At 38.6% G+C, this 144179-nt stretch overlaps 10 protein-coding genes across 20 annotated transcripts; 6 read left to right on the plus strand and 4 right to left on the minus strand.

The window, feature by feature from the left end:
* Positions 1–29096: 29096 nt before the first annotated feature.
* On the plus strand, positions 29097–30969 carry LOC144712251 (sphinganine C4-monooxygenase 2-like). Its single transcript, XM_078586475.1, has 2 exons — positions 29097–29371; positions 30289–30969. Exons 1-2 carry the CDS (start codon positions 29150–29152, stop codon positions 30838–30840), a joined length of 774 nt encoding a protein of 257 aa, XP_078442601.1. The 5' UTR covers positions 29097–29149; the 3' UTR covers positions 30841–30969.
* Positions 30970–34963: 3994 nt separating this feature from the next.
* On the minus strand, positions 34964–41852 carry LOC144712051 (uncharacterized). Of its 7 annotated transcripts, none has more exons than XM_078586228.1 (6): positions 38382–38662; positions 36876–37064; positions 36626–36673; positions 36283–36334; positions 35951–36173; positions 34964–35223 (listed from the first exon to the last, which is right to left on the minus strand). In XM_078586228.1, the coding sequence occupies exons 1-5, from the start codon at positions 38403–38405 to the stop codon at positions 35959–35961; spliced, it is 528 nt and encodes a 175-aa protein (XP_078442354.1). In that variant the 5' UTR covers positions 38406–38662; the 3' UTR covers positions 34964–35223; positions 35951–35958. The 7 variants fall into 7 exon arrangements, 6 of the variants coding, with proteins under 6 accessions (XP_078442354.1, XP_078442355.1, XP_078442353.1 ...); XM_078586229.1 differs by lacking the exons at positions 34964–35223; positions 38382–38662 and adding exons at positions 41428–41637; positions 41806–41852 and having other exon boundaries at positions 35872–36173; XM_078586227.1 differs by lacking the exon at positions 34964–35223 and having other exon boundaries at positions 35872–36173.
* Positions 41853–50751: 8899 nt separating this feature from the next.
* On the minus strand, positions 50752–54980 carry LOC144712331 (uncharacterized). Of its 2 annotated transcripts, XM_078586577.1 has the most exons (8): positions 54879–54980; positions 54209–54333; positions 53542–53618; positions 53093–53260; positions 52571–52681; positions 52436–52502; positions 52058–52341; positions 50752–50915 (listed from the first exon to the last, which is right to left on the minus strand). In XM_078586577.1, the coding sequence occupies exons 2-7, from the start codon at positions 54321–54323 to the stop codon at positions 52073–52075; spliced, it is 807 nt and encodes a 268-aa protein (XP_078442703.1). In that variant the 5' UTR covers positions 54324–54333; positions 54879–54980; the 3' UTR covers positions 50752–50915; positions 52058–52072. The 2 variants fall into 2 exon arrangements, with proteins under 2 accessions (XP_078442703.1, XP_078442702.1); XM_078586576.1 differs by lacking the exon at positions 50752–50915 and having other exon boundaries at positions 51847–52341.
* Positions 54981–79525: 24545 nt separating this feature from the next.
* On the plus strand, positions 79526–81107 carry LOC144712393 (spindle pole body-associated protein). Its single transcript, XM_078586650.1, has 3 exons — positions 79526–79859; positions 79993–80134; positions 80968–81107. Exons 1-3 carry the CDS (start codon positions 79573–79575, stop codon positions 81049–81051), a joined length of 513 nt encoding a protein of 170 aa, XP_078442776.1. The 5' UTR covers positions 79526–79572; the 3' UTR covers positions 81052–81107.
* A 1593-nt stretch (positions 81108–82700) lies between these two features.
* LOC144711866 (suppressor of disruption of TFIIS-like) lies at positions 82701–85872 on the minus strand. Of its 2 annotated transcripts, none has more exons than XM_078585976.1 (8): positions 85759–85871; positions 85612–85677; positions 85437–85534; positions 85310–85347; positions 85134–85221; positions 84417–84608; positions 84208–84273; positions 82701–83010 (listed from the first exon to the last, which is right to left on the minus strand). In XM_078585976.1, the coding sequence occupies exons 1-8, from the start codon at positions 85784–85786 to the stop codon at positions 82837–82839; spliced, it is 750 nt and encodes a 249-aa protein (XP_078442102.1). In that variant the 5' UTR covers positions 85787–85871; the 3' UTR covers positions 82701–82836. The 2 variants fall into 2 exon arrangements, with proteins under 2 accessions (XP_078442102.1, XP_078442103.1); XM_078585977.1 differs by lacking the exon at positions 82701–83010 and adding an exon at positions 83093–83536 and having other exon boundaries at positions 85759–85872.
* Positions 85873–102510: 16638 nt separating this feature from the next.
* On the plus strand, positions 102511–105113 carry LOC144711834 (splicing factor Prp18 family protein). The gene is made up of 2 exons (XM_078585924.1): positions 102511–103419; positions 104358–105113. The coding sequence occupies exons 1-2, from the start codon at positions 102544–102546 to the stop codon at positions 104769–104771; spliced, it is 1290 nt and encodes a 429-aa protein (XP_078442050.1). The 5' UTR covers positions 102511–102543; the 3' UTR covers positions 104772–105113.
* A 3118-nt stretch (positions 105114–108231) lies between these two features.
* LOC144711680 (tubulin alpha-6 chain) lies at positions 108232–114742 on the plus strand. Its single transcript, XM_078585679.1, has 5 exons — positions 108232–108450; positions 110271–110485; positions 111111–111310; positions 112216–112724; positions 114287–114742. The coding sequence occupies exons 1-5, from the start codon at positions 108338–108340 to the stop codon at positions 114600–114602; spliced, it is 1353 nt and encodes a 450-aa protein (XP_078441805.1). The 5' UTR covers positions 108232–108337; the 3' UTR covers positions 114603–114742.
* Positions 114743–123405: 8663 nt separating this feature from the next.
* SUB1 (calcium ion binding protein) lies at positions 123406–125849 on the minus strand. 3 transcript variants are annotated; one of them, XM_078585723.1, is made up of 4 exons: positions 125731–125822; positions 125603–125653; positions 125475–125537; positions 123406–125371 (listed from the first exon to the last, which is right to left on the minus strand). In XM_078585723.1, the coding sequence occupies exon 4, from the start codon at positions 125105–125107 to the stop codon at positions 123539–123541; it is 1569 nt and encodes a 522-aa protein (XP_078441849.1). In that variant the 5' UTR covers positions 125108–125371; positions 125475–125537; positions 125603–125653; positions 125731–125822; the 3' UTR covers positions 123406–123538. The 3 variants fall into 3 exon arrangements, with proteins under 3 accessions (XP_078441849.1, XP_078441848.1, XP_078441850.1); XM_078585722.1 differs by having other exon boundaries at positions 123406–125112; positions 125217–125653; positions 125731–125849; XM_078585724.1 differs by lacking the exon at positions 125603–125653 and having other exon boundaries at positions 125731–125794.
* A 1220-nt stretch (positions 125850–127069) lies between these two features.
* Positions 127070–129983, plus strand: LOC144711884 (large ribosomal subunit protein uL1). The gene is made up of 6 exons (XM_078586012.1): positions 127070–127180; positions 127331–127378; positions 127791–128010; positions 128127–128292; positions 128462–128667; positions 129775–129983. Exons 2-6 carry the CDS (start codon positions 127374–127376, stop codon positions 129826–129828), a joined length of 651 nt encoding a protein of 216 aa, XP_078442138.1. The 5' UTR covers positions 127070–127180; positions 127331–127373; the 3' UTR covers positions 129829–129983.
* A 3319-nt stretch (positions 129984–133302) lies between these two features.
* LOC144712157 (glucan endo-1,3-beta-glucosidase 4-like) lies at positions 133303–136203 on the plus strand. Its single transcript, XM_078586350.1, has 5 exons — positions 133303–133441; positions 133839–133956; positions 134317–135564; positions 135776–135803; positions 135909–136203. Exons 2-5 carry the CDS (start codon positions 133887–133889, stop codon positions 136084–136086), a joined length of 1524 nt encoding a protein of 507 aa, XP_078442476.1. The 5' UTR covers positions 133303–133441; positions 133839–133886; the 3' UTR covers positions 136087–136203.
* The last annotated feature ends 7976 nt before the right edge of the window (positions 136204–144179 follow it).

Below are 144179 nucleotides of genomic sequence, written 5' to 3' on the forward strand. Positions count from 1 at the left end.
CATGGATTCGAGATTCAATCGAAACTAGATTTGTTGATGGGTCAAAGAGCACTACTGCTGCTGCAACTTCAAAGTGACATATGATTGCCATGTACATGTAAACCTTATGCTTCATGCACTCACACACATCCTGAATGGATTTCCTCTATAAGGTTGGCAACATCTCCATCACGGCTTTGATCCAGTTTTAGTTTGTAAGAAACTTATGGAGAATCAAGAATACGTAGGGGAAGAGGATGTACAAGAAAGATACGAGATAGACCAAGATTTTGTTCCTCCTATGAGGCAGATAAGGCCCCAAGACTCCAAAAAACCTCAAGGTGTGATTAATATTTGACTTATTACAGGCGGTTAGTATTGAGGTCAAAAACTATCATTTGGAAGAAATGATTTCCCATCCAAATGTTTAATGGTCAAAAACTAACATTTGGGTCTTCTGTGATAAGTACTAAGAATGACCCAATCACAAGCCTTCCCCAACCTCAAAGGACAGCATTTTGTGTTCAATATGGTCACAACAATATGGTTTATCTTGAGTCAACTATTTGATTTAGATTGAGTCAGGATGACAAAGGAAAGAGCCCATGGTTGGGATGAATCACCTTAGTTTTGATTCACCAGCTTTTTCCTTAAACAAATACACACTTAAGAGAATTATATCAAATCTCAACACTGTCATCTCCTCCGGGAGCTCAATGGCGACAGTGTCATCTCCATCATCATTATTTTCCCATTGGGTAAGGATATAACAATGTGAGAAGAATTAGAAGAAAGAGATGGTAAGACCAGCAATGGGCATATAAGGAGCAAGGAGATGACGGGACCAACAATGGGAAGATAAGGGGATAATGTATGTGAGAAGAGTTAGAAGAAAGAGATGGTGCGACCATCAAATGCAGCCTGGTTAAAGAACTAAATTTCAAGAAATATTTCAAGAAGGGATTATTACCTCGTTGGGGTGGCAGTAGGTAGTGGGCAGCGCGGGTCAAAGAGGGTGGCAGATGGCAGGTGGCAGTAGATGTTTCAATATGGCATCTACTATGGGATGTGATATTTGATCTTGTACGTAGAAATTTGGATATCAAATTCGGTATACAAATAACAGACTAAGTTTTTTCTCGTATTGATAAGTATATATATATTGTGGTCTATCCTTAGGATTGAGTTTTGATTTAACTCTTCTTGTGCTGCCCATAGCTCACCATCTCATCCACCCACCATCCACCACCTGCCTCTTGTTGCTCATCAACACACTTAAACTGTAATAAATTGTTAATACTAACTTTAAAATGACTCATTTTAAAAACTTCTAAGATAGTTAACCCAATTAGGTTGTTTAATATAATATTAATCATAAAACCCCTGATTAAATATTGTTTTATAGTTAGAACTCAATTTTTATTTATTTTACTATTTGAAAATATCCCAGTTATTTATTATGTGGAAATCTATTTTTAATATATTGAAAATATTAAGTCAGATATCCATAATGCAAAAATTGATATTGGCATTGATAGCCCTTGAGACAGGCGAATGCCAATATTGGGATGAGTATCAAGATTGAACAGTTGTAGAGTAGCAACCAATATCCAAATATTCAGAAATCCAAATATTAGATCCCCCCCTTTCATTATTTAAGTCCACATCAGTACTATATAAGCATGTGGATGGGTGAATCTTCTCGCTCTCCCCTCTCACAACTTTTCTCATTACTGATCTCACCTCTCTTTCTTATTCATCCCAAACCCTCATTTTTTCTCATTTATGCCCTTTGAAGATTTATAGTAGTCTCAACAAGTAATTTGTTTATTTCAATGAGCCATAAGTAGTACTTTGCCATTAGTCTCATGGATGTATAATAGTATGCCATCCATTATGTCCTTGGACCATTATGTCTTATTTAGCGATATGGATGGTAGACATTTTAAAATAAAAGGAGCATGTGAACTCTTATGTAGCCTTTATAGTCATTGGTTAACATGTATATAATCATTCATCTCCACAATACTCTCCATCCATGTGTAAGCCATGTCATGGCGTCCATTACCAGCGGGCCCACTTTACCCCTTGGCCATAAGAAATTGCAACATATGGAACATTTATACTAGAATAACCCCAACCCCTTTCTTCATTTGCATGGTGGTACACTCTACTCCATGCCCACTGCTAAAAGGAATACTACGCCAGTATGTGTTTTGTATTAATTGGAAATAGAAATATGATTCTTTCTTCAAAACATAGTTGCACAAGAATTGATGCTCTGAGGTAGAAAATTGAGCTTTCATCAAGGGATTTCACGTGGAAAGCAGTAGGTAGAACTTCAAATTCAGCATTTATCTATCATTTTTAACTATCATCCAGATTATGTACTGACCAGTTCAGATCATAATTTGAATGTGAAAAGATTAGATTAGTTAATTAATCCCCTAAAAATATGCATCCATGGCATTCTGACTAAAATGACTTCTAGTAATTAAAAGACCTTTAATAGACCAATTTAATATTTTTTCGATCATTTATCCTTTATTTAACCTTTTAATAATACATGAAAAAACAATTATTCAGTTCATAAAAACAATTTTTCCCCTTTGATATTTTTCACATTGGATGACATGGCCTAGCCAAGTTGGAAGTTTTATGACTTTTGTAAAGTAATGTCATGTTTATAAGTTTCAGGTATTATTCAATCTAATATAAATAACATGAAATTAGCATCACTTGGATGATCTCTTTGAGTCTCTCTCAGATTAGACAACAAACTCTTCCCATTTTCTGACCAACCTTGGTGTATTGACTTTAATCTTTCTCTCCCTTGAATTATTTATTCTTCCTCTTCAGCTCCTGAAAATTATCATATGTACCAGGCCAGGGGTAGTTATAATTTCCAGACCATCTTGGCCACTTTATTATGAAATCAGTGGTGACAAAAAATTAGCACATATATTATTTCACCCAGAGTTCAGGGAATATTTTTCTCTCTATAGATATTTATAAAGTATTTATTAGCTAATTAGATGTAGCCCTTTGGAAACCTTGAGGGAGAGGTACATAATATACAGCCCAAGGATATGCATCCAAAGAGTTTCCAGGAAAAAATTGCAGGGTACAAAGATCAATTTATGGATTAAAGTAAGCATCAATTAGATAGAAAAGTTTTCATGAGGCTATCAGTATTATGATTTCTTTAAGAATGAAGATGAACCGTGTGTGTACCATACGACCAGGGGGAGTGTAATGTTTTTTTAATTTCATATATGCATGACATTCTACTCATTGATAGTGATGTACGAAGGTTTTCATTCATCAAGGTATGGTTGTCTAAGAACTTCTCCATGAAGGATTCGGGAGAACCAACCTATGTATTGAGAATACATATATAGAGAGATATATATGGTGGAGGTTCTTAGGAGTATCCCAATATATGTGCATTGATAGAATTGTCGAACAGTCTGGCATGGAGAACTCCTCGAGAAGTCTCATACCAATGAGACATGGGGTTGAAGTATCTAAAGAGCATTCACCCATGACTTTTAAAGATAGAGTGATGATGGAGAAATTCACATATATATTGGCAATCAGATCCATCATGTCACAATGCTATGTGCTTGATGTATCATTTTTCTAAGTGTTACCATTATATTCTATGCACACCTAGTAGATGTATTAGATCATACTTACATACTTAAGGACTAATTATTTATTTCCTATTTATGGAGGAGAGGAGCTAAAGCTTTAGTGTTACACTGGTTCAAGTTTCTAGTCAAACCCAGATAATAGTAAATTAATATCTGAATTCATGTTCACATTAAATATATGAACAATGCATTTGTAGAGTTACAAGTAGTGCACTACTAGTACTCGATGATGGAACCACATAAATTAAAATATTAGATGCCACTAGGGAAGTAGAATGGTTTAAAAAATTCAACATTAACTTGGATTTGTATCCTCCATCTTGGAATATTTTGTTCTTTTGTGTGACAAAATGGTGCAATGGCACAAGCAAAAGAGTCACGATCTATCTTTATAGTCAAAACACAATCTACAGTGCTTCCATCTGAATAGGGATATTGTTGCTCGATGAAGTATTGTGATGGAATTGTGAGGTACTTTGATGAGGTATTCCGAGTCGCTAAATGTTTATTTAAATAAGCTTAAACATGATATGGAATTGTGATTGTTTTTAAAAAATAATATTTATTATTCTCTAACACATAATTTTTTTAGCATCTCTAAATAATAGTGGGATTGTTGAATAAGGGTGATAAGCTTTACTCTTACTATGATATTTATAGATATTATGTTATCATCAAGTCAATTATTCTTCTATGTAATGTTTAAGTTCACTGAAGTAAAAGTTTAGTCATTATTATTCTATTGTGATGTTTAAAATGAATAATAAATATCTTTTGTTTGGTTCTAGGGACTAGATTTCAATGAAACTAAATCAATTTATGCAACAAAAGACAAGTAATAAAATCATATTGACACTTACAAAATGATGATCAAATGATTTGTCCATATACTGAATCCATGATTTCTTGATTCCTCAACTGAGACAGGAGAAGTTTGTCATTTGTCCAGCCTCTAAATGTGTCCACAATATACATGACACATCAAAAATCCTTTATCTTGACAAGCCATTTTATCACTCCACCATCACCATACATTGTCTCAGTCCCTTCAGGAATGAAGGGGAGCAAAGGGGGGAGGGAGATGGAGGGTAGATCCAAGAACCATTCTGGCTTAGGTGAACTTCATTCATGGCCTTCCCTATTTATACTATAAGAATATTTCATAAAACCCCTTAAACGTTAAGTATGTCTTCTAACGTCTAAAATACAGTTTATGTGTGACCCTATAGGCACATATATCAGTCTAGTTAACAACTCTTATAAATGATAATATTTAGTAGCCACCAAAATTAAATAAATATATTGTCATTTATCAATTCAACCAATTGATAAATTTCCAGCATGTGGGAGCCAAGCTATACCTCGTGCTCTAAATGATACAAATGAGTGTATTGACTAACTCATGGAACCTTGTTGTCATTGGTTAACGTGTATTTATACTTCATCATCCGCTTGATGCTCCTAGGAGAACTTAGGGTATGGTCAAATTACCCAACTCTAATCGGTCATCCAATTTAGTGCTAATATGTTCCAAATCATTAGATAACTTTTCTCTATTATTTCACTACCTTGGCCAAGTGCTTCTTCACATCATATTCCTTGGAACGGTTTATTCTTATACCGAGGTTGGAGATATCCCATATGGACCACTCAATCATCATCCTGAACCTCTTACTGCACTTGAGATAAGAGAGTTTGGAATCCATGAAAAGGAACTCATAGGTCATTGTCAAAGAGTAAATATTTGTCCACAATATGTCTTTGTTGTCTTAGGCCGAAGCACCACTTGCACAACATGTCGTGAATTGACCTAATTGATAGTTTGTGTATAATACCATCTAGGTATATGTACATATCAAATTCAGTGAACACTATCTTCTAAAAAGCACCTGCTATCTATCCTTGACGACCACACTAAATTATCCCTAATACTAATCATATGAGTAGGGCTAGGTATTTTTATCCCCAATTATCCTTCAAATAACAATATTTATAGCACATGACTAAGGACTAGTGATCTCCATTGAATGATCTCATCATAACTCCCAAAGTTGGATCATGTATTCATGGGCTTCATTATAAGCATCATACATTCAATATAATGTACACATTGCATTAATGATCATAAAATGAGATGTGGAATGTGTGATTGAATTTATAGCCACATAAATTTTCATCGATATTTAATAATGTGTTTTAAACATTCCATTCAAACTCTACTCAATATGAACACGGAAATATCCAGAAAGAATATCCATATCTAATTATAAATATATGATAAGTGTGGGTGATCATGTGGCCATTAGTGTAGCGACATTAAGGACCGCTAGTGGGTGGTCTTTAATGAAAGATTTCACTAACTGATATGTTTGAATTCCAGAATGGTATTATACCTAATTATCTATCAGGTTCAGTTATGTCTTGATTATGTAAGTAGTCCTAAGACCTGACATGCAAACGACATTGTGGATAGTTAGCAATGTTTCAAAATAGTTTGTATGAATCCCTGATCGTCAAATTCAAATTAGTATTCACTTAAGTATAGAAATAACTCTAAGAAAGTGATTGGATGTTCAAGATCATCCACATATGGTATGTAAGGAGATTGACTGAAGGTAGAATATGGAAAAAAATACTGTCACCAGGGTGATGGAGATAATAGATAAGAGGTTCTCCAAATGATTCGCATTAGGCATCAATACTAGTTGGAATGATGGATAAAGGTTTAATGAATAACCACATCCTAATTCATGGGGGAGTTCACATGAAGGATTATATGTACCTCCTACCAATGATGCTAAAGATTCTAGGATATAGTTGATATACTCTTTTCAATCTTCTACAGTACGAGGAATAGCTTTGCATCTCAATGGGTAAGCACTTAACCAATTGATTGGGCCAAATTAATCCTTAATTAATTAATCTATAAGTGGAAATAGTTAATGGACCATCAAATTTATAAGTTTGGTTAATAAATATTATTGAGCCATTAAATTTATTAACTCGGCTGATTACATGGATCTGAAGGGTCACATACAAAAAATATTTATAAATAAGGATTATAAGGATTTTTATAAAAATATTCCAAAAAGGTATAAATAAGTGAGCCACCTATTTCAGGTGCTCAGCAAGATAGGCTTGGGCACCCCCCCATCTTTCCCTTAATTTTTTATCTTCTTGTCTGAAATTCATACTGTTATGGTGTGACTGGACGGTGAGAATATTAACTAGATCAAAGAGATTAAGAGATTGAATAGAAGATACATCATTCAAGTGGTTACATGGATAAACTTAGACGTTCAACATGTGAACAGCTTATAGGTACTCTTCTAAGGAACCAAGTGAGAGTGGAATCGCTTGCATAAAATATTCTTTAAGATAGTCAACCAAGACAAAGAACCCAACATGCTGGAGCCACTAAGACAGAATATAGACTTTATTGGTCTCTTATGGACAAAGAAACATTATTGACCTTGTATGAAGCTTTAATGTGTCATTTGTATTACTCTATACTCAAGGAATTCCTAGATTCTACTTAAATATCTTTCACTTAGATGTGGAACCTATTCCAGAAAGACCTTTTTGAGATTTGTGAAATATAAATATATCTGACTAGCCCCATTCCATTGCACTAATTTAAAAATTATGTCCCTTTTCTCATCTTCGTCATCGTTGTAATGTACAATACTTGAATTTATCTATTAAAATGCATCATCCGTGTCTTTATTTTAATTATGGTTCCTTTGATTTGGAGCTTTATATGAGGGGAAAGCTCTGGTAATCTTAATCAATTTTTTTTCCAAATCCCCTCTGTATTATTCATTTCCTTATTTTGTGAGTCCTTTATAGACAATATTATTCATTTTTTATATAAATTAAATGTGGAAACTGATAAACAACTTTTATTTTCATAGACAAAATAAGATACATTCAATGAAAAAAGTCCAACGTTCCCAATTTGAAATATCTTGTCCCTTTAAATTCTCAAGAAAATTTTAAGGTTTTTCTTTCGGTGACAGTAAGAATAGTTCAAATAGAGAGATAGAGAGGGAAAATTTACACTCATAAAAACAGTTCATAGTGCCAAAAGCTTCTAAAGTTCATGATTACTAGCCATGCTACCAAAATTTTGATCATCTAATTTTTTATACATTTTTGCCTAATGTCATCTATATTTTTAATTCATCGTAATTAACATTTATGTTTCTTTAATTATGCACTTTTAATTACATACAATATGTTTCTTTATTGATGCACACCTTTTTTACTGATTCATAAGATTATATGTCAGAAAATATCAAATACCCAAATATAATTAAATATTATTAAATGAAATCCCCCTTCATTTATTGTGTAACTCATTTGTAAATTTTCACATTCGAGCCGTTGTACATTCATTAACTTCATAACATGAAGATTCATTGATTTTATTACATGAAGATGACTTTCTTTCTCCTAAGAGTCATTGAACCTTCACTATCTGTTGCCTAATATTGATTTATTAGCATCACCTTCTCTCTGTTGCTTCTGTTCCACTCCCACGTATAAACTCGTGCCTTATCTTGATCTTTATACATAAATATTAATTTTTAATTTTTCAATAATAAAAATAAATCGCATTTTTATTCCTACATTTTTATTTCTACATCAATAATTTAAACCCTTATTTACATCTCAAAAAACTATTCACTTGATACATGTATATGATCCCTCAACATGTCATTTTACTAGTCAAAAAAAATATGATTCATCTAGGCTAATAACAAATTCAACACATTATTTAAAATATCAGAAGATCTCAGGTTTTAACTTATGGCATTATGTTATATAATCATTTTATTATGTGTAAGTAAGTAACGCATAAATCTTTTCTACTCATTCCCATGAGTCATGGAATGTCCGTCTGATATCTGTCTGATATCCGGTATCAGACATCTGACATCCGATATCCGTAAAAAAATGGAACGATGTCTGATATCAGATATCGGACGATATCCGTCCTTTAGGAGTAGATGGATATCAAAGATGGATATTGGAAGGGTGAGGACAAGACGGATATCAGATACCGGATATCTTTTTTCAATTGGATATCGGAACCGGTATCTTGATATCGATATTCGGTATCCACAGAAAAATTTTATATCGTTCATGCTATATGATTTATGTTTACGTGACATGTATTTGACATATATATTCTAACTCGTTTATTATGTACCTTTTAAACTTTTTGTTTTCTTCCATATGGGATAACAGGATTTGGAGTTTAACATTCAACTCCGAATCAAATTGTCCCATATGGAAAAAAACAGAAATTTTGAGCTGTATATATAGAACGCTGTACGATATAGATTAAATAATTTAATAATATTTCAGTAAATCATTACTGTATTATTACCTCATTTAAGACGTAATAAATATATATATTTAATGTATTACTATATCCTTCAACAAATACAGCTCAAAATTTCTGTTTTCTTCCATATGGGACAATAGGATTCGGAGTTTAATGTTAAACTCCCAATCATGTTATCCCATATGGAAGAAAACAAATATTTTACAAGATATATATTAAACGAGCTAGTTTGTAAGTTAGAAAGCCCACTGCTAAACTGCTGGCCCACGTATATCCTCTCCAAACTATCATTATGATGATTAAATATATTTTTACACAACCTTTCTAAGTTGGAGTTTGAAATCTGATATCCAAGTCCGATATTCGATATTGTCATCCTCCCCGAGAGACGGAGGCAGATGACGACATCGAGACGGATATCGATATCCAATATCAGTAGTGTAACAACCAATATCCGATATCGATATTTGACATCTGGATATCAAAAAATGGATACCAAAAATTTGATTTTTGGTGTCCAGTACAGCATCCGCCCCAATACCGTAATCCGATACTGGTATAGGGACGGGAAATCCTTACCCATGGCTGACTATGAGTTTGCCATAATTCATTAAAAAGGCCTATTCTGTTCATAGCATAATGAAATTTATATATTATCTAAAATATTCATCAAAAAACTGATGTAGAAATTCTCATTTTATGTTTTCCGTTGCATATTCATACTTTTTTCACACAAAAAAACAATTCATGAGGGATTATCCCAAACATATCGTATAAATGGAGTATCAAAAATCATAAAGTTCAGTATTATTCCATGTTTCACTCATTGCATAAATACATACAAAATGCAATTAAACATTTAGTAAACATTTGGTGATAAAAAGCTAAAGTATTTGAGTCGTCATCACAAAATACCATATGACTCATGAGTATTCAATTAAAATCATTTCAAATTATTAAAATAATCTGTTATCAAAATTATTTTGGAACTTAATATTTTTTTATGAATCAAATTTAATATTTAACATCGTCAAATATTAAAGGCGAGAAAATTTTTGTTGGCTCAAATAATTTCACTATTTAAAAAATATTTTATTAAGAAATATCTTTTTTATCTATTGTTTGCAAAGTTCATTCCTGATCTCAACAATTAATAACACTTATAGAGAACACATCTTAATATGTTTATTTTTTGGATATATCTTAGAACACACTTGGAATTTCCATAAAATGTTCGTCCAAATCAAAAGTATTATTTTAAACTTAAATAAATTAAGTGTTTTAATTTTAAAATTTATATTACCAATTTGATAATATTAGGTAACTAGAAAATATTTGGAAATTTTAAAAAAGTCATTTATGGATCAACAATTTATGAGAAAACTGAATTATCAATACTCATGAGTAATAACAATTTATGTGTAATAAAATCGTAGACTATCTTTATGATCCAAAAAATATATAAGTAATAAACTTTTATGACAATTTCAAATTTATTTAGAGCTTTAATAGATATTCTAGACTATATTCAGGATACAAATAATACATAAGTAATAGAATTTTTTTATATTAGTTGTGAATTAAATGATCATTTTTTATTTATTTGGGGATTCAATGAGATTTGCCATACCTCAAGTCTTGAGCGGACTTTCCTGCACGAGAAAGAAATTTCATGATGATTTCCCCTTATTTGTAAAAAGGAAACTGAGCTTGAGTGCTTATAAATTTATGATCATTATTGTGAAGAGAATATTTTTTAATTCTGTCAGTAAATATTGAGTGGTTTGTATGTCTAGGTGTCTTAGACCATTGGAAACTGTAATTAATAAGACTTTACAGAAAAAGGGTATAACCCCAATACGCCTGATTTGAATGCATACCATGGCTAAATAAAATTAAATTGTATGAAGTTATGTATCATTATCTGAATCTTGTTAGATTTTTTCAACTAAGTCTAATGTATTTGATATATCATCTTTCAGGGAATCATAATCAGATTCATATTTATTATTATTTTTTACCAGTCATTATCTCATTATGACATAATCTAGGCTTTACAAGTATATCTTCTCATTAATAAATCTAATTTATTTATTACATCGTGTCTCCTATAATAATTTATTAGATATAAATTATGTGTTTGTAGTAATTGTGACACAAATAAAACCACAGTTAACCTTCAATGGGACACAAATATCAGTATGACCTACAATCTTTCTCCAAGAAAATGCATCAACAAAGGACAGTAATCAATTCCTATATCAGTAATATTACATAACTATTATCAGGAAGGGATATTCAAGGGATCAGAGAGAGAGAGAGAAAGCAAAAGAAACCTTTTTAAGAAACAAATATCACAAAGTAGATATAAAATTTGGGGATGTGCCAAAAGAGAGTAGTAAAATTAAGCTACCAATACAGAACCCAAGAGGAGAATAAAAATATAATGAAAGAGAATATCTATAGATAATGACTGGTATAAAATGGGACAAAAACAGTAAAAGCCAAATTTGAGAGAAAGAGAGAGAGAAATAGAAATTGAGATGAGAAACTGAGAACACATAAATTATTACTTTAACACCATTAAATTTACATATTTTTTCATTCACATGACTATATATCTTTGTTATCAAGCCAAAAATTACTAAAGATATTTTAAAAGGGATATTATATTTTTATGATTAATTTTATTTACCTGTATTTATTTTTCTAAATCAGAATATATTTTTATTAATCTTTCAACATTATATTGACCAAGATATTATTTCCTAAGTCAAAATATATATTTTACATATATTCGAATTATATTTATTTAAATGGAATTTTTTGACTCTTTCCAAGCCTAATTCTAGTTGTGCCACATGTTATCATTGGGACAGAATGGAAACAATCATATTTTTACCAATGATTAGCACAGCTAATCACTGAAAAAATGTACCATAACAGCCAATGATTAACTGAAGCCTTTAGATTATTTTATCAAGGGTGACATAGTCCAATGGGGAAAGGACATGGTTAAAATCAAAATAAATATGCGGGAGAAGACCAAGAAAATAATTATTATTCACGTGCATTGTTCAAGATTGAAAAATTAAAAAGGTGGTACAATAGGTGAAGAAAGAAAAATGTAGCTTGATGTGGCACTGCAATCTGTGTCACCACGTCACTACAATGATAGACACAGATTTTTCCATCTCTTTAATGACACACATTATTGTTTCATTTATAGAGAAATAAATTGTGTGTACATATCACACAACAACGCTTTGCCACATCACATATAAAAAAATATATTTATTCATTTAATTTTCCATCGTTTAGTGCAAAACGTGTCACTCTCAGAATCGTCAATTAAGGATGATGAGGCAAATGTGCCAATCATTAGAAAAAGGGGATATGGCAGTATTTGAAAACCGTTAACAGGAATAATGAATCGACAATGACACTAATTAGGAAACAGAATATTTAATCAAATGGATCGGTAGGATCTGTCCAACTTTTGAGGACAGCTTTGCCTTGATGAATATTATGCATGTGAAGGCAAACAAAACACACTTCCGTGTCACATTCTTAAGTTCATTGAATACAATGTGTGATGTTTATAATTAATTACATAAATTTATACAATGACCCAATGAATTATGATCTGATCAATGGTCTTTAAATACTTAATAATACTTGACAACGATATCAAAATATTATGGAAATAATAACACTATATTAAATTACTTATGTGATAAGTAAAGCAGATATGATTTCCATTAATGTGGACACACTAAGAATAAATTATGAATTACCTTAAGGGAAAGAGTTCAATAATTTAATATGTATTAATCCACGAATGTTATTGTTTCAATAGGTCAATTAGGTTGATTCATGTCATGGTCATATAAGGGGTCGATAGACCGGAGACAAAAAAGACATCTAGTCAAAAATGTTGAATTTCAAGTTTTCTCAATTAAATCTTGTCCAAAAGTTTTGAAATGGAAGACCTTGATTTCCACTTTCTTAGCTTTACATGTTTTCGTATGAACCTTCTTCTTGGTCATTTTTTGTCTGGAATTCACCGGGGACGTATTTTTAGTAAAATTGCAAGTTTTTGAGATGTTTATGCTATGACTAAGTCGCACGACTCTCTGATCGCATGATTCAAATACGTCTTGGATCAGATATAGCAAGAATTAGAATAAGGTGATTGAGTGGTCAAGACAATATTATTCATCCTCAGTATAGGAGGAGACTGACTCAAGGAAGTATATGCATTAAACCCATGGCCAGGTTAAGTGCAGAATTCGAGAAGAGATTTTGAAGGATCCATTCTCACATCACTACTATCTGACTAATGGATTAAGTTTTGATGATGATTAATTTGTAGTTTCCAATATAAAATTATATTAAAACTCCCCCAAAAAATCTAATTTGTTAATAAATTATATTAATCAATAAAATCATTTTTGACTTATTTTGACCTAATTTTCAATATTTAAACTTTCATTTAATTATTTTTAAAATTTATAGAATCCTAAATATACATATTAAAGTAAAATTCATGTATTCAACAATTCCTCCTGATGGATATTATGCACCCATCAAGCCAATCTCTCTACCATGTTTTGTTTAAGTTCATCGGAAAAATATTTATTCATTATTATTCTCGTGTGATGTTTACAATGAATTCCATGAATACATGCAATGGCATAGTGAATTATGGTGGACATCAATGGCATAATATCTAAATATGTATTCTAAATATTCATATTCAATTCATAGTTGAGATGGACACAATCTTTTCCTACATCTACAATAAGTATGGTTGATCCTATGGCCATTAGTGTGGAGAATATAATGACACTTAAGAGAAAGAGTTCATTGCATTGATACATATAAATCCTTTAATGGTATTATACATACACACCAATTAGATTGATTCATGCAATGGTTGTAGAAGTGATCTGATAACTTGAGATCTCGTGGATAGATGACTACATTTTGAATGGCTTAAGAGTCTCTATCCATTGGATTCAAATAAGTTTTTGCTCAAATATAGTAACAAGTACATCAAGTACATAGAGGTGACTGAATGGTCAACATGGGATTGTATTTCTTCAACATAGAAGGAGATTGACTCAAGGAAAGTGATGTAGTTAAATCCCTGGCCAGGGTATTAGGGATATTGGAGAAGGTGTTCTCTAATGATCATTTTGACCCATTAGTAAGGATTAAAGTTTAATGTGGATGAAGGATTACACAAATACAGTAACCGATGGTACTAAAGGTTTTATGAGAGAGTTATAGCACTACTATGTCTTGTAGACCTTGAAGTGTGGCTTGGCACTACTATTTACCTAACCTCTATTCAATCGGTGAAATTAATCTTTATTTAATTGATCCATATGTTGATATAATTAATTTAATATTGTCAAATATTTTTTCTTCGGGACATTAAATTTATCAACTATAATGATAGATGGGCCTAGAGGATCACATGCATAAGATTATGGGGCCATTGATGGATATACTTTACGCAGGGGATTCTTATGAAAAAATTTAATTAAAGTATAAATAGGGGAGAGCTACCCAAGCCAACCTAAGCTGGGTGACCCCCTTTCTTACTTCTCATTTCACTCTTCAAACAAGATTAATGCAGAAGATCCACAAGAACTTCGAAACAAGTTGGATAAAATGTGGAAATCCAAGAGCACCTTGATCGTATTGATCCTTCAAGAGGTTGGACGAGTGAAAGTCTTCAAAACACTCTCTAAGGAAGCAAGTCAAGAATGGAACAAGTTCCCCACAAGTTATGTAAACTTTGATTTGTTTTAGAGATCAATTTGGAATTACTCACAGCTTTTGTTGCTAGAAAATTGTTTTCAAGCCTTCAATGAAGCCCCCATAACCCATCAGCTCCCTCTAGATTTCACATATACTCATATGTGATTTCAAGGAAAATTATAAGCCTTAAACAACGTAATATTTTCTATAAATTAGAAACCCTAAACAATGTAAATTGACCCTAATTTTGGATTTATCACTGCACTAACTTAAAATAAGATCCCATATGTTGTTCCAAATCAAACTAAACTGAAAGGGCCTAAGTTTTGGAGCTCTAAGGATGCCTCTTAAGGGAAATCCAGGGATAGTCTGGCCAAAGTGTTAACCTTATTGAAGAGAATGATTAGTTCCACTTCCCTTTCCTTCTTTGGTGAGTATACCACGCCACAAACGATATCTATCTCAGGTGCCTTTACACCCCTTTAATGGTTGCTTGACACTAAGGCAAGGGTTCCTATGATAACCTACAATCACCAGTTCATCACTTAATATGAAGGTGAATGTAACTGAAAAGTTATAAGATGAGGGAAATACTACATGTGGCACTATTAAAGATGTATTTCATGTGCCAGGACTTAAAACCCACATAATTTAACTCAAAAACAATTATAATACTGATAAAATCTTATTTTGAGTCGTGATGGATGTTTTATCAATCAAGAGGTGCAGAAAAAGAAGACTATGCATATAAAATACCATAGGTGTTGTTATTCCTGCCATATGTGAGATTACCTAGGCATGTGAAACATAGGTGGGAAGCCAACTGTGGAGTAATAAAGTCTGAGGTTTTAAAAGGGACTGCTTCATCATAGTGATAATCACTGATAACATGCCAGCCAATTTAAAGGTAAAGTCACGTATTTTATGTGTTTATTCTCATTGAAATGATCATAAAACCATGTTATCAAGGCTTAAAATGATTTATTAAATTTTTAGAATGAGGTTCATGTTTTTCTCTATTTTAATTTTTAGAACGATGATAAACCATGTTTCTTTCTCTATTTTAGACTTTAAGTGTTTTTATAATAATAATTTGTCATCATATTTTTAAAATTTTTAATGGGATTCATTAAATAGAGAAAAACATGATACTTAAAATTTTGTGCCACTCTGGCAATCCATGATACAAATAGGAATGACGAGAAAGTCAGATGGCTCAGATTGCTCCAACTTTAAACGATAACATCTAAGGATCTATTTAACGTTTTAGGCTGAATTTTAAGGTTAGTTTTTATTTTTCTCTTTTATGCATCTATTTTCTCAGATCTATAAATAAATCCTCACATCGTTCTAAAACATTTGCTGATGGATTTTATTCCTAATTATGATGAGCAGAGTGATTTACTCATTCAAAATCTCATTGTGATCGGTCCTTGCATTCGAAGAGTGAAAGATTAGAGGAGTGACCTTTATATCAGGACTTATGGATAAATAGCACCGCTCTAACCCATGGGCAAGTGATGACGAGGTTAGTGTGATGACAAGGTTTTTGGATAAAAGTCATCATCCTTTTTCCTTGGTTGCCACCACCGAAAGCCCAGATTTTCCCTATCATGTGCATTCCCACCCGAACTCCACCGCATGACAATATGTATCCACCTCATCTCCATTGCCATCAGTGATAGTGAGTATACATCACTTGCCCAAATTCTAGAGCTCATTGGTGTGTATTTTCCACCATATCTATTATTCACTTCCAACAGCAGTAATTTAATCATTACTTCCTTCCACTTATGCCACAACATCAACATTCACCCTATACCACCAAAGCACCAGCTAAGGTAATTAATTAGACTTAATTAATACTTCCAATAATAAATTTCCATAAAATTCTCAAATTTATTTTATAAATTTTAAGTACATTAGGATAAGAAAGATTAATATTTTATGACCTTCCTAGGAGTATAAAGAATTAATTTTCACTACTTTTTTTTCATTAAATTATATTTTTTTTCCTAGAATAAATATAAAAACTTTAAAATTTTAAATCAAAACTATTTACTTGCTCCATGGGGCTTCGACCCTAGCTTGCTATGTGCATATAGGGAAAATTATCAATATTCTAGTGTAGACCAGAAGCCCTATAAACCATTTTTAACCCTTATTTGTTGGTCATCACATGGCCACATTGGGCATTGATAAAGGGATTTTCAGTACTAAAAATATGCACATTTTAGAGATATTATATGCATCATCCTATTAATTTTACCTATTATTTTAGTATAATTTGCCCTCTATGCACTAATTCTTAAAAATCTTCGTTATAACCATTTATCCTTATTAAATTCCATCTTATGTTTAAAGGCAAATTTCTTCACTCCACTTTGGAAATATTTTTTAAAACTAATGTGGCGATATAAAAAAAAGGTTGTGTAAGTGGGCAACTCAAGATCAGCTGGCATTACTCAAACCAGCCACAGCCAGCGAGCTCACAATAGTTGAGCACGCCAGCAGCCGGCGAGCACCGTCCCACAACAGCCTACCCGTTAGCACACTTACTCCATAAAGAGGCCCTAATGTAACAGGACGTGTCGAGATCAAGCGGCTTATGTCACACCACAGGGGAACAACGTGCATGCGTGATGTGAAAGAGGATGGATGACACACAGTGCAGATCCAACGAGGAGTACAAAGAAAGACTGGTTGACACAAGACAATAAGACAGATAGTCAACACGAAGGGTCACATCACAGACGGGCTCCCAATGACCTGCATGATCAGTATGAAGGACAATGGAGAGGGGAACGTTCACCGTCCGTGAGCATCCACGTCTGTCACCATGAACACAGCTAATCCAACACTGATGAAGAATGAGTCCTAACACAAAAATGGTGGCTAAACCAAAAGCACATGGAGGTGGTCTCTCAGGGCAGCGAAGGAGTCTAAAGCCAATACTGAAAGATGTAATGATATTGTTAAGAGGAGAGAGAGTGGACATGACCTATGGACTCGGACCCTAATGCTCGTGGCAGTTGATGACCGCCTGAGAGAGACTAGAGATCTCGGGGCGAGAGGAAGTCTCTAGATGAAGAAGGCATAAAGAGTATCACATGTGGACTGATGGAGGTTGTCGAAGGCACGCGGAGGAACAATGCGTATGTCGGTGTAGACTGAGGCGGTACAACCAGGTAGCAGATAAGGAGATGGAGACAGGCATGGCAGTGCAATGTTCGGCGATGATGTAGTAGAGCGCGCCGATATTGCTTGCGGAAGGAGGCCAGAGAATGCAGAAGGGATGTGTGACCAGAGCTCGTGAGCGGCAATGATGGTCGACTTGGCGAACATCGCAGAAGAATCCCAAGAAGTAGGGAAAAACAAGGTTACCTTGCATGGAGGGTGGGGCTGACCTAGGGATAGTACGAGGAGTCAACAAACGATTCCCATGGAAGTACCGCGACCTGCACAATAGTGGACGAGCGGGGTAGTGCATGCACAGGAGAGAGATCAGCCTGTTCGGTGCAATTATGGGAGGGAGGGCATGGTAGAAACCCCAAAAGTAGTGACGGGGCGCCGATCCTCAGGCGTCCGCAACAGGAGGCGCATCCGGCATAGACAACGTGGATTGCGCTTCTCAAACTGATCCGAGCAGCACCTACTGGCAGCACGGTTCAGTGGTGTTGCGGCAATTGGTAAGTCCTCGAGGTCACCCGGCTGGCAGTGTGATGTCGGGGGAAGGTAGAAGCTGATGCAACGGTGCATTTGATTGAGGGGTCCAAACAACACGTCGACCCTGGTCAGTAGACTCCCGATGATCGCCGCCAGCCAAGTGGTCTGGTCAATGGCAGTAATGATCCCTGAGGATGGGAGGTGATCAGGGCTTCCTCCACCAAAAGCCTAAACCACAGAAAAGGGAGAAGAAACCCTAGGGAATAGGAGAGGATGGGTGGTCAACGAAAATTACTAAACATCGCATTCTTTCTTTTCTCAACATAGGTCTCTTTCAAAACAAGTTCTCTACTTTTGTGAATCTCCCCTTCCCCCTTTATAGTAAAAAGAGAAGGGGGCCTTATAGGTGCCCTAGTGGGCTCCTTTAAGCGGGAGAAACTTAGTGGGCTTCTCCCCCAAAAGGGTGTAAACAAAAATACCTAAAGATACCAAAGCAAACATGGGGGAGGCCCGTACACACGCAGGAGGGGGCCTCCTTACAGTCAATGGAGATGACGAGAAAAAAAACAAAATGACGCAAAGAGGAGGACCATACATGGAAAGGACCTCCGTAATACCATAAGACAATCCGAACACGAAATAAATGACGCGAATGCAATTTCTCAAACCTGGTAGCGAAACTCGGGTTCTTCATGTCAGCTCAGGCTCTGCAATGTGGCTGATGACGAGTTTGGGCATGCTCGATGAGATGGTCCTCCATCAGGCCCCCAAGAGGCCCAACAGCAGGCCCACGGGAGCCCGAGGGAGTTCACTCACATAGAGGGAAGTAATTTATTTTCATTCTATACTTCTATGTGAAATTTTTATAGAAAAATATTTTCTTGAATTTTCCAATGTGCGATCTATATCCCATACTTTATTTTAGCTCTGCATTCGGCTGGGCCAATGAGCAACAATGTGATTGCAGCTCAACAGGCTGCGATCTCATGAAATTTAAAAAGAAATTATGACCAGGCTTCAAGCTGACCGGGCCCAAAGCCCATATCATTTCTGGATGTTTCTAAGTAAACAGACATGATCTCAGTCGTCCAATCTTCTTAAAGAAGATCAAATGATGAGATTGGCCTCATTTTATCTAATGTTTTTTCTATTCTTTTTCAGAGATTTGATTGGCTCTGGCGGCTAACGAGGACAAAAGGGCACACCAAAATTACAAATCAGAGCACGTGTAGCTGTTAGGGCATGTTGACATGGCCTAAAAGGGGTATACCAATTAGAAGGGGTCCACGACTGTAATTTAATTGCAGTCATTGACCCATATCAAGGGAGGATCAGACAACTAGGGCGAATCCCATCCTTCTTCACCCCCGGTCGTCATCCTCGTCAGCTGGCAGGTGGAAGCCATCGACGAGGGGACCAATGGCCGATACAATGGGCCTCTAGGAGCCGTTGGATCAAGACTTGCCCCTTAAAGGACAATTGAAGCTACATTTCCTCTCATCTCTCGTCCCATGAAGAAACAAGGTCGGCGGAGATCCCTTTTGAGGTTGGAAGCAAGTAGTGACGGTGTGACAGTTCTGACGACTGCAGACAGCTCAGGGAGGACTCAGGGAAGTTTGAGAAGCCAGAACTATACATCAGAAAGGGAGAGAGGATTGGGAGATCTGTGGCTAGGCGGCGGTGATCCGCGCCGCCACCCCGGTTCCTCGATTTACGGTGGATCAAGCAAGCTTCCAGTTCAATTCTTGTCTCGATTGAGTAAAATAACATCATTGATTTGATTCCAGTGATTTCTATCATTCCTTACTGTGGTTTTTAGCAAAATCCAATACCGTAATCTCTCTTAAGCTTTCGTCGAGCGCCTTGCGAGCATCTGAGGTTTCTTATCGATTGATATAATTTATTTCAATTTTTCCTTAAAAAAGCTATATATATATATATATATATACATATCAAATTTATTATGCCCTTGCAGGTATGTAGAGGCATTCTATCAAACTCCTCAAAGCAGTTTGACAGAACTACCCCTTAAATTTGACTTTCTGCTACATAAAACATATTAAAAATATATAAATACATCTATACATTTGATTCTGATCGCTATTGGGCATTTTGAAGAACACCTATCAGGTTTCGATTGAAGGACCATTAATCCTCTTGATTTTTTACTATAAAAAAATATATTAATACATTCATATAACCATATAGTGACTACCAAACATACATAAGTAGTATCCTACCAGTAAAATCATATTATTAATCACAAATAATCATTCTTATCACTCTTCTTAGTCTTGTTATTTGATCTTAATTTCTCTCTCTCCCTATCCACCAACATAGTTATACTACAAATTTGACAATTCCTTCTTCTCTCCCTTTCTTTCTTAAACTTAATTCTAAATTATTAGAATGTATAAACATCTCTTTAGTTCTCTTATCTACACCTAATTAAATATTATCTCCCTATCTATCCAAAATCTCACTTCAACTCTTCTTTCTTCGTTTTACGTCTTATTAAAATAACTATTCATAAAATAAATATTAATCAACCAAAGTTATTTGCTATTCTTTAAATAAATATCTAATAGATCTATGACCATATTATTGTGTTGTAATCAACGTTTCTTTTATTCATGCTTTGTTTCGTAACTGATTAGCATCATTCAGAACATTGGTTCTGAAATAAAACCTTAAGTTCCGAAGGCGCTTGTGGTGAACAGTCCCCCTTGCAGCTATGATAGAGAGCCTTCTTTATCCGCTCCCGCTCGTAAACGCTCCGTCACGCCTTTGGAACTGTTCATGCGATTAGCGTCATGATTAGTTTTCTATTAACACATAAAAAAAACCTTTAATTGATTACTTACATCTTATTACTATAAACTCTTATTTCCCATCTCACTCAAATATTAATACCATTAACCTTCTCATATTCTCATATAGCTTACTAATAATTAAGTAACCCATAACCTTTATTCAAAGAACTTTACTATTTCTCTGCTCATAACTCTTACTCTATCTCTCATTTCTTTATCTATAAAAATTTATAATTAATATCTAATATTCTCCCACTTACTAGTTACTTATCCTCTACTACATTCACTATCTTCTTTAGTATTTTTACTATTATTACCCCTTAACTACTCAAACATTAAATACATCTCTAAAGTCCAGTCCCTGTGGAGACGAACTCGCTCCCATTATACGTCTAAGTGAGTTTAATTTTTTATCAAGTTTATTTTATTTTAGGCAAATCTAAATTGCAACAACATTCAAAAATGAACACGCAATTTGCCTTCATTAGGCATCCTTGTTTATAAATTTATTTCCATCATTATTGATTAGTGATGTTTTAGAATATTTTATGTGTGAGCATGTCAATTGGCCAAACATAGAAAGTCTACCTCCAATAATTTAAGTGAACATAGTGACCCACTTTTTATTACTTTACTTGTTGAAGTCGAAGTGGGAAGTTGAAATGGCATTTGAACTATTATATGATATGATACATAATCAATTTCCAACATTTTTGAAGAAAATTTTGTGTCACAGTTTCAAAGAATATTTTATTTCTGAAGTATCAAGCTACTTTGAACACATAGGAATCATGTATGAATCATCATTTATGAGCCTACTATAGCAGAATGGGGGCACAGAATGAAGAATTGAGTATGTTATGGTGATGACTAAAATCCTAATCTTAAACCTACATGTTCCTAATCCTAAGTCTTATTGGGGAGAAATTTTCTTACCAGCACTCATCTTGTGAATCAGATACCTTCCAGGTATTTGGGGTATAAATGTTCTCTGAATAAACTTTCTGAATATTTTCCTCTGGTTAATTTGAGGATTGATATCTTCTAGAATATTTGAGGATTGGTGTGTTCATGACACATCAATCTATGTGGGAAAGCTTGATTCCAGGTCAACAAAATGCATTTTTTTGGGCTACTTATCCACTCAAAAGGGTGACATGTGTTACCATCCTTAGTTCTGACATTCTACATTTGTAAGCATCGCATTTGATGAAGCAGAAGCATTATGGAGGTGAAATTACCTTATACCAGATGACTCACAGGATATTTCGAATAAATCATGTGATAAATATATGGTCCAACAGTATTCTTTCAATGAATAGTAAAAAAGGGACAAATGCATCCCAGTACTGGACTCTCCTCGCTCAAACTAAATGAAGATCTGAAGGCCCTTGAGGATAACATAACGTGGGAGCAAGTAACACTTCCTATGAGTAAAACGATGGTCAGGTGTAAATGGCTATACACTCCTAGGTACTGAGCTGATTGTAGTTTGTAATGGCCGAATGATAGGTTGGCAGCCAACAGTCTCGTCTAGTATAATGGCAGACTACTTTTGGACACCTTAACTATTCTCCAACTTGGATATTATTCGTATACTGATCGCTCTTGCCAGACACTGGAATTGGGATGTCAAACAAATATGAATTTTAATATACTTTTTCCACAGACAACTTATTGAGGAGTTATATGGGTTACTAACTCCTAAATGAAAACATACCAGCAACAACAGTGGTGTCCAGAGAGAAAAAATCACTCTACGATCTAAAGTGGTCTCCTCTGATGTGGTTTGGAAATGAAGCAACTGGGATAAAAACAAAGTAACGTGGATCACGCCCTCTTCATCAATCACCAAAACTTCAAACGGACTATCCTTATTAATTATGTTGACGATATAGCTATCTAAATAGATGATGACAAGGAAGAAATTCCATGCCAATGAATTTGATATTAAATATCTTGGAAGGCTACACTACTTTCTATTAATCAAAGTGGACCATTCTAGATAAAGGGTATTTATATCTCAACACAGGTATACACTTGACTTAGTTCAAGAGGTCAGTACTCGGGCTTATAAACCTACAAGCACTACGATGACCCTAATGAGAAATTAGTCTCGAGATAAAACCTTCTCATCGTAAATCCAGAACTCTGCTAGAGATTTGTTGGCACGGTGATTTACCGGCTATCCTACTTGCATTAAATGTGTCTAGCTAACATATATATGATCTCTAAGAGATCAATCTCACCACCGCCCCCTAAGTTTTTAAACATCTATATTGAACCCCATGACAGGGTCGCAGATGAAATGAAAATTATTTTGTTAATATCATGAAAGTTACATGTTGTATCCATTAAACTAATTATATCTGTTTTATTAAGCCTAAACTGATTATGCCTATTTTTTAATGATATTCTGATGTTGAGGATTTATTGGTATTTTTTTAAGAATCTTGAACACCATATTTTTAAAGGAACTTTTATTTTGTCAGAATAGAACTATTATTAATTTTTTACATTGTATTAAAAGAGATGTTATTTTTCTAATTTAGAATATTTTTAATAATTATATGGAAAATATTTTATTTTATGAAAATTATTTATAGTTTTTTGGTATTATTTCCTGACCTGCCACATATCACCATTTGATCTGATTAAATGGTGATGAATCATCGTTATCCACAATGAATTAGCACAGCCAATCATTGCAGCAGGATGTCATTATTGCATTGCTAATCACAATGTCATAACAATTAATGAGTAGCTGACATATTTACATTTATTTAAATCAGAAGGGTGATGTGGACTAATAGAAAAAAGACTAGAATAAATTGGAATAATTGTGATCTCACAGAGCAATGAAGAAGAACATAATTTTTCTGTACAAAAATCATCAATTTTATTTACATTGAATGTGTTAAAAGTCAACAAAGTGGTGCACCAACATATCAGTATCCAGTGGCCGAAAAGGGGGATCATGTGATGAGGTGAGAGCAAACAATGTCGCCAATTAATCCATGTCATTCCTTAACCGTAGAATTGAAATCTGTTACAACAAATGTATCATGTGGTTGTGTCATCGGATTAAATCAAAAGATATAAGACATGGTGTCCCAAGATGTGACACCACATCACAGATCAAATGATTGCTTTACTTGTTCCTTGTTCCTCTTACTTCACATATTACATGTGTCATTCTAAGATTCATCAAGCATGGATGACATGGAGAATGAAAGTGAATGAAGGCAAGAATTTAAAGGTAAAAAACAACCAATCAATAAATTGGATGTGACAATGGCATCAGTGAGGAGAGAGGGAGAAATAAATTTAAGAGAATCAACTGCTAGAATTCCTCCAGAGTCAAAGCTTGATATCAGAAGTTCCAAAAGGCTGATCTAGCCAAAATTTTGAGGGCAGCTTTTTTTTCTCTTATTTCCATCCATCCTGATCTGATGAAAAATCATCCTTAAAATTTCTTCCTAAAATTGTGGGAAATTTGGTAAAGAATGAGTTTTTGATATCCATCAAGCATTATTGTATCAACATTATTAATTTATAATTGTATCAACATCACATTTCATTTTTTTATCGTGTTTTAACCCCTTGTCATCACTTGGATTTTTCATTTCTCATTATCAAATCTTGATTGAAGTGCCACAAACATTCGCATCCCTTCATACATTTATAATTAACTGAATATCTCTATCTCCCTTCTCATCATGTCACTTCCTCATCCATATCTCTTTCCATTTCCTCTATCAAATCACTATCTACTGTTTTCTATCAATCATACTAATAAATAGTATCCATTATACTTGTATCTCTCTATTTCAGTCATTTCACTAACTCATATTCTAAAAGTATCCCGTCTCATCTTTTTAGTTACCACGTAAAGAGTTTTTAATTCCTAATAATTATTACCAATGGCGATGATCCTTACTCATGACTTTCTAGATCTATTTCAGTTAGTAAAAGTATTCATAAATATTATTCATTAAACTCAAAAATCAACAATGATACAGCAAAAACCCGACTTTGAGTGTATCAGATATACTCTGAGGAACTCAGATAGATGTTTTCAAGTCTTCAATCATGCCAAGTATTCAGTCAGTAGCGGATAAAATATTTACACAGGTTCTTTTAGTCTTTTCAACTGGAGGAGCAAGAAACATTAAGTAGTCTCCATTTCAAGTATTGAAGCTGAGTTAAGAGGGTTGGCAGAAGGCATTTATCAAGGCATATAGATCAAAGGTATTCATTAAGAACTGAAGCTCTAGTTTGATGATCCAATCCAATCATGTTGTCACAATAAATCAGGAATTGAGATTATGCAGAACCCAACGCAGCATCACCAAACTAAACATGTGGAGATTGATACCCACTTCATCAAGGAAAAGGTGAAAGTGTCCTTGTCTATCTTATCTTTTTTGAACCAGCTGTCCACTTGGCAGATACCTTCCACAAGTAATCAACCATCTCGGCATGGACAACATTCATATCCAGCTTGAGAGGGAGAGTTGAATGCATGCATCACTTTCCTTCTAAATGGTATTGGGCCTTAAGTGACTAGGCCCACATTGGATAAACTTAATTGATGTTGTATTTTTTGTACTCGGCCAAATAGTCACTTAATCCTAATTAGACATGGTCGTTCTGTTCTGTGTGTTTGAAACGAACAGAAAATTCGCACAAAAGAACTGCACAGGGCCTTGTTCTTTGTTCTGTTCTTTTTCTTTTTCAAAAACGAACAAAATTCGCACATTCACACAAATTCGCACATTCGCACAAAATTAGACTAAAATTTGCACAAAGTGAACAAAAGAACCGCACACGGGTCTGTGCGATGTTCTGTTAGAATTTTTTTTTGTTCTGTTCGGACAACCGAACAGAACGAACAATTTGCACAAATTCGCATCAAAAGAACAGAAAAACCATGTCTAATCCTAATGGACCCTTCACATGTAACTGGTATTTAAGCCAGAGTAATTTAGTCATAAAACTGAGGTTCTTATTTCCAGGAATTACCCTCCCATTTTTATATCATGAATATCACTGCTCCTGAAATGTTTCACAGGAATGGATTAACATGTTTTTTATTATCTCAGTGCATGGGTCCGGGGTTGTATATTTAGGTGTCTAAGGTCATTGTAGGGCTATTATGATATGTCATAGAATAAGGACATAATTTTTAAAATAATATGACTCACCTCCTCTGGTACAGATAAATTATACCTGGGACAGATAAAATTAAACAAAGGGAAATTATGAACCATGATTTGAATCTTGTTGAAGATTTGGCTAAGTCTAACGTGTTAGATATGTCATCTATTAAGTAATCACAATGAGATGAATATTTAATCATATGTATCATTAATTTGATAAATAATATAAATTCCAGTTTAAAGTAATAAGGGAAAACATTACATACGCCTTAAAAGTATAATTTGTTTCATAATTAAATGTATTATCCTGAATGAATCGTTTCATGTACAGTAAGTTATTAGGTATAACAAATGTGGTCACAATAACTGAGACACAAATAAAACTAGTCTTAACGTTCAAATTTGATCACCAAAAGGAATGTGTTAAATGCTCAATGTAAGTTGCATTATTTCACCAAGAAAATCCAACGACAAAGAAGAGCAATGCAGTACTATATTCATAATCTTATGATTTTGACATCTTACGCGACTAACTGCAGGAAGGGATAGCCCAGGGATCATTGGGAGAGAAAAAAGGGAGGAATAGATTCAGAGACAAAAATCACTAAGTAGAGAGAGGGATAGAATAAGGGAGACGGCAAAAGAACGTAGAGAAATTCAACTGCAAATAGAGAATAGGAGAGAGAAATCACAAGATAGCGAAAGATAATAGATAAATAGACAGATATACTTCCAGAGGGAATAATAAAGGCAGTAAAAACATGTAGATAATGAAAGAGAGATGGCAAAAATGAGAGAACAATGAGAAAAAGGACAGACTGAGAGAAAGAGAGAGATTTATATACGTAGGGACACAGACCCAGAGAGAGAAAGAGAGGAGGATGCGAGACAATCTACAAAGATGATGATCAAAATACAAGGAAAGAAGGAAGATATACTGACAGAGAGGCGACAGATAGAGGTTTTGAGGACGCTAGAGCCAGAAAGAGGGACAATAATTGACAGAGAACTTGAAACCCACTTGAATCCTGAAAATAATAACTCGAAGAGACGAAGAGGAAATAATAACTCGAATCCTGAAACCCACTTGGCCATTGCTGATGTCAAACGCAGCATGAATGTCATCGCTGATCCTCGTCTGCCGACACTCAGCCTCATGTCGGTATTTTCCTTTGTTTTTTTATTACCCGTCATGACGTCGAGCTATACTTCGTTATAACTTTCGCTCCTGAAATAGTCTTTCCATCGTTCTCATCAAACAGACTATTCAAGAAAAAAAAACTATGTAGCGTGGTCAATACCATAGATACGTCCCTTTTAGAGATTGGTACTGTCTAGCGGCCGCCACCCCTAAACATCTTTATTGGCTAAGAGAAAGAGGCCATCACCAGAAAGTTAAAAGTCAACGACGAAGGGCATCAGCTTAAATAACAGTCGCTGTTGAAAATGAAGATGGAACTCAGGAAATTTCAGTTCCGGAGAGTAGACGTCTAAGAAGACTTCAAATCTGAGTTTACTACGCATTCTAACCACACACACAACGGGACTTAAGTGGATGCTTTACCACACTTTTAAACTTTTAATTCCTGTAGATAGGATATACCAGTTAGCGGATTTTATCCATAAGATAAATCTCTCTCTCTCTCTCTCTCTCTCTCTCTCTCTCTCTCTCTCTCTCTCTCTCTCTCTCTCTCTCTCTCTCTCCCTCTCTCTCCCTCTCTCTCTCCCTCTCTCCCTCCCTCTCTCCCTCCCTCTCTCCCTCCCTCTCTCTCTCCCTCCCTCTCCCTCTCTCTCCCTCTCTCTCCCTCTCCCTCCCTCTCTCCCTCCCTCTCTCCCTCCCTCTCTCTCTCTCCCTTCTTCTCTTTCTCTCTCTCCCCTCTTTTCTCTCTCTCTCTCTCCCCCCTCTCTCTCTCTCCTCTCTCTCTCTCTCTCCCTCTCTCCCTCCCTCTCTCTCTCTCCCTCCCTCTCTCTCCCTCCCTCTCTCTCTCGCTCTCTCTTCTTTCCTTCTTGTCTTTAGACGTCTCCACAGAATTCCATCTCTCTCTCTCTCTTCTTTCCTTTTTGACTTTAGACTTCTCCACAGAATTGCATCTCTGCCTCTCTTCTTTCCTTCTTGACTCTAGACATCTCCGCAGGATTCCATCTCTCTCTTTTTTCCTTCTTGACTTTAGACTCCTCATAGATCCCATCTTTCTCTTTTTTTTTTCTTTTTTTTAGACTCTTCTCTTCCAATTCCATCTCTCTCTCTCTTCTTCTCTTCTTCTTGACTTTTCTCCTCAGAACAGCATCTCTCTCTCTCTCTCTTCTTTCCTTTCTGACTCTAGACATCTCCAGGATTCTCTCTCTCTTCTCTCTTTCTCTCTTTCTTCCTTCTCTTCTTCCCACCCTCTCTCTCTCTCTCTCTCTCTCTCTCTCTCTCTCTCTCTCTCTCTCTCTCTCTCTCTCTCTCTCTCTCTCTCTCTCTCTCTCTCTCTCTCTCTCTCTCTCTCTCTCTCTCTCTCTCTCTCTCTCTCTCTCTCTCTCTCTCTCCCCCCCCTCCCCTCTCTCTCTCTCTCTCTCTCTCTCTCTCTCTCTCTCTCTCTCTCTCTCTCTCTCTCTCTCTCTCTCTCTCTCTCTCTCTCGCTCTCTCTCTCTCTCTCTCTCTCTCTCTCTCCTTTCCTTCTTGACTTTAGACTTCTCCACAGAATTCCATTCAGAAAAATCATCTAAAAACCCGGGCCAGTAGAGTCCTCAATCTTCGCCCCCACAATGGCGCTGGTAATTTCAGAAGAGCTGCTGCCGGTGTTGGTTCCAGTGATCCTTTATTGGGTAGGGGCCTATGCATACCATCTGCTTCTCAGCTCCGATGAAGACCGTCTTTATTCCCAGCAAGAGGAAGAAAAGCTTAACCCGGTGAGCAAAAGGCAAGTCATCATTGGAGTCCTTGTGAATCAAGGCCTGCAGATGGCCTTTATAGGGGTCCTCTTCATGGTTCGACTCTGTCCCAACTTTTCCTTTATCGTTTATTATCGTCCACCCATGATGATTATTGTTAAGATTCAAGCTCATTCCACTACGCTAAAAGTCATAGATTATATAGAGGGTGCTAATTTTCATCTTAATCTTTTCTGGGTAAGAAATTGTCTTCAAAGTTTCCCCTAAACACCATCTCCCAAGGCTCAAAAATTTGTGAATAGGATTCAAACCCAAAGCTTTGGCCATGCTATACCCTATTAAAATTTAAGAGCCCACCACTATGATAATTATTCTCGTTTGCATGTGATAAATTTTCTTAAGATTCAAGCTCACACCACTATGCCAAAAGCCATAGATTATACAGATGGCGCAGATTTTCCTCATAATCTTTTCTGGGCAAGGTGTTCTCTTCAAAGTTTCCCATAAAACACCTTCTCCCAAGGCTCAAAAATTTTTGAATAGGATTCAAACCCACAGCTTTGGCCATGATATACCCTATTAAGATTAAAGAGCCCACCACTATGATAATTATTCTCGTTCACCTATGATAAAGTTGGTTAAGATTCAAGCTCATATCACTATGCTAAAAGCCATAGATTATAGAGATGGCGCAGATTTTCCTCTTAATCTTTTCTGAGCATGGTGTTCTCTTCAAAGTTTCCCCCAAACACCTTCTCTCAAGGCTCAAAGTTTTGTGAATAGGATTCAAACCCCCCAACTTAAGACTAAAGATTCTACCACTATGCCAAAACCTATAGGTCATATCAAGGGAGATGATTCTCCTCTTAAACTCTTCTATCTAGAACTTTAGCCATCATAAACCATAGAAAGATTAAAAACCAATTGATTTCTCCTCCTAAACTCTTCTCAGAAAGGTATTATCGTCCAAAACTACAACAAAAAACCCTTGTTTGATGAACTCCTGTGCACAGATTTCAGATAAAAAGAAGGCCCCCGTCGTGAACACCCAATCTACCTCGCTCCTTCAACTGCTGAAGCAGCTATCTATCGGATTGCTCATAATGGACGGCTGGGAATACTTATGGCACAGGATCATGCACGAGAGCGAATTCCTGATGAAGCATGTTCATGCCATGCACCATGAGTTAATAGTACCATACACTTATGGCGCGCAGTACATCCATCCATTAGACTCCTTCGTTGGAGGAATCGTTGGCGCCTCGCTTGCACTTGCGGCAACTGGAATGTCGCCTCTGACCACAACTTTCTTCTACAGTGTGCTGTGCATTAAAGCGTTAGACGACCACTGCGGCAGATGGTTTCCTAATTATAATCCTATCCACCGCTTCTTGAAGAACAACGCGGCATTTCACGCCGTTCACCACATGCCAAGAGGCATGAAGTATAATTACTCGGTTCATCTTCTGCCCACTTGGGATTTGTTACTCGGCACTTATCTTCCTTTCACTGTTGTTCCGAGGACGGAGGGTGGGTATGAAATCCGCACCGCCAAAGATGAATGATCTGTTTTTGAGAGAAGTGTTTTGATGTTTGTCTTTCAAGATGTTGAAGATGCCACTTTGATGTAAACTTAAATGGTTTCTGGGGACGAATGGTTAAGATTATCTACTATAAATGGGCGTTTCTATGTTTGCTGTTTTGTCCATTGGATTATGAATCATGAGAAGAACTATAGTCTTCCTTCAGGTTCATTTTGAAGCTGAAATTTGTGTCTGAAATTCTTTCTGTTGTTTCTAATCTAGTGCTATTTGTTGTAAGATAGAGATAAAATTACCATGTCCTTTTCCCTAGTGCCAAAGAAAACAAAACAATTGATTGATTAAGATTCTCTTATATTCATATCCATTGTGTCGTGTTTACTCAACTACGAATGCATTGATAACTTTTTTTTAATTTTTCATACAATTTGCCATATGATTGATTTTTTAAAGCATAAAATTTTTCAAGTTAGTGATGGTTAGGGTGTTGGTGTTAGATCCGTGGCAGGCTTCCATCGATTCTTAAGGATGAAGAAGATCACACATGAATTTAAATGAATCTATCCATCGCGTGCTCAATTAATAGAATCGAGAACTCTTGAGGGGAGGCCTTTTGGATCAGCACAGGATAACTTTATGATGTCTCTCTATCTAATTGGATGCTTATGACACAAGGATCAGGACATTATTAATAGGAAGAGGAGATACTTAATCATCTTTGGTCTATCTTAATTAATCCCATCATTATAATTAAGACAGATTTATCCTACACACATTTAATAATTATAATTATTGTTATAAATGTCTTAGTCATGTAATTAAAATTAAGTGAACCACATAATTTGGGATCTCTAATATATAGGTTAATAATATGTGATTATATACTGATATATAATTTTCCACATATTAATAAATAAATATAAAAGTTGAAATAACGGCAGTGGTTTATTCAGATACATTGCGATTCAAATGGAAAATAACTATTTTTCCCATCTTGGGAAGAGAAGTAATTTATTTATTTATGAAACAGAAGAGGTGTGATGCAGCTTTTGTAACACAAACTCAATAAATATGTGCGGTCATTTCTTCTCCTAAATATAGGCCCCATTTTGGGAAGACCATCTTATTTCTTCTCCTAAAGTTCTCTCCCTTAAAGGTATTATTGTATAATTCACATGATTTTCAGTCAACAATAATTATTTAGTGCTTTCATTCTATGGGTCTCAAATACATTAAACTCAGTTTTCCCCCAGGTAATTCCATTCATTGTCTCCTCTATTTCAAAACCTTATTTCATAATGACATCTTATTTTCACATATGTAGACCATATTTCTATAGACTCTGTTATAGCATGACCCTAGGTATCTCTGTCATTTTTCATTCTTCCCTTAGCAAGAATATTTCACTGTATTGTGCCAGGGCCTAAACAATTTTATTATTTCATGGTTTTCACAAATTCAGTTAATTCTTTACTCTCAAGTATAGTGCGGGAACGCGGACGGAACGGTTTTTTCATCCCAGGAAAAAAAAATCTTTGCGTCCGCAAGATTGGATGAAAACTGGAACGGAAATTCGTCTCAGGACAAATAGACGGGACGGTTTTCCTATCGTCAAATGAAAAAATCATCCCGTCTGGAGGTCTCAAACAATGGACGGTAAGGGATGGACTAAAATCCCATGGATTTGCTTCGATGGTTTTGATCTTGCCACGTGGCATACATTAATCAATTCATTGACATTTTGCATCAAAGTCCCTGCTTTTTTTCATGCGCGCAAACTGACACCACCCAATAGTAATTGTACGCGTGCAAACTTAGAAAAGTATATTAAAATTTTTAAACGTGATTTTTTTTTCCGGGACAAGGGACGGGAAGGTTTTTCTCCGGACAGGATGAAACTAGCAAAGTCGGGACACGGACGATTTTTTTCTTCAATGGATGAATCCCTGGACGAGGCGGTTTGGACAAAGTTGAAATATCCAGACGTTGGACGGGACAATCTTCTTCCCCTTCCATCCATCGTCCACGTCCCGGACGATCAGAAACTATACTCTCATGATAAATTTTTAACACATCTATTATTAGTTGAAATTTATTTTTAAATTATATTTAGAATTTATTAGTGTTTCATTACCTCATTTTTATCCTCTAAGATGTGCATCCATGTGAATCTAAAAAGGCATCAGTTATTACAATACCTTACCTCCTCGAATTAGATTTTTTGTAATCAACAGATCCATATATGATAGCTCCAACGATCTTGGAATGAAATGCGAAGTTTTTAGTCAAATATTCTAGTCAACTACTTGTTCAATAATCCAATAGAAAAAAATTTCGCTTGATTTTCTGTGCTTCTGGTTTTATCTTTACTATATCAACTTTCCAAATGCTTCTGATTTCCTTAGTCAGGCAACGCACTGTCTAGCCAATACATCTAGTTCAGAAATTTGGCTTAGCAGAATTACACCAATCTATCAACAAAGTTTCAAAACACGAAAAATGAGTCCAAGATGGAAAGGTTTAATTCTTTTGATGACCATGCATGAATTATATCATGCAAAATCAACTAAATTTCCTAAAGAATCATCTAAATTTTCTAACGATCTCTTAGAAAATCTGCATAATGTTAACCTATATTAAAAGGATCATGAGATTTGAGTTCACTCATTCCTGAACCATAAATGAGTTGACTCCTCCACATCATCCCATGAATTTAAGATGAACTACATATTTTAAATATTGGGTATTTAAATCATGTTTAAGATCAAGATAGTATGGGCATTAATTGCAGAATTTTCAACATTTCCCTAAAAATTTTTAGATTTTTCCAACATTAGAAATTTACAATTACCCATTGTAGATCTTGCAAAATTGCTAATAAAAATATCTAAAATGTGCACTTAATTCACTAATATAAATATTGGGTATTTAAATCATGTTTAAGATCAAGATATAATGGGCATTAATTGCAGAATTTTCAACATTTCCCTAAATACTTCTAGATTTTTCCAACACTAAAAATTTACAATTACCCATTGTAGATCCTACAAAATTACTAATATAAATACTTAAAATTTGTACTTAATTTACCAATATAAATGTTCGCTATATTGTGTGTATGTATGTATTTAAATCATGTTTAAGATCAACATAGTGTGGGCATTAATTGCAGAATTTTCAAGATTTCCCTAAAAAATTCTAGATTTTTTCAACATAGTAAATATTTAATTGTAGAATTTTCAACATAGTGTGGACATTAATTGTAGAATTTTCAACATTTCCCAAAAAGTTTCTTCATTTTAGCACGGATTTATTGGTGGATAAGGAGACATCTTCCACATGCATGATATAAGTTCAATATAAGTAAGCTTCAAGTTTAATTTCTAATTCGAGGAAAATATTTTAAGTATTCTATAGTCCTCTTTAAAAAAATTAGGTTACACGCTGCACAATTATGAGTTCAAATAAATTATTTATAGGAGCATAATGAATAAATTTTGATTTTCATATAGTTTTCCTAGTCAAATTTGGAGAATATAAAGTTAGAGGAGCATTTCTCTAATAAGGTCACATGCAGCATCCGTTTGCGCGCGCAACATAATACAGGGGTTTATATGAAAAACGGCTGAACCGGAATTAATCGTTAAAAAAATCATAGAAATTTTCCATATGGGATTGCAACGGTTTGAGAAAAAATATTCGGGTATCGGTTACTGATATCCAGATATCGGTTTCGATATCCGGAAATCGATAACCAATATCTGGTATCCGAGATCCGTCTCATCCTTAGACAACCGATGTCCCTCACCAATATCCGTCCACACCTCTAAGACAGATATCGACCAATATCTGATATCCGATATCAGACACCGTCTCGGTTTTATTGCTGATATCAGATATCGGCTGTCCGATATCGGATATCGGACGGATATTGGTTGGACAAACACTATGTGGACATTATCTTAAGTCACAGGCCCCTAACTGGAGTTGAACTTATATAATTACACATTAGGAGTAGAAGTCTTAAACTAGAAAAATAGTGTTATTTTGAAACATGTCATTTAACTTCTTCTAAGGCACCTAACATTCATTGGACAGAATCATATAGGAGATAAATGCCTTCACTGGGCATGACAAATGGACCAGATTAGCCAAAGGTAGGTGAAGTTATAACAATACTCACCCTTTTCGCTTGTTCCTTGTCCTTGAGCTATAGAGGTAGGGCGACTACGACCATCACCTCTTAATTAATCACTATCTGATGACAACATCAGTCATCTAATGGTGTGGAATGTCCAGATGGAAGGCCAAAGTGTGTTTTGAAAGTAGAGAGAAAACTTCATCAGTTATGAAGCAGAGAACTACCTCTGGCCATAATTCCTTGATACCATGCGCCAGAGAATTACCCTAGCAAATATAACAAGCTTGTCAACATTGACTTCTTATTTAACTTCTTATGAAGTGGAATAAAAAGGGAGATTCCTAATTTTTACTTTCAAAAGTAAGAAATAAAACCCTTTTGAGTACTGATAAAGGGCCCCTATCATATAGGGTCACATATCAATTCATATTTCCCCAAATAACAAACGAAACAAAAGGAACCTCTGTTCACTATTTTACAATCCATAAGTCAAAAATAAATCAAAAACTAAGACAATAGAGGGGGTAATAGAGAAGACAATCATTATCCTCACTGTCATCCCAGCCATAGATGAATGATGAGGTAAAGGAAAGGACATTCACGAGTCATCATTATCGTTTGTCAAAAAATTGCAGATGATGGACGATGACGATGACGATTTCGTCATCGTCCTTGTCTGCTATGATGACAAACCCTACACATGACCCTGACATACACAATCTCATAAGGATAACTTTGCAATCAAAGGAATAACAGTGAAAAATTAAAAACATATAAAAAAACATTAGCACTTTTTGAAACAAAAAATATATTTGCATTAAAAAAGGCATAAAATGGGTCAATAAAATGAAGAGAACTTGGACATCAAGTGATTATAGACAAACTCATTATTGCCTATCACTTAGGTAACTCCCTTTAAGCACTAAACAGTTCATGTAATAACCTTCAATATAATATTTCAGCAAGTTAAAACAGGTGTGGGCAGAAGCATACATCAAAAGTCAACCACTGATGATTTCCTGGCGTTTATCTTTATTCCTTGAATCTGCCATAATCTTTGATTCACCTTCGGCTGCTCTCCTGAACTTTAAGATCTTATGAAGGCCAGCAATGGGCTTCGCTTGCCGGGATGGGAACTGATTTGGGCCCAGAATGGACTTGTCCTTTATTAGATTAGTCTCTGATGGCCCAGTTTCTGGTTGGGCAGAAGAGACCTCTGCCAGGTACCACTAAGTGATTTCAGTAAGATTCTCAGAGATATTTGATAATTGGTCGAGTTAATATTTGATTTCAGTAAGAGTTAATATTTGGGAAAAAAAACTCACCCGTTTCTGAAAAAATGTAGCATGTACCGATGCTTTCTTCGTATTTCCCAATCTATGAAATGGACATACGGCATCACTATTTTGCAGACATAATTAACTGACAAATCAACAAAGCAGTTTTCTGCAGTACCAAGATGCTTTCCTCCACATGTAATAAGATTAGGACGAGTTAAGACCTAACATTCTTCAGTGTAATCAGGTTATAAGATACTTTCCGCCACACGTAATAAGATTAGGACGTCTTAAGACGTAACATTCTTCAGTGTAATCAGTTTATAACAAAAATAGGTTTGGCGATAGGCATAAAGCAGAACAATTTATCGCTGAAGTTGAAGGCACTTACTAGTTCAAGATCCCCAATAATCAATCGAGGGTTGAGAGTATCCAGATCCTGTGCAAATTTAAAAATTTTCAGATTCAATCAATATACAGTAAAAAAGAATAACATGAATTTATCATTCCTAAATATCATTTGTTTCAATTTAATCTTATTTAAGAAATTTAAAGTCGTCAACTTCCAAAGTGTCAGTTTCATGATAAACAGAAGGAGGTATTAATAACTAAGACAAAGAAGAAAACAACTTACTACTTACAGCGAGCACATAGGAAACATTGTCAGGTAAGCCGACATCTTCATAAATGTCATCCAAGTCAAGGAAAACATACTCTTCCTCTTCTTCTTGTTCATCCTCCTCATCATCATCGTTACCTTCTTTTACACATTTCTCATGATGTTCTCTTTCATCACCCTCCTTTCTTGCTTCCAATTCAAAGTCCATAGCCTGGAACAGTGTGAACGGGTGGATATCAGAAATACGACCAAGGGGTTTAAACACATATAAATAAAACCCATAAGTGATAAAATGGCAGAATTGAGAGCGACTAGGCTATAAAACTGCTGAGATAGAGGATCATGACTATTCACAGTCTTCCCCGTTGTCAGTGAGTTAAAAGAAGCAGAAAACTAATTCACTACAGGCCAACAAATGAAAGATGATTGAAGGATTTCACCTTCTAGGGAAAAAAAAAATGTGTCACGTACTCACATAGTTCAAAAAGAGTGAACAATGTCCTGATGGATAATACGAGCAATGACTTGATCAGACAGGAAGAGAGCAGGGTAAAAGAAGGAATATACACAACATTTCATTAAAAAGAGATTAACGTTGCGCAAATTATTTGAAGAAAACTTCAACCAGAACAGGAATCCAAGAGGGTGACAAGGTTTCGTAACCTTCAGCTTTGGACAGAGCAGATAGGCTTCTCGCTAACCACAGTGCAGTATAGAGGGAAATAGAGATATAGATAATTAGGCTAATGCATTGGGCGGCTGAAGATAACAAGCCTCCGCAACTCTCGAGAGGAGAAAGAGAACTGTGTTCATTGGTCCAGTGAATACAATCTAAGACCAGAGAGAGAAATAAGGGGACTCTCAAAGCAGTAACCTATGTGTCTCGCCCCAGTGAAAACTCTATTTGATTATGTATTTAGAGAAAAAGAAAATGAACGCGCGTTATTCCTTCATCCTCAGCATACGAGTTTTCTGCAAACCAGCGGAAAGATGTTGAAGGAAAATGGAAGAGAGTGAGAAATGGAAACAGAGGAGAGAGAAGGGAAAAGCAAGAAAGTGACAGAAGAGAAAAAGAGAGATCAGGATAAAGGGAGAAGAGGGAGAGGGAGAGAGATAAGGGGAGAGGAAAGAGAGAATTAGAAGAGAAGAAAGATAGATAAACTGACAGGGAAAGACGAAGAGAATATGAAACGGATAGGGAGAGGGAGAGGGAGAGGAAGACGGAGAGGGGGAGAGAGAGAGAATGAGAGAAAAGAAAGAGAAAAGAGATTGAAAGAGGATGCCAACGAGGGGGAGAGGAGAGAAGAAAAGAGATGGAGAAAGAAAAAAAGAGAGATCGGAAGAGAAGGAAAGAAGGAGAAGGAGAGATGAAGAAAGGGAGAAAATAGGCCATGCAAAAGGAAGAAAGTGAGCTAGAGGCAGAATGAGAGAGACAGAGAGAAAAAGGGATAAAGGAGAGAGGGAGAGAGAATCAGAGAGAGGGAAAGAAGGATAGGGAGCAAAGAGATCAGGAGAGGAAGAAACTGACCAGATCAGGTTTCACCCACCACATTTCTTTTCTTCCATAGTCTTGGGCTGCTATCTCTGTACTTTGCAACAGGTTTGAACAACCTTACACCAGATAAAATCAACAGATTTCCAGGGCCAGGGTCGGCCAAGGAAGCCAATTGATCATGAATAACGAAGGAGGCATGCAGAATCCACTTAGTACACAAATTACGCTGAAAAGGATCCAAAAAACCCAACCGCCAAACTTTTCCATGCAACGTCTTCAATTAACATACCCAGGAAAGCTGGGCAGGATTTCATTTTTTGCCCCGCAGAAGCTTGGGTACACTCTCTAAAAGCTCTGTGTCTTTCCCATGGGCAGCCAGACAATAGAGAATAGTCGATGCAAGTCCTGCATCCGCCTCAATACCTTTGTCAGTCATTCGGCGAAGTAGGTCCACTGCCGTCCTCATCTCCCCATTGGCGCAGAGCCCGCGAATCAATGAATCATAAACACCAGCATCTGGAGGAAATCCCGCATCCTCCATCATCTCAAGCAACGCCTTTGCCTCCCCCACTCTCTCATTCTTCACACATCCTTCAATCAGCACAGAGTAGGTTATTTTATCCATAGGCAGTCCTCTTTGGAGCATCTCCTCGAAAACTTCTCTTGCTATTTTAACTTCACCAGCCCGTCCCGCTCCGGCGATAAGAGAGTTGTAGGAGATGACATCAGGCTCACACCCGCCGGATTTCATTTCTTGAAACCATCTCAAGGCCTTCTCCAGCTGATTGGCCCTGCACAACGCCGAGATCAAGGCATTATACTGAAACAGAGTGGGTTTTAACCCACTTCCCTTAATTTCACCAAAATAGCTCTCCGCAGCTTCTAACCTATTCGCAGAGCAGAGGCCATGGATAATGATGTTATGCGTGAATGCATCAGGTATGAGACCCTTTGAAACCATCTCTTCCTTCAGTCTCATGGCCTTTTCCACATTACAGGTTTTCATTAGGCCGTCGACCAGAGTGTTGTAGATCACCAAATCACCATGCTTCCCTCTTTCAACCATCATACGATGAACATCCAGCGCCTGATCAACTTGCCCTTTCTTGCACAGCCCATTAATCATAGTTCCGTAAGTTATCATATTTGGCTCAGCACCTAGTTGCCCTCTGGCAAGCTTATAGAACAGCTCCCAGGCTTCATCCACCTTCTGTTCTCCACATAGCCCACGGATCATTGTATTGTAGGTGATGACATCAGCAACCCCGAGTTCAGTGAGTTTTTTCATTATTTCAGAGGCCACTGACAGTGATCCATTGCTGCAAAGGCCATTGATCAGAGCATTGTACGTTGCAATGTGGGGTGTCTGGCCTTTTTCCTCAATTAATGTTACCATCCTCCTAGCATGTTCAACCTTCCCACCCCTGCATAGCTTGTCAACTAAATTAGTATATATAAAACAATCAGGTTGGATTCCTTGCTTTTCCATGGTCTTCAACATTTCCATGGCCTCTTCCCATTTCTGGGCCCTGCAGAATCCATCCACAAGAAAGGAGAAAGTAACCACATTCGGAGTAATCCCATTTCTACACATCGCCGCATATTGAGAGAGTGCCTCATCTACTCTACCATCTCTGCAAAGCCCATTAATGAAAGCGCTGTAGATGATCACATCTGCTTCCAGACCCTTCTCCTTCATCTGTTCCAGTAGGGCACCAGCTTCCTCAGATCTACCAGATTTGCACAAGCCACTGATGAGAGAGGTGTAAGAGACGATCGTCGGTGAACAGCCTCTCCTGGTCATCTCTGCAAAAAAACCGACGGCAGATTCTAGATTGTTGCCCTTACAGAGCCCGCCGATTAGGGTATTATAGGTGATGGCATCTGGGATGATTGCTCTGTGACTCACATGACGGAAAATATCCACCGCCATCTCGATCCCACCACTCTGGCATAGTCCTCGGAGCAAGAGGTTGAAGACAAAGGTGTTCACTAGATAGCCATGTTTTGTCAACAGGGCAACGATTCCAAGAGACGCTCTGGGTCCACGAGCATGGAGTGAGCTAATGTGAGATACGAGAACCGAGTAATCAGGCCGGGCCTCCATCTTTTGAGAGTTCTAGTCAAAATGAGATTTTCAACAATTGAAGAAATCTTAATGCCGTTTCCTGCAATAGAGCAAGAAAAGTGCTTCATCAAGGGTTCAAGGCAAGGAAATTGACGCTTAATCCTCACTGGCGCGTATACGTTTCAGTAAAATTAAAAACCTCGGAAATATTAATTCTTCTGCCCAGAGTCATTGAGACTAAAAAGGGGTCGCACTTGACAGCTTTCGCAAGTACCTCTGTGAAAAAAAACTGGAGAATGGAAGGAATGATGCAGCAAATGAGAAGACGTCATTTAATCCATTCATATTTATGTATGAAAACAAATTATCCATTTGTCAGCTAAAAATATCAAAATCCCATCTCAACCTATCAATTTAACTTTCTAATGATCATAGACAAGGATGACATGATCTGAAAATATATCCCTCGTCTGTTTCAGATTGAATATTGCGTGGATCCAAAGCCAAGGCACATAATGCTTCAAGCAAAATTGTAAACAAATGTCACTAATGTCCATCCACGTCAAGAGATGATGAAGAATCCAAACTAAAAAATTAACAACCAATCAAATCAGAACTGAAGAAAGAGAGCTCGTTAAAGGGTAAAAAGAGAATGAATTCGCATCCTATAACAGGCTGATGCCATGCAACGTGATCATATTAAATTTTCCTAAGGAGGAAAATGAGCAGAAGCAGGAGTTATAGAGAACGAGGCATTCTGAGCAATTCAATGATAACATTAGCGTTAGACATCAACATTATTATCGGGCTTTACTATGTTTATGTTTAAGTTTATTCGTGTTGTCTCAGCTTTATTATCCTTTTCGACTCTCTACATTCATCCTAATTACTTCGAACTGGGCACAGGACATCAAAATTGTAACTATCATTCGAGCCAGCCCATCAACAGTAAAAAGAAATCATCTTCTTCGGGCAAAACCCCAGCATAGGAGGACAATGGGAACTACCTACAATCTGAAACACCATCAGTCTTAAGTTTAACCCAGGGATTTATCAATCAAAGCCAAGTCTCCGAAGCTTCCAGGAGCAGGCATCCGCCCACTAAAGATAATATCACTAACTATTCCTAAGTTTCTCACTGCTCTTGATTACGCCAGATATCCAAGAGCTATGCTTCTTCCTTCCTCCGGCGAGAATAGCATCAAGATCAGCTGAGAAAAACTAGTGCAAAAGAGATAGCATCACTCAGAGTCAACGATAAGGAGACGAAGAAATTCCAAAAATCAACATTGCCAAACGCAAAGCGATGAAACCGACTGGCTACACAAAAAACGAGATTTCTATAGCGACTTCTGAAAGAAACGTAGGAAAAATGAAGGATTCGCTCACCATTGAAGCTTCCTCGATCTGCCTCGCAAAACCCTACGAAATGTTCATACCATTTGAATATCAAGACAGTCAACGGTTTTATTTTATAGCTCGGCCCATGAACGATAAATTATTGGGCCCTGAATTTGGCCCATTAATAAAAAAACCAAACAAACTGAGCTTTGAACAAGAAATTAATTTTTAGCAATGCCTCTTCTAAAGACTTGATGAGTTCATCTTCAAGCCCAACCAAAAACTCTTTCAATGAAAAGAAAAAATAGAGAGACTAATATTTCATTTAATGTGAATAAGACCACCAAGTAGTGTCTCTCTTGTGAAGACTTTGAGACTAAAAGTTCAATATTTGACCCTAAATCTGTCAAGTGTTACAAATAATTCCCATAAAAAAACTTTGTTCAGTTTAAGTAGAATTATTTACCCTGTCTCAATAAGACATTGAACTACTTCCTAACCTCTTGTTTCATATACATAAAAATTAAAAATCATTGTTGATAACTACAAGAAAGAAAAAATCGAGGAACGGAAGCAAGAAAAGAGAGGGAACAAGTGATGACACACATTATTAATTGGTTAATATGACAATATTTACATGTTTATTCGCATTAAATTGATTATATATGCATGCTATCAAGCCTAAATGATTAAATCCAATTTTAGAATTATGTTTTGAATTTTTTGAATTTTTAAGTATTTTTAGGATTTTTCTGACATCATATTCTGAAGGAAAATACCTTTTGAGTCAGAATATGATTTTTCCTGAATTTTTGTCATTAAACTCATAAGGATACAATTTTCCCTGTCAAAATATATTTATTTATATTTTTGGGCTTCATATTTAATTTTCTAAGAAGTATTCATGTATTTCCAGATTTTATTTCCAACATGCCATGTGACATTGTTCGATTCTTCAAACGGAGATCAGTAGATGATTCCTGTTAATGTATGGCATCAACCAATCATTAAGATGAAACCGTTATGAATTTGGGTTATGGCTTGCACTTTTTGGCTGATAAAGCCGATAAGGAGTAAAAAAAGAAATGCGCAGATATAGATTTTGTAGACTGTGTGATGGACAATCTATCTCCTGGTCTCTCAAGGTATTCCTTCAATAATTGAACAGATCCTCTTAAAAGTGCATACACTGCAATGATGTAGAAAATGATCGATTATCAACATCACTTGAAGTTGAAGCTGGTGTTCCTTGTTGCGACTATATTAGACCCAATGACGAAGCTTGATTTTATCACAGATGATGACATATTTTTATCATCCATGTTATTGTGCAATTTCTCAAAACAGTGTCCACCTCGTCAACTTTAACCAATTACATACGTATTGAAGATCAACCATCAATACCTAAAAAGCACAAAACATTGATGATTGCATTGGTAGAGCAAGATTAAAAGTGACAATCCCTCTTCATGCTGAAAAATATGCTCTGATAGCGCAGTTGATGCACAAATAGAGAGGAACTCATTCGGGAGCAATGCAAGCTGTTGATGTTTTCTAGACCTGATTTATACAAACACTCAAGTGGGTCATTACGAGGACTAATGCATGGATCTTTTAAGAATTCATCCAGTTCATCTCTAGTAGATCTTTGATTTGAATGTATGCCTTTTTATCTTGCTCTACCAATGCAATCATCAATGTTTTGTGCTTTTTAGGTATTGATGGTTGATCTTCAATACGTATGTAGTTGGTTAAAGTTGACGAGGTGGACACTTTTTTTAGAAATTGCACAATAACACGGATGATAAAAATATGTCATCATCAGTGATAAACTCGAGCTTCGTCATTGGGTCTAATATAGTCGCAACAAGGAACACCAGCTTCAACTTCAAGTGATGTTGATAATCGATCATTTTCTACATCATTGCAGTGTATGCACTTTTAAGAGGATCTGTTCAATTATTGAAGGAATACCTTGAGAGACCAGGAGATAGATTGTCCATCACACAACTTAAAAAGTTCCAATTTACCTAATAAAAGTTGATGTGCATTCAAAATAGTAGATTGTGTAGTGGAATGTGACAGTGAAATGATGTTAATAACATCGTGAAAATATTTAAGCTCCTCTTAAAACCTTCTCATGAGATTCCATCTTTCAGCCACAATCTAATAGATTACTTTTTTTACTTACATAATCTTCCAAATCTTATATAGTATATTTTTAATCTCCCAATATACTTCAATCATTCCATTCGTGGAATTTTTGCCTTGTGGGTACACCTTTAATCAGAAATTTATGCCCTTTGTGTCCATGTTTGTGGTGAAGCGCCAGCTACAATTACAAGCTTTCAAAGTTTATAAACAATTACTTTAAATGAAAGCTGAATATTACTGATGAGAACATTTTGGTTGACATTTTCTTCACAAAGTGAGCTTTTTACCCATCTAAGATAAGTCAAATTATATCCTCAATGTTTTTTAAATAAGCAGTTGAATTAACATGAAATTTAATATACTTAAATATGGATATTATTAAAGCCTCATGGCATCCCAAGTTTAGAGCATGCGCCATTCATGGTGTGTGATATTGGTTAACAAAGTTATGAGTCATAGCCCTTCATGCACCTTTATACAGTTTCAACCATGCTTTAATATTATTGGCATTGCCGGTTGTGATAGAAAGAACCTATGAAACATAGTAAAAACATATTAATTCGGTGATTAGAAAATACTAATTTATTAATGATAACATACCTCGTGTGTGAGATTATAATCCATTCATGACCGCATGTAATAAATCAAGTATGCACCTGGATGAAGAACCAAATATTGATGAACATTGAGAATTTATTCATTAATTGTACATGCTGGTATAGTACCATTTTGAGTTTTTCTCTTCAGAAAGATTTACACCACAACTTACTGAACTTCACACCTTGAATGTAAGTTAAGAGCCAGGAATTATTACACCAACGAAGCAGAAATCTTTGCAATACAATATCTAAGATAGAATGTTATGGGGGATGGAGTTTTTAATAACTTAATAAAAATGACATTCATCTCACTTCATAGCAACAAAATTTGTAAACTATCACAACATATCTGATGTAGTGTCTTTCCAACTAGAGAGACAGACAAATTTTTTTTGAAGCATCATTCACTGAAATTTTCACCTTTGATGCAGATACTGTTGTAGAACTAGAAATTTAGGAGCAAAAGATATTAATATGCGATGAACTCACACTAACTCGTGCATTGAAAATATGATGATATAAATTCAAGTTAATAGAAATTCAACTCCAGGTGGCTCTAGAGGCGTGTACGACATTTTACTATGACATTCACGTTAACATTCATATTGCGTGCCTATGAGGCACATTATATAAATACCATAAGGAGTTATCTTAAATTGATTAATAGGGCCCGAGAACTAGGATCATTGGTCATGCATATAAAATAGGGTTTCCCACTTCATCAAGATTATCACAGTTGTTTTTTCTCAGTAAACGCCCATCTCCCCAGAAGATCAAGATCACTGGTAGTGACCACTGACCTTTCTCTACAGCAACATGATCCGAATTGAGACATTTAGGGGTATTTCCCTCCTATTTTACAGAAGCTGATTTATTGAATAGAAATTTTAGAAAATATCCATATGCATCCCTTCATGTCAAAGTAAAGGAAAAAGGAGAAGGCTACTAAATCAAGTTAAGAAAACAAATGGAAAAATGAAATAAGTTTCAATCTCCACCAATCAAGAGTCCATAGCCTTTATGAAAGCACATTTTTTTTCCTCTTTCGTACACATTTATATTACAACAGTTCAATTTTTTTTCATTTAGTCATACATTTGAAAAAGAATTACTTGAAGATAAATTGAGAAGTAACTGTGATATATTAGAGAGAGAAGTTGTAAGCATCACTACATGGTTGAGTTGGGGAAATCTTGTTAATAAAAGTGTAGAAAGCAAGCTGAAGGGAAAATATCTATCAAGCTGAAGGGAAAATCTTGTTAGTACTGATCAATAATCTACAGCTTATATAGAAGCAAGAACTTGATCCTGCTTCAACTTTTATGGTCAACTAGTCCCATACTTTCATTCATGAAATGTGATTCGGCATAGCTGAAGTCAGATGACTAAAACAAATTATTTTTCAGAATAAAGATCATATTTAAAAAGTCTAAGGTCCCTTCCCACGTTTACCTGAAATACTGACTTTGATAAATTATAGAAGTCATAAATGTCCTTGAAAGGAAGATTAAAGAGAAGGAAAATGTAAGTAGCTTTAAATCACCATGATTAGGGCTTATTGGCATAGCTGATCATGATTAGGGCATAGAAACTCATTTCTTTTTTTCTACTTTCAAGATTCCACAATCTCCAAACTAAGAGTGACAAAATCGACTATCATTAACATGCGAGTGGGACTACCTACTGTTATTCTATTTAGATATTTTGATGTCAATGAGCATCCTATGAATACTAAATTTTAGCATACATGTTTAACCACAAATGATCATTTATTCATGGTATCATCATAATTCCATAACCATTGCATGGATTTTTGGACTCCGTTAAAAACATATCTAGCAATCACAATTAATATGAGTCTTATTAATAATTTTTGAACAGGAGGTGAATAGTTCAATTTGTTTTCATACCATATATAACAAAAAAAGTTTGTAGAGAGTGGAAGAGATAAAAAATGATTTTGTATATCTGGACAGAATGAGAAGATATAAGATACAGAATTAATGGGAAAGAAAAAGAGGAGTCAACTGAGAGGGAAGGAAAGAGGGAGGATGAACAGAAAATAATGGAAGAGTTCTAAGAGCAGAAAAAATTGAGTTGCTAGAGAGAGCTCTACGGAGTTCAAATCATCGAAGAGAGCTTGACTCAGCTGAGTGAGAGAGAAACCCTGAATCTCTAGAGGGAGTGGAAAAGGCAGCGAGCTTAGTTTTAAAGATGAGAAATAAATAAATATTTTAACATTAATAATGATATCCAGATGCATATCATAAGAATTTGTTAGGGTGGATGGACGAGTATCAACAGGTCATCATTTAGAGCCTGCTCCAAAGAAGTATAATATCAAACAAATTAGTGTAGATATTTATTAACACGTGTATATACATATTGATAACAAAAATAAATAGAATTGAATGTAATAAAAGGTGTCAAATATGTTGCAAATGTTCTTATCTATTGGTATAATAGGCTTCTTTAACATGTTGAATGTGTTGTGATAGAAAAATGTATCATAAAAATGCTTTCTGTAGAAAAGATGAATCTCACGAACATAGGGGCAATGCCCAATGGTACTATAAATCTTCACACCTATTTTTCTATGTTGTTTTGAAGTTGCATGGACTTAATTAGATTAGGGTAATTTTATTGATTAAATTTTATTGATCAAATATACTTTATCTATTAAATAATGTGTGATTCAAGTAAAATAATAAATACTAGTTTCAAATTCAGGAAAAATATAATTTTTCTTGGGTACACATTAATAGATTATAAACTCGGAATTTTATCATCTCGTTGAACTCTGTTCTTCACATGGGATTTTGCAGACCTGTATTACTGTGATATAAAAGGGCATGCTCATAAAACCTACGCATATTAGGCTCCTTAGAACTATAAAACCCCATTTTATTTTATTCCCACCTACTTTTTGGAGCATTTTCATTCTTATTTAATCCTGAAGTAAAAGTTATAGAAAAGTTTAATAAATCAAGTATAATCCAAAACGAGCTGTATAAAATTCAGTGACATGTATTGAGACATGTAAAGAATGATTATTGTAGGAAATTCTCTCGAAGTATCTACTAGTTTAAGAATTGAGTATAAAATGCATTATTTTCATAAACTTAATGATTCAAATGAAGATAACCTCAAATTCACGATGATATGCATGTTATAAGTAACATACAGTATACAAAATACAATTTTGGATTTGGGTTTTTCTTTGGGATCTTAGGATATGAGCAATGCCTAATTCTTCCAAATCTTGTATTTATCTTTTCCCCATGTGTTGGCCATCCTATTTTGTCTTCCTCTAAGTTGTTCTTTCATAGTTGCATGAATTGTTGAATGCTCATGGATTTTATCATCGACTTGAAGAATCAATGTAATTATGCTTGAAGCATCTCCAGTAATTGCTAAAATTTTTCATTATCCCTAGTTATTCAAGTCCAAATATCAGTGGACTTCTGTTTATTTGACATCCTCATGAGTACCTTACTTGCAATTCAAATACCTACGGACATTCACAAGAACTGGGTAACTGAGTGCTGATTAGACTGGTCTGTAAAGTTGATGTGACATGTTTTTCAGACTAAGTACTGATCATTTAAAAGCTAGGGAATTATACTCTAAGACTCCTATTACTACAATAGGGCGGGAGACAGAAAGGTAGAGGAGAGTGAGAGGGAGGGAGAGAGAGAAGGAGAGAAGGAGAGAGGGAGAGGGAGAGAGAGAGACGAATATAGATCCAGATAGCCCAGATGTGGACAAAGGATGGGACGGGACAAATTTAGTCCCGTCATATGTCCGACATAAGCTCAGGGACGAAGGACGGGACAGTTTTTCGTCCACTGACAAAAAATCCATCTCGTCCAATAATCTCGAGACAATTTTTCGTCCCGTCCAGTCCTCCTGGGACGAATTTTCGTCCCAAAATTCGCCCCAGGAAGAAAAAACACATTTTATATTCTTAATTTACTATAATAGGTTATAATATATTATAAATTGTACTTGCAAGGCCATGTGGCAACATCTCAACTGTCGGATGTGAATCCGACGGTTTTCTGTCCAGATTCGTCCAGCCATCGTTCAGAGACCTCCAGACAGACAATTTTTTCGTCCCACAAGATGAAAACCGTCCCGTCCGATGGTCCCCGAACAAATTTGTCCCAAAATTCGTCCATATCCTCGGACGGGATGATTTTTCGTCCCGGACCAAAAAATCGTCCCGTCCGCGTCCCTGATCTATAGAGACGAAGTGAGAAGGAGAGGGAGAGAGAGAGAGAGAGGGGGGAGACAAAGAGAGGCGAGAGCAAGGAGAGAGAGAGAGAGAGAGAGAGAGAGAGAAAGAGAAAGGGAGGGAGAGAGGAAGAGAGAAGGAGAGAGGGAGTGAGAAAGAGAGGGGGAAGAAGAAGAGAGAGAGAGAGAGAGAGAGAGAGAGAGACGAAGGGAGAGGGAAAGAGAGGGGGGGGGAAGACGAAGAAGGAAGGAGAGGGGGAGACGAAGGGAGAGGGAAAGAGAGAAGGGGGGGGGGGAGACGAAGAAGGAAGGAGAGAGAGAGACGAAGGGAGAGGGAAAGAGAGAGAAGGGGGGGGAAGACGAAGAAGGAAGGAAAGGGAGAGAGAGAGAGACGAAGGGAGAGGGAGAGAGGGGGAGAGACGAAGAGAGGGGAGAGCAAGGAGAGAGAGAACGAGAGAGGGTGAGGGAGAAATAGGGATCGGGGATTCGGACAGATCGTTCGGATCTTCGATGGGATCGGGCATTGGAACAAACGAATCCGAACACCGATCTGTCCACTTCAGATCCGATCCAAACACGATCTGCGCGTATGTTATGATCGAATGTTCGAATAAGCACCGATACGAACACGTTGTTCGACTCGGATCAAATCGAATGTTCAAATCCAGCAGCCCGAGCGGCCCCAGCAGCCGCCAGCGCAAGCCAGAGGCCTCCTGCGCTGCCCAGCAGCCCCCAGCCCCAGCCAGCAAACGCAAGCGACCGCCAGCGGCGGCCGGCCAATGACCGCCGCCGGCACCCGCAGCCGCCGGCCAATGACCCCCAGCGGCGCCAGCGACTGCCAGCGGCTGCCAGAGAGAAAGACGCTGGCGGTCGCTGGCGCCGCTGGCCATTTGTTCGAACCTGTTCGAACAAGGTCGATTAAATGGCAATCTAAAACAAACGAACCAAATTGTTCGTTCGAAACTTTCGATCGAACATGAACAAAGGGTCTGTTCGATCGAAAGATTCGAACAGATTGTTCGAATCTGCATATGTTAGTTCAAATCTGTTGATCAAGATTCGAATGATCAGATCCGATCCAATGCCCGATGCCTAGGGAGAAAGAGGGACGGAGAGAGAAAGAAAGAGAGAGGGTGAGGGAGAAAGAGAGAGGGAGAGAAAAAGAAAGAGAGAGAGGGTGAGAGAGAGAGAAAGAAAGAGAGAGAGGAGAGAGGGAGAGAGAAAGAAAGAGAGAGGGTGAGGGAGAAAGAGAGAGGGAGAGAAAAAGAAAGAAAGAGAGGGTGAGAGAGAGAGAAAGATAGAGAGAGGAGAGAGGGAGAGAGAAAGAAAGAGAGAGAGGGTGAGGGAGAGAGAAAGAAAGAGAGAGAGGGAGAGGGAGAAAGAGAGAGAGAGGGAGAGGGACAAAGAGGGAGAGAAAAAGAAAGAAAGAGAGGGTAAGAGAGAGAGAGAGAAAGAAAGAGAGGAGAGAGGGAGAGAGAAAGAAAGAGAGAGAGGGTGAGGGATAGAGAAAGAAAGAGAGGGTAAGAGAGAGAGAGAGAAAGAAAGAGAGAGAGGAGAGAGGGAGAGAGAAAGAAAGAGAGAGAGGGTGAGGGAGAGAGAAAGAAAGAGAGAGAGGGAGAGGGAGAAAGAGAGAGAGAGAGAGAGAGAGAGGGAGAGGGGCAAAGAGAGAGGGAGAGAGAGAGAGAGAAAAAGAGAGGGAGAGGAGAGATAGAAAGAGAGAGGGAGAGGGAGAAAGAGAGAGGGAGAGGGAGAGAGAGAGGGAAAAAGAGAGGGAGAGAGAGAAAGAGAGAGGGAGAGAGAGAGGGAGAGGGAGAAAGAGAGAGGGAGAGAGAGAGAGAGGGAAAAAGAGAGGGAGAGGAGAAAAAGAGAGGGGGAGAGAGAGAAAGGGAGAGGGAAAGAGAGAAAGAGATAGAAGGAGAAAGAGAATAATCTGTGGCCAGGGGGTAATGAGTAATGATCTGTGAATGCTCATTTGTCGAAAGAGCGGGACATGAGAATCTATCCGTTTAGCAAGCAGAGATAACCTCATGTTAAAACCAAAGCAATGAAATCAGTTGACGGTGCATAAATCATAAATTCCATGAAACCATAGCTATTGAAAGACTTTATGGTTCAACCAGGTGACAAGGCATGAACATAGTCAAAAACACCAGAAACGTATGTCTGAACCTGTTGCACAAATTTCTCATTAAAAAATATCACACTCTCATCCAAAATAATTTGGGTTCCATAAACTAACAATAAACGACCAAGAGTATTACCTTGGGTCAGGTTGGTCTATTCCAACCATCCCATGCTTCAATTAATCCAACCAATCCCAACCCGATGACCCGACCCATGAGTAAACTAACCCAACCTTATAGTTCCAGATCGTCCCGGACGTGGACGATGGACAGGACCGGACGAATTTCGTCCCGTCCGACATCCAGAGTAAGTTCAGGGATGAAGGACCGGACGGCTTTTCGTCCAACAATAAAAAAACCGTCCCGTCCAATCATACCGGGATGGTTTTTTGTCCCATCCAGTCCTCCCGGGTCGAATTTTCGTCATGAAATTTGTCCCGCACGAAAAAAACCCATTTTCTATTTTTAATTTATTAATATAGATTTTTCCAAGTTTTTTAGGGAATTAATGAGGAGATAGAACGCAAAGGGACATATGTACAATTATTTCTGAGTGGCGTCCATTTGCACGCACGTAAAAATACAGGGACTTAGATGCAAATTCTCATTGTGAGGCCACGTGGCAACATCTTGACCGTCAGATGAGAATCCGGCGGTTTTCCGTCCAGATTTGTCGGACCATCGTCCGAGACCTCCGGATCGACAGTTATTTCGTCCCACAGGACGAAAACCGCCCCGTCCGGTGGTCCCGGGGATGAAATTTTGTCCCAAAATTTGTCCGTATCCTCGGACAGGACGATTTTTTCGTCCCAGGACGAAAAAATCATCCTGTCCACGTCCCTGAACTATACCCAACCTGACCATCCGACCCGTAGGTCGACAAACCGAACCCACCCAAGATTAACGGGTAGAACCCGGTCTGGGTCGGCCCAACCCAGGTTGACTTTGGGTCAGATTGACCAGCCATCTTAACCAGATTGACCACCCAAAAATAAATAGTTCAATATAATTTGCATAAAAAATTTTACATACCAACATGGGCAGTGGAGACAACTCAAACTATTTAGAAAGCCTATTTATTTTTGCTGTTCCTCTCTCTTTCTACTGCTCTCAGTCTCTCTCTCTCTCTGCACACCATATAAAAGCAAGAAATAGCTGACAGCGAGAGAGGGAGAGAGAGAGGCGTACCCGCGAAAAGAGCCATCAAGCAGAGGAGGTGTTTCTCTCTCTAGATTTTCTGTTCCACTTTGGAGCCGTCTCAATCAGCTGGTGGGGCACCAACTGTCTCTCTTTCTTGGAGAGTTTCTTGAAGTTGCTGACTCTCAGCTTGGCGATCTTCGCCTCCTCTTCGGCGGTGATCTCCCTCACCACCACCGTCAGCCTGCAATGCGGCCTAACCATTATCCCGCTCCTCCCTTTGGCATGATATGAGACCCGCTTCAAGAACATGCCCTTCCCCACAAACGCCTCCGCTGCCCATGATTAAAATTGAGGAAGGTTGAATTTGCATTGTAGAGAAGAAGTGAAAGAAAGTGATTTGTCTTGAGGTGTAACATAATTTCTCACCAACGATAAGCCTCTCAGGATCTAGCCCATGGTTGTGCGTGGCATTAGCTCTTGCAGAATGGAGAACCTAGAGAGAGAGTAAAATAAATATAAATGTAGAGAGAGATGAATAAATAGAGACAGACGGGGCGATACCTGGTAGACAGTTTTGGCAGCGCGCTTTACAGTCACTTGGAGTTGCAAAATAGCATCCTCCACACGCATCCCCCTGATGAGCTCGGCAACCAAGTTCATCTTCTTGGGACTCTACAGTAACGAGCCAATAATATTTAATAGATGATAGGGACTTGTCCGTAATTTATCTTGGGATTTCCTAGCCTATATGAGGGCGGGAAACCTAAGCTCTAGGCTAGTTTGGTCTTCTCACTTCTCTCTCGCTTCTGCTGCTCTAAGTGACTGAATTGTCAGTATGCAGATATAAAATACAAGTTTGTTAAAAAAAAAGAAGATATAAGTAAAAGATTGAGGGGGATATGGCGTGACGTCCAAGTTGGCTTCAGTCTACAAGAGGTAATATGATTTAATATTTCTTAGGAAACATGTTTTTCGGGATAAATAATGTCTTTTGGGTCAAATAAGAAGATTCTTTTTTACCCAAGACTTCGGTAATGCCGACACATAACACAAGGTTTAAAGTCCAGGATGCATTGAATCTACCTGTCTGATGCCTTTTTTCACTGCCTGCACTCTAGAAGGCTTAGAAGTTGACGTCGATTGACCTTTCCCAGAACTTGATACAGGTCCCAAACTCGGCACCAATGGTGAAGAGATTGGTGCCATGTCAGTATCTGCCTCAGCTAAGAGGGCTCTTGACGAAAAGATTCCCTGCCCATTAGACAAAATTAATAAGGCATCACTCATAAGGTAAACGCTACTAGTCTTCTTTTATTCTTCTTGATGAAAGCAATTCGTCCATTTCTTCATCATCGTGGATGAATCAAATACTCAACTACGAGGAGGCATCCACCAACATAAGCAAAAGTTTGATGTTCAGCATATTCATGGAAAAAAAGAGAACTCGAAGCCAGAAAAAATTGCAAGGATTAAAGGTGTCAAGCATTTTGTGTACACGTAAGATGTAGATGCATAATAAAACAGTACACTACCATGTGCTGAAGATATCTGTGGAGCATTGATGGGTTGAACGCGGAATCCTTGTGTGACCGCACAAACTGATCTACACCTATACAAGAAAAAAAAAAACACTCCTAAATTAAGGATGTTCTGAATTGCTCAGGAAAGATATAAGCCTTAGAATATCAAATATAATTGGACCAGAAAGGCAGAATAGAGATCAAAACTCATCGGTTGAAACTAGTTAGACCCCTTTTCTACCGAAAAATCAATTATCACAGAATTCAAAACATGTTTTTTCGGTATTCATTGTGTTTCTTCCCATTGTAAGCATGGCCAGAAGTAATCCGACTAGTTAATTTCGAGGATCACCATAATGGGCTAGGTAATTAACAATTAGTTTTCCCAGTCAAAACGCTTGTAACCGAGCGTTTATGAATATAATTTTTATTTGTGAGACCCTAAACCAGAAGGAGATCGACGCTGGAGAAGGGACCAGTTTCTTGGCATTCTCCAAGGTTTACGCTATTAGAAACACTAGATAAGTTCAGGAAAAACTCAGAATTGAAATTCGGATTATGATTGTTCTTTAAAAAATTCATAAATATAGCCTTCAGGAACAGGATAGGCGAAATTGGAGGGAGTCCAATTAACTTAATCGGATTTGAATTGTTCAAAAAAAAAAGAAAAAAAACTTACTCGAATTCGAAGAGCGTGTTACTGTAGAATACGACTTGACACATCTTTTCGGATATTGCTCTAGCTGACAACGAACGTTGCGCAGGGCAGATCGTAAATGACGCCAACCATGCATGGCCCCAATGCTGAAATTGATTCGCAATTAACAAATGATTAATCTTCACAACAAATAAGGACCTGTGAATGAAACATACGACTCTAATACATGGTTAATCGCAGATAACAGCTAAAAATCCAACGATCCCGTATCCTATCCATTATTTCAGCGTTGTATTTAGAGAAATATGGAGGAATATCCCAAGAAAAATAAGGTTGCAACATAATAATACCGCCCGGCAAAAATGAACACATTTCTAAATTCGTATCTAACAGGAAATCAAATCCAGGCAGATGATCTATCCACGAAGATGCTGTAATCATGGAGAGAAGAGAAAAGATAACCCGGATAAGAATCATAAAATCTCAAGCTCGCGCTAAACCGCAGAAAAAATAACAATGATGATTCGAGCAACATTCAAATCAAACATTGCATCAACAATAGACAACGGATATCCTTCAATCAATAAAACAAAGATATGACGGCAATGCAGCCCCCAAAATCCATGAAAAATAAAGTAATTTTCAGGAATAAACGAAGAAACGGTGATTAAGGAACGTTAGATTGGCTCACCACGCGATCTCGCTCTGCAAGTGACGTTGTTCGAGTGTCAAAAATCGAAACCCTACTCAGCCAAGAAGACGAAGAACATCAACGGTTAACTGGTTAAGGGAGAGTTTATGGGTCTATTATTAATGGGCCCTAACCAAATTATACTACAAGTTAAAAAAACATTTTGGGCCTAAATTATAGTTTTTATATTTCAAATTAGACATAGTATTAGAAAGAGTTTGTCGATTCCTAGCTCGTTCGGAACTATAGTCAAAGTATGCCCAAAGCTATTAATACTATGAAAATACTAAGAAAAACAAAATTAAAAAACATTTTGGGCCTAAATTATAGTTTTTATATTTCAAATTAGACATAATATTAGAAAGAGTTTGCCGATTCCTAGCTCGTTCGGAACTATAGTCAAAGTATGCCCGCAAGTCTTATCTCTACTACTACTAATAGGGATTAACGTACCCTTCTGGATGCTGATTGGCTGACAAGGAACGGGTCCAGAGACCCGCTTTAATGGATCAAACGTGTTAGACCCGTTTTCTGTTTTCATTGCCACGAAAACCGTTTTCTACTACTACTAATAGGAATTAGTGTACCCTTCTGGACGCTGATCGGCTGACAAGAGAGTGAGAGAGAAGAGGGGGCCCGCTCTCCGATCCAGAATTTTGCGCTGGTTTAGGGTTTCTTACTCTTCTTCTAAGATGTTGTAGAGGCACTCGAAGAACAACAACGACCTCGTGTTCTTCGCGTACGACGAGAAGAGGAAGCTCAGGTACGGCACGCAGAAGGAACAACTCGGCAAAGACTCGATCAAGCCCTTCGATGTGTGCGGCCTCTGCCTGAAGCCCTTTGTATCCCCTCTCTACTGCCCCAAGGGACACATCTTTTGCGAGGAGTGCATCCTCGAATGCCTCCTCGCTCGGAAAAAAGACATCCACCAATATAACGCCCTCTATTAGTCGATTTCTTCCCTTCCCTAGTTGAGACAATTATGTCTTTCTCTCAAGAATTTCATCGTCTGATTTGATTTTTTTCGTCATGTTTTTCTACATTTCAAAATTGATCTCTTTATATATGCCGATCTCTAGATTTTCTAGGGGTCTTCGAAATTTAGTTCCTTCTTATTTATCATCTAAGAGGCTTTTATGATTTTTCCCCAATTTCGTCCTACTATTTTATTCCTTCCAGGATATTGATCTCTTTATATCTCTCACTCACTTTCTTTCTATTTCTCTCCAGATTTTTAATGGATCCTCAAAGCTTTTTCTTTAATGGGAGTTCTGGTTTTCTTCTAATTTCTCTATCTGTCTCTCTCTCTCTTTCTGTTTTCTTTCTACATCTATCTCTCTATCTACATTTTCATGGATGTTCAAAATTTCCATCTTTTCTTTCTCTAACTTGTACCAATAAAAACCCTCTTATTAATCTTATTAATCTAAAAAAAACTTCTATTGGGTTTCTACTTTGCACCGCTCCTTCCTGCTTTTTAACTCCATTTTTCCCATTGATCTCTCTCTTTTTGTCTATCTTCCCGTTGATTGTCCATATCCTCTCTCCCTCTTGCTCTTTTCTCTGCGTCGTATTCTCTCTCTCTCTCTCCCTATATCTTCGCGCAGATCCTCTCTCCCTCTTGCTCTTTTCTCTGAGTCATATTCTCTCTCTCTCTCTCCCCTTATTGTCCATATCCTCTCTCCCTCTTGCTCTTTTTTCTCAGTCATATTCTCGCTCTCTTCCCCTCATTGTCCATATCATCTCTCCCTCTTGCTCTTCTCTCTCTGTCTCTCTCTGTCTCTCTCTGTCTGTCTGTCTGTCTCTCTCTCTCTCTCTTGCATCCATGATTTTTCCTGTTTTTATCCCTCCTTATTTTCCTTTCAGATTTGTTATTGATCTCTCCTGACCCATCCATTTCCTTCTCTATCTAACTCTGTCACCCTATCTCTCTCTATCCGTCTCTTTTCCTCTCTTTCCTTCTCTATCCGATTCTCCATCTATGTAACTACCCCTTCATACTATTACCCAATCTTTTCTTCAATGTTTTTAGTATTGACAAATTGTTTTCATCTCTAAACCCTAAAATTTAACCGCTCACCTTAAACATGCACCTAACTCTTTAGTGCTCCCATCTCTACTACTACTAATAGGAATTAATGTACCCTTCTAGACGCTGATTGGTTGACAAGGAATGGGTCCGGAGACCCTCTTTAATGAATCAAACGGGTTAGACCATTTTTGTTTTCATTGCCACGAAAACCGTTTTCTGGAAGGGCCATCAGCAAACAATAAAATTTTGTGAAAAAGCACCTCACGTTCATTTGCTCTTCTTCATTTTCCGACGACCTCACTTCCCTCCCTGCCATCAATTCTTCTCTACTCGGCACCGGAAGTTCCTTTCTGACAACCTCACTTCGCTCAATTGATGGCGACCACGACAACGCACTAGTACCAAACGTGCCTCCACCTTCTCACGAGACGTCCTGCGTCATGACATGTCACCAACGCTAACTTCAGAACTGTCCTTTGACGTGACACGTTGACACGTCGCCAATGTCGATTAATATTAGGTTTTGAATTTACAGTTATCTTATTTTCTCTTTCCTCCAAGGCCTATACATAGGCCAATGTTGTAAGAAAGACGTGGTGAATTTCTTTTGGAATTGAAGTTTCTTCTTCTAAAGTGAAGTTTGCCCTAGCCGTCTCCCGTCTGAGCCGCCGCTGCTGCCTCTTGCCGCCGCCGTCGCTGTCGAGAGAAGACCACATGTCCTTGTGCGCCTACACGCACTACCGACTACCCACGCCTGTCGCACTCACGTCCACCCCCGCTGGTCGCACGCACAGCTGCCAGCCTGTGCCAGCCGCACGCACGCATAGTGGCCAGCCCGCATTGGCCGCACGCACGGTCGCCCGCCCACGCAGCCGTCTGCCCATGCGGCCGCCCGCCCAAGCGGTCGCCCGCCCATGCGGTCGATCGCCCAAGCGGTCGCCCGCCCATGCGGCCGATCGCCCAAGCGGTCGCCCGCCCATGCGGCCGATCGCCCAAGCGGTCACCCGCCCAAGCGGTCGCCAGCCCAAGCGGTCGCCCGCCCAAGCGGTCGCCAGTCCAAGCGGTCGCCGCCTAAGCGGCCTTCCCATTTAGTATCCAGGGGTTTCAGACCCTCAGTTTGCAAGTGCACACCCTGTATACTGCTTAGTTTCGGGGCGCTGCCCCGAACCCCGCAAGGGGGTGACTCCCCCTTGACCCCCCACCAATTGACCGCACAGTTGGATCCGCGACACCCTATCGAAGCGCACGTCACTCGCCCCCGCCAATGACGCGTCAAGAATTACCCGCATCACCACGGCGCATTGTTCTAGTGTCGAGGTAATTCTACCCTCTTTGGTGTCGGTGTTCTTCCACCAGTGTTCCTCAATTGTCTTTCCACCGCTGTTGGATTAGTTGTTCAGGCTTTTGAATCTTCCCGTGATTGGTTGATTAGGCGTCTTTGAATCTTCTCGTGATCGACCGTTCAATTTATTAAAATCGTCACTTGCTTAACCACGGTGGTTGAAAGACAGTACTCCTACCCTCGGTCAAGGAAAGGGGCTGCACCATCAGTAATTACACCAAATTTAAATCTTCAAATTCGATCGTGTGAATTGTGGTCTGATTTATCCTACCCTAGTCAAGCTAGCCTGCCCTACCCGACCAATCCCATCATCCCGCATCACCTATCATCCTGCATCAGTTTCATTTTTTGACAACCTCACTTCCCTCCCTACCATCGATTCTTCTCTACTGGGCACCGGCAATTCCTTTCTGGTAACCTCACTTCCCTCCCACATTGAAGATCTGCGAGTTCAGATATTCCAAGGTTTGACATTGTTGGCTCCCAAATTGAAGATTTGCGATTTCAGATATTCCAAGGTTTGACATTGTTGACTTTGTATATTTAGACTTTCAATCTTTTGTGATTTTTCTCTTTCGAATTTAGTCTTTGGTGTTCCATTCACATCCGAAGTCAACGGTCAGCACGCCTGATTATATCGCTCTTGAGGTCTTATATAAGAGAGAGTACGACGGGAAGGTATATTTATATTTTTCTGAATAAAATATAGAAAATGGGCTTAAAAAATAAGAAATATTTTTTAGATGCCCTTCTATGCTTCTACTGTCTGAGTAATGAAATATTATATCTCTCTGTATTATTTTGGATATTTCATTTTAAACATACATGTCTACTACTAGTAATAGAAATTCATTTAGCCTTCTGGAAGCTGCTTGCGCCCGCTACTGAGCGCAATCGTTGGTCTGAGCAAATTGCGTACAATATGAGGATATTCCTTGCAGCTACCCGCAATGTGGCAAACGTTTGACCACATTCTCTTTGAGGCATGATTGCAATATGCGCTTCGTGCAAATCGAAGATGTGGCTACAAGAATGCAAACCTACCTCTAGTCAGCAAAACCGAGTGTTCCAGTTATGCTACAAGGATGGCAAGGTCGCGTTGTCGGCGTTTCCCAACCCGCCGGCATCGTGTCTTGCTCTATTGGAGGGGACGACGGAGGAGGCAAAGCACTATCGTAATTTTCTTTGTGCCTACAATTCAGCTTTTAGTTTCATGTCCAGCTGTGCAAATTTTGACCATTCGCTTGTCGACAACTGTGTCGTGCCAGCGTGTACACGTACCACATCCAAGGCGACGTCTATCGTCGGATCTCAAATGCTTTGCAGCCCCCCGTTGGTCAAGCTCCCTGCTTTGCTCAAATCTACATCTACGACATGGACTAACAGATCGACCAACGAAGCTCAGTCTTCTCCGATCTGCATCGCAGCATCCTTGAAAAGGTCCATGATGTGATGGCGGTGGCCAATCCCTTTGTTCGCTAGTTTCAAGCGAACAACGAAGAATCATTTCACTCTGCATCAACCTAAGAGTTCGAGCTACAAGTCGGCGAGCCTTCTATCCGCAACCGCTGTCACAATCAACCCACAGGCTCTAAAGTCAATGTTCTTATGCCTGGAGACGGAATCAAAGGGGATGGAAGGCGAAACATTGTTCTTCAAAAGTGTGGTGTGGGCCTATAGCTCATGAGTTAGCTCAATGGGGCGTATGATCCACTCCACTTTGTGCTGCTCTTTCCATACGGCAGTCCGAGGTGGAGCCTGTAATCGAAGGATAGAAGCAAGGTGACAATGAACTAGTTTTATGCATACCACTTGATGGTTCGAGACACATCAAGAGTGCTTCATCTTTCTGGCCGGCTATTTCAAGAATATGTTGTGGATGCTTACACCAAGGGTTGGTTGATCAAGTTGCCGCCAACGTTTTTGCCGCTCCTGCATGGAGGATGATCATTCTCCCCCCTTCCTTCACTGGTGTCCCGCACTATATGCAAGAGTTGTACCAGGATGCCATGGCCATCGTACAAAAGATGGAAAAGCTAGGTTTGTTCATCATGATGACTTGTAACCCAAACTGGCTTGAGACAGGGAAGCTTTGCTACATGGCCAGAAGGTGCAAGATCGATTTGACCTCTGTTGTCACATTTTCTGGTTGAAACTAAAGGAGTTCCTCCATTTGATCATCGATAAGGAAATATTCGACAAAGTTAAAGGTCGTGTCATCGTCATCGAGTTTCAGAAGCGTGGTCTCCTGCATGCACACTTGCTCTGGATACTGGATGATTCGTACAAGCTAAAGACTCCTGAAGACATCGACAAGATCATTTGTGTCGAGTTACCAGATCCCAGCCACAAAGAGTTGTTTGACTATGTGACGACACATATGATACATGGCCCTTGCGGTTATGCAAACCCACGATGCCCGTGTATGAAGGACAGAAAGTGCTCCAAGAAGTTTCCCAAGGAGTTCATCGGCTCAACCCAAGTCAACAACGATGGGTACCCTCTCTACCAGTGCCGCAATGATGGTCGCGTCATCCAGAAGGGTTCGCATCTCATCGACAACCGCTGGGTTGTTTCGTACAACAAGTATTTGTGCAAGGTGTTCAACTACCACATCAACGTGGAAATCTGCTCTTCCATCCGATCGGTGAAGTACATGTACGAATACGTCTACAAGGGCCACGACAGCATTGAAGCCAGAGTAGCTTCAAACAATGCTCTAATTGACGGTACCGTCGTTGGTGTAGCTCAAGAGCCTTCATCACGCGATGAAGCCCAAAAATATCTTGAGGCACGATACGTATCTGCATCAGAGGCTTTTGGGAGATCTGTGAATTCAACATGCAGAAGATGTATCCAAGTGTGTACGCCCTCCAAGTTCACAATGAGAATATGCAATCCATAGTGTATGTTGAAGACGAACCGGTCAGTGACATCATGGACAGGTCGCCATGCACACCCCTCCCGGAGTTGATGCGGTACAACAGGGAGCATCCGAATACAAAGTGGTCAAGCCAACGCTACACTGTGACTTTCCGTCGTATTACACATGGAACAATTCCACTCGACGTTGGTCACAACATCAGCAACTGTAGTGTATCCGAAGGGTGCACTTCATGAGCCCTCATGACACTACGCAATACTACCTCCGGTTTTCATCACGTTCTAGGTAGGACATGTTAGGAAGATTTGTGCACTGTTGATGGTGTTGTCTATCACACGTATCAAAGAGCTGCTCAAGCATGTGGCCTACTCCACTTAGATGAAGAGTTCGACAATGATCTCGCGTTGGCGTCAGGCGTTGCTTCTCGCCGTCAAGTTTGCGAGCTCTTCGCGATGATGCTACTCTACTGTGACATCTCACAACCAGACGTGCTTCTTGAGAAGTACCTTGACGCCATGTGGGAGGGCATCCGTTTCGCGAATGGTGCTCCGCAAGTGACTAAAGCGATACATCAAAAAATGTTGAGCATGCTCGAGTCAATCCTCTATCACAGCGGATCTTCGCTCACATCGTTCCCAACGTTGCCCTAAGGCATTGAACTCCCACTGACAGATACAGAATGGGGGCCAAGCCAAGGAAACGACATCCTGCCTGTAATCTTCGTAGTGGAACGCCTACAAGGCATCTTGAACAAAGAACATCGACAACTGTACGACGCAGTATTCGAAGCCATTGAATTGACAGAATATGCTACAGAGGGCAAGGTCTTCTTTGTCGATGGGCATGGGGGCTCTGGGAAGATGTTTCTCTACACAACTATTCTAACATAGACCAAGGCCTCTCGCTCCAACGCAATCTCGACTGCGACAAGTGGTATCAAGACGCTTCTTCTGGACGGAGGGCGAACGCTGCACTCGACATTCAATATTATGACTCCTGTCACTCGCATATCAACATGTGAAATCTCACTTGACTCCAAGATTGGCCGTCAAATTCAGTCAGCAAACATGATAATTATGGATAAAGCGCCAATGATGCGCCATCACGTGTACGAGACGTTGGATCGATCGGTTCGAGATGTGATGAAGAGCATCGATGCAAGTTTGGAAATAGTTCCTTTTGGTGGCCAGGTCGTCGTGATGGGAGGCAACTTCATGCAAATCCTTCCAGTCATACGGAAAGGCTCACGCTCATTGATCGTTGTTTCATCCCTCAACTAAAGAGATGTATGTCGCCAGTGGTCTGTTTGTTGCCGCCGAACCAACGTCTGTGTTTTTCCCTACCAACAAGCGTGGAGAAAGTTCTTACTTGCTGTCGGAGAAGGACGTGTTGGCCCTGATGTCGATCTTTGAGCTGAGATTCATTGCGTCTCCTCACTGTCGGAGCTGATTGCCCAGGTGTATAGCACCTTTAAAGATGGCGCAACTCAACTGACAGCGAAGACAATTTTGATGCCTCTAAAAGATGATGTGGTCTAGGTCAACAACATGGTGCTCGACGTCTTCCCAAGTGAAGTGATGGAGTACTTCAACTTTGACGCAATCCCTCCTAGTGAAGTCAACAATGAATCCCTCTACCCAACCGAGTTCCTCAACACGATTGATGATGCAACATTGCCGCTCCACAAGCTACGACTCAAGATCAGGTGCATTGTGATCCTTCTCCGAAAGTTGAACATCGTGCAAGGTCTATGCAACGGGACTAGGCTTCCAGTGGACTGCTTTTTCCTACAATGTTCCAAGCCACAATTCGACTCGCCTTCGCCATGACGATTAATAAGTCCCAAGGTCAAACTCTCGACAGTATGGGGTTATATCTACCAAACCCGCTTTTTATTCACGGCTAACTCTATGTCGCTCTCTCAAGGACGCGGATCGGTCTGGCATGAATCGAGTTTTGCGAGGGCGGCGCAAACAGACCCACTATGACTTACGTTCCCAGTTGCCCAGCCCAAACTACGACAACGAAACCCTAATTCGAGATGGAGAACAGCGAAGAACCAGTAATCTACGCAGCTTCCTCTGAGATTACCGTAGATGTGACATACACCTTTCCCTTTGTGAACTCCGCCATTGTCGATGCAACTGACAAAAAAAGGGCCAAGAGGAAATACACGAGATCCTTCCTCGAATTTATCATATTCCTTATTGGAGATGAATAGTGGAAGAAATGGAGTTTACTGCGTGAGGGACTCCAATCTAGGGTTTTGCAGGAGTGCGATGAACTGGTTGACAATAGGAGGTTATGGGAGAGGAAGAATGATGACGTCGTAAGCAAGGGTAAGCTCACCCCTCTTCGTAAAATGATCTCTAACATCTAATTGAAGCTGATTACATCTGATTACATAGGAAATACCTAGGTCATGAGGTAACCAATTTGAAGGCAAAATTGGCTACCCGAAGATATCCTGGCACCACTTGTAGGTTTTCGCTATCGAGGAAGAGTCCAAGGTATTAAAACCACATTCTCCTTCTATCAACGACATCATTTTGTTTATCTATCGATCCACAAACTTATTAGCGTCACTCTGTTGATTTCTTACTTTCACGAAAGCGGAATTCTATTTGTACCAAATTGCGTAGCAATTTCTGTTAAATGAGGTTTCTAAGAGATTGAAGATATTCTAGTTAGTTTTGAGATAAATCGAAAAATTTGGCTGACTGGATTATTTGGATGCGTGAAATTCAAACTCCTCTTTCTCTAGGGAATATCTGAGAAACAATGCCCCTTAGAAATCAAAGATATTTTGTAAAAAATAAAAGAAAATAAATCAAAGATATTTCAGTTTGAAGATCAATTAGGAATCTTTATTCATCTATTATTCCATCAATGTTTACCATCATTCTGTTGAAGTTCCTCAATGCAGGCCTAGAATTTCCATGCCAACTAAGTGTTGGGTTCTAGTGGCCTTGAGATGGATGAACAATACAAAACAATGCGCAGCGGAAGTCTTTTTGCGAATCGAATGGCATCAACAAAAACATTGAAACGAGGTACGTTTGCACAAATCTCATTCGTGATTTCTTCGATCCCGCAGCAAGACGAGTCAAGCTGCTCAAGTGTGCAACCTCTAGACGTATCCACGCGGTCCTCGGCGCGTCGGATCTCTACCTTCTCGTGGACGAGCCCTGTTCTTTCTCCGTCGGCGTCGTTACGTCGTCCCGATCACATCAGGGATGGAGAGGGAGTGTGGGGAGAGTGGAGAAGAAGGGGAAAGGCCCCTGAACAATTCTGGCCTGGGTGAATTTCGTTCAGGGCCTTCCCCTATTTATACTAAGTGGGTATTTTTCATAAAACCCCCAAAACTTAAGTATATCTTCCAACGTCCAAAAGACTATTTACGTGTGACCCTCTAGGCCCATGTATCAGTGTAGTTAACGACTCCAACGGCCCAATAACCTTTATTGGCCTTCCAAATTAATTAACTATATCATCATATAGACTAATTAATGTCGGATCAATTTAACCCAATCGATAGGTCGAGACTCCGACACGTGGGGTGCCAAGCTACACCTCGTGTCCTAGAAGATACAAAGGAGTGTGTATCGACTCACTCATGGAACCTGTTCATCATCGGTTACCGTGTATGTATAATCCCTCATCCCCTTGATGCTCCTTGGATGACATAGGGTATGGTCAACTGTCAAACCCTAATCGGTCATCCGAGTTAGTACTAATGCATTCGAAAATCATCGAAGAACTCTTCTCCGATATTTCACTGCCTTGGCCAAGGACTTCTTTGCATTGTCTTCCTTGAGCTGTCACCTCTTATACCGAGGGTGGACGATCCCATCTTGACCACTCAATCGCCTTCGTGTACTTCTTGATGCACGCGAACTAAGACCGCTTAGAATCCCATGATTAGAGACTCGTTGGCCATAGCCAAAGTACAACCGTCCGTCCACAAGACGTCTTTGGTGTCTCAGGTCTAAGGACCACTTACACAACCGTGACGTGAATCTACCTGATTGACAGTTCGGTATAATACCATTCATGGATTCGTACGGATCAATTCAGTGAACTCTTTCACTAAAGAGCACCCACTATCTATCCTTAGTGTCGCCACACTAATGGCCACGGGACTGGCCATACTCATCATATGAGTGAGGCTAGATAGTGCTATTCTATCCGGATACTTTGATGTCCTTCTCATGTATCCTTTGAATAGGAATGTTTAGAACACATGCTTAAAGACGAGTGATCTCCGTGTTATGATCTCATCATAATTCACTAAGTCTGATCATGTATTCATGGACTTCATTATACGCATCACACGTGCACTATAATGAATATGTTCTATTTATGAATATGGAATGAGATGTGGAATGTGTGATTGGCTTGCCGGCCACATATATTTCCATCACTAAGAAGATATTGTTAGTGAATCACTGGATGTAGGGAACCGATGGTTCTGTTTTGGGGCCTAAATTATATTTTTATATTAAAAATTAAACACATTATTAAGAAAATTATGCATCCTAGTTTAGCTCATCGACAAAAACATTATGAGAAAGTGCATGCTCTCTGTATTGTGTTCCAACAATGTTTCATCTGTTACCATCACCGGTCATCTTGTTCTGACCTTACAACAAGAAGTAGAACTAATGTCTTTGTGCCTTTATAACTTTCATGCATTCCATCATGTTCCGTCAATGTATGCTAGTGATTTGATATAGGAATTAGAATGGCCCTCTTTGACGGGGACCATCTAGCACCGAAAACCGGTCCCAGCTAGTGCGTAGAGTGTGGGTTGAAGGAGATATCTGCCCTTCAAGTATGCAGCCTAGTCAAGGGACCCCTGGAGGTTGACGTTACCTTCTTCATGCTTTTATGTCTTATTTTTGTTTGTGTATCAAGCCTACATATTCAGGTCCATATTCACTCTCTATGTAGAGGGGATGGGGTCCCCCTCGTGGGCAAGAATAAGAGAGAGAAAAGAAGAAAAAAATTGCAATTTTTATATAGTTATTTTGATTTTTTCGACTTATTTACAACTTTTCCACTACAAATTTGGGATTACTTGGAAAACCCTAATTCATGCCGTTGTCGCCGCCGCTGCTGTTGATGCAACCATCGCCGCCCTCACGCTCAAGCTACCCCTGCACGCACCCGTTTGCACCGCCCCACCCGCCATTCCACCGTGCTCGCCCAGTCGCCACTTCGTCATGCCTGCCGACCGTCTGCCCTCACCCGGGCTTGCATGTTGCCTCACCCGTTGGAACTCCCGTCATGCTCGCATGCCGCCACGCCGTCCCCCACACCCCCACCGCACCCCCCCACCGCACCCCGCGACACCTCCGCCCCACAACGCCTTGCCCGCACTCGCCCACGCTGCCTGCATTTGTCATTCGCACACCGCAACCTGCGCAGTTCAGATTCTGCCCACGTGCCACCTCCGCCTGTTGATGTATCCATACTTATGCTTGCAATTTAACATTTTTAAGGGTTTATTAAGTTATATAGTGGAATTAGCATGCATATTTCATTAGAAATGCCATTTCATGCAATTATTCACTCATTATGTCAATTTCCTATATTTTTAAGAAATATTGCGTGACTTAAAAAACATTCAGTGACTCATTGTTAGATTAGAAAGAAAAGAAAAAAATATAGATTTAATAAAAAAATATAAAATTGATAATTGAAAGAGCTCCTACGGAGCCGCCAAGGAGTCACAGCCAAGGCTGCAACCCAACCTTAGTCGCAGGCGCAACCAAGGCCACAACCCCTCAAAGCGTCCCAAAGGTGTTCAAGGCCAATTCCATCTTTATATCAATTGAGTTAATATTCATTTTGGCATTTATATACCATTTTGGGCTTTCTGAAAAGGCAATTTGGGATAAATAAGACTGATGTTTCATGAAGTTCCAGGCCAAGGCACAATGTATCGAGTTCTCATCAGGCCCGCGGGCCGCCATATGCATAAATAATAAAGCGAATAAGACTTTGGCCTTCACTTTGACCCTACTCAAAGCCTGCGTCTAAATGCGCTTTTACTAAAACGAACAATATAATCTTGAATGTCAATCTTCTCTAGGAAGATGAACGGTCAGATTTAGTTGGCATTTTTTTTTATCTCCGTCCTCTTTGACAAGTGCCAATTCAGTGACTACGGCTGACGCGAACCAATGAAACGAGGCCACCTGGAGAACTTGCTGATGTGGATGTTGTTGACTGGGAGAGGACTGATAACACCCTAATTTTTGTCTTTATTTCATGTTATTAGCACAATTTTATGCATTTAAAGAGCTTAAAATCAGGTTGTTATCATATATTTACATGAAAATAGTGTTTTCAAGTGATTTCTGATTTTTCCCTAATTTTCTGTTAATTCTATGAATTTTAAAGGATTTATTGAAGCTCGAAATAATTATTTTTGAATGAAAATGGCATATTTAATATTTTATTTCGATATTTATCAGCATGGGAATGAATTAGAGAATTTTATAGAATTTTATAGAATTTTTTAGAATTTTTCACGAATTTTTAGGATTTTTTTGAGATTTATTTGAAGAGGAAATGTATTTATTTCAAGGAAAAAAAGTATATTTATAATATAAAAATAAGTATTTTTATTATTTTCGAACTCTCAAGGGTCTTTTTGCGAACTTTCGTTGCAAAAAGACCCTAAAAACAGCTCTCGGTCGCCACTACAGGCGTAAAGATCCAATTTAAAATTTTACAGGGTTTTATTGCAATTTTTAATATATATGTTTAATGTTTATAGGAGAAATCGAAGGAGAGAGAGTGTGCCAGGGGCATATACGCAATTACTTTTGGGCGGCGTCCAAAAGCAATTCCAGGCTTTTTAAGGACCTTTCTGCAAAAAGAAGGATTCAAAATGCGTCAGCCAATGAGAGAGCGACACGTCATTGCGTGTTTAAAAACGAAATTAATAAATAAATCAATTTTAAATCCAATGGATTTAATTGGTTTAAAATTGATTTATTAATAACTTTTGATCCTGAAGTTCAATTGAGATAATTGTTTTATGGATGTGTTCGTCTTGATCCCCTCTTTCTATCTGTACGGTTGGATCATTCAGATTCAGCCTACATTGATAGATAAATATTAAGTACTAAACGGGGGTAAAATGGTGATTTTTACCATATAACCTAAGTATAAAAGCTAAATTTCGAGAGGGGAGCTGATTCTTGATGGTTCTCTATCACAACTGCAAGACAGAGAGGAGTCCCACCCTGGATCAAGTTATCTGGTACTTTTTCCTTGATTGTATTTGGATTTGTGCATTTTGAATGAGATTAGTTCAATTTCTTGTTTCTTCTTCTTGGTTTTGATCTGAAATTCTAAATCGCTTGGCTTGAGCGGCATGTACAAGCCCTGATTAGGATTGAGAGGAGAATTTGAGGGATTCAACTAAGCATTCAACTGCATTCCAAAGAAAACTCTAAAAAAATTAGTTTTAATTCTTAGGAGATTAAATTACCCCATTTCAGTTATGAATTATCAAAGTTGCAAAAACAAACCAAACTCAAATTAAAAATTCCCTTTTAACCTCTCTAATTTACCTCTTGAATCCTTTTATTAGGATCAAAGAAGCCAATTTAGAGCTCCATATTTCTTCTATTCATCTCAACTCTTCTACCCCCCTTTCTAAATGCTCATCTAATTAGGGTGACTTGATCCTCATTGAAGATCAAATTCAGTTTAATCAGAGTGAAACGACCAATACAATCAGCAAATTGAATTCCTTACTAGCTTCCCTTGGACGACACTCGTACTTATCACTATACGTCTTAAGTGGAGTTCTTATAAATTTTATTGCATAAGCCAAAATACACAACAACAAGGGCTAAAAATTGCATAGTTTTTACCCCTATTTTAGGCTTATCAAGGACCATCAAAATTAAAGGGGTCCACGGCTATGATTTAATCGTAGTCGTTGAATCCCAAAGGCGTGGATCTCATGGTCCAGGGATCTCCGTCGTTGGAGCCGTTATTATGGCGATGAGAAGACTGAATTCCGCTGATTTGTTACTGGAGACCTGCAGCACAAAGATCCCATATCGGTCAGGACTATAGTGCAGGGATGAAGACGGGACAGTTTTTTCGTCCGGGGACAAAAAATTCGTCCCGTCCAGGGGGTGTGGACAAATTTGCAGATGAAAATTTGTCCAGCGGACAATGAAACACGATTTTTGTCTTGTCGGATGAAAATTTTGTTCGTCCGAAAGTCGTGGACGGCGGACGAACGAATGTGGGATGAAAAAAATTGGTGAAATTTGTATTAAATTTCCAAAAAATGTATAGATTTGCAATAAAATATGTAAAAGTCATTATTGAATCCTTAATTAATAATGAACATAATAAATCTTAATACATGCCAATTTCATCTCAAATCATTGGATTAAATTGCCAGATTAATGTGTGGATTTACAATAAAAGTTGGAAAGGGCAATATCTAATCACTACTTAGTAAAGCTTATAATCAATTTCCATTCATTCCATTCTCATCATATTAAATTAAGTCTATTTTTTAATTTCATTGGTTTAGAATAATAGTTTAATGTCTAATTAGGGTAAATTAAAATTTCCAGAATGGCATCTTTATTTGGATTATATTCTGAAATAATGCAAAAAAGTAACAACGAAATGGAAAATGTCATTACCTCCCCCCTGTAGTGTAAGTATTTTTTATTACAGTTGAGTCCCGTTGCTATTCAATTAATTTAATTTAATTGTGCAGTTTAATTAATTTAAATTAATTATAGATATGGAGAGATTTCTTTACAATCAGCACGTATTTTCTCAAGGTAACAAGAATTTTCTGGTCTTATTACTTATTAATATATTTTGCTAGTAAAATATTATGTTTATGGGTTCAATTTTGATTTCTTAAATCAATGAATAGGAAAGACAGAAACATAAAAAATTGGTTCCCTCTTTAAGAAATTTAATATTGCTTTTCTGGAGGTTAATTACTCGATCTGAGTATTCACTTTGATTTTTTGTCCATTTCTCAGTCTGTCAATGTACAATTTTGATTAAATATTCAAGTACAGCTTTTTACAAAATATAGAGTTTGTTACTTTGTTCCATCCAATTAGGTTTCTAAGCCATAGAATTTTTAGAGAAGTACCTTTAATGAGATTAAAACTCAGTGTAAGATAGTGTTTTAATTCTCACACCTTGTGTAACTACAATTCAAATGATTGTTGATTGATAAGTAGTGAAGTCGACTCAACAAAAAATAGGTGTATAATCTTAAAATGTGATAGTTAAATAATCTTAAAATGTCATACTTTTCATTTTTCAAATTAAATTAATTTCTAGCCATCAACTTACTTAAATGTTCATCCAGTTCCTATAAATACTGCAATGTGAGAATCACGGAGATCTAAAAAACTCTTTTTTGGTATTTTTCTTGAAATATACTTAAATTCAGATTATGAGTATATGATTTTGAATGATATTTAAGAAGAGTAAGAAACTTCTTCCACGAAATGACAAGACTAACAAAAGACGTTTAACACCTTGTGAAACAAGTATTTTCAATAAGAGGAAATTAAAAAAATAATACGACGGAGAAGGGAATAGAAAAGCCTGCTGAGGAAGCAAATATTAATTGTCTTCAGAGGGAAAAAATAAAGGGAAAAAAACCCCTTACTCAAAACAGGATGAACCGAGAGGCCGGTAAGCATCGTAGCCGCATCCGTCATATCCAAAGGCCAGCCTTTCCCCGCCTGAAAAATTAACCTGAAATTTAATTATATATTTCAGATTAAAAATAGCAATAAATTATGTTTATAATAATATTTGAAAAATAGTGGCCGATTCCTAAAAAGATTTAAACAAACCAGCTCAGCCTTATTTAAACATAACTGAACGAGAAGTTCAGAAATGTAGCGAACTCAAAAAATTTTAAGATTGGGAACAAAGGCATTAGAATTCAATGAATAATTACATATTTATCTTAACAATCAAGAGCAAATAAATCCAAATTTTCTGAAAAACGATGACCAAAAGCGCAATTTGCGATATATTTTGAAGACTTTGAACATTTAATGGGGAGAAAAAATCAAACATAATTTGCATACTAGGCCTAAGTACCCAGAAAGGAGATTCGAATATAATAAAGTACATCAAAATCTAAAAAATCCATTGGCCACTTCCTGAAATTAAATAGAGTGATCTAGGCGAGCCTTAATTATCAATCTACTAAGTTTTATCCTGGAAATGATTGAAAGCAACTCTAGAATGAAACAAACTATGAACTTTGTGAAGACCAGAAAGGCATAAATAGTTGATGAAAGTAAATATTAATCTTTACAATCAATAGTAGATGACATGGTAATGAGAACTCCAATTCATAAATCCCAGTTAAATGAAAACCAAGAATTAGAAATTTTAGCCTGATTATCAGAGTTTGAAGAACAAAATCTGGACAAAGTGAAGAACTTGAACGAGTAACTTTGTGAAGACCACAAAGGCATAAAATATTCAATGAAAGTAAATATTAACCTTTACAATCAAGAGCAGATCATTAATTAGTAGCATTAAATCATGAATAGTTGTCATCTGTGAGTTTCTAAAATAAAATAGAAAATTCGTATTCCTGATTATAATACATTAGTAATAATATGCATATTTTATGTGATCATCTAATAAATCAGCCGTGTCAAGCATGAACGATATGAAATAACGATACCATTTCATGGAATGAAATAAAGATACCATTTCTGCGTTACATGAATATGGAGATGTGTCAAGCATGGAGGATAGGAAATAAAGATACCATTTATGCATTAAATGAATGTGAAGTGCTAACTGGTCAGTTTCATGCGTAGGTTTTTAAATCGATAAATTTATGGTAATTGAGTGCACGTCCGTCAGCAGTCATCTAAACAAGAAAAAAGATAAGATGACACTCTATTACATGGAATGAATCAGCAAATGAAATAGAGAGAGAGTAATGAAGAAGCATAACTTACATTAAACGTTAGGGTATATAAGCGAATGAAACCCATCCACTGTGATCATGTTGTCCCTCCTTACTCTGTAACATTGAATAGAGAGAGTCAGTAAAAAGAAACATGCTTATGAAAAGGTGGAAAGAAATAGAGCATAACGCACCAGCACCCGAGTTTTCATCATCGTCAGAGTCATCATCGGAGTCGGAGGAATCCCACTCTACACGACAGAACCATGTGTGAAGCATCATCAACATCTCAATGCTCTCTGCATCCAAGCGAGATCTTCGATACGTTGTGATGCCTCGGCCGACTGAAAAAAGCCGCTTCACCGGTGCACTGGTCGGGCTCACGACCAGAAATTGGCAAGCAATTTTTGTCAAATGCGGAAAGTACCGCGTCCCGATATCCTTCCACCAACCTAGAGGATTATCCTCTTCCTCGCTGCATGGAATGTTTAGATACTTATCCAACTCTTGCCTCGGCGTTGACCGTGGTCGATGACGACTGCACAGACGTGTATATTGCCGCTCGGACAAAACATACTGCGTCGGACGACAACTTTCCGACAACTCTCCCTGCTCTGCATCACATTCAGCTGATTTTGTCATAGATGCATAAACCAAGAGACCCCCTAGATAGGAAAGCACAATTTGGCGACATGACGGATGGATAACCTCTAATTTTGAGAGTGGACCCAATGTCGTCGTTGTAGCGGCGGTATTATTACCCCAAAGTACTAGTGCATATTGCATCAACTTGTTATGCATAGCACCACACACAGACCGCAAGGCATTCCTTCGTTCAACATCCAATGCTGGCCCTGCATTGTTCGTAGCATGCTCAAGGTGATTCTTCATCTCCACAACCAATGACATTACTTCAGTTATTGGTAATTTCTTCGCCGAACACACAGTCAGTTCCCTGGCACAATGGGTCGAGGATGCACATGCATTCGTCAATCAACTCCCAGTCCTCTTGACATCGGCCATAATCTTTGGTGGGCGTCGAAAGGAACCTCATAGCCATATGGTCCACAACCTCTTTCTTAGCAAGAGCACGCTCTAACATCGTGAAGTGGAGTTCCATCGCGTTGAATAGTCGACCTTTATCTTGTCGGAATCCGAGAGCTCAAACATTTTGCACATATCAACATATTTCTCCATACGCTCTCATGCGTGAAACTGCCTCTCTCAAAGGTGCAACTGTTGCCGCAGTATCTTTGACAGCCTGTGAATTGGTTGGGTCATCCGTGTCCAATAGTGTTATTGGGCGAAGATCTCAGACATGTAGCGTATTACTTCCAGGAGGTTCTGGATTGGGGATTTATTGTCTTCACTTGATCCAAAATTGAGGCCATCATTTGTTCTGTTGTTGGATGCATTATCCGTGGTGATGGCACATAGCTTTGACTCGATGTCGTATTGATACGCAATTTCCACGACGATCATCGCTAAGTTCAAGCCACTATGGGGTCCCTTGATCTGTCGCAATCCAAGAATAAGTTTACGTAGCTTCCAGTCATTGCTGATCCAATGGGCAGTGACTCCTAGAAGGGTGAGGTTATTTTGGGGTGTCCAACCATCCACGGTAAGTAAGACGCTGGAGACGTTGGCATACATCTCCACCAGCTTCCCTTGGACTTCTCTGTACATCCTTTCAGCCGTCGCCTAGACCGCATCCAGACCAGAAATGTCCCCGACCACCTGAGTCCCGTAGAACTAGTCTTCGGAAAGACTTCTTCTTCACAAGACGCCAAGGAAGATTGTTATCGCAGATGAACCTAACAAACTCTTCTTTCGTTTGCTCCACGGTGAGGCCACGTAAGTACAACTTGTGGGAGAGTAGTTCGTAGTGGAGAATGGTTCTCTACTTCAGCTCGAGTCCCTTAATTTCATTGTGAAATTTACAGTGTGCCTTCTCCAGATGTCTCCAACATACGTTTGTGCTCTTATGTTTATTCCTCTTGATGATGACCTTACGGAGGGGGTTCTCTTCATGACAGAGCATGCACTGGTACTCGTCTGGGGCAACTTCAACAAATCGATCTAAAACTTTAGACCGATTGCGCCTTCCACTACGAGTTGATATGTTGTCATCAATTTTTTATGATGTACTCTGCGGACATCGACGGCGTAGCCCTAGCCGTCGATTTTGGGGTAGTAGCAAATGTAGACTCCATTACTCTACCAAGGTAATTAACAAGACGCAATCATTTGTAAAATATATGTCACTTACATTTACAATTAAAATCTGTCAAACTAGAATTTCAGAAAATATTTTGAATCACTGGAAATAATGCTGATATATTACTCTTAGAAACTTACATTTACAATCACCATGGTTGGTTCACTAACATTTACATCAATCCTATAAAATCATAAAATCTTTCAAAGAAGGGAAATAATTCAACATGTACTTAAAACCATTTCTGGTTTTTAAACAGTTTAAATTTGTAATAATCCTAGGACAAATTTAGTTAGCTTACTTAAGCACATGCCTTCATACTCCCTTGAAGAGTCCTTTTCATGATAATTTATGCAACTCAAAATTTCAAAACACCACAATGAATAACAAAACTAATGGTATCAAAATTAAACAACACAATTCTCAAAAGAAAATAAATCCGCCAAAAGTAGATAATCAGTCAACAATTTTGCATTAAAATTATTAGAAAAATTTTATCGTTATGTCGTATGAACCGGCTCCCGTACAAGTTATCGTCTCTCAATAAACAACTTAGTTTAAAAAAAACAAAACTCGATCAACATACAAACCACCAAAGGACAAACAAACCATCAAAGAAAGCGAAGAAGAATGCACATACCTTATTACAAAACAATTTCAGTCCCTAAAGAGGCCACAAGAATGGGGAGCCAAGGCCACTTAGCTAGGTGAAGAGTGTGACCATGACCCGGCGGTACCCACGGAAGGGGAAGATTGCATAAGTCAGAATGAATTAATAAGTTGAATTACCTCAACATCATTACATTAATTTACATGGATGTTGTTCATTTAAAATCGTCAATTTAAAATAAAAAGATTAAAGTCCTGAAGATCAGTTCATCCACAACGAAAATTAAAGTAAGAGAGAATGAATTAATAAGTTGAATTAGCACAACATCATTACATTACATTACAAGGAAGAATTCCATTTTAAATAGTCGATTTTAAAAATGAAAGATAAAAGTCCTCAAGATGAGTTAATCCACAATGAAAATTAAACTAAGAGAGAAATAAAAAAAGGAAAGGCACTCTTCCCCCGGTGTTGAAATGATCGGACCAACAAGCATAATTCCCGAACCAAATGCAGAAGCAGAACGGGAATGAATTAGGATAAATGAGGTTTTGGTAATTGTGTGTATGAAGAATATTTTTTGCCATACATGTTTATGGGAGAAGAAAATCTTTTACATGGATAACTCATATCTCCCACATGCAAACTAGACAACTAATAATCCTAGTGTTGTTCAGATAAGGATTATGTTTGACTTAGCCGAGGGCAGGCAAGTGTTACTTTCAAAAGACATCAAAGACTGTGAAGGGATACTGTCATTATACTGGACGAGAAAGTTAGACTAGACACCATAAATATGTTCGCACCAAAGTATTTAAATGAAGTATATGAATTTAGATTCAGATATTGACAACATCAGAGTAAAGAGTGTGTATTGATTCGAGGTGAATGATGATCAACATTTGCGGTAAAGATAGTTCAGCGACATAACTATGAGATAATTATATTATATTCTACTCTCACTGTTCACTCATTTGAATCAATTTTTATCACATCATTCATTTCTAGAAAACAAATTTATAGCTCACTCAAAAGGTATGCGTAATTATTAAAAAATATTTTTAATTGATTGCTGGAAAAGGGTTGTGTTCAATTTTATATGTTAATTGTATGTACTTATTCTAGGATCAGTTGTACCAAATTTAGAGATTGGGTAGAACAGGTCAGACGACACATAGGGCGACCGAATTTAAAAATCTGGTGAGATAAAGCAAGGGGATTAAAACTAGGACTCGTGATCATTGGGAGTGGGTGTAATTTTGATGCGACAACTACATCGTCTTTCCATTTCTTGAACAACAAATGCACAAATCGCTTGATGGCGCAGAGGAACGGAATCAATCGAACCATGAAAAATCAGGATGCAATACAGAGACGGAATAATTGAGCCATTGAAAGAGGTAGAGACGGAGGAGAATATTCAGAGGTCCACCAAAGCTGTGAACATACCTTGACGTCTAAGAAGCAGTGGAGGATTGCCGTGCGCCGGAAGTGGTGGTCTTGTTCTTCCTTCAGAGTTCCAGAGACTGCCCTAAATCTTTCGGACGGGGGAGCCTTTATGTTTCAAAGAGGAAATTTTGAAATTATAAATATTAATATATTTCATTTTTTTGTCTGGGACGAAGGAGGGGTGGTTTTGAGCCTAACGGGACGAAAAACCGTCCTGAGATTATTTGACAGGACGGTTTTTTTGTCGATGGACAAAAAAAGTCCCGTCCTTCCTCCCTACGCGAACAACAGACGTAGGACGGGACGAATTTTGTCCCGCCCTGTCCTTCATCCACGTTCGGGACGATCCGACATTATAGTCAAGACAGGTCTTTAGATCATTCCTGACCTATAAAAAGAGCTTAAGATCACCGGAAAAAATATATTTCTCCACCTAATTCTAATTGACTTTTCAAAATAAAAAAAATGACACAGGAGAAGATACTCCGTCTTCTTCTCGTTTCTCTTGGGTCTCTCAGTCAACGGCGGTGACATACCCATGACCTGAAGGGGGATTAGTGAGGGAGAAGAGTGGAAGAGGGAGATATTAACGAATTCTTACCCTGAAGGACGACGCGGCCAGAACGAGGTCTCGAGCCGTCGGCGACCTCGAGCTGCTACAAAAATCCGATCCTCTGCCTTATCATTTCTCTTGGTTCTCTCGGTCAACAACGATGACAGAGTCTTGCCCTGAAGGAAGATCCATGAGACAAGTGTGAAAAGAGGGGGAAGAATTTGTGTGCCAAACCAGGAAGACGACGCCACTGAGCATGGAGATTTGAAGCCCACGACGATCATCCACTCGATGGCATAGTCTGGTAAGTCATGAATTACATTCACCTAAGTCCTACCTTGATAGAAACAATACAAAAATTAAAAAGAATCAATCAAAAATCATATAAAAATCATTTTTGGTCATTTGAGAATTTCTTCAAACAGTTAACCTGCATATTTTTCTAAACCAACTTTTAAAAAATTTTAAACAACTTTTCTTAATGTCTATCATCCAAATAAAAATCATTAAAAATAATGAATAAAATATAGGAATTAATAGTTCTTATTTTACCTATCCCCTAGGTAAAATACGTTAAAAATCATTCTCCTTCCTTATAAAAATACATATAAATCCATTTTTCTTCTTCTATGCATTTTATCAAATAGCTTTTTTTTCAAGGTTTTTCTCTAAAAGTTATCCCACTAAGTGACTTCTAAAAATTCACAAAAAATTGTGTACAATCACTAATTTACATCTACTACACGTATATAAATTTTGAGGTCTAAATAAAATCTATAGAGAGATTTCTCTTTATAAAACTATATATACACTCATTAGTATAGTATCATTTTGGGATCTTTTCTCTCCACTTACCAACTCATCAATTAATTCTACCTCTAAGAGCCAATCTATGTGGATACAACCTTACTCCACCCTATATATTTCTGAGTAAGATTACATATAAAAAATTTATTTGATTGAAGCATAAACAATACAACCATAAATTAAGACCCCATTTTGGCTTCATCACCCGTGCACCGCTTCGCCCATGCACCGCCTCTGCCTACGCCTCCGTGTGCGCACCATCTCTGCCCGCGCCCCACCACTGTTTGTGTGCCACCTCCTCCAGCACACTGTCTCCGCCTGCACGCCGCCTCCATGATGCAACCATCTACATTGCCTGCGGGCCACCGTACACTGCCTGCATACCACTCGCACCGCAACCATCAACACCACCAACTCACCGCACCTCGGTCACCGCCGTCCCCCTTGCTGCCAGACATCATTATTGTTGTCACAACTGACCGAGCGTCGGTCCGCAGGTATGCTTGCCTTACCCGCTACACGTTCTTTTCTTCTGTCAATACTTCTCAAGCGCGTCTCTATCGTCGGGGTTACGGTAGTGATAAATAGGACTATCGTCTTGAGTGATAGGACCCTTCATGGTACCTCCATGGGTGGACCATCGAGGGTGTGCGCACTAGCGACAATAGCCGTGCTCACACTGTTGATCTATATCTCGACGTTTGGGTCATTGGGAACCTCATGGCGCATCCAAGACCCCCTCGCCGTGATCTACTTGTCGTCAGTATCTTTTGGTGTCACATCGATACTTCTCATTGATTTTAACATCACATTAGCATTAAGTACCCATTTGCATTACACTCACCCAATTGACACTGGAATGGATGTCGATCTCGTCCTTTCGTTATGCATCACTCTTATGGAAGGTTCAATCACAAATTGTTGGGCAAGTGCATTGTCGTTGGCGGTGCACTTTGAATTTTTGAACTGCCCTTTGCTCTGCCTCAGGCCGAGGCTATGAGTGGGTTGAATACTCGACGAGGCTGTGCAGAGGGTGGTTCAAAAATTCAAACTGCACTGCCAACGACAACGCACCTACCTAGCACCTGCGATTAAACCATCCCTAAGAGATGTCGAACATGTGTGCCGTTGTAAGCAGTGCAATTTGAATTTTTGAGCTACCCTTTCCACAACCCCGTCAAGCACTCACCCCACCCACAACCTAGGCATGGGGCAGAGAAAAATGATAGTTTTGATCAATCATTTTTAACAATAAATATTAAATTAAACAAATGACTCATGCTAGTTACTGGTCAAATACTCGAGTCTGTGTGTCGAGGTTGCGAGTGCAAAACATATTTTTTGCATTAAATGTTGTTAGTTTATTGCCACAATTTTGCAGCCATGGGCAGTTCAAATTTCTACCCCACTACCTGCCATCTCACCACCCAAAGTGTTCAGGGAAGTCCGAAACTCGCCCACTTAGTGCAAATTTCACACATCATAACCATCCCTAAACTCACGTCTGTTCAGACATTCTTTCCGTCACATTAGACAGGAAGATAACATAACTTCAGACTCTGTGACAGATGACTGACCAAAATATAGCTCAATTCTGTCTCATTCCATCTTATCATACTCAGCCATGCATAATCATTCCACAGTATCACAGATAGTTATCCTGCGCAGACATCCGTCATCCATTGTCCGTCATCCGTTCCATTGACTTACTCACAAGTCTACAGAAAATCAACAAATTACAACTAAACCTTAGAAAGTTGAAAAATTAGAAAGATCTCTCCACTGGAATTACTCCCTCTCCCGCTATCTCCGATAGAGAGAAGAACTGCTACAGAAGCCATGGCGAGTTCCTTCTGCCTCTCCCAGCCCTCTGTTCTTCAATCTCTTCCTCCGAAGCTAACCCACAATTTTCGCCATCTGGGTCGTCGATTTCTTCCCAAAGTTTGTAATTTTTCTTCTTGCGCCTTCATTTCATCTTCGATTCGAGTTCGCGCCAGGAAAGGAGCTGAACAATCAGGGGATGAAGCGATGTTCTTGGACGATGAAGGGGTGGTGGAAGATATGGATGGGTACCTCAATTACTTATCTTTAGAGTACGATTCCATCTGGGACACCAAACCATCGTGGTACGTTTCATTTACTCTTCTTATTTGGTTCAAAATTTTCGATGATTTCTTGCATTTTGTGGGCAAGAAAAGATTGGGGTTCATTTCTTGATGATTAGTTTCATGATTTGTTTTTGAAAATTTTGAATTTCAGGTGTCAGCCTTGGACGATCTTGCTCACTGGGGTGCTGGGCATTGCTTGCAGTTGGATATTTGTGCATTCTTCCATAATAACTGCCGCTGTCTCCGCTCTGATTTTTGCCTGGTGGTTTATCTTCTTATATTCTTATCCAAAGGTTTGCTCCCTCTCTTTCTTTCATCTTATTTTTTAATGTAATCTAGTGATACACTTCTTGCCGAATTGAAAAATACACTTCCTGCCGAATTATTCAGTTACAAAACCCTCTATGGCACTTAGATCTATAGAGATATGTAGAGTCTGCTTATCAGATCAAAATTTTTTTATTTTTTTTGAAGTATCAGATCAAAATCATAGAGGACTTTGCTCATCCTTTGGCCCCAAACTTTACTTCTTCAGCGTCAGCTGCTGTTGGGACGTATTTTTATGTTAGCTATTTAATCTCTGGATTCCATCATTTGTCTAAAATGCTGCTTTGATGAATTCTCCGGTTAAGAAAAACCTGCATTGCCTATTATCTATTTACTCATATGAAAATCTACCACAGATACCCATTCTGGTGGTGAATGAAGCCTTTTCTTCATGATATCCATTGAATAAATCGTTTCCTACGATTGTTGGAACTTTTTATAGGAATACCACTCATATCATATAAAGACATGATGAACCACTCTGTGTTACAGTCCTAATAAGGACTCATCGCAGAAGCCCTGGTCAATAAGGCTCAGTTAACAGCTTCTTGAGAATCTTAGGGTTGTAAATACTCCGTTTTAAGGTCATTAGAGACACCTTTTGATGAATGATTATTTGTGGTTTCTTTGCACGAGTGGCTGTATCCGGCTGTCATTAGGGCAAGAACTGCTGATCCGGAAGTTCTTGAGGGTTGTTCACCTATCGCTCTCTCTTCTCCTCTCTCTTGTCTTCCATCTCTTCCTTTTCTTGATTTTTTTAGATCTACATGGGGATTGTAACACTCAGCTTCTTCTGCAGGCCTACACTGATATGATAGCACAGAGAAGAGAGAAGGTTGTCAATGGTGTTGAGGACACTTTCGGTTCCAGAAAAAATCAATGATTTTATTAACCAAATTGTGTGTTTCTCTGTGATCTTAATGTATTACTCTTTCTCTATCTCTGTCTCCGCCTATGCATTTATCTCAATCTCTCTTTTTTTCTACCTCCAACTCTATTTCTACCTTTTCGCTTTCTGAAACTTTATTTCTGTCTCTATCTCTACCTTTCCCCCTACCTCTTCCTTTATCTCTTTCTCTCTCGCTTTCTCTTTCTATCTTGGCCCATTTATCTCTCCACATGTCGATGTTGGCATGCATAAATATACTCTTCTACCCATCAATATTGTAACATGTGTATCCATCTCTCTCTCTGAACCAAGGCATGCCGAAAGTTGGTGCCAGAAAGAACAAATCATGAAGAAGCCAACTTATGTAAGTCGAAATGACCAAAGTCTAGCAATGGAATCTCTCTTTATCACGCTGTATATCTGGTTATCCATGTATCTCTATCCAACATTCTATCATGCAGTTCATTAACCATTATAGCCATGTATAGATCCACGTCGTTTAAAGCCCAAAATTTGATATTTCTCAAATCCTGAATGTTGCCATTGGGAATCTCTCTCTGTGTCAATCCCAATCTTTCTGTCTTTATATCTCTCCATGTACATATCCATCTGTCCATGTAATGATCTACTCATAGATCCACTGGTCTTCCCACTTATTTCTTTACTCCCAATAGAACCAAATCACTAGTTACCCTTCATTCTAAGTCCACTCTTTCTCTCATTATCTCTAATTTTCTTTCAATAGAACCGACTTGCTTAGGTTCTACCCTTTATTCAATGTCTCTCCTACTCCTTACTCTCTGCTCTCTCTTTCCCATCTATCCATTTTCCTCTTTGTCCCTCTCTTATATCTCTCTCTCCCTCTCCTTCTTCATCCATCTCTCTCATTCTCTCTCGCTCTCTCACTCTCTCTCTCACTCCTTAACTCTTGATAGACATGCCCATCTAATAGGGAAATAAAGAAATGCCTGGTTGAAATTCCTTTTTAATGATTTTATGTATTTTAATTTAATTTATAAAATTCTTAACTGTAATTTATGCCCAAGCTTCAGCTGAAACCGAAATAAATTGCAGTACAGAACAATAAATTCCAAATCCAAATAGAAAGAATAGGGAAATCGTTTTAGAGAGAGAAAGTAGATAAATTAAGGGAAATTGAATGTCTGCGGAATTGTAATGGATCTGGGATAGTTCTTATCAAGATCCTACCAATTGTGCACACAAGCATACACGCTGAAACAGTGTAGGTCTGGTCTTAATTGCCAAACAATAGTAATTCATAACAACTATTTTGTTTTTTTTCCAAGATTAATATATACAGATACCATTATTATGGTAGACAACATTTACATAAAGACATGAAGAATCCACAATCAGCACAAGAGGAAGACATGAAAGGATAATTATAACTATGGACAACTGTATTTACACAAGGACAGGAACAGTAGATAAATAAACTATATATATATACCTATTATAAGAGTAATAATTATAGACAATTACTATTTACGCATGGACACGTGGCGCTTACGCAGAGAGTTCATGAACCTCACAGCGTAGAGAGAAACGAGAGGTAACTTCACTCTAATGGTAGTCAACATTTACATGAAGACATGAAGAATCCACAATTCAGTGCAAGAGGAAGACATAAAAGTATAATTATTACTATGGACAACTGTATTTACACAAGGACAGGATCAGTAGATAACTAAACTATATATACATATTATACGAGTAATAACTATAGACAGTTACTATTTACACATGGACACGTGGCGCTTATGCAGAGAGTTCATGAACCTCGCGACGTAGAGAGAAACGAGAGTTAACTTCACTGGTGACTTCTTCGTGCGCCATGGCGGAGCTCCATATCTCGGGGATGACCCTGCTTAGCTCACAAATCTCCTCCACTAGATAATCTGCCTCTGCAATCTTCCTTCTCCTTCTCCCCACCTTACATGACAGCCCAAGGAAGAAGAAGAAGAGGGTTTTAGTTAACGAGACGTCATCATCACTCGTCATCACAAGGATGACGACAATAAAATCCCCATCATCTGCCAGACCCTGATTTGGTAAGTGTTTCCACATGTCAACAATTGCATTTACGTCAACGCCATTGACCTTTGACCAGCGTGTGTCAACCGTCGCGTCAACCTTCACATTGACAAGTTTTGGATAGGAAACGGCATGTGATGCCCCAAGACGTGACGGGACGGATGACGATCCGTGACGGACAGTGACGTGACTAAAGTTTCGTCACGTCACCGTCCCATCACATGTCCGAGGATTTAGGAAAAATCCGTTACAATCGCGTCACCCTCGCGGTTTGTGGCATCGCGTCACGTCCCCGTCACTGAACGGCATCAACGTCACGTGTGACGGGAAAAACAACCATGCGGAGGAGAGAGAATTGGAGGTGCATATCTCCAATTATCTTTGGACGGGATCCTTTTGTGTGCAGGAATTGATGCGGTCTTTTCTGCAAAATACCAAGAAATCAAGTTAGCGACGCCACGTGGCGAAATCTCCGCCGTCGAAAAGCTAAAATCTAACAATTTGTAAGCTTTTTTGGTCATTTTTAAAAATCCGTCATGGCCATGATCCGTGACGGCCGTCCTGTCACGTCACTCACCCAACGCCCCCCGTCACCGTCGCGTCACAGTCACGCCCAGTTCGTCATCCGTCATTGTCACCGTCACGGGCCCCTAATTTCGTCATCGTCACCGTCACGTAAACTGTCACGTCGCCATCGCCGTGACGTGTGACGTGACGGATGACGGCTGCCGTTCCCTAGTTTTGGATGACGGACGGTTGACAGTTGACGGCTGATGGCATCTGTAATTTTTTATGAATTTAAGTTTGAAATTGTTAGTCGCCAATGCTGACGTCATTAACAGTTATAAACCTGCTTCAGATGTCGAGAGACAATGATGAACATCTCAGGTCTGAACCTTGATGAAGTGTTACCTTGACGACAATGTCAACATCAATGACGGCCAACATCACGTGCTCGTCGATTTAACTAAAATTTAGTGAAATGAATGTTGATGTTGAAGTATGGTGTCAATGGTCAACATCCCAGTTTTGTCAAAGATGTCTCCATTGACGTGTGTTGACTCATCTGAGGGAAGACTATGTTTAATGGCATACCAGCGCAGTGCGAAGACCAATCGCTTTGGCTGACGCAATGTTCTTCTCGCTGTCATCCAGGAAGAGCTGGTTTGAAGAAGAAGAAGACTATTGTTTCAGTCTGGCAAAAGTTGGGAATGAAGAAGAAGGAGACGACGACGACGACGATGACGACGACGACGACGATGATGATGATGATGATTATAATGATGATGATGGTCAAAGCTCACCACTCTGCGCGGGTTGACGCCAGAGATGGAGAGGGCGGTATTGAAGGCGGTGACGGACGGTTTGAGGACGATCTTCGATCCGAAGAGATCTGGATTTAATGTCTCAAAGCAGATTATCCCATCAAAACACCCAGTCAGGCCGAGTCTTTCCAGAGATCTCGTCGCGTGCACCATGTCTGAGTTTGTAAAGATCTGCAGATGATGATAATATCGTCAGCCTTAACGTTGCATGCTCGGAGAATTATAATTATCGTCATCACCATAGTCAACAAGGAGCGATGACTTTGCCATAAGCATGATGTGGACGGATTATGGGTATGATTGATGTAGCACGGACAATTGCCACTGTTCATCAACATCAACCGTCATTTTTGCCAAACTTCAGTTAGCATTCGACAACCACCACGTTGTGAAAAATCTATAGATGACGATGAAGACGTCAACGTCAACCATTAGGGTTTGGCACGACGTCGGAGGTTGTTGATTTTTAAAAGAAAGTTTTCAGAAAATGAATGTTGATGTTGACGAATGGAGTCAACCATCTGTCATGCGTTGACCTTAAATTCATCGTCAACCGGCCACCATTCAAAATTCAAACGACATAATTCAAAATTAACTAGGGGCGATGACGTTGACGTGATGGTTAACGCGTAACGAGCCCTAGTTTTGATCATTTTGGACTTTGAAAAAGGAGATTATCTGAAGATTTGAACTCACAATACGCCTCTGCGGGATGCTCTGGAGAAGGTCGCGGAGAGAGGGATTAGGGCGGATCAAATCGTAGGGTAGCCTCCCGTGGACGAAACTGCACGAAATTTGAGAAAGGGGAAGAAGATCAACTCACTGATTCCAACTAAGAAAATATCAGACGATTCCCCGATCGAATCAAGGACCTGTGATAATCGTCGGGGTGGATATTGTAGCCACGAGCCTAAACAATGCGACAATGCAGATGAACAGTCGTCAGAATCCATGGAGTTTGATGATTCCAGATATGTTCTTACGGGGAGAAGAACTTACTCGGAGTCCGACCAGAGAGCTGCCGTACGTTTTGAACAGCTCCGACCGCAGAGCGAATGCGTCCTCCGCCGTGATCCCGCAGGTCATCATCAAAAACTCTGATAATCAACTAAAATCCGCTCAAAAGAGAAAAATAGCTCACGAAATGACAATTTTAAAGATCAAATTTCAGTACCTTCGATGTTCTTGCGGAGAAATCCAGCGATTCCGACGTCGGAGGAGTACAGAGTGTCGTCCAAATCTGCAGATACTCGATTTTAACGAAAAGAACACCGATCGAGAGAGCGAGAGAGCGAGAAAACGAGATTGAGAAGAAGATTACCGAAGAGAATGCAGTCAAAGATCGCCATTGCTGAGGAAGAGGTGAACGAACGAACTTGCTTGGAGAAGAAGAAAGATGAAGTAAAGAACGATTTCGCGAAGGAATACCGCGCGCATTGGCCATGAATTTATACCCTTGAGACGTGGACCCCCCCCGGCCCATCACAGTCGGCCACGTCATGTGGGCCCCACAAATGGACCAATCGCGTGTCAGAAAGTGATTGTATGGATATGCTTGCGGTTGGTCGTTGTCGGCGTAGAGCCACGTCAGCTTTTTTTCTTCTTCAAAAAAGAAATCCAGAAGAAGCTGATGACGTAAGAGATAGAAAGGAAAGTTGGAAAAAGATTATTAGGTAAGTAAGAGTAATGTTTGATCTGATCTGATAAAATTTCTTGATCTAATGACACTTTGAATTAAGACTGATCTAGAGATTTGATTGAGCAATTGACGGGGTTTTTTTCTGAGTAGATTTTAAGTAAGATATGTCCACAGTGGGAGTGGTGGCGAAGGCAATAGAGGGGGTTGGTGGGCTGTGGGGATGGACATAATCCAACGTAGTGTTAGAACAAGAAATTTGATCAGATCAGATTGAACTGGGTTTGGATCAATCAAATTATTTGATCAAAGTTTTATATTCAATTCAATCTCGAGTTTCTCGGGTTAGGATTGGAGGACAGATAACAGATGGTGATGTGTTTTTTCCCATCTGGAACATGTCGTCCTTCGCATCAATATACAAATGACTGGATGCAGACTATCTTGGACGAATGACTTATGGCCAAAAAATATGAAGGAAAATGATGGGATTAGTGTTCACCTATCCAGTACTTGATATCAAACATACGTATGAAACATACGTAAGAAATCGAGATATCGAGTATCGAATACCCACTCAATATTGGATATTGAATATCCACTTGATATTGGTTATCACATTATATTTGTGTGGGCAGGTTGTGGCGGATGCCCGCACTAGATATCAAAATCTGATATGCGAATATCAGATTCTGATATCAAACTGAATATCAATATATGTATATTGAAATATAATATCCAGATATCAGATTTTTATGGCATTATTGACCCACGTGGAAGAGAAAATTCATGCATTAAATTATTTAGCATGTATGCAGATAACAACTATTTAGCATGTAAATTATTACCAACATGTTGGATATCAGACAATTGATATCCAATACGGTATTTGATGGAAATATATGTGGTCCGCAAGCAAATCATACATACCACATCTCGTTCCATATTCATTAATACAACATATTCACTATAATGCACGTGTGATGCTCATAATGAAGTCCATGAATACATGATCGGACTTAGTGAATTATGATGAGATCGTAATACGGAGATCACTAGTCTTTAAGCATGTGTTCTAAACATTAATATTTGAAGGATACGCGAGAAGGACATCCAAGTATCCGGATAGAACAACACTATCTAGCCTCACTCATATGATGAGTATGGCCGGTCCCATAGCCATTGGTGTGAAGACACTAAGTATAGATAGTGGGTACTCTTTAGTGGAAAGAGTTCACTGAATTGATCCGTGCAAATCTGGTGGCGACAACGTCAACGCATCATCATTGGACGCAGCACCGTAATCCGAGACGCCCCGCATCATGACTCGTCGCCAACATCAACTAGAGAACTGCCTTGATAACGGCCAAGTCAACACACCGGCATCAGACGCGTTGACATCAAACGCGTCTCCACTTACACACGACACGTCATGCATCATGACACATCGTCAACGCCAGATCCAGAACTGCCCTTTGACGTGACATGATAACACGTCATTTACTTTATTTTATTTCTCGTATTTTCTCTTTCCTCCAAGGCCTATATGTAGGCCAAAGTTGTAAGAAACACTTAGTGAATTTTCTTTTGAATTAAAGTTTTCTTCTTCAAAAAGAAAGTTTCCCCTAGTGGTCCCCTCACGAGCGGTCGTCGCCGCCTCTTGTAGTTACCGTCGCTGCCCTCGAGGAAGGACCACTCTTACCGCCCACCCATCGAATGACCACCACCCTCGCCTGCCCTCGCCGCGCTTTCCCCGCGCTGCCAGCCAGCCAGCGCTGCGCCACGCCGCGCGCCACGCGCGCTGCGGCTGCCCTGCGGCGTGCGCGCCCGACCGCTCGTTCGCCGAGCCTCGCCGCCAGGCACGCCCGCCGTGCCCCGGACTCCCTCGTAGCCACTTGTCACCGCACATACAATTGGATCCGCGACACCCCATCGAAGCACATGTCAATCGTCCCCCCAACGACGCGTCGAGAATTTCCCCCATCCTCTTCACGCACTATCTAGTGCCGAGGTACTTCTACAATCTTTGGTGTCCGTGTTCTTCTTCTAGTGTTCTTCGAGTGTTCATCCACCGCTGACGGATTTGATTGGATTTTGAATCTTCAAGCGACTAGTGGAATAGGTCTTTGAATCTTCTAGTGATTGCCATTCAGATTTATTGAACGTGTTGGTTTGTTTTCACCGCGGTGGTTGTAAGATAGTACTCCCGCCCTCGACGAGGAAAGGGGCTGCACCATCATTACTTTCTCCAGATTTAAATCTATGAATTCAATCGTGTGATTTGTGGTCTGTTTTATCCCATCCCTCCCCTAGTCATCCTAGTTTCTGGTTCCCATTGTCACCCTGTCCTCGCCTCCTCTAGCCACCCTGCATCACCCCATCATCCCCTAGTCATCCTGCATCAGAATCCCTGAATGGTATTATACCGCACAGTCAATCAGGTTGATTCACGTTACGGTTGTGTAAGTGGTCCTTAGACCTGAGACACCAAAGACGTCTTGTGGATAGACATTTGTACTTTGACTATGGCCAACGAGTATCTAATCATGGGATTCTAAATGATCTTAATTTGGGTATATCAAGAAGTTCACGAAGATGATTGAGTATTCAAGATGGGATCATCCACCCTCGATATAAGAGGTGACAGCTCAAGGAAGACGATGCGATGAAGTCCTTGGCCAAGGTAGTGAAATATCAGAGAAGAGTTCTCCAATGATTTTTGAATGCATTAGTATTAACTCAAATGGCAACTTCGGGTTTGCTAGTTGACCATACAGTAAGTCATCCTAGTAGTGTCAAGTGGATGAGAAACTGTATGTACACAGTAACTGATAATGAATATGTTCCATGAGTGAGTCGATACACACTCCTTTTTATCATCTGGAGCATGAGGTGTAGCTTAGCACCCCACGTGTTGAAGACTCGACCTATCGATTGGGTTAACTCAATCCGACATAAATTAATCTATATGTTGATGTAGTTAATTAATTTGGAAGGCCAATAGAGGTTATTGGGTTACTGGAGTTGTTAACTAGACTGATACATGGGCCTAGAGGGTCACACACAAATGGTCTTATGGGTGTCGGAAGATATACCTAAGTTTTGGGGGTTTTTATGAAAAATACCCACTTAGTATAGATAGGGGAAGGCCCTGGAAGAAATTCACCCAAGCCAGAATTGTTAAGGGGCCATCCCCTTCTTCTCCCCTCTCCCAACACCCCTCTCCATGCCCGATGTGATCGAAACGGCGTAATGACGACGATGGAGGTAGAATGAGGTTCGTCAAGGAGAAGGAAGAGATCTACATGCCGAGGATCACGTGGATACATCTAAAGGCTGCACATTTGAGTAGCTTGACTCGGCTCGCTCCGGGATCCAAGAAATCATGGATGAGATCCGTGCAAAGGTACTTCATTTCATGGTTTTATTCAATGTCGTTCGATTCCATTACGTGTCTTTCGCTGCGTGGAATCCTCGTCATCTGTGTCAAGGCCTCTCGAACCCAACAGTATTGTCATCCATCCCACCCAACAAAACAGGCTGATATTGGCATTCCCGACGACATCGGATACTCATATTGTAGCAATTGATTGCCTATATCATTATCCAATATTTATAAAAATGTATATATGATATCTGGTACAACACCATCATTATTGTGTATTTGGTACATGACAACCAAAACACTGATGGGATGATAGAGGAATAATGGAATTTGGTGGGGGAACATTAAAATATTTTGTTATTATTTAGAATTAATAATGCATTTCTTTCTTGAGAACTTCATATTATAGCAAGAATAATAGTTTTGACCGTGTTAATAATTATATGAATTAGATACTAAAACACTAGTTTTGACAAATTGAATATTTTTTTTGGATCAAACACAACATTGAAACCAATATTATTTTTAAAGATATTTTGGTGCCGAATGAAATAGTGATTTAAACACAACTTGTCTCTCTAAGATTTAAACAAAATATTTAAATGCAAACTATATAAAATTACATAGTTAGACACTTTGTTCAAAATCTTAAAATTTATTGCATTTAATCTTGTTGTCTAGGGATCATCTTGCAATGACATTAGGCATGTCAGCAATGATGATGCCATCGACAGTCCCTTTATTGCATGAGTGGGCAATGACAAAATCAGCAACATCGAATGGATGCATTGTGAGCGAGGGGGGAGTGTACAAGGAAAGAAGAGTGAGAGAAAAAGAGGGGGGAGTAAGCATAGATATGATGGTCTTCATGTGATCTGTGAATTTTATGAAAAAACGAAGGAAAAGGGCGGTATATGATAGCTATGACAAAGAGCTAATATTTTGAAGAGTGGAGAGAATGGATTTGCAAAATGTGAAATGGTGCCTACTAAAATAACTAAACTCGAGGTACAATTTTAAGAGCAGTATCTTTTTCTCGAGCACAAAAAATGATATTGAGAATAGGATTTTAAGAGCAAGTTTCATTGATGCTTGGACATCTGAAAACCAAATTCCTTGAAATAATTGTCTAACCACCATCTTGCTATGGTTTCCCATGGTCTGACCTCACAAGGTCAGGGAGCTTGGTGACAAAAGCTCTTATGTATCCCAAAATGTGTTGTGTTGGGTTCTAGAGGCCTACATATGGATGAATAATTCAAAATGATACGCAGCAGAAGATATTTCAAAGTCATAATGGCATCAATAAAATTATTGACACTAAGCAATTGTGCACGAATCGCGTCCATGATTTCTTGGATCCTAGAGCAAGGTGAGTTGAACTGCTCATGTTTACAGACTCTAGACATATCCATGTGATCCTCGGTATGTCAAATCTCTTCCTTCATCTTGACGAGCTCCGTTCAACCTCCGTTGTCCTCGTTACATCATCTCAACACATACTTAAACACTAGTGATCTTTATATTACGATAGCATTATAATTCACTAAGTTTGATCATGTACTTGTGGACATCATTATGGACATACTGTGTGCATTATAAGGAATATGTTCTATTAATGAACATGGAATGAGATATGGAATGTGTGATTGTCTTGGCGGCGACATATATTTCCATCGTGTTGCCCTCATAGGCATGCAACACTAAGTTATCCAAGCCAGTGCACATTACTAACATGGATAACCATCTTTATTAGAGTTTCTAAATACAACTCCATGAATGAGCAAAATGAAGGTTGCGTTAATGATCAAAATCTAGGGGAAAAGTGCTAAAAATGATTGAATATGTGTAAGGTAGGTTCTGATTTTAATCAAAATAATCATGGTTTAATTTATTTCAAAGTGCATGGAGCATTGTGTTACTTACATTAAAAAGTACTGAAAGAAACAAGTTCTGGTAAGTCAGAACTTTATTTATTGTAAAACTTATTTGTTCCACATTGACTTGAACTTTTCTCATTTTCTAATTGTAAAGAAAATTATAAATATGTTTTTTCAAATCAAAAGTCTTTAATGATATTTTTGGTTTACCAGACTTTAAAATTGAGGATCAAAACATTTTCCATGGATGTGATCTGTAAGTTCTCACTTCCTTTGAGTAAGTTGAGTTGTCCATGTGTCCAACCTTTAGTTGTATCCAGGCGACCCTTGGTAAGTCACATATCCTCCTCCACCTCGATGAGCCCTGTTATAAATCAATTATCATTGTATTGTCATTTTGATGACATCAGGAGGGAAGGCCATCCAAGAAGAGACGTGAGAGTAAAGATGGACACTTAAAAAATTCAAGTCGAGATAAATTTTGTTAAGAGCTTGATATTATTTGTACTTGAAGATATTTTACATTAAGTATATTACCCCAATGACATTTATGTCCAACATAATTAATTTTCTGAATCATCATTTAGCTTAATTAATAAATGATTGATTTGACCCAACTAAAATTTGGGCGTTTCTGATTTTGATGGACAAGCTACACAACGTGCTCTAGAACATACAAATGAGTGTATTGACGTTTTAGAGTAACCTTACTGCCATCAATGTACGCAGAGTCTTCAAATCACTCGCCGCTCTTAATATGACTTAGAGTATTCTAAAGCATCAAAACTTGGTCAGTCATCCGAGGTATTACTAATGTATTTTTAAATCATCATAACATTCTTATCTAACATTCCACTTCCACACTAAAGGACTTCATATCATCTTCCTTGAGTTGTATTCTATTATGATGAGTGATGGATATTACGGGTCGTCAAGCCAATCACACCACCATGTTTATTTTAGTTCATTGAATAAAATATTATGTCCATTATTATTCCAGTGTGATGATTATTTTGAAGTTCATGAATGCATGCAATGACCTGGTGAATTATGATGAGACCAGAATACAGTGATCTCTAGTCTTTAAATATGTATTCTAAATATTCATATTTGATGGATAATTGAGATGGACATCGATATATTTGGATATAATGGCACTAACTGATCCTAATTATACGATAATTATAGCTGATCTTGTGGCTATTAGTGTGGCGATCCTAAGGACAGATAGTGGGTGCTCTTTGGAGAAAGAGTTCACTGAATTTATCCGGATGAATCCCTGAATGGTATAATACCTAAATATCGATCAAGTTGATTCATGTCACGGTTTTATAGGAGATCTACTGACCCGAGACACCAAGGACATCTCCTGAATGTACAACTACATTTTGATTATAACTTACGAGCTTCTAACCATGGGATTCAAACAAGTCATAGCTCGGATGTAGTAAGAAGCTCATGTAGATGATTGAGTGGTTAAGACAGCATCATCCACCCTCGAGATAAGAGGATATTGACTTAAGAAAGATGATGCAGAAAATCCCTTTGCTAGGGTACTGAGGATATTGGAGGAAGAGCTCTACAACGATCCCCATTACGCACCGGTACTAATTGAATACCGGATTAGGGTTTGATGATAGACCATACCCTAAGTCACTTGAGAGTCTCGAGCAGATGATGGATTATATATATACCATAACCGATGGCGGTAAAGGTTCCATAAGAGAGTTTAAACAATAATCGGATATTGGCTCCCACCGGCTGGAAACTTAACCTATTGATTGAGTTAAATCAATCCTTAGTTAATTAATCTATGTGTTAATATAGGTAATTAATAAGTGATGAAGGCAAATTTCCTAATAAATTTTAATTGTTGTTGTAAGTTTAATTTGCGTACTATCAAATAAATTTGATAAAAGTATGACTCACTCAACTGTATAGTTTGAGTAAGGTCATATCTATAGGAACTGTCATTTAGAGATGTTTTTGATAATTGAGTTTTTATTTATTGTTATAATAATAATACTAAAGATAGTAAGTATAAGAATAAATAAGTAGTCGCAAGTAGATGTAACAATAGGTCAATAAGAGAAATAGAGAAGAGAGAATATCAAATATTGTATGTATATATATTATAAATATTATATGTATATATATATATATATATTCGAGGTAATAGATGATTTAGTCAAAAACGTTGGAGGTGTTCGACCAAATGCCCAAGAGGGGTTCGAAATAAGAGAGTTATATAGTTTATTTAGTTTTCATAATCTTTTATGTATTTTATATAGGTTTTATAGATAATAATGGGTTAGAAGAGGCAGTTCTGTCGAACGCCTCTTGGGTGTTCGACAGAATGCCCGATAGAAGTCGAGATAGGATTGTTGTATATTTTTTATAAAGTCAATAATAGGTAACTTATATAAATCAAAAAAATATTCATCGAACATGTGAGGAGTTCGATTAAATGCCCAATAGAAGTCGCGGTGCAAAATTTCAAGAAAAAATTGATCTCTATCTAGATTTAACTGATGATGATACATCCGGAGTGTATAATTCAACATTAGAGACTCATAAACGTACCTGAATCACCCTGATTTGATGACGAGAGTGGCAGCGCCGATCCTGTCGTCCAGCTTTGGTTTCGGAGTTCCCTTGTTCTTCTCCTCGGTCTGGGTGCAAATCCAGGGACACTCTGACTTCTCACAGTGCTGCTCGAAGCTTCTCGAGCAGGCAAGAGGTTGTCATGACACTCATGTTGATGTCGATGTCGTTGGACGGGTTGATGCATGACGTCGTCTACGACATCGTCTGGTCGGTACCGAGTTGGTGCTCGGTTACCTAAATAGTGGAGTCGAACGTCGTCAACGTTGTCGTCCGATTGATAAACCCTAACGGGTTTGTAACTACAATGAGACGATGCGTCCTACTTGGTCGTACTTGTAGGCCCCGACTCGATGAAGCGTGCCAAGTTCCAAGCTCCAAAGGGGTCGTCGGGTGACAACGACGGTGGCCTCATGAACCTTGTCACAGGGTCGACGGAGTCTACGGTGTCAAACGAAATCAATCCATAGGGGCTCGCACATAACATAATTTTCTCTCACTGTTCTCTCGCCTATCTCTAGTCCGAGCACGGTGGAGCCAAGTCCACAGTATATTGCAAGACGTAATATAACAGGCAAGTGGAGGATGGCATACCTCATCGGGTGGATGCTCATTGTCGCGGTCTTCGTCGATGGTAGTAACAGGTGCGAGTCGCAGTGGAGAGGAGCTGAAGGGGCATAGGCGTGGCTCGATTGGCGATAGAGCGCAAGAGCGGGTAGGAGGAGTTCGAGACGAGGAGCCAAATCAAATGTGGTGAGGGAGCCACTCGAACAGATGCCTGGAGCTCAACGGGCACGTCCGAATAGGCGGATCGATGCGGCTGGATCGATCGGCGGAATCATAGGCGATGATGCAGTCGCCAGTAGCAGATGGATTACGTCCAGCGATAGTTGGGCAGCAGCCCGACGGTCAGGATTCCCCCTAATGGGGCACTCAACCGAAGAACAAACACAGCCAAGCGTCGCTACAATCCCGGCATGCAATACGGGCAGTTAACTGGAATGGGGCCATTGGGTGGCGCCAGCAAACAGATGGATTACATCCAGCGGCGGCCGAAAGGACCGCGATCTTGATTTGGCGTGAGACCGACTGTGATCCTATCGAGAAAGCAACGACCGATTGGAGGACGATGTGACCAATTCAGTCGAATTCCACCACCTCCCCCGACTCAGGCAATCGCGCAAGGCGAGTAAGTGCCTGAGAAATTCTGTCGAGCTGAGGCGCAAGTGCAGTAGCAGCTCCCGAGTGAAGGGAATTACGAGTTCTCACCCATTGACTGTGTTTGGTTGATCAAGCGACCTTGGTACAAGGCGACCCCCGTGCGATGGGGAACACAAGATCTCCACTTGTGGTCATAATCGGGCAAACGGGTGGGGTTGGTGCAACAATGATTCCCGTAGATAGGTGAATGGAAAATTCACCCAATTCCAGGTCGATCGGCCAACGCAGGAAAGGAAGAGAGGGTCGAGCGGTCTGATGGAATCTGGCGAGAGCAGAACCACCTGCTGCACAATTTTCCACCCCCTCCTCACTCTTCTTCTTGACGTCGATTCTCCTTCTTCAATATGTTTTCCTCTTCCCTTTTCTTCACATCTCCTTCCATGTTCTTTATGAGACCAAGCACGCACAAACAACTTCCAATCAATAATACTTGTTCTGAGTTCTTAGGGCACCATCCCTTCACTTAAAAGGGAAACTGAGATGGGCCCTAAAAGAGGACCATAAGTAGGGTGGGGAATAGTCCATTAAGGGGCTTATATAATGGGCCCCCATTACAACCACATAAAAAACAAATAAAAACATAAAAAGGGGTAGGGGAGGGGCCCAAAATAACTAATGACCCCTTAAAAAATAGAATTAAAAACACACATGTAAAGGACGAACAAAATGACAGACACTTCACGACTCGACAAAAATGACTAGACGAGATAAAAAAAAAACATGAATGCGACTAACGACGAAGGCGAAAGAAACCAAAACGTGATAAAAGATATGAGCAATGTGGAGCCTTGGCGTGATGGTGGGGCGGAATGCTAACCGGTGGGCAGTCGGGGACGAGAAGGACAGTGATGATGACATCTCCGAGGGAGCAAGTTGGTGTGCTCCATCACAGGTCTCCCCCCCTTTTGGATCTTAGATAGAAGATGAGGGAATTGGGGGCCTTCGGGCCCCTTGTGACTTGGAAGGGACCTCCAAGGCTATCCGATGGAGGGAGACAGCCTTGGGGGTCCTCCCGGGCCATTGGATTGCCCAACAGTCCCCCCTTGCCAGCCGAAATGGTCTCGGGGCGGCAGCGTCGATGGCCAGGGGCGAGGGTGGGTAGAAATTCCCATGTTTTTTAGATTGCCTTCATATGGGTCCAACGGTTGCAATTAAATTGCAGCCATGGACCCAGATTAGTTTGGTGTACCCTCGCCCGCCACATCAGCATCTCCTTCCTTCTGATTCATCCGCTTAGTGTCCCGCAACGCTCGTTAGTGCCCACCAACCAATCAAAGGACCTGAAAAAGAAAATAAAAATAGATTAAATAAGATGACCAGATCTCACCGTCTGATCTTTTTAAAGAAGATCAGATGGATAAAACCATATCCGCCTCTTAAAATAAGCCCAAAAAGACATGGGCTTTGGGTCGGGTTGGCTCGAAGCATGGTCCCAATTATCTTCTTGTTTTCTTTAGATCGTGGCCTGTTGGGCCGCATCAATCTCTTGCTTTTGACCTGACCCGATGTGATTGAGATATACTATGGGATTCTATATCCCATACTGGGAAATTTAGAAGGTATAAATATTTTTACATATATCCTTTAGTGAAGCAAAACAACTTACCTCTTGAGTGTGTGACTTCGTCTTCATTGTGGGCCTCTCTGTGGGCACACCTTATGTGACCGACTGGGCTTGCCTGCAAGGCGCTCTCCCTTGCCGTTTGCGGGCGGGCTTGAGCGCTCGCGCTTGCTTGCCTATGGATGGCTTGGGCGCTGATGTGCCTGGTCGGCCCTAGCTGGCCCAACAAATCCATTTTTTTAGTTGTTCCCTTTTATATTTTCGCTCTTCCTTGTAACATAGATAACGTACTGAATAGAACATTAGAAATTCACAATGTCTTAAAACTATTTCATTAATAAATTCTTAAATATGTTAAACATGTAGAAAATGATATTAAAATGCATTTTTTATCACTTACTCTATTTAGCGCATGAAATGCAAAATTCTTATAAAATTGAAGGCAATACACATGAAATGATCTCAGAATGACTTTTGAAATGTATTCGATTACATGCCTGATAACATGATAAATGCATGTATATTCCATATATCTTAGATTTTTTGGTATTATTAATTTATGATTTATCATGTTATCACTTCAAATAACTAAATATTTATGCACTAGCTATAAATTTTATTTTTTGCACATTATGGCTATTTTTGAATATACTCCTTGACTTCTTTGAAGTCAAGCAATTGTAGTACTGATGATTATTATATAGTTTCACAGATGCAGAATTTTACAGGAATGAGAAGATGGTAACTCTTAAAGAGTTGGAGAATTTTTGGGAGCTTAGTGATTCTACATAAGGGCTTGAAAGGATCAAGTGGAGTTGATCCTCAAAAGAGAAATTGGAGGAAGATGGGCCACTTCCTGACCTGCCCATTGGGCTCTCAAAAGACTTATAAAGAAAGAAACTAAATATTACAAGGGGAAGGTCTCAACCAATGGAGAAAAACAGGAAAAATGGCAAGAAAAGAGAATAGAAAATGCCCAAAGGGGTAATTTAGTGATTCTCCCAATGTATAAATACACTTTTTCTCCCTTATTTCTCTCCATTCTGGACGTGATCCAGCATGTGACTGGCCGCAAGGGCATGGCATATTTCAGAATCTAGGTTTCTCAGCCTGCTTGATGTAAGTTTATTGAAGTTTTCACTCAATCTCAACTCTTTTTTGCATTGAAAAATGTCTGATACTGGAATAATATAAGGATCCAGACTTGATAGGAAGCATTCAGGGCTCGTTCAGCTTGCATTGAGGTTTTAGGAAGTTAGATTTCCATTTTCCCATCATTATCTATCCATTTACCCTTAAAATCCATCATTTTCTCAATCTAAACACTCATTTTCTCTACTTTCTCTCTCTAGACCTTCACCCATATCCCTAGTTACTCCCCCAGAAATTTCATAAAAACTCTTCTTCATTTTTCTCTCTCTATCTCCTTGTTTTGACCTTTTCTCTCTCTGTAATCGAATATTTCTCTCTAGACCTTCATCCATATCCTTAGTTCATCCCCTCGAAATTTCATAACAAATCTCCTCATTTCTATGTCCATATCTTCTCATTTTGACATTTTCTCTCTCTATAAACTCATTTATTTCTCTCTCTCAAATCTCTCCCTATCTCTATCTAGATCCTCAAGCATTCCCCACTTCAAATCCCAAAAAAATGCATTTAAATGTCAATGTGTATCCTTTCAAAACTCGGATTTTCCCCCTCATAGCCGCCACCATGCGGTGTCGTGCGGCGCTTGTGCGGCACACACACCCCTCTGCCCAACGGTCCGCGCGCAGGCAGCGCACACGACCACAGGACACAGGGTAGCCCTGTGCAGGACAGCCAAATTGACTAAGTCATAACCCTATTGGGCTGAACCTTAGTGGGCTGACCCACTAAGGCCAGCCCTATATGGCCCACACCAGGCCGCCGGGCCATCCGTTCGCTACCGCCACCAGCGATCGCTGGATCAGGTAAACTCTCTATTTTTAGCATTTAAAATTATTTTAAAATCAGTAAAAATCAGAAAAAATAAAAAAATATTTTCTGCATTTAAAAAACCTGAAAAAATTAGGAAAATCCAAAAATTAATGTAATCAATTTGAAGTGATTTTAGCACCTAAAAAAATATCTAACTCTCGTTTTTAATATTTCTAGTAGTTTTCGGTGTAAATTAAATTTCTCTAAATTCTAAACATACCTATTTTTTATTTATGTTGTTAATTAAAATTAGAAAAATTAGTGTAAATATTTTTAATGTTTTCTTTGTATTTCTGTTTCAATTTAAATTATAGGAGATCATATAAAATAAGGAAAAATCAAGAAAAATCCCAAAAGTTGTATTTTTCAAATTTAAACTCATTTTCTTCATTCCAAGCTTGAGGAAAATTCTGAAATTAAATGTCTGCCTCTCTGTGGATCAACCCCTTACTTCGCCCATATTAATTGTAGAGTGTTCAGGTGGACATTTTCATAAATATTGATCTTTAAGTCTGAATTAAAGCAATGATATAAAACCCATAAATTTGGACTTAACAATGCCAAATTTTTGGTATATCAATAAGGTTGACCAATGATTGTTATTGGGTCACTAAAGTTATTAGCTAGAATGAAACATTGGCCTAGAGTATCACACACATAAGAGCATAAGGGCATTGCAGATATATTTTACTTTGTAGGATTTTTAAGATTTTGAGAAAAAAATTAAGATAAATATAAATTGGAAAGGGGCACTCATTTCAAGCACCCATGCCATCGAGATTTGAGAGCCCCCCTTTTTCCACTCTACTCTCTTATCCACTCAACCTAGGAGAGTGTCTTCATGGTGAGAAGATCTTCAAGATTTTCAACGAGAGTTGAAGAAGAAGAGGTGGAGATCTTAGCGCCAAGTGATCGCGTGGATACTTCTAGAGGTCAGACACGTGAACGGCCTCAGAACGATCTTAAAGCGGCAAAGTCAAGGGTGGAACAAGTTCCCCACAAGGTACATTTGATGTATTGTTTAAATATCAATTTTGAATTGATTCATACGCTTCCACATCATGGAAACCCATGTTTTCCATGGTTGAACCTAGGCACATAACGCAACAATGAGAGCACATGATTCCATCACGATGACTCGATCATTTGGTAACTTCTTGCTACAGCTAGGCTAATGCAGTTTTGGATTGTATGAATGGGAATTCACAGGCATTGTAAAAGTATGATCATACATTCATAAGATTAATCTGATTACCAATTCAATATAACACTATTTAGTGGTCCATACTTATCAATTTTGTGAACTTTATCCCAAAAAGCACATATTATCCATCCTGAGTGTATCCCTACTAAGATTGCTAGGAGGTCAACAATTTTCATCACATAAATGAGACTAGATATTCTATCTGAAAATTTAGATGTACTTGTGAGGTCATGTTCACCCGCCCAATACCTGAAATTAGACAACAAATATCCAATATACAAATGAAGTTGAGACAATTTAAGATATCAGATATTCGATAGCAAATAGCTGCAATATACCAAATATAAGGAAGAATAGCATAATTGTCAGGATGAGACAGATTCCAGTACTACATATCAGGTTTGATCCCCAGGTATCATAAATCAAACTACACACCAAAAATTGGTATCTATATATCAATATCTGATATTTTGTAATGGTTTGAAATCTGACCCATTTTCCCATGAAAAAAAGGTATAAAATTAAATTTGATATATGATGTGAAATGATTTGTGCAGTACAAAGCATCTGCTGACTAAGTTTATATGGGCTTCGATTTTGATGAACCAAGGCCATTCGGGCTGAGCTGGGCTACTGTAATCAAATTTGGATTTCAACGAAGCTCAAACTATTGATCTTGCTTATTAATTAATTAACTTATTTGACTATAATTAATATATAGCTTAATTTCACATTTAAATGAGTGATCCGATTTGTCAGATATTGGAAAACAAGATAGCTGACATCAATATCTGACACTACGATCCAACCCATAAATTGATTTATACTCCTTTTATTTTTAATTTGAATCTTGTTGGTCTTGTTTGGGGAAAAGTATAATTTTCTCAATCTGAAGATCTTGTAGAACAATATTTAAAATAAAAGGAGTATAAATCAATTGAAATTAGTGAACCATCATTGAAAGATGTTTTATATGATGCAAGAAATTCAACTCAACAGTCTGTCACTATTATAATTTGCTGAATCCATTAGTTAGAAGTGCCATGGCAGATCACCAAAGCAATACTCTTAACGTCTATCAAATACTTATTCTAACGACCATCGTAATACCAAAAATCCTCGTTCTCGAGCGGCCAAGACTTCATAATTTATCCTATTTGATGACACATCATCATAATAATTTTTACCTCTTCTGATTAGCTATTCCTTTTGATAATCTTTCCAATAAATATTATATTTCCAAAAATTCCTCATAATATATCGCTTAAAAAAGTAAAGAGTCTCGACTGCCTCTATAAAAGGACGTTCTTAAGCCAAGTCCATTCCATACATTCTCTGTTTCTAAGTTTCCTCCAATTATAACACTTAAAAAAGGATAGGAGACCTGACTATATCTATAAAATGATGTTCGTCATCACCCTCTTTTTGTCTGTCTAACATTTTGTACTCGGTATCATGCAATTCCAGGTCAATTAATATAACCAATGACGATGACAGTGACCTTATGAACCTCGTCAAAGTGAGGACGGTAACTACGGTCCCAAACGGAACAATTTCGTAGGGGCTCGCACATAACGGACGTACTCGGTCTGTTCCTAGGAAGACACTCCATTCCATACATTCTCCGATTATGGCTTTAATTTTGATAATATTTCTAGGGAAAGTTATATATAAATATTAAAAAATCTTCAAATTATAACACTTCAAAAAAAAGATAAAGAATCCTGGTTGTCCCTGCAAGTTCATTTTATACATTCTAATTATCATTTCCTTTTTATTATCTTTATAAGAAAGACTGTAAGTTTTTTTTTAAAACTGCTCCACTTATAACACTTCAATATAACTTTAAGCCAAGACTATTTCATACATTTTCTGATTATGGTTTTAATTTTGATAATCTTTATTGTAAATAATATATTATTTAGAATAACTTTAAGCCAAGACCATTTCATATATCTTTTGATTGTGGTTTTAATTTTGATAATCTTTCTTCAAAATATTATAATTGTTAATACGACTTTATGCCAAGACCATTTCATGCATTTTCTGATTATGGTTTTAATTTTGATAATATTTGTCAGAAATATTACAATTTTTAATATAACTTTAAGCCAAGAACGTTTCATACATTTTCTGATTATGGTTTTAATTTTGATAATATTTGTCAGAAATATTATAATTTTTAATATAACTTTAAGCCAAGAACGTTTCATACATTTTCTGATTATGGTTTAAATTTAGATAACGTTCTTCGAAATATTATGATTGCTAAATAACTCTAGACCAAGAACATTTCATACGTTTTCTGATCATTGTTTTATTTTTGATAATCTTTCTTCGAAATAATACAATTTTCAATATAACTTTAAGCCAAGACCATTTCATGTAATTCCTGATTTCGGTACTCTTTCTTCGAAATTTTATAATTGCTAATGAAACTGTAATCCAATACCATTAGATAAATTTCCTGACCATGGTTTTAATTTTGTTAATCTTTCTAATTAAGATCATAAGTTTCTTTTTAAATTTCCTCCAATTACGACACTTAAAAAAAAAAAAAAAAAGATAATAGGCCTGGCTGTCCCTATAAAAAGATGTTCTTCATCTTTCTCTCTCAATCGTTGGTGGGAATTTGGAAGGGGAAGAACAAGCCATGGATCTACTCAAGCGGGAGCTGATGAAGAAGAGGCAGAGTTTGCAATCCGATTTCGGAGGCAAGAAGCTGCTCAGGAGATCAGAAATCGAGCAGAAGAAGATCCAGAAGCTCCGCGACGAAGAACAACGCGAAATCCAGGCAAAATCGCTTCAAACCCACCAATCAAACCCTTCAGAGACCAAATCTGCGCCCTCTTCTTCCTCCAATTCTTCCCACGCAAACCCTAATTCCACTTCCTCCCTTCCCCCTTTCCTCTCCTCCAAGAAACCCTCCCACGAAACCCTAACCAGAGAACAACGGATCGACGATCTGGTACTGTCCAAACAAGAGGTGATTCGCCGGCTGAGGATCTTGAAGCAGCCGATCACGCTCTTCGGGGAGGACGACGACGCAAGGCTCGATCGTCTCAAGCTGACGCTCAAATCCGGGGTGCTGGAGATCGACAGCGACATGACGGAAGGGCAGACGAACGATTTCTTGAGGGATATCGATGAACTCCGGAAGCGGCAGAAGGCGGGCTCTGGTGGGTCGTTTCTTCACGATAAATCTCAGCGCAAGGGCGAAGATGATGATGGATTGGACGATGATGAAGATGGAGGGGGTGGCGATGGCGATAAGGGGCTCAGCGGCGATGGTGGGTCTTCTGGGTTGGATGCAGATAAGGATGTGAAGCGGATGAAGGCCAATTTCGCTGATTTGTGTCGGGAAGATAAGATTCTTGTGTTCTTCAAGCGGTTGCTGAATGAATGGAACCAAGAACTGGAGGAAATGACTGAGGTAGAGAAGAGGACCGCGAAGGGGAAGTCCATGGTTGCTACTTTCAAGCAGTGCGCTAGATACATCAATCCTCTGTTCAAGCTCTGCCGGAAGAAGGTGATTATTTTCATTTGTTTAATTTTTTAGTGGGTCTGATAGAGTTATGGATTCACGAGAAGGAAAATGTTTTATCTTAAACGAATGTTATTTTTTGCCGATTAATCCTCGATGGAATGATTCTTTGGTCTTCGATGGAATTTCTACTGCACGATAGATATTAGTGTTAAATTATGATTTTTCTTCATGGGATATTCATTCTGACATATAATTTCCTGGATATTTTATGACTTTGCAGTATTGTACATGTTGCGATGGACATATCTAATTTATGACTTTTGCTAAAATAAATCTAATTTATGATTTTTCTACTCGGGTTTCTAATTATGACAAATAGAATAATCATGGTTATACCATGATCCTTGAATTATGGTATATGTTGTTGGGTAAAGATTATTTCCCACTCTTCCTGTCCAATGAGCTCATCTAGTCCTTTCAAGAAAGTTAAAATAAGCGCATCTAGACGACGATGACTTTCTTCTAGGATTGCATTCATGATTGAGTTAAGTTTGATAATGTAATATTTGAATGCTGGTATAAGATTACTCTCCATATAACTGAGAAATTTATTTAATTGAATCTAGCTCCTCTTTGTTTTCTTTTTCATCATTCTTTGTCTTCTTTTGCTGAGAATCTTCTATATATATATATAATATTATTAGTTCTAAGAGTTTATTATGCATGCTGATATGAGATCACATCAACAGATCAGTGCCAACTTATTCAGTTGTTCACTTGAGTTTCGCCACATACACAATTCTACATTTATTGCTTATCGTCTGATCGAATGGAGGAAATCGATGTATATGATATTCATATAAACTAGTAGAAAACTTGAGCCAAATCTTTTTCTCTTTTATCTTATAGGTTAGTGTTACTCTTACTTGGGCAATTTATTTACTATAGTCCTCCACTTGACCCCTTGATGCCAATTTCAGGCTCTTCCTGCCGACATCCGAGAAGCGCTCCTCGTGGTGGTTAACTGCTGCATGAAAAGAGATTACCTAGCTGCCATGGACCAGTACATCAAGATGGCCATTGGAAATGCCCCATGGCCTATTGGAGTAACCATGGTTGGCATCCACGAGAGATCGGCCCGAGAAAAGATCTACACGAACAGCGTTGCCCACATCATGAACGACGAGACGACGCGAAAGTATCTTCAATCAGTGAAGCGGCTGATGACTCTTTGCCAACGTCGCTACCCGGCCTTGCCGTCGAAGTCCGTCGAGTTTAACAGCTTGGCCAATGGCAGTGATCTTCAAGCTCTTCTGACCGAGGAGAGGTTCAAAGGGAAGTCAGTTTCGGAGGAGAGGCTTAGGCTGATGCCGGCAGTGCCGAAGAGAGATTAGATCTTCTCTCTGTCGGTTTATGCGCTAACTATTTCTACAAGGGTTTTCATATATTGGCAGATGGAGGGTTGGAGATGTGGAGAAAATGGTGCATCTTATGTTGTTTAAGAGAATCAGAAAAAAAAGCTATCTAGTGGTCGGATGGATCTACCCTGATGAAGAAATAATGTAAGTTTACTTTCCTCATCTTGCTTCTTCTCAAGTAAGAAATCCAGTTGTTTAACTTGGATTAGGGTCAATTATTTGTTATTGTGGTATGTTTGACCCAGAGAAAAAAACCGACTGTTGCATCTCCAATCACTCTGTTTGAGGGCAGAGTTTATGCAATTTGTGTTCAAACAATAGGTCGCTTTGGGGTTTATACAATCAATGAATGTATGTGAAGTCATGTAAAGATTCAGATGCATAATTTTTGTGCTGATTAGTATTGATATCTGAGAATTATACTATGATAATTTTGCAAGATGTGCAAAATGGACCACAGAAATTCAAACAAGTTGACTTATGTTTTTCTTGTGATAAAAATCTGAGAGTTCTTGGGCAGAATAATGATCACATGCGTTGTAGTGAGTTGATAATGAAATTTTATCAGATTGATTTGATTGAAAATTGAGATAACATTTTAACAGTTGACAAACATTATTCGGATCATCTTTAGTTAGATAGACGATCTGAATTCTGTTCAGGTTAATGTCTTAAAACATTTAGTAAGGCAATTCTAATACCTGGAATCTAGTGATTTTGATTATTAAAACGTTTAGGTTATTCATCTGCACTTTATATATTCATATGAAGTTTGCTGCTCATTTAACACGATAACTTGAAGAGACCTGCAATCCACAAAAAAAAAAAAATTAGATGAGGATGAGGACTTAAAATGTTCATAGGTGTTGTCCAAACCAATTATTACTGATGATTATTAATGGATATTTAACCTTCAAAACAAGCGGAATCTAACCATTATTTATCTAATATTCCTTATATTATTAGGCGTTATCAAACAAAAGAGTAACATGGTGATTATTTCTTTAGTAACTATTGCCCCCTCCCAAAGGCAACGCACCGACAGTGAAAAGGTGGTATTATTTTAATAAATAAATCATTCAAACAAAATATTTTAAAAAATAGAAAATAATGAACTTGGTTGCGGTTATGGGTGTTGTTTATTGTTTTTAATAGAGTGCGCGCTTTTTTAATTTATTGTTTTTGAGGGGGAAATGGTGGCCTCTAAAATAGTAAATTGACGTGCAAAAATAACATGCTTTCCATGGTAGGTCCATGTCACCAGCTAGACAGTTGGACATAAACCATCGTATTAAGTGGAGAGAGAGGGAGAGAGAGAGTGAGAGAAAAGGAGATAAATGTAGACACATGGAAGAGAAAGAGAGAGAAATAGATGTCTATACAGAGAGATATGTATAGAGAGATGGATAAAAAGAGATAAAGGTAGAAGTATGGAAGGGGAAGATATATATATATATTTAAGGTTGAGACTAGAGATAGGAAAGGGGAAGAGAGAGAAATAGATGATGGTTGAGACTAGGGATGGGAAAGGGGGACAGAGTGAGATTAAGGTTGAGACTAGAGATAGAAAAAGGGGATGAGAGATAGAGATAAGGTTGAGACTAGAGATAGAACAGGGGAAGAGAGAGAGAGAGATTTAAGGTAGAGACTAGAGATAGAAAAGGGGATGAGAGAGATTTAGATTAAGGTTGAATCTAGAGATAGAACAGGGGAAGAGAGAGAGAGAGATTTAAGGTAGAGACTAGAGATAGAAAAGGGGATGAGAGAGATTTAGATTAAGGTTGAATCTAGAGATAGAAAAGGGGAAGAGAGAGAGAGAGATAAGGGTTGAGACTAGGGATAGGAAAGGAGAAGGGAGAGAGATTAAAGTTGAGACTAGAGATAAAGGGGAAGAGAGAGATTAAGGTTGAATCTAGAGATAGAAAAAGGGAAGAGAGATATTAGGGTTGAGACTAGAGATAGGAAAGCGGAAGAGAGAGATTGGGGTTGAGACTAGGGATAGAAAAAGACGAAGAGAGAGAAAGACATCAGGGTTGAGACTAGGGATAGGAAAGGGGGGGAGAGAGAGATCAAGGTTGAGACTATAGATAGAAAAAGGGGAAAAGAGAGAGAGATTAAGGTTGAGACTAGGGATAGAAAAATGGGAAGAGAGAGAGATAAGGTTGAGACTAGAGATAAAGGGGAAGAGAGAGATAAAGGTTGAATCTAGAGATAGAAAAAGGAAGGAGAGATATTTAGAATAAGGTTGAGTCTAGAGATAGAAAATGGGAGGAGAGAGATTAGGGTTGAGACTATGGATAGGAAAGGGGAAGAGAGAGAGAGATATTAGGGTTGAGACTAGAGATAGAAAAGGGGAAGAGAGAGAGAGATTTAAATTAAGGTGGCGACTAGAGATGGGAAAAGGGAAGAGAGAGAGAGATTTAGATTAAGGTTGAGACGAGATAGAAAAGGGGTAGAGAGAGAATTAAATTAAGGCGGAGACTAGATGTAAGAAACGGGAAGAGAGAGAGAGATCAAGGTTGAGACTAGAGATAGGAAAAGGGAAGAGAGAGATAAAGTTGAGACTAGAGATAGAAAAAGAGAAGAGAGAGAGAGATCACGGTGGAGACTAGAGATAGGAAAATGGATGAGAGAGAGATCAAGGTTGAGACTAGAGATAAGAAAAGGAAAGAGAGAGAGAGAGAGATCAAGGTTGAGAGTAGAGATAGGAAAGAGGTAAGAGAGAGACGCTAGAGTGTATTAGTCATGAGAGAGGGATAGAGAGAGAAGATAGGAATCAGTCATGAGAGAGAGAGGGTAGAGGGTGTTAGTCATGAGAGAGAGAGAGGGTAGAGAGAGAAGGTAGTGGGTACCAGTCATGAGAGAGAGAGGGTAGAGAGAGAAGGTAGATGGCGTCAGTCATGAGAGAGAGAAGGTAGAGAGAGAAGGTATATGGCGTCAGTCATGAGAGAGAGAGGGTAGAGAGAGAAGGTAGATGGCGTCAGTCATGAGAGAGAGAGGGTAGAGAGAGAAGGTAGATGGCGTCAGTCATGAGAGAGAGAGGGTAGAGAGAGAAGGTAGATGGCGTCAGTCATGAGAGAGAGAGGGTAGAGAGAGAAGGTAGATGGCGTCAGTCATGAGAGAGAGAGAGGGTAGAGAGAGAAGGGAGGAGATCAGTCTGAGAGAGTAGTGACAGAGAGAGAAAGAGATAGAAAGAGATGGAGAGAGAAAAAATAGGATAGGGAGTGGGGAATAAGAGAGAGAAATACCTCAAAAATCTCGTTTCATGTCTCAATTTCCACAATAATATTCCCAGGACAACCAAATTTACAGAATAACCACATACCGACAAAATTTACACCACCGCCCCTCAGCGCAGGTTATTTACGTCTTTTCCCAGATGGAAAATGGCGGGGCCCGGGCGCCAAGTAATTTATTAAATGCGGTCAGTTTTTCAGTCTGGCGTCCATGACCAGATCTAACTGCGGAGGAGGTAGAAGAGTAGCGAGATCTTCCCGCGAAGATCTTCGATCTGAGAGTGGGAGAGAGTAGTTCGCGCGACGATGAGGGAGATCATCAGCATTCACATTGGTCAGGCCGGGATCCAGGTCGGGAATTCGTGCTGGGAACTATACTGTCTCGAGCATGGCATCCAGCCCGACGGGCTCATGCCGAGGTTTGATTTCTTGCCGTTTCCTGTAATTTTGATTCTTGGAATGAGCTTAGGATGGAAACTCACTGGATTTTGCGCGAAATGCGGCTGATTTTTTGTGGATCTGGATCTTGCTGGACTGAATTTTCTGTGTTTTCTTTGGATTTGAAGACTCAATGAAGTGATTATTTACGTGTCGAGGCCTGATCTCTTGCTGTTTCCTGTGTCTTTGATGCTTGGAATGAGCTTCGGTTGTGAATTCACTGGATTTTGAGCGAAATGCGGCTGATTTTTGGTGGATCTACATCTCGCTGGCTTGAATTTTTCGTGTTTTCTTTTGTATTTAGTGTTTTTATTTGGATTCGAAGACTCAATGCGGTGATTTTTTATACTTTTGTTCTTACGTGGCGAGGCTTGATTTCTTGCTGTTTCCTGTGTTTTTGATAATTGGAATGAGCTTCGGTTGTGAATTCACTGGATTTTGAGGAAAATGCGGCTGATTTTTGGTGGATCTAGATCTCGCTGGCTTGAATTTTCCGTGTTTTCTTTTGTTTTTAGTGTTTTTCTTTGGATTCGAAGACTCAGTGCGATGATTTTTTTTACGTGCCGAGGCTTGATTTCTTGCTGTTTCCTGTAATTTTGATACTTGGAATGAGCTTCAGTTGTAAATTCACTGAATTTTGTTCGAGATTTTTCTGATTTTTGGTGGATGTAGATCTTGCTGTCTTGTATTTTCCGTGTTTTCGTTTGTTTTGAGTGTTTTTTCTTTGGATTGGAAGACTGAATGCGGTGGTATTATACGTGCCGAGGTTTGCTTTCTCGCCGTTTTTCATGTTTTGGATATTTGGAATGAGCTTAGGTTGGAAATTCACTGCATTCTGTGCGGAATGGAGGTGATTTCCGGTGGATGTAGAACTTGCTGGCTTGTTTTTTCCATGTTTTCCTTTTTTTTCAGCTTTGTTTCTTTGGACTGGAAGACATAATTTGGTTGTAATTTACGCGCCGAGGTTTGATTTCTCGCTGTTTCCTGCGTTTTTGATATTTGGAATGAGCTTCGGTTATTATGTGCTAAATAGAGCTGATTTTCCGTCTTCTTTCGCTTGTGGTGGATGTAGATCATGCTGGCGTTTATTTTCCATGTTTTCGTTTGGTTTTAGCGTTTTCCGTGTTTTCTTTGGATTGGAAGGCTGAACGCAGTGGTAATCTACATGTCGTGGTTTGATTTCTCGCCGTTTCCTCTATTTTTGTTAATTGGAATGAACTTCTGTTTTGTGCGTCTTTATAACTTTATGGCATTTCGTGCGAAATTCACTGTATTCTGAGTGTCCATATCAGAAAGAAACCTTTTTTTATTTTCCGTGGTTGAGATTCCGTTGTCGTTGCATTTGATCTCAGTAATCGATCTAATTCTTTCATGGAATTGTTACTCACCCGCACTGATGTAGCTCGGACTCCATGAGTTCTAAAGCGATCCGTGCATTTTTAGCGTGTTAATTTCGGTTTTAATTTTTCTGAGTAAGCAATGACAATTGCATCATTTTTAATTATTGGAGCCGGGTACTCTGCACCAAAACTTTTTGCTGAAAAAATCCCACTTTATTCCCTGTATTTGATCTTAGTAACTGATCTACATCTTTCATCAAATTGTAGCTCATCTCAGGAGGATCGGTAATCTTGAGTGATCTTCCTCTCATTATTAAAAAAATGGAATTGTGACTCATTCACACTGATGTAGCTTGGATTTAATGAGTTCTTAAGCAATTTAAGCATTCTTTAGCATGGTATGTTCAGTTTTCTTTTTCAGAGTAAGAACTGACTGTTACAACATTTTTAATTATTTGCAGCGATACGTCAATTGGTGTTGCACATGATGCTTTCAACACGTTCTTCAGCGAGACTGGTGCCGGAAAGCATGTTCCACGGGCACTTTTTGTGGACTTGGAGCCTACAGTCATCGATGAGGTTAGAACAGGGGCTTACCGTCAGCTCTTCCATCCCGAGCAGCTGATCTCGGGCAAGGAGGATGCTGCCAATAATTTTGCTCGGGGACACTATACAGGTTAGTTTCGTTCGTTTGATCCCCGTCAAATGATCCAAATCCTAGATATTATACTTGTTTAATGCATTCCTTCATTAATATATTTTAATGAACTCCCTAATTTGTTATTATTTTGCTCAATTCTTTTTGAAATAGGGAAGAAAATGATAGATCTATCCAAATCTCCCGAATTTGGATTGATCTATCATTTTCTTCCCATTTTGGAAATCCTTTTTGAATATATTCCTTGGTTTATTATTCATTTGGTCGAATATTTTTGCAGTTGGGAAGGAAATTATAGATCTATCCATATCTCTGGAATCTAATTAGGGGAAAATCCATGTTGTAAATACCTATTAAATGCGTTCTGCATTTCGTTATTCTTTTGCTTAAATATTTTTGCTGCCCGCAAGGAAATTATAGATCTATCATATCTCCTGGATCTAATTACGGGAAAATCCATGTTGTAAATACCCTTTAAATGCATTCCGCGTATTGTTATTCTTTTGCTTGAATCTTTTTGCTGCTGGCAAGGAACTTATAGATTTATCCGAATCCCTTATATCTAATTCCGGTTGAACCCACTTTGAGAATCCCAGTTAATGGGTTATGTAACTTATTATTTTTGTCCCAAAATATTTTGCAGTTGGGAAGGAAATTATAGATCTATGCCTTGATCGGATCAGAAAGCTAGCGGACAACTGCACTGGTTTGCAAGGTTTTCTAGTGTTCAATGCAGTTGGTGGTGGCACTGGATCTGGATTGGGTTCTCTGCTTTTGGAGCGCCTCTCTGTTGATTATGGAAAAAAATCCAAGCTTGGATTCACCATCTACCCTTCTCCTCAGGTAATTGTCGACACAGTGCTGGAATACTCAGATGATTTATTTTCTCTAATCTCGTAAAATGGATATTATCACTCCAAATCACATGTTATATATATTTGTTCAGGAAAGCCTGATTTTATCATAATTTCATGTATATAGTTCAAAATGTAATCCATATAACTTTCGAATATCTATTTCAATTTCAACTTGAGCATCCTATAAAGAATAGGTTCATCAAATATCATATTTTTTGCTGAATTGGTTCAACTTCTTCTTTATAAGATGATCAGTGTGAGATTAAAAAATGTGCATGATTACCATCGGTACCTTTTTTTGGAGAGAAAAAATGAATTATTTCATAGATACCTTTATCTAGGCCTCTATCGAAGAGGAATTTTTTCAAGAACGAATTTAAAAATACGATATCTGGAGGAATGGATCGATATATTTGAGCAGTGCCGTTAAAGGCGGTGACTGTACATCTTTTCGGGTGTATCTCCTGTACGGATCGGCTCTTTTATCTCAATTGGCCCTTCCGTACTCTCCTGTCTCCTCCCTCTTCCCACATTCTGCTGAATTAGCCAACGACAGTTACATCTTTGCTACTCCCTTGGGGGGGAGGGACTGTATGTATTTATAGGAGTCAAGGATTGTATCATATAATTGTTTTGAATCAAATAGAAACCACATGGTATGAATTAATGAAGAAAAAATCTTATTTTATCTTCAATGCATTGTAGTTTCTTTAGATTATCCTTTCAATATAGTTATTCATGCCTAGTAAGGCGCACATTTAAGTACTCTATTATTTATAGGATGTTCAAGGTGAAATGATAAATCGTGTTAAAATTATGAAAGATTGTTTCCAGAATTTTTAGAAATTTTCAGCTGATTTTTAACCTTCAATTCTTTGCTCTTATTTTCAGGTTTCCACGGCAGTCGTAGAACCGTATAATAGTGTCCTCTCCACCCATTCTCTTCTAGAACACACCGATGTGGCTGTTCTCCTAGACAACGAAGCCATCTACGAAATCTGCCGAAAATCTCTTGATATCGAGAGGCCCTCGTACACCAATCTAAACCGACTGATCTCCCAGGTCATATCCTCGTTGACCACATCTCTGAGATTTGACGGGGCCATCAATGTGGACGTCACCGAGTTCCAGACAAACCTCGTGCCGTACCCTCGGATCCACTTCATGCTTTCCTCCTTCGCGCCTGTGATCTCAGCAGAGAAAGCGTACCATGAGCAGCTCTCTGTGTCTGAGATCACCAACTCGGTCTTCGAGGCCAGCAGCATGATGGCGAAGTGCGACCCCCGCCATGGAAAGTACATGGCTTGCTGCTTGATGTACCGCGGAGACGTGGTGCCCAAGGATGTTAATGCTGCAGTTGCTACCATCAAAACCAAGCGCACTGTGCAGTTCGTGGATTGGTAATTTCCCTTCTCTTCTCAGTCTTCAGTCTTATCTCATGTTTGCCGTCACTGAGGATGATGATTAGAGGACGATGATTGGTCATCATTGTCCCTATCATTTGTTCTCGCCAGGATAGCAAACCATGATGAGATTATTATCGTCATCGTCTCTCGTTTGGAGGTTGGATGATGATGGCAATTTGGCCTCATCATAAGATGATGCGTTCGTCAGCATCATTCAACCTGTGAAGGATGACGGTAGCTGGTTTTGGATTGCGGTGATGATTTTCAAAATCGTCCGCTAATGCTAGTCTTAACTCTTCGTTAATTAAATAATTACCTCCCCTGACTCTTCGTTGACATGGTGGTGATAGTAAGAGAACGAGGAAATTTAACGACCAACAAATTTACTTCTTTATTTTGGGTTGATCGCCGATTCCAGGTTGTCTTCCCCTTTTTCTTTCATTTTTTATTCTTTATTTACTTTGCATGCAGGCCCCTCAGTTCTAAAACACCATCATCGTGGTGATGGAGAATTGGGGGGGTCTGCATTTACACTTTATAGGAAGCCAAGCTTATCATAGATTGGCGTGTTTTCCTTCCTCTCAGTCATCCATCTTTCCTTTTCATTAATTAAGGGCACGTCACTCTCAATTCCTCGTCAACGCCCGCATCATCTGCATTGTAATGAGGATGATGATGGTGATGAAGAAACATAGGGGTCTGCATGCATAATTTTATTCATTGGTAATTCCCACTCTCATCTCGGTCATCAGTTTAGCTCTTCATTATCTGTACATTCAGACCCCTCCATCTGTGTCACCAGCAGCATCAACATGATGATTCTGAAGAGAGTGAGAAATCGTTGAATCCTCAAACATTGGCCTTCATTAACATTTCATGTAGATTGCGCCATTCTTTATCACTGTCATCATCATCATCATCATAATCATTATGCTGATGAAGATTGATCATCGAGAAGCATGAGGAAGCTACCCATCAAACTACTTAAACCCACTATGCAGATAGGCTTTGGCATCCAGGAATGATGATGACAATGACTAACCTCATCTCGTCATACGAATCATAAACATCTTGTTTTCGTCTTATCATCCCCTCATCGTTGTCTTGTCATCATCTCATCGTCATCTCTTCATTCGTCTTGTGTCAGCCTAGTTCCACATTAATTTTGTAACTCTTGGTCCATTTTTTTTTAAAAAGGGTGTGGAAATACATAGAACCCTTGAATGGAAATGGTAAGCCCATGATGTAAGGATCTACAGAGATAAATCTACTTAAACAGACTGGTGCGCTCATTACGTCCCAGTAAACCTGCATAAGTATCACATATCTCTCTAATGAGATAACACCTTTTCATCGCATACACTAATTTCCCTATAGGCCTCCTCAGTTTGTTAATCTTGAAAAGAAAATAGTCGAAGACTACGATGATGATGAAAAATTAGTCGTCGTCCTTCGACCGTCCAATGGAGACCCCCTTTTTTCATCATTGACTTATAGTCACCATCACCATCACCACCATGATCATCATTGACATGGTTGATGTCATTGTGGAACAGGTGCCCCACTGGATTCAAGTGTGGTATAAACTACCAGCCTCCGACGGCGGTGCCGGGAGGGGACCTGGCGAAGGTGCTGCGTGCGGTGTGCATGATCAGCAACAACACGGCGGTGGCCGAGGTGTTCTCACGGATCGACCACAAGTTTGATCTGATGTACTCGAAGAGGGCCTTCGTGCACTGGTACGTGGGCGAGGGCATGGAGGAGGGGGAGTTCTCTGAGGCCAGAGAGGATTTGGCCGCCCTCGAGAAGGACTACGAGGAGGTTGGCGCCGAGGGCGGAGACGACGACGGAGATGAGTATGACGAAGCCTGAGGTTAGTGCCCTTCCCCTCAGCCTTCGTTGCATGTGCTTCTTGTTTGGTGACCTCTCTTATCTCCAGTGTTTAGTTTGTTTTTTTTTGCTCCAAGTTGACAATTTGCATCTCTGCTGCTGATTTGGCTTTTTTTTTTGTATGTTCTTGCTTCCTTAGCCTGTCTAATGCCCATAAGTTAGCATATAAGTTTTAGGGTTACATTTTGCACACATTAGCTATTGCACATAGAGCACGACAAGTGTGTATGGCTCAGAGCTTGAATTTATCCTATGGATTTTATTCTAATTGGGAATATAAAATGTCATAATTTAGACCCTAGTTCTTACCAACATGGGTAGCCATCTGATAGGATCCTAGGGGTAGTTTAGTCATGTTAGCCCACAGGGGCATTTCAGTCAGTTAGTGATTTATGTATTTCCTTTAAATAGGGATCTCCTCCCTTTAGGAGGGCAGCCAAGAAGAAGAAAGAAGTGTTCTTGTCTCCCCTCTCCTCCTCTAGGTCTGGTCTCCTTCTCTCCCTCTGCTATCCCCGTCCCTCGTGATCGTCTCTTCCTCACCGCGTCTTCAGGTGGCTCGTCCTCCGCCGATCCTTACCCCCTCTGCTCGGCCTCCTCCCCTACCCTTCCCGTTTCACCTCTCTACCCGGGAATTTCCTACCTCACCTCGTCCTGACCCTCCTTCCGATACGAGCCTAGATCAAGGCCCGTATCACCTTCCTTGTTGTCTTCCCTTTGTCTTTTCTTTTATTATTCCACCTTGACAATGCGATTATTTGCTGCTTCGATGTAATTCTTGGGATTTTTGTTTGTTCCTTGTCTTGCATCTCTAATCTGCAATCTTCTTCGAGTAAGAGAGAATTTAAAATTTCCTTTTTAAAGCCTAAATCATGTCAAAGATCACTGGATTACTTATAGTTTATTATTTTCAATGAGTGAAATTCTCTCCTCTTGTTCGTGATAAGATCTTCTACCCGTATAGGCGGTACGATCCCCAACCCTATTTAGTGGTAGACCCGACTTTTCCCTTCTTCGTGTTTCCTTTAAATAAGGGAGCCTCTCTTTAAGAAACCCATTGTCTCTTCTCCCCTCGACGTGTATTTCCCGTCTATCATCTTCACCGTGTCTTCAGGTGTCTTGTCCCTGGTAGATCCCTACCTCCTCCATTCGGTCTCTTCTCTGATCATTCCGCTTCTCTCCATCCCAGAATCTCCTGCTCGTCTCCTTCTTGACTATTCTCTATAGAATCGAGGCATTTCATTTATTGGAACTCGTAGAATTACATTGAAGGCAACTCACCAAGCATGGTTAGTAACACAAGGTGATCATCAACTTTCATAATTTCATAATGAGCCGATGCAACTCTAATTGAGTCTTAGTCATACTCACAAATAAGCCTATTCTGAATTGAATCTGCATTGTGAAAGATGATAAATGAATAAGAAATAACAAATCAAGAGCAAGAAGCATCAGTATAATGGTACTCTTACATAATTACAAGAGTTTGTGATTTACTCCCCTCGTCTTGGCATTCCATTCTAGTTTCTTCTTGATAACAAAACATGTTTCATCCCTGTGATTTATCACGATACTTTTCTTACTAAGTATGTGAGTTTATAACATTTTAAGTAATGAAAATAAGTACATAACCGACTTTTTTGGAAAATGAGTGTGTGAGTTTATAACAATATTTAGATATTTGCAAAGTGCATGCTTCACTTTTTTGGAAATCCTTGTCTTTTGTTTTGAGATTTTTGTGAAGTAAATTTATTTCAGATCAAGGAAGAAATCAATACTTGAAACATGGGACTCTCTTGTAAAAAAGATCATAAGTCAAATTTGGAATACCTCACATTTAGGTATTTTTTGTAGCGACCATGCTAGTGATGTATTTCAAAGAGTGGCCTAAGGGAAAAAAGATTTCATACTTGTGAAATAATTGTGGTTTTGGTACCACAGTTGTGTTTTGACCTTTAAGAAAATCAATGATTTAGTAATACTAATTAATTTAATCTTATTTTAGAAACATAAAGGACACTTCTTGATTTAAAATCAATTTTAAATTGGCATTTCACTAATCTCATTTTTACGGAAAATATTAATTTATTCAATAAATTTAAGATTAAATTTTCGTACTTTTGATTGATTTGCATTACAATCATGTGGATATTGAATTAAATCGAGTACGTCTATGACGTAATGTATACAAGGGGAGGTGAAAACAAGCCTTTAATTTTTTTTGCAAGCCATGATTTTTTTGAAAATTTGGAGATTTGTTATTAATTGTGTAGGAGTTTATATTGATAGCAAACTTCAAGTTTTAGAAGTTATTGATTCCCCCTCGGGAATGAAACTCAATGCTTTTACTTGAGTCTACAAAGTGGCCAATGAGATTCTATAATCATGTGAAAATTTTTACCCAAATGGAAGGAATTGAATATTATATTCCTTTCTTTCATCTCCCAATTTAACTCATTTGGAATATTCATGAACTAAGTATCTCATTTTAATCGCAAGATAAATGAAATGGATGTGAAAATAGCTTCCTAAATACTAAATGAATGGAAAATATATATGAAACAACCTCTAGGTATCAAAGTTGAGGGAAAATAACATACACTTTTAAGTGCGTATATAAGCACAATAAAGCTTCCACAAAATGATGCTTTAAGTTTCATGAATTCATTGGCATGTTTACTTTAAGTAAAGCGTATGTTATCCATGTATATACCAAAAGAAAAGTGGGGTATTTGAATATTACTACTTGGTAAACTCAAAATTAGGGTTGAAATTACGTCGTTGATAATTTGAGTTTAATAAATTATAATATAATTAGCCAGTGACAACTAAGATTAGTATCCATAGGGAACGGATGTTAGGGAAGGAAATTCTCTTGATTGGGTAAAGTCAAGGAGATTAGGAAAATTACGCAGTGTACAAGAGATAGTGGTTACCATCAATTTAGGAGTCTACCTAGGGTTTTAGAAATTAGGATTTATGATAGATTAGGCTGGAGAATGAGACAGGATCGTGACATTGGCGGTGGTAGTGACGTGGTCGTTAGTGGGTAGGTGATGGAGGTATTGAAAATAAGATAGAATAATGATTAAGCTGGGAGAGAGAGTGATGTGGTTGAAAGGGATAGGCACAGAATCATGATGGTGTAGGAGGAGACTTGAAATGGGCGAGAGTGAAATGATAATGGATGATGGCAGAGTGGATGAATGATGATAATGAATGAAGATGATGGGTGAAGATGGTAGATGGAAAAGATAGTTAGTCTTACTAAATGTGTCGGAGAATATTCAATGTAAGGTGAAAGGCTAACCTTAGATCCCTCTGTTCTACTGGCATCAAGGCATCTTCTTGCTGCAGATAAACCTCACCTCTTTTTTGTTGAACCTCTCTAAACAATAGAGACACCAAGGAACACCTGATAAACCTTCAAAACTTCAATTTTTGTAAATCTGTCTCTATAGGAGGAAGTGAGCTTAAATGTATTTTTGCAAAGATAAGGGGCTCAAAAAGACAAAGCTGCCCTTAAAATTTCAGCTCAATCCGAGTTCTAGATCGTCAGCTATCGAGCCTGGAAGTTAGATGATCCATAACACGATTTAATTCAAATATTTTTCTCTACTTGTCCTTGTCAATAGCATCTTGCCATTTTGTTAGGATTTTGTCTCAGCAAGCATTTAATGCGATCAGTGGCTGAGATTCTTCCTCATCATCCATAATCAACGACTCTCGTCACGCCACGTGGCACCCTTGAGAAAAAAACCAAAAAAAGGAGAATACTAACCTATTATTTAAATATATTATAAACTAGCTAGTTCCCATCTAATGTCTGTTGCTAATTGATAAACCAGAATTTTGGTTAAATAAGTCATTTAAGGCTCTGATTTATGCAAAAAGATTTATAAAATTTTCCTTACATAGAATAGGGTAAGTAAGGGTCGAATCCTCGAGGAGAAAGTAATAAGAGAGTAAATTATAATTCAAATATAATTCGAAATAACTTTCTTTGGTGGTTTTATATATTTTTGGATTTTTAACTATTTTGTAAAGAGAAAATTGACTAAATGCTGGAAAACTAGTCAAAACTATTTTAAATAAATAAAATAAGTATTTATGTTTTTTATTATAACTTCTAATAATTTATTGTGATTTTTACGAATTTTTCTAGGGCAAGAAAAAACTTTAAAGAAAAATAGAACCTTAAACCGCATTTCTCGCGGTGAAATTGCAGCAAAAATGAGTAGTGGACGAAAATCGCTGTAACTTTTGCTACATGAGGAATTTTTGAGTTCCTTTTGATTATTTGGAAAGCTGGAAGTCTACGCTATCTTCTAGTGTTGATAAAATAGTGATAAAATTCAAATCAAAACTTCAGGAGACATGAACCTTGTTGTCACATGCCCCAAGGGCTAAGTGGTGCTTTTTCTCTAAGAATTTTGATCACCCTTGAACTCTCTCTCCCATACTCTTGTAGAATAAGAATGTATCAAAGAAATCTGATGCACTAAGCCTCCAACAAAAAGTTGAGAGCAGAAATCCACGATGAGATACAAAGAGAGGGAGGAGAGACTAAATGGAAGTGACCTAACTCTCCAAGCCATTGGATTTAATTCCAAGGGATTGGAGGGCTAAGATTTATTGGTTTTTCAGCCTGGACCCACGTGCCCTACTTCTCAGGTTTCAAAATAGACCATTCAAACTCAATTTGTGGGTTAGTTCCACAGTTCTTGTCTTTAGTTGACTCGTTCTTTAAGGAGGTTTGAATGGACTTCTGAATAAGCTTCTTGTGTATTGGGCCTCCTCTCATTATCCATTTGATTTCTAACTTCCTCCCATTGGTATCTCATATTCACCATTATATTTAAATAAGTCATGTTTATCAAATAAAACTCCAAGTAGATGGGAGAAAATCCACTCGACTCTAAAGAGTCAAGTGGGCTTAGTCTAAAAAATCATTAAAATATATAAAAATGAACTTGGGAAAATAAATCATAAATTTATCATTTTATCCTTAAAAGGTGAACAATGCTGGTGAAAATCTAAAAATATTTGGTAAAAATTAAGTATAAAAGCATAATTTTACTGATCTAATTTGACATTATCACTAATCCAACAAACATGTGACATGTGTGCACCGTGTGTACACATGGTGCCATGTGGCATTGACACATCGCTCGACTGTCATTTTTGACCATTCTAAAGAAAGAAAAAGAGAAAATAAATAATATTTTATTTGGTTTTGCCTCGCTTGTCGTGAAACATTCATTACAAAAAAGAGCTCCTTTTTTATGTGTCCATGTTGCCCTGCACAATAAAAGACAAAAATTGATTTTGTTATCTATTAAGCGCCATTATGGTATCACGGTTCGTGATGACATAATGTTTTTACATGAATGATAGGCTAATGTAAACCATTAATTGGGATAATGATAGGCTATTGCTAATCATTATAGCTTACTATGATTCAACGTCGTTCGACAAATCAAACGACGACACGTGGCGTCACAAAATAAAATATTCAAAATAAGTTCTAAAATCTATATTTAATAAAATAAAGTCCCAAAAATACAATTAAGTATGTATCTCAATTTATAAAATTAATATGTTTCCCAATTTAATGTCAAAAAATTTGAGAAAAATCATATTCTGACTCAGAAAATTATAGTATCTCGGAATATGTTGCCAGAAAAATCTGCAAAAATACATAAAAATGCAAAAATTAATAATATTATTTTAAAAATAGGTTTAATCATTTAAATCTTTTTAACGTGTATATATAATAAATTTAACGCAAATGAACATATAAATATGGTCATATCAAGCTAATAAAATGCATGTTATTACTACTCTATGAACTTGCGATATGGCTTGGTTATGAGTATTAATTTTTTGATGAAAAACAATAATTTTGTGTCAAATTATTTTTATTTATAGGAAATGGTTGATTTCCGTCTTGTGATTGGTATTGAAATCCAACGAGAAATCCCAATATAAACTTAGGATACCATAAACGTCATTTATTGATTCTATCGATAAAATTTCTAATATAATTATTATCTTGTATGAAAAATTAGTAAGATCTCTAACTTTATATTTGTATTCACCTTAACTCATTTATATTTCATCACTCGATATATTGGAATATGTCAGAGTTATCGGAAACTCATTTATTGGAAATATCAGAATTTTTTCTGTGCTATAATCAATGAACCTAATATGTGATGCTCGCATGCAAATATATAGAATAGTTAGAATTCAATGGCTTTGTGATTCATAATTTATTGATGTCTGGATGTGATAAGATCAATCAACAGGTGCATCTTTATAATTTCTAAAGGAGATGTCTCATGGTCTAGTACCAAATAGTGGATGATCAAATATCTAAGATGGTAATATAAGTTCATTTCACATCTAGAAGTCAAAAGTCATGAAAATTAAGTTCACATGAAGGAGCCATGATATCTGTCAGAATACTCATACAGATATATTATTATTATGAATATACCATTGAATTATGCAATGAAAACGAGACCTCAAGTGCTTTCAAGTTCATGGATATGATATTCTGATTTCTTAGGCGCGGATGATGTATTAATGATTGCTTATTAATGTATATCAACTTGCGCCTATCATTAATTTTTTTAATGAGCTTTCCCACTTAATACAATGATATAGTTGTTATATCACCCATTATGTCTGATTGGGAGTTAGGTTGGAATCATATATTTTTTTAATAAATTCATTTATTTCCTTGCTTAACACTCACAAGATGCTTTACAATTTTAGTGATGATAACTCCATAGATATGTCCCTGTGAAAATATTAAATCAGATCAAAAGGGAGGTTATTTAATGTTTAGTGTGTTCAGATTAGTTAACCTATTACACCGGCTAATCAAATGGCATGGAAGGATTTATAATATTGTGAAATATTATGGAGTTCTGCCATAAAGATCATACAGTAGGTTTTTCCATCCATTGAATCATCGAAGTGCATATCCCATTTTGATCACCCTTAGTAGGAGCAGAGGCTTATATTGAAATGATTAATTGTTAGGGCAAACTAGTCTAAACTATTCCAGTACCACTTTCCTACCTCGTGGTAGCTTCAAGTAAGTTTTAAGCCATCAACGAGATTTAATAAATAGAGGCTTACTGAGTAAAATAATACCTTACTGAGTAAAATACCAAGAAAAATAGCACAAATGACAAACTGTTTGTTTTTTTGCTATGGAATAATCAGCAGTCCAAATTCTATGAGCATATTGAAAACAATTTATTAGTGTATTGTAAGATTATGTATTTGTCATCAAAATAACATACAATACTAATTTAATTCAGTAAGGTGGAATATCTCTTGGAAGTTTGAGGTATTTCATGAGGTCGTAAGAAAGAGAGGAGTGGGATAGAGTATAGAAATAGGAAACCTTGGAGTTTCTCAAATATATCTCCAAGTCGAGTCCAGTTCTTCAAGAGGAGTAAATAAAACAACTACCCAAATATTTTATGTTTTGCAGGCCCAGGATATTGGCTCAGTACAAAGCTATGCCATTCTTATGCAATAGGGTTGCATAATATATGTTTCTTGAGTTTTCTCATGGATATATTCTTGATTTTATTATCATAATTATATTTTAAAGTTAATATCTGTATCTTCTATTTGATACCAATTTCATCTCACTCTGAATTCGTTTGTTTGGCAAAAATTCATGGTAAAACCTAACCTTTTGTTAAGTCTTGGCCATGGAGGTTTTCTCCAGATTTCAAATTTGAAAGTCAAATTCCAAAATACAAGTCAGACCAGTCATCCCCGTGGATTGAACTGGAAGACAAAGGTCAAAAGTCCCATTATTATAAATATTTGTCCTTTTTTGGCTTTGATAATCAGTTGAAGTAGAGGTATATTCAGTTCTGAATGTACTTGAACAAAGTGAAAATCACTATTTTTTACAATTCACCATTATCCCTTTCAATGGGAACAATAATGGAAAAAATAACTCAGTTCCCACTAAATTAGAAATATGCGCATATATGCGAGTATATTGAGAAAAAATTTCAGAGTTGATTCATCTTCGTCTGTAAATGAAGTTAAAAACCAGCATGATTCATTTGGAAATCATATGTTTTTATTTTTGTTTCCATATTTTTCCAATATTTTTTACTCGACTTTGTTATTATTTAAACAAAGGATGAATGAATGAGAAAATCCATATGCTTAGCACTAAATCTCTTCAATCACATCGTGTAGTTTAAGTTAACATGAACGATGCCAACATGTTAATAATTATTTTCTCCCAAACTTCTCGCCAAATGGCTCGGTGAATTCACAAATTATTTATTTAAGTACATGTTTTTTTAGCCGACGTAACACATTCAGAGCTCTAACACCTTGAAGACGAGCAAATATATAAATTTCAGTTCTTAAATTCTAAGACTCTACGTAATCTTAATCCAGATTTCATAGATCGTTAACTCATCATAGTTCAAAGGTTTGTTCATTGGATTCTCCCCATTTCATAAATGTTTTATTGCCCATCTAAGAAGCTAACGAAATATTGAAAGTACTTCTTGATACAATCAATGCCAGCCAAGCATGATAGTATCCTAGTTTTCCATCAGATGATGAAAAATATCAGGGTTTCACCTTAAATCAACAGCAAGAATCTTCCATTTAATGAATAGTTTATTGCGTCTTTAATAATATAATGAAATGATAAAAAGAAATTATAGACGCAAAACCCAAAATTTCCATCGGAAAGGACATACTGCAAAATCTCTGGGAAGATTGAAAATGGCAGGAAGATGAACATCAACACATGATCACAAAAATATCATTTCCAGCAGACTAAGAAATCAAGAAATCGGCAAGTAATGACAAAATGATTATTTGAATACCTCCCAAGGATCAGATCAGATCAGATCAAATCAGCAGGTGTGGACTCCATTCCTACAATCCGCCGTCAAATTGTTGAAGGTTTCGACCCGGGTCTTGGCCCTGTAAAACACCTCCGTGTCCACCGCCACTCTCATATGCGCATCAAACTCCGGTTCCCGCCCGGCGAGCAGCTCTCTGGTCTGGTTATACCACTCACTCTGATTCCCCCATAAATCCTTAAAATCATCCAGCAAATGAACTTTGAAATTTGACCTCAGCTTGTCAAAGTAGTTGTAAAAGGGCTCATTAGTAGCAATATAGAGCTTCCTCCATGGCTGTAGAACCTTGTTCAGCTTCGACAACAGCTGCTCCGGCGACGTGTCCATGTCGAGGTTGGGCCAGAGTTCCTTGTTCATGGCCTTCTCCCCTCTGATGACGTGCACGGCGTCAAAGTCCCAGTCCATCTTCCCGGCGATCTCGGCGACGATGTTCATCAGCCTCTTCGACTTCCAGATCGCCTGCCACGGTCGATCCACGACGTTCGCCGCCCCCCCCTCGCAGACTCTATACCAATAATTCTCAGGCTCTTTCCCAGGGAACTGCCTCCAGATCACGGTACTCTGCTCTTTCTTCAGCTGCATTGGAGTAACTTTATAATTCCCCACCTTCTTGGCTCCAATTCTCTTTCTCCACTTCCTCCAGTCCCTCAAGAAATCGCCCTGCTCTACGATGGAGACCGATTCCTTGAGATGCTCAAAGTCAAAGTACATCCTGAAATCCCTGGTCGAGTTCTGCGAAGAATCGAGGCAGATTTCAAGATCCATGACGAAGGTTCGGTTCAAGAACTGGGCCTCCCCAAGCCCACAGAGCAAGCTCCAGAGATAGTGATTCATCCCCTTGCAGTAATCTCCTCCTCTGGAGTAATACAAGTACCTCCCCTTCTTGAATTCCGCTTCAGAATTGATGATGGGGATGGAATCATTGATCTCAGGCTTGATGATCTTCGTCTTCCTCCCGGCGACGACGGCCGATCGGTATCTCCCCGCTTGAACAACCTTCAAAGCGCAATTCTCAGCAGGGGATAGAACAAACCATCGGTAATCTTTATACCTCCGCCTTGATTTCTCCCTCCGATTGCGAAACCACCAACCCACTTCGCATCTCCCAGGCAGAGAACCTTCAACAGGGGTTTCATAAGAGATGAACACCAGAGATCTGAAATTCTTGGCGTGGTAGCGTCTGATCGCGTCCAGGGCAGCCGGGGAAGAGCAATTCAACGGCGGATCTCCGTCGGTGGCGTTGCAATCAAGGGTGGAGATTGCGTTGGAGAGGAGAGGGGGAGGAGACGAGGATTGGGATCGAGGGTCGTCTTCTCCGGTGGTGAGGACGGTGTTGTCCATGGGGAGGGTGGAGTTGGCTAGGGTTTGGGAGAAGGAACGGGAGAGGAGGGCTTTGGGGGAGTCGAACCAGGGGTCGGCGGGCTGGTACGTCACCGCGACGACGGTGAAGACGAGGACGGAGAAGGCGAAGAGAGAGAAGCAGACGTTGCCGATGATCTTCACTAGATGCTGACCTAGAGGGCTCTCCGCCATGGCAGCTCCATCCCCCGGATCCTTCATTGTGGCTTAAAATGTAGTGGTTTTTGCAGATCCGAAGGAGATTATGCGATTAGGATTGAATCGGAGAGCTGAACACTCAGATTAGATGATCGAGGATTGAGATTCTAACCGGATTTCTTGATCCTTCGTTGAGGCTAACAAATTGGGGGATTTTTTGCGGATCCGAATAAGGTACTGCAGTGTGATTGAGCTGGATAGCTGAACTCTGAGATTAGATTACCGAGAACTGAGATTCTAACCGGATATTTTGATCCTTCGTTGGAGCTAACAGATTGGGGATTTTTGCGGATGCGAACGAAACACTGCGATTAGACTGAAATGCGGAGTTGAACTCTGTGATTAGATAATCGAGAACTGAGATTCTAACCGGATTTCTTGATCCTTCGCTGGTGCAAACAAATCGGGGATTTTGGCGGATCCGGACGAAATTCTGCGAAAATAATGAATCACGGAACTGAATTTCGAGCAAGGATAATCGAGAACTGAGATTCTGACAGGATTTCTAGATTCTTCGTCGGGGCTGAAAAATTGGGGATTCTTGCAGATCTGAACAAAAATTTGCGAAAAGATTGAATCGCGGAGCTGAAATTCAAGCTTGGATAATCGAGAATAGAGATCATAACCTGATTTCTCGATCTTTGATCGTCGGCAGCGATCGTGGAGGTCTGCAAATGACTTGCAAAATGGTAGCTGGGCTGCTTCTGTCAACAGAGTGGAAGAGTTGGAGAGAGGTTTTATACTCTGTTCATGGCCCCTGTGAAGTTTTGTTTAGTACTTTTCTCGCCCAGATTTTTTATATTTAGAATCTAGCCCTTTTAAATATTTTAAATAAAAATTGATGAATGTAAATTGTCGTATACATTTGTTTATCTGTTCTTGAGTGAAATCAAGTTACAAGAGGATTAAAACAATTTAATTTAAAATTACCTAATTCAATATATATTGGGATGTGCGAACATGATAACTTATGTGGTGTTCTATGTTGCCGCGAGTTTATGAACTTTTGCTCTCATTGTATTGTTTGGTAAGTCAGGTAGGTATTTTGTGCAACTATTTTTTGTGGTTTTTTTTTGTTACAAATGAGTTATTTCAGGTGCTTATTTTTTTAATTTCATATGCGTGACTGTTGGATTGATTTATTTACAATTTATCTCTAAAATTAATTAAATTGAACTTTGACAAGTGGGAAAAGGACTTGGTAACTACTGTGCGTGATACCAAGTGGTTTAAGTATTTCGTCTGATCTATTATCATAAATAATGATTTTTGAGAAACAAAGTCACATTTAAAACTGATCGTGCCAATATTAAGATGAATTAAAAAAAGCTGATTAAAATTTAAATTCATGCTTGTAAATATTTTTTGGAGCATATATGCTGATTTCTTAGCAGAGAATCATTTTTAAATTTAAATTTAAATTAATGTTATTCGAGCCACATTAATACTATACACCAACAGTCAAATAAATAATTTCTTGAGTATCGCACAAAAAAGGAATTTAGATTTATAAAACTTTAGAAAATCTTGAGTATTGTGTAATCATATCACTCGAATGCTAAGATAAACATGTTTACTAAAAAAACACAAAATATTGTTAAGATATTTTATCTATGGATGATTCAATTGTTTTACTACTTGAATTTAATTTTCGTGCATAGACTAAAACCCCCTATAAAATAGATCATTTCTCGAAAAAACAATCCAAACAGGTCATCGCATAATTGTTTCAACATAATTTATCCCTAATGTTCAAATACATGTCACTAACTCATTGGATATTTAGAAGTAGAAGGGGCAGTAAATTATATTTCTTTGAAAAAACTTTCATGTTCAAGAAAATGATTGAAATAGGACCAATCTTTTGGGGGTAGAAAACAATCTAATGATTAATTAATGTTAAGCCATCCATGGACGTTTTAATGAGCCTAATTAGGCCCAATGGGCTGCCAAACGTTATTGGGTCGTCAGTTCGCTGTTTATATTAGGGTTTCGGCTGATATAAAATGAAAGCAGGCCTCCGCCGTTGCGAAAATCTCCGAGTGCGGGCGACTGGGGTTTGCTCGCGAATCTCCTGTTAGTTTCCTCCTCTATAATTATTTCATTATTTTCGTTTTGATTCTGCTTATTTCATCGTTGCCTGATCTTCATTCTCTATTTTTCAGCGAAAATTTTGACGTTGTTACGGTTCTCTGTTTTGATTTTCTTGTTGCTTGCGTTTTGTAGAAGGAGCTAGAAGGAAAGTTGTGGAAGATAATTTATCGCAGCCATGAGGTAAGATATGGTTGCGTGATTCTTAAATCGTCTTTTTTTTCGTTACTTCTCTGTGATTTAATCAAACTCGCTTTTTTCTATCTCTTGGATATGCCTTGTTTGGTTTTCTTTGTGTGGTTTAGTAACTTAACTTGCACTTCTTGCGATTTTAACCGGTGCGATGGCTTGAGATATTGATGGTATTATTTTAAGAAATGTTAGTTTTTTGCAATTGATGCAAGCAATAGTTTCCCAGATGTCGAGATTTCAGGAGATTGAATATCGGTTTGTTTCGGATGAGATATATTTAACATTATATATCTGCATTTCCGACTCTTTGTCGCTTATAGTCCTTTCCTTTGAAGTTTTGTACTGTTTCGGCAAGTTTAAAGGTTCTAATGTTCTTAATTTTGTCGTTGATTGTAATTTTCAGCAAGCTCCAGAGTGATGTCTTAAGGGAAGCCATTTCCCAGGTTATGACGGATTCCAAGGAGAAGAAAAGAAAGTTTACTGAGACCATCGAGTTACAGATTGGACTCAAGAATTACGATCCCCAAAAGGACAAGCGTTTCAGCGGTTCAGTGAAGCTTCCTCACATTCCCAGACCCAAGATGAAGGTTTGCATGCTTGGAGATGCTCAGCACATCGAGGAGGTAACTTGCATTCCTATTTTATTAATCAACGGCCTTCTAATTTCTTGAATTAGAAGATGAAAAACATAAGATTATGCACAGATATACGATTAATTATGTTCGTCCTACATTTTTAGGCGGATAAAATTGGCATGGAGTACATGGATGTCGAAGGGTTGAAGAAGATGAACAAGAACAAGAAGCTCGTGAAGAAGCTGGCGAAGAAATACCACGCTTTCCTCGCATCAGAGGCTATTATTAAGCAAATCCCCCGTCTTCTTGGGCCCGGTTTGAACAAGGCAGGCAAGTACCGTTTATGGATTATGCACCATTTTCACGGATGAAATACTGGAATTCCTCTCCGTTTTGAATTTAAAGCAAATATAGCAACGACCCATTACATTTTCTATACCTTGTATTACCTTTTTAAGACAATTTTTGTTGAAATGTACTTAAATATGTTTATTTGCAGGAAAATTCCCGACCCTTGTTTCCCACCAAGAGTCTCTGGAATCGAAGGTAAACGAAACCAAGGCGATGGTCAAGTTCCAGCTGAAGAAGGTGCTGTGCATGGGAGTGGCCGTGGGCAACTGCGGAATGGAGGAGAAGCAGGTCTTCCAGAACGTTCAGCTCTCCGTCAACTTCCTTGTCTCCCTTCTCAAGAAGAACTGGCAGAACGTAAGCACTCTCTCTCTCTACCTTGTATTTTCTTTATCTCTCTCTATTCTACCTTTTATTTTCTACATCTCATTTTATTCTACCTATTATTTTCTATATCTCTCTCTATTCTACCTCTTATTTTTTATATCTCTCTATTCTACCTTTTATTTTCTATATCTTTCTCTATTCTACCATTTATTTTCTACATCTCTCTCTATTCTACCTTTTATTTTCTATATCTCTCTCTCGATTCTACCTTTGGTTTCTTTATCTCTCTATTCTACCTTTTATTTTGCTATATCTCTCTCTATTCTACCTTTTGGTTTCTTTGTCTCTCTATTCTACCTTTTATTTTGCTATATCTCTCTCTATTCTACCTTTTGGTTTCTTTATCTCTATATTCTACCTTTTATTTTGCTATATCTCTCTCTATTCTACCTTTTATTATCTCTACATCACCCACTATCCCTACCTTCTATTTTCTCCATCTCCGTCTCTATCTTACCTTCCATTTTCTGCATCTATCTCTCTATCCCCCTTTAATTTCTACATTGTTCAAAAAAAAGAATCTCTACCTTTAATTTCGTCCATCTCTCTCTTTTTTTCTATATTATTTCCTCCATCTCTCTTTATCTCTCTATATCTACCTTTAATCTCTCTCTATATCTACCTCCATCCTTCAAAATGTATATTTGTTAATCCTCTCCATCTATGGTTATAACACTGTGATATTATTCTCTCGTACCCCGTCAATTTATCTTTCTCACCTCTTTTTAAATGGTAATGGCTTTCATTGGTATCTATTTATACATGAGAACCTCTAAATCTCTAGCTCTCTTATACGCCATCTATTTCACTCTCTACCCTCTTTAACTGATATTAGTTTCATTGGTCCTAAATAGCATTATTTCTCTCTTATCCCGTGTATTTCTTTCTCTGATCTCTCTGTAGATGGTTACGTTCATATAATTGGTTATGTTCTCTAGATGTCCCTCTTTCCTGTCAATTTCTTTATAGATAATTAGTATAATTGGTCATTATCCATAGTTGTGGTAATTCTAGTTCTCTCCTACCCCTTTTATTTCTATTTCTAGAATTTCAATTTAATTGGTGATAATTTAATAGGTGAGATGCTTGTACCTGAAGAGCACCATGGGAAGGCCGGTGCGCGTGTTCTAAGCTCCTGGCCAGATGCAACCCCGTTCTTGCTTGAGACCCCTCATAGTCTTTTTTTTGTTTAATCTTTGTTTTAATTTCCAAGACCCCTCAAATTTTCCTCTATCTAGTGGACATGGCAAGATATTTCCTTGGCAATGTGGATCATTTTTGAGAAATTAGCGTCCTTGCTTTACCATTTATTCACAACTAATCTCCACCATTAGCTATCTATGCTTTAATAAATCTCAAAAATATGATTGAAGGCAGTTTCCAGTTCCTTTGATCAGCCTGAAGAAAATAGTTGTGAAATAATACCATTTATTCATACTAAGAAATAATTCCACTTAAAAAAAAAAGTTTCCATAGTATATGAGTCCTCTATTCTCTACCCGCTTCATGATTAATTTTGGTGCTCTCCTTTACAATAATCTATTCCTTATTTGTGAATTCTGAAAATAATGAGAGCAATTTATAATTGCTCTGAGGAAGTTTATTAAGCGAAGTACGCAGCAGAAATTATGAAGTCGAAGCCTGGGAGATCTAAAATTGTGAAATTAGTTTCCAGCAAAGGGCCAGGAACACAAACCTTAACACGAGTGAAAGCTGAGATTGCAATTTAAATGCTGGGATTTGCGTGCTCAAGTTGCTTAGGTTTCCAGGATAGCAGGACTTGAGAGATTCCACTCTACTTGTGTGAATTTTTGGTTGCACCAGAACCCTTGTGCAAGGAGCAACCTGCTGAGTAACTAGGGAAGGACACAGTCTGACTGAAGTTCGGTCATACCGGACCGAACCGGACCGTCGTTCAGCCTTTTTAGGGTTGACCGGACGATCAGTCCCAGGTCCGGTTCGCATGTCGAACCGGACGAAGACGTCATCAACTCCCTCTCCCCCTCATTCTCGTTCTCTCTCCCTCTCTCACTCTGTTCTTCCTCTCTTACTCTCTCCCCTCTCCGTCTCTCTCTCACCCTCTATCCCACTCTCACTCTCTCCATCTCGTTCTCTCCCTCTCTCTCTCACCCTCTCTCCCTGCTCTCACTCTCCTCTCTCCTTGTTCTCTCCTCTCTCTCACCCTCTCTCCTGCTCTCACTCTCATCTCTCCCTCTCTCCCGCTCTCACTCTCCTCTCTCCCTCTCGTTCTCTCTCTCTCTCTCTCACCCTCTCCCTCTCTTCCTCCCCGGCTCCCTTCTATTGAGGAGTTTTACTCGCGATGGACTCGCCACATCAGCGAAGCAACAACCAGTAGGACTTATTATAAGATTAGACTAGTAATAACATGGCACGTACCCTATACTCGTTAAGAGATTTAGTGGTTAGGATTAAATATAAGAAAAGATAGACGTCAAGGATTCAACGTAATTATGAAAAACAGATAGACGGCTAGGATTCAACATAGATAGGAAAAACAGATAGACGGCTAGGATTCAACATACATAGGAAAAACAGATAGTCGGCTAGGATTCAACATAGATAGGAAAAACAAATAGACGGCTAGGATTCAACATAGATAGGAAAACAAATAGACGGTTATAATACAATCCGATATAGCCGTTATAACTTGTTATAACGGCTAGGATCGTTCGAACAACTCAAATTTATATATTGTTATTTTATAAGTTACTGTAAATAAGAACCAACATGTATCCTTTTCATTTGCGGAATACAACGATCTTAACAATCAACTCCTTTGTCTTCGTGTGATTCTCTTCTTCTCACCTCATCTTCTCTCTCTCTCTCTCCCTTTCTTTCTTCTTCTTGGCTAGTGAAACTCGAGCAATCACAACATCTTCCTCTCTCCCTTACTCCCTCCTCCATTCTCTCTCTCTCACGCTCTGCCTCTCTCCCATTCTCACCCTCATTCTCTCTCCCTCTCTTATTCTCTCTCTCTTACTCTCTCCCACTCTCCCTCTCAAAATCTCACCTGCTCTCTCTCTTGAACTCTCACCTGCCCTCTCCCTCTTTCTCTCTCCCTCTCTCCCTCTTGAACTCTCACCTGCTCTCTCTCCCCCCCTCTCTCTCCTCTCACCTGCTCTCTCTCTCTCAGTCCTTTTCCTTTTGCACTCTCTCCCTCTCACTTCTCCCTCTCCCTCTTTGAATCTCTCACTCTCTCTCCCTCTCTCCTCTTTCAAACTCACACTCTCTCTTAGTCTCACCCTCTCACTCACCCTATCACTCTCTCCCTCTCGTGTTCGCTCCACCTTGCACTATCTCAGGCTTACTCTGTCATTCTCCCTATCCTTTTCTCCCACTCTCTCCTTGTCTCTGTGTCACTCTCTACCTCTATCACTCTCTCATTATCTCCCTCTCTCCCCCTTTCAGTATTTCCCTTTTACTGTCTTACTCTATCCCTCTCTCCTTCTCACACTCTTTCACTCTCTAATTATAGTCCTCTCTCACTCTCTCCTCTCTCTCTCTCTCTCAATACCGAACACCACTGCACCCGTGACATTCACATGGCGTCTAGTTTGATGCGATGAGTAGACCAAGTCAACCTGATCTTGACTTTCACATTGACTAATCAATGTGAAAGTCCAGACTGAGACCGAGACCGGACCGAACTTCAGGTCTAGGTTTAGGTTTTTGGCAAAACTGGACCGTGTCCTTCCCTATGGGTAATTTCACCTGTGGCCACGGTTGCATGACTTCAATGTGTTCTATTTCCTGTCTCTGCTAGCGAAGTACACTCACCTGTTCAACCACAAAAACACTCGCAGCTGTCACGTCAAGGGAAAAATTGTCGCCACAGATTTGTACATTTGCACCGCACAACGCTCTGTGTGATGTACGTTGTCGTTTACCTGGGAGGTGTTTAATGTGCAATCCAAAATTTGAATCGGACTGCACATCGCACAGTTTATCACCAGTCTTACGAAAGGACCCACACTAATTGGATTTGCGTCTTTCAACAAAAAAAAACTGGAGTTTTGGTTTTCAAGATTGGTATCTCAGGTCTCAGAAAAGAGGAGAATCTCCACTTATTTTAATCTACCACCAACTTTTATATGCCCAATTTATAGCAATTTGATCCATGTCTTCTAGAAATATTTCACAAATCAATGAGGTGCTGCTTCCTTCCCTATCTAAAAGGGTATTTTAGGGAATCTCTGATTTCAAACTGTTCAGCCTCACTGATACTGTAATAAGTTCTTGCAATTTGATCCTCCAATAAATGAAATGCTCCTCTTTCTCTCTATCTCTAAAAGGGTATTTTAAGAATTTCTATTTTTAAAATTGTACGGCCATATTCATAATGTGATAATTTTATATGAAAAAAGTAAAAACCCCTCATCATTGTGTCGGTGGGACCCGTTTTTTCTATTATCACTCCCCTTTCAGCTTTCTTACTCCTCTTTCTATCTGTCTTTATCTCTTTTCCCTCTCATAGAAAGAGGTGTAACAATAATCGATTAGAAAGAAGAGGGTAAATATATCAAGATGTGGGTAGATAGACAGCACGACTGTGCTGGCTACTGTCATTCAGCGAAGCTCTGTTCTTTATTGCGCCGCCGTTGCCGATTCCGAGCTCAGCCCATGTTTCAAACTGGTGACTTTCGTTCTTCCCTTCTCTGTAATCTTCTTTCTTGGGTCGTCTTCCGATTTGGCGTCTTCATTTGTAGTTTCCTCAGTTTTAACGGTAATTATTAACGTTTTTGGGATCTATAGCGGTTCTCTGTTGTCTGTGTTTCTTTGGTTCTCCGCATTTTTTATATATGCTGTTGGGTTTTCCGTAGATTAATCTCCTTGGAAAACTGGTTGGATGAGTTTTGCTGTGTCCTGGAAGAATCGAATAGTCTCCAGCTTTGAGGGTTTTCTGTAGGATGTTCTTAGATTTTGAGGAAGACTAAGGATTAATCTGTTGAATCAACTTAATTGACTTTATTCGCTTATTTTGATTGTTTTAAGTGTAATGTGCCATGAGGGAGGCTCTAATAGCCAGTTTTTTACTTCCTCTATCAGTTTTAATTTTTCCTGTTTGGAAGTTATTTAATTCCTAGTGAACAATTTTTATTTTCCTTTGTTCATTTGTTCAGCTGTCGACTGGAAAATTGGGCATTGTTGAAGCAGCTTCCGGATTGAAGATGTGGCTCAAAGAAGGCGCCCCTGGGTTACTTTTATTATTTATTATCTTTGGGTTGATCGATGTCTCAGGTGATACTTAAGTCTCATCTACTTAACATCTAAATTTTAAAATATACAATTAAGCTTGGGGTTGGTTAAATCAACTAACTGAAAACTCCACCGTCCACGTCTCTCCTGCGAATCTTGTTGATGAACTCCCCTTCTTGCCAATTTTGATTCGAGATATGGAATAATTTTTATTAAATACATATCAAAATTATCAACTTCATTCTTTTTCTCAATTCATCCTCCGTTCTGAAAACACTGATGGGTTAATCAAACATCACCACTTCAAATTGGATCATAATGCAAACTCATTCCATCCTGGGGATGCTTTGATTTGTGTTTTAACCAAAATAAATAAATAAATTGTCTGTTTCCATGTCTCAGGATCTGTGGGGGTTGTTATTGACACTGACTCCCCAGGCCTGCCCTCCGCATCAGGCATCGTATCAGTTCTTCAGTCCCAGGGTATCAGCCAAGTCCGGTTACTCCGGCCCGACCATCAGCTGCTGTCTGCCCTAGCTAACACAGGAGTTGAAGTCATAATCACCATCCCAAATGATAATCTCCTGAGAATTGGCATCTCGAGGATCGAGGCAGCCACGTGGCTAACAGACAATGTTGCTGCGTTCCGGCCAGCCACTAATATCACTTACATTACCGTCGGTAGTGAAGTCTTGACGACGATCCCCAATGCTGCCCTGGTTCTGCTTCCTGCTTTCAGGTTCCTCGAGTCAGGGCTCGTTGCCGCCAACTTAAGCCGTGAAGTTAAGATCTCGACCCCTCATTCAATGGCATTAATCCCCAATTTTTTCCCTCCATCAGCTGCCACCTTCAACTCTTCCTGGGTTCCCATCATGTCGGGGCTGCTCCAGTTCTTGAAGAACACAAGCTCATCCTTCATGATAAATGCAAGCCCGTATGATGGATACGTGCGCGGGAAAGGCATCTACCCATTGGACTATGCTCTTTTTCAGCAACAGAGTAACTGGCTTGTTGACCCTAACACAGGGTTTGCATACGGAAACTTGTTCGATGCCATGGTTGATGCCTCTTATTTCGCCATGCGTGCCTTGAACTTCACTGGGATCCCAATCACAGTGACAGAGACGGGTTGGCCTTGGCTCAGCAACTCAACTGAGCCGGATGCAACGCCTGAGAATGCTTTGATGTACAACAACAACCTGATTCTCCATGTTCAGAGCGCAGCTGGTACGCCAGCCCAGAAGAACGCGTCAATCGGCGCGTACATTTACAAGCTCTTTGATGCTGATGGGTCGCAGAATCAGCAGTTTTCCGGAAGGCGCTGGGGCTTTATCTTTCCAAATGGGACAGCTGTTTACCCTCTTGACTTTGCATCAGCAGAGGCGGGGAATGCCACGTCAGCAGGGTTGACCAAGGTTTACTGTGTCGCTCGTCCTGGGGCTGATCTGCAGGCCCTGGAAGCTGGCCTGAATTGGGCTTGTGGGCATGGTTCAGCTGATTGTAACGTCATCCAGCCCGGCCAGTCTTGCTACAGCTCCGATCTAGCCATCATCGCCTCCTATGCATATAATGCTTACTTCCACAAAGCTCATGCTGTGGGTGGCACCTGCGACTTTAAAGACACTGCTATAATCACCACTGTGGATCCCTGTAAGTCAAAGTTGAGGTCAAACACAGTTCTTGTTGATGGTCAACCATGGGAAGATGTCCAGAATATCTTAGGAAGTCAGAGAAATGAAGAAAGAAACCAACTTGAATTAAATTGGATGTTATGCTTTATGATTATGTTATTGATCTCCTTGTTTTGTGACTAAGATCTAAGTATATTCTGACCGAGTGTTTTCGTGTCTAATTCTGGCAGCATTCAGGTCGTGCATATTCATGGGAACGTGAGTGTTATCTCTGCCTTAAAATATTTTATGTTTTATTTTTATTTTCCAACGTTTTTGGCATTAATCTTCCACCCTGGGATCCATTAAACTTTCTTGGTATAGGTTGGTGTCAAACACCTCCAATGGCAGCGGCAGCGGTGGCGGCGGCGGCGGCAATGGCAGTGGTAGCACATCGCCTTGGGCATCGGGGCCCGCGGGCCAGACGGGGGGAAGCTCAAAGCTTCAATTTTCCTGCGCTTGGACCTCCCTTCTAGTTTTAATGCTGGTAATTATGATTTGATGGGAAGCTGGGAAGAGGCCAATTTTGACTCAAACCCATCTCCGGCAGCTGTAAAAGGAAATAATTTGTTGTTGAAATTAAGGTTAATGAGAAGAAGGGGACTATGTTTGGGAATAATCCAGTCAAACTGTTCTTTTCCCATGCCTGTTTGTGCAGGGAAAGCAAGATATGAGATGGTGACGAGTAAACACATAAATGGAGGTGGGAAGATGGTCTATTGATCCTAATTCAAGAAACAAGGGACCAGAGGAACAAAAAACAGTGTCTGAAATAAAACAGATAAATAATAGGGATTAAAAAAGTCATTATCCACGTTGATCTAAACAAGATGAATGAAAAATAACACGTCATTCTCTTCAATGGCCTCTCTCAAGTGCCTCTGAATCACTTCTGACTGCCCTTTTGGGTCCATTCTCCATTCTTTTTGCTCTTTGTCTCTCTTCACATCATAACACTTTGTAGATCAAACTTGCCGATAAGATTTCATTGATTACTTGCACTCCCACTAAATGATAGATCTGAAAACTGTGATATATTTCTATCATTTGAGCTTCATGTTGATTTCTAGACTGCCTTGGTCTCTTCTGATGTCGCGGGAACAGTGAGTTTCAAAGTCAAGATAATTGTGACATTTTCTATTACATGCTGTTCATTCTGTATTGGTCACAAACACACATAAATCAGAGTGAAAAGTGATTCTTTAACGAGCAATTGTAGAGGGTATTTAGGGACTTGAATAAAAAAATAATAGAGAAGAAACATTTTAAATCTAGTAAGAACTTTCTCAGAATTAGAAGATAATGAATCAAGAAATATTCTCAACTGATATCCATGTGAATCAGAACTAGACGATTACAAATTCAAATGAACTAGAGTTTGAGGCCAAGAACTAGACGATAAAATAAGATGGTTGGATGAGGTTGACGATGGATTTCTAGAATTTTTGATGTCTTAGCATCTATAAATAATCGTTATTTACACTAGGTAATTACAATATAGTTCAAAGATGTTTAGTTTCTTATTAGATGTTTCAATCTTCAAATTTTAACTTACAAATTCAACTACTAAGTGAAAATGATTATATATATATATATATATATATATATATATATATATATATATATATATATTTGATATATGGAAGGATACATCAAAGGTTGGAGTCCACATATGTCATACAGGTTTAAGAAATACTTCAGCCATATCATGTGAAGATATAGAAACCTTACTTCCGGCCTTCATGAACACTTATGCTTTTAAATGAGCCACACGAGCTCATAGCCTTTCAACTAATCCTTGCAGCCACATAGGTTTGAAACACAAACATTGCAGAAATTTTCTGCTTCATCCTAGGTTCAGTTTCTAATGGAGATGTTTTATATTTATTTTCTCACTTTGACTTGATTAGAGTTCTGTTTCATTATATTTATAATTAGTAACATTTTTTTGGAGCTTTATTAAGATGCTAGAATGGACCTATCTTTCCCTGATGACTTAAATTCATCTCAGTTATTGTGGACAGTCATTTTTTGTATTACTATACCAAGAGTGAGATTTTTCCAACCAACAGAAATGATGATGCTTCTAGAAAGAAAAGCCTAAACATTTTCATTGTAATTTTACACTTTATGGGTTGGGATTTGGGTCAACTACTAGTTTATCTTCAGATACATTCTGAACAGGTCCAGGTATGCCAATGGGAAAGTGGAAAGTCAAAATCTTAATAATTGGTAAGTTGGTGATTGGGGGTAAAGAGAGGGGAAACGTGGCTACCTCAATAATGGGTGCCTTACCATTAAAAGTAATTTAATATGAGAATTCGTAGTAATTAAGAGAGAAGACAAATAGTGATGGTATGATAAATTATGTGTATAACATGGTTATCTTGCCTTTTAAACTCTTATTATTTTTTCTATTTCCTTGTCGCTTGACCTCATTTCACAATTTAATTCAGTTTTCATTGAGTTTGAGTGTGCCCCATTTTGTGTCTAGATCCTATCATCTGACGCTACTTTCAGAAGATAGACTATTTATTAACAATAAACACCTCCTGTGCATTAAGTTTACCAATTAAAATATAAATAAGATGATAAAATAAGAATAAATAATAAAAAAATTATCCAGTCATTTAAGTTCTAAAAAATGTATAAAAAATTCAAATATGTTAGCTTCATAGTTTAATATCAAGATACATTCGTTATGGATCTATGTTATATTGTAGTCAAATTGTGTCTCTTTGAGATAAAAATAATCCAAAGTTATAAAAGATGGTGAATATTTTCATAAACTAATTACACCTTTTAATGATACTACATGATAGAGTTAATTTAATCATCAATAAAACTATAATAATGTATCATATTGATATTAAGGGTAATCTTTGATTGATGATGCGTAATTTTCATAAGAATAACCCACACTCTAAACCATATTAATTGATATGATAATACATACTTTAAAATATTTATCATAGTTTGACTTGATTAATGTGTTACATTGACAGATGCCAAGCGGCTAGCTTCCATGTGATATCAACCATACCAAATATAGTGGTCATATAATCATAAGTAAGTTTCTTAATATTTAAAATTTTGAGATCCATATCATAAAAGAATAATTATATAAAAGATACACTATTTTTTGTTGTTTAATAGTCTATCCTAACTTGATTTAAAACAAATGTTTTTGAAAATTATACTCTAACTGTATTCTAAATTTCATGGGTGTACTGGTTTTCCCCTCTGACCTTTGTCCAAACTTTTCACAAAAAAATATTTTTTATGTATATTGTAATTTATCATTTATTACTAATTTTGTATATCTCAATATAATATATCTCACGTGAAATTATCCAGGTAAATGTAAAACTTATGCATTTAATCATACAACCAAACTATTATATTCAGTGCACTGCAAGAAAGGAAGAAATGAAATCGTTAGGGGGTTATATAAGAAATTTGAATCAGGGTCCATATGTAACGGTTTGGTTTTGAAATATCAGAGAGAAGGAGAAATGAACTCAGCAAACAAGATAATGAGTGAGGCGTCGTCGGTAAATGTGTCATAGTGAATAATGAATATGTATATGAAAAAGGATAGAGAAATATGAGTTCAAAAATAATAGGAAATGTGAAAAAATTTTATAGAGATAAAATAGTTCGGCACAAACATAATATGAGATGTCTGTTGTTTCAATAAAAGAGAGAAAGATATCTAGATTTGGTATCTGTTAAATTTAATCTGGTATTAGTTGTCTTATTTGAACCGACCACTTTCTATACAAATATCATCATAGAGATATTTTAGCCGTAAAATGTATCATTTATGTCGATAACATTGCCAATGGTGATGATGTGCTCCACACAAACATTTCCAAGATGATCAGTAGTAAAATCAATGAATGAACCATTAAATGACTAACCATGGTCTAGATCATACGGGACAAAATGGGGAAATGGTAGACTAATATTTGGAATTTTATCCCTAATTTGAGATCTATAAAACAATATACTCTTCATGCTTCCAAAATAAGAAAAAATAAAGAGAATCAAAATTCAAATGTAGTGATCGGTTCATTATGTCTAAGTTTATGTCTCTACCATCTAAAAATGATACAATTTTTTTTTATTTAAGCAAAAAACACGGTGCCGGGTACGGCCAACCCTGTGGTTGTGCCTGTAATCTGATCCAGCCGTGCCCTGGATGCCACCTAGGGGGATTTTGTATGTAAAGTGGAGTGTTTATCATTGTTTATAGGCGTGTAGCAAGCATAAATATCCCCGTTACACTCGTATCCCACTCGTCCACGCCAATGTGCAGGAAAGGAAAAGATACATAAATAATACCTAGCAGGAGCTCGGAGAAGTTCGCGCGTGCCAACGTCTCACCCGTCCATGCTCCCTCCGAGTGAAAGTGGGGGCGGATTGTGCAATGGCCGCGGAGCAGCTGCGATGGTGGAAGTGTGCGCAGTCTACCCCGCCGTTGTGATGTCAGAAGTTGTCCGATCAGGCGAGAGGTTGGGCTCGCCCACCTCGAGTGTTCCACGCAATCCGCCACTCCCGCAGGCCCTCCTTTGGTAGTATTCAACACGTACGAAGAGGCAGCAAGCCGAGACGTTCCACAAGATAGCATCCCTGAACTGAGGGAGAGAGGGCCTGCGAAGAAAGAAAAAGAGAGGAGGGGTGTCGTGTGTGTACCATATGGTTGGCCAGGGCATTTGTTGTCTGATTGCCTTCTCGCAGCTGGTGACGTATACTAGTTGTGCGAGCTGGTGACGTATACTACGATGGTGGAAGTGTTGTCTCATAGTCTCCCTCTCTCTCTCTCTCTTCCTCCTAGACTCTCAGTCTCTGGTTCTCTGTCACTCTGTCTCCTTTAATCCCATAGTCTCTGTCTCTCTCTCACTCTCACTCTCTGTCTCCTTTTTGCTCGTAGTCTCTATCTCTCTCTCTCTCACTTGTTGTCTCCTTTGCTCTTGTAGTCTCTCTCTCCCTCTCATTCTAGTTCTTTCCTTTCGTCTGTCATTCCTTCTCTCTCCTCTCCTTGTTCTATTTTTTTCCATTCAAACTTGTTATCTTCCCCTTTCTCAGTTGAGCTCATCATCTCCTTAAGTGTCTTAATATCTTTAAGATGCTCTTGCCATCTCTCTCTGTCTCTCTGTCTTTCTTCTCTCTCCCTATTTTCATTTCTGCTGAAGACATGTGCGTCTATGAGAAGATAAAGGATGTACCTCAACCGCCGCCATTACCAGTCTTGATTCAACCGCCGCTGCTGCCATTGTCGACTAGCGCCAAGTGTCATCGACCTTGTCTTGCAATCAAGCACCGTAATGATGGCAACGCCATCGAATCAATAAAATTTATTTGAATATCTCATTTCTTTCTCATAAATCAGGGACACCTGTCCCTATAAATGCTTAATGTCTTCTTCAGTTTGAGATATACAAGAACATTCCTTCTTAATACTCTTCTTCATCTTCCTTCATCCTATCCCTTCTTTTTCAAACATGGGATCAGAGCACGCTCCGAAGGGCTCCAAAGGTGTCACATCTGATGAAGGAGTTATTCAACGTCAACGACGTCGATGAAGAAAATCGCTGGAAAAGATCTCAGCGCTCCATGTTCAACAAGTTGGAATCAAGTTAACTCGGACAAACTATCTGGTGGGAAGCGTTGCGTACAAGCTATAGTGATAGCTTTAGGGCTTGGAAAGCACCTAACCCATGAGAGACCTTCTGGGCCAATGTTTTTAGATCCAGAAAACCCATGGTGGAAGAAAGACATGACAGTCATGGCTATAATGATGTCGTCCATCAGTGACGAAGTTCTCCATGTTATACAAGACAGTATGACCACTCTTGAAGCCTGGAGAACACATAACAATGAACTCTCCTCTAGCTCAGAGGCAAGAGCCATGGAGTTAACCAACAAGCTACACAACATTCGTCAAGATGAATACTATTGATGAACTCATTCAAGAAATGCGTAATATTGGGACATCACTTGGCTCCATTGGATGCACTGTTCATGAGCGCACTTTGAAATTTGTCCTACTAGGGGGACCTGGTCAGAAGTATCAGGCTTTTAGAACTAGTGTTAACACACACTCCATCTTCCTCTCTTTTGATGCCATAGTAGCCATGCTACCATCCGAAGAAAACCTATTAACCTTTGGTGATGAAGAGAAAGCAAAATAATAGCCACCTTTGGAAGCAAATCAGACCCACGCTGAATAACAACCATCACATCAGAATCAAGGAGGATGCAATCATGTTCGTGGTCGACATGGGACTAGTCAGCCTGCACGAACGGGTCCTCGGTGTCACATATGTGGGAAAATTGGCCACCAAGTGGATGTATGCTATGATTGGTTTGCTCCAAGGACCCCACAGAATCGATAACCTACACCGAATACCAAGTTCAACTACCCACCTGTTTAAACATACTTTCTCTCTAGACAGACCATCCTCTTCCACACCAGTAGTTACAACTCACTAGTATCCGCACAATGGAGCTACTTGTCACATTTTTTTTTATTGGCAAAAAACACGGTACTGGATACAACCAACCCTAAGGCTGTGCCCGTAGACCCGATCCATCCATGCCCTGGATGACACCTAGGGGTGTTTATTTATTAAATGTAGTGTTTATTAGAGTCTATAGGCGTGGGGTGAGTGTACATGTCCCAATTACACATGGACCCTAATTGCCCACGCCCCTGATGCAGGGAATGAAAAAGGTACATGAGTGGTATCTAGTAAAGTCCATGAGAAGAGCACTCGTGCCACCAGGAGTATGTGAAGCCCTCATTACAGGTGCGATGCTTGGAGTGTGCACACTCCACCCCGCCGTCGTCGGCAGGTGTCAACGTTTTGGTGCGCGGCAGGTCAGACTATCAGGCAAGAGGGTATGAACTCCATACTTCTCGTGTCAAACTTGATGGATATATATGTGGACAGCAAGCCAATCACACATTCCACATCTCATTCCATATTCATTAATAGAACATATTCATTATAATGCACGTGTGATGCGTATAATGAAGTCCATGAATACATAATCGGATTTAGTGAATTACGATGAGATCGTAATACAGAGATCACTAGTCTTTAAGCATGTATTCTAAACATTCCTATTCAAAGGATACGCGAGAAGGACATCGAAATATCCAAATAGAATAGCACTATCTAGCCTCACTCATATGATGAGTATGGCCGGTCCCATAGCCATTAGTGTGGCGACACTAAGGATAGATAGTGGGTGCTCTTTAGTGGAAAGAGTTCACTGAATTGATCCGTATGAATCCCTGAATGGTATTATACCGAACTGTCAATCAGGTTGATTCACGTCATGGTTGTGTAAGTGGTCCTTAGACCTGAGACACCAAAGACGTCTTGTGGACGGACGGTTGTACTTTGGCTATGGCCAACGAGTCTCTAATCATGGGATTCTAAACGGTCTTAGTTCGGGTGCATCAAGAAGTACACGAAGGCGATTGAGTGGTCAAAATGGGATCATCCACCCTCGGTATAAGAGGTGACAACTCAAGGAAGATGATGCGATGAAGTCCTTGGCCAAGGCAGTTCTCCGATGATTTCCGAATGCATCAGTACTAAATCGGATGATCGATTAGGGTTTGACAGTTGACCATACCCTAAGTCGTCCATGGAGCGTCAAGTGGATGAGGGATTATACATACACGATAACCGATGACGAACATGTTCTATGAATGAGTCGATACACACTCCTTTGTATCTTCTAGGACACGAGGTGTAGCTTGGCACCCCACGTGTCGGAGTCTCGACCTATCGATTGGGTTAAATCGATCCGACATTAATTAATCTATATGATGATATAGTTAATTAATTTGGAAGGCCAATAAAAGTTATTGGGCCGCTGGAGTCGTTAACTAGACTGATACATGGGCCTAGAGGGTCACACGCAAATGGTCTTTTGGACATTGGAAGATATACTTAAGTTTTGGGGGTTTTTATGAAAAATACCCACTTAGTATAAATAGGGGAAGGCCCTGAACGAAATTCACCTAGGCCAGAATTGTTCAGGGGTCTTTCCCCTTCTTCTCCACTCTCCCCACACCCCCTCTCCATCCCTGATGTGATCGGGACGACGCCGACGGAGATAGAACGGGGCTCGTCTACGAGAAGGAGGAGATCCAACGTGCCGAGGACCGCGTGGATACATCTAGAGGCTGCACACTTGAGCAGCTCAACTCGTCTCGCTCCGGGATCAAAGAGATCACGAATGAGATTCGTGCAAAGGTATTTCATTTTAATGGTTTTTGTCGATGCCGTTCGATTCGCAAAAAGACTTCCGCTGCGCATTGTTTTGTATTGTTCATCCATCTCAAGGCCCCTAGAACCCAACAAAACTCCCATTCAACACCTCACCTATCTTCTCTTTATCTGAATCTTGTTCCTTATTCACTTAACCAGAATTTTCACTCCCGTAGCCGCTTCCATTAATCACAAATCCCTGTACTCCGTCTTCCAGTTCAACTCCTTCTAGCATTCCCTTGCCATCCATGCCTCCAAGACATTTTCAGAATATTTCAGAACTCTATCAGTCATCCTCCAA

The sequence above is a fragment of the Wolffia australiana genome, chromosome 14, assembly GCF_029677425.1.
Source record: "Wolffia australiana isolate 7733 chromosome 14, ASM2967742v1".
Taxonomy (NCBI): Eukaryota; Viridiplantae; Streptophyta; class Magnoliopsida; order Alismatales; family Araceae; genus Wolffia; species Wolffia australiana.

Coding starts and splice junctions, on each gene's coding strand:
- LOC144712157 (XM_078586350.1), top strand. CDS start 133,887: ATGTGGCTCAAAGAAGGCGCCCCTGGGTTACTTTTATTATTTATTATC. Junction 133,957..134,316: donor TGGGTTGATCGATGTCTCAG/GTGATACTTAAG, acceptor TCCATGTCTCAG/GATCTGTGGGGGTTGTTATT. Junction 135,565..135,775: donor AATCACCACTGTGGATCCCT/GTAAGTCAAAGT, acceptor TAATTCTGGCAG/CATTCAGGTCGTGCATATTC.
- LOC144711866 (XM_078585976.1), bottom strand. CDS start 85,786: ATGGCGATCTTTGACTGCATTCTCTTCG. Junction 85,348..85,436: donor GCTCTCTGGTCGGACTCCGA/GTAAGTTCTTCT, acceptor CGCATTGTTTAG/GCTCGTGGCTACAATATCCA. Junction 84,274..84,416: donor GCGTCAACCCGCGCAGAGTG/GTGAGCTTTGAC, acceptor TCTTCAAACCAG/CTCTTCCTGGATGACAGCGA.
- LOC144711680 (XM_078585679.1), top strand. CDS start 108,338: ATGAGGGAGATCATCAGCATTCACATTGGTCAGGCCGGGATCCAGGTC. Junction 110,486..111,110: donor TGCTCGGGGACACTATACAG/GTTAGTTTCGTT, acceptor AATATTTTGCAG/TTGGGAAGGAAATTATAGAT. Junction 112,725..114,286: donor ACTGTGCAGTTCGTGGATTG/GTAATTTCCCTT, acceptor ATTGTGGAACAG/GTGCCCCACTGGATTCAAGT.
- LOC144712393 (XM_078586650.1), top strand. CDS start 79,573: ATGGCGAGTTCCTTCTGCCTCTCCCAGCCCTCTGTTCTTCAATCTCTT. Junction 79,860..79,992: donor TGGGACACCAAACCATCGTG/GTACGTTTCATT, acceptor TTTGAATTTCAG/GTGTCAGCCTTGGACGATCT. Junction 80,135..80,967: donor TCTTATATTCTTATCCAAAG/GTTTGCTCCCTC, acceptor CTTCTTCTGCAG/GCCTACACTGATATGATAGC.
- LOC144712251 (XM_078586475.1), top strand. CDS start 29,150: ATGGCGCTGGTAATTTCAGAAGAGCTGCTGCCGGTGTTGGTTCCAGTG. Junction 29,372..30,288: donor TTATAGGGGTCCTCTTCATG/GTTCGACTCTGT, acceptor TCCTGTGCACAG/ATTTCAGATAAAAAGAAGGC.
- LOC144711834 (XM_078585924.1), top strand. CDS start 102,544: ATGGATCTACTCAAGCGGGAGCTGATGAAGAAGAGGCAGAGTTTGCAA. Junction 103,420..104,357: donor TCAAGCTCTGCCGGAAGAAG/GTGATTATTTTC, acceptor TGCCAATTTCAG/GCTCTTCCTGCCGACATCCG.
- LOC144712051 (XM_078586223.1), bottom strand. CDS start 40,455: ATGGAGGCCCGGCCTGATTACTCGGTTCTCGTATCTCACATTAGCTCA.
- LOC144711884 (XM_078586012.1), top strand. Junction 128,011..128,126: donor ATGCTCAGCACATCGAGGAG/GTAACTTGCATT, acceptor CTACATTTTTAG/GCGGATAAAATTGGCATGGA. Junction 128,668..129,774: donor TCAAGAAGAACTGGCAGAAC/GTAAGCACTCTC, acceptor ATAATTTAATAG/GTGAGATGCTTGTACCTGAA.
- LOC144712331 (XM_078586577.1), bottom strand. CDS start 54,323: ATGCATGGTTGGCGTCATTTACGATCTGCCCTGCGCAACGTTCGTTGT. Junction 52,503..52,570: donor CTGCCAAAACTGTCTACCAG/GTATCGCCCCGT, acceptor CTCTCTCTCTAG/GTTCTCCATTCTGCAAGAGC. Junction 52,342..52,435: donor TCCTGAGAGGCTTATCGTTG/GTGAGAAATTAT, acceptor AATCATGGGCAG/CGGAGGCGTTTGTGGGGAAG.
- SUB1 (XM_078585722.1), bottom strand. CDS start 125,107: ATGAAGGATCCGGGGGATGGAGCTGCCATGGCGGAGAGCCCTCTAGGT.